The 144,179-nt window shown below is 33.9% G+C and overlaps 3 protein-coding genes across 5 annotated transcripts; 2 read left to right on the top strand and 1 right to left on the bottom strand.

The window, feature by feature from the left end:
- Positions 1-1,107: 1,107 nt before the first annotated feature.
- Positions 1,108-52,814, top strand: LOC120325814 (E3 ubiquitin-protein ligase rnf213-alpha-like). Of its 2 annotated transcripts, none has more exons than XM_078111444.1 (64): positions 1,108-1,265; positions 1,686-1,811; positions 1,990-2,140; positions 2,268-2,379; positions 2,769-2,877; positions 5,766-5,846; positions 7,104-7,154; positions 7,442-7,513; positions 8,082-8,147; positions 11,267-11,326; positions 12,716-12,781; positions 14,580-14,681; positions 14,771-14,894; positions 15,187-15,335; positions 15,414-15,637; positions 16,104-16,345; positions 16,809-17,033; positions 19,728-19,929; positions 20,333-20,409; positions 20,985-21,147; positions 21,794-21,901; positions 22,618-22,716; positions 23,193-23,333; positions 24,014-24,191; positions 26,340-26,533; positions 26,965-27,094; positions 27,502-27,674; positions 28,149-28,299; positions 28,423-28,563; positions 28,813-29,051; positions 29,655-29,811; positions 30,233-30,534; positions 31,205-31,397; positions 31,524-31,725; positions 31,843-31,983; positions 32,430-32,556; positions 33,026-33,140; positions 33,541-33,687; positions 33,792-33,989; positions 34,070-34,245; positions 34,317-34,608; positions 35,024-35,199; positions 35,427-35,583; positions 36,049-36,245; positions 36,472-36,609; positions 37,323-37,539; positions 38,085-39,399; positions 39,478-39,985; positions 40,406-40,576; positions 40,668-44,780; positions 45,263-46,083; positions 46,224-46,374; positions 46,720-46,892; positions 47,105-47,244; positions 47,615-47,708; positions 47,784-47,901; positions 48,396-48,595; positions 48,874-49,039; positions 49,203-49,247; positions 49,417-49,494; positions 49,996-50,112; positions 50,612-50,807; positions 51,244-51,376; positions 51,718-52,814. In XM_078111444.1, exons 1-64 carry the CDS (start codon positions 1,133-1,135, stop codon positions 51,860-51,862), a joined length of 15,708 nt encoding a protein of 5,235 aa, XP_077967570.1. In that variant the 5' UTR covers positions 1,108-1,132; the 3' UTR covers positions 51,863-52,814. The 2 variants fall into 2 exon arrangements, with proteins under 2 accessions (XP_077967570.1, XP_077967569.1); XM_078111443.1 differs by having other exon boundaries at positions 33,789-33,989.
- A 21,618-nt stretch (positions 52,815-74,432) lies between these two features.
- LOC120333869 (E3 ubiquitin-protein ligase rnf213-alpha-like) lies at positions 74,433-125,193 on the top strand. Of its 2 annotated transcripts, none has more exons than XM_078111628.1 (64): positions 74,433-74,710; positions 75,132-75,257; positions 75,363-75,507; positions 75,629-75,740; positions 76,469-76,577; positions 77,470-77,526; positions 82,527-82,607; positions 86,488-86,547; positions 87,428-87,502; positions 88,398-88,466; positions 89,032-89,130; positions 89,530-89,634; positions 90,221-90,341; positions 90,624-90,769; positions 91,890-92,107; positions 92,318-92,559; positions 93,060-93,284; positions 93,369-93,567; positions 93,757-93,833; positions 94,317-94,500; positions 95,329-95,433; positions 96,793-96,891; positions 97,417-97,560; positions 97,876-98,065; positions 98,335-98,528; positions 98,634-98,766; positions 99,093-99,271; positions 100,854-100,992; positions 101,100-101,243; positions 101,991-102,220; positions 102,529-102,685; positions 102,810-103,111; positions 103,353-103,545; positions 103,672-103,873; positions 104,002-104,142; positions 104,590-104,716; positions 105,182-105,296; positions 105,691-105,837; positions 105,942-106,139; positions 106,220-106,395; positions 106,467-106,758; positions 107,176-107,351; positions 107,614-107,770; positions 108,215-108,411; positions 108,637-108,774; positions 109,485-109,701; positions 110,250-111,564; positions 111,643-112,150; positions 112,571-112,741; positions 112,833-116,945; positions 117,722-118,542; positions 118,683-118,833; positions 119,179-119,351; positions 119,572-119,711; positions 120,083-120,176; positions 120,253-120,370; positions 120,854-121,053; positions 121,332-121,497; positions 121,656-121,700; positions 121,876-121,953; positions 122,412-122,528; positions 123,034-123,229; positions 123,662-123,794; positions 124,092-125,193. In XM_078111628.1, exons 1-64 carry the CDS (start codon positions 74,578-74,580, stop codon positions 124,234-124,236), a joined length of 15,759 nt encoding a protein of 5,252 aa, XP_077967754.1. In that variant the 5' UTR covers positions 74,433-74,577; the 3' UTR covers positions 124,237-125,193. The 2 variants fall into 2 exon arrangements, with proteins under 2 accessions (XP_077967754.1, XP_077967753.1); XM_078111627.1 differs by having other exon boundaries at positions 105,939-106,139.
- A 6,551-nt stretch (positions 125,194-131,744) lies between these two features.
- On the bottom strand, positions 131,745-142,323 carry LOC120325750 (uncharacterized). Its single transcript, XM_078111570.1, has 6 exons — positions 141,422-142,323; positions 140,874-141,086; positions 140,111-140,320; positions 137,295-137,333; positions 137,140-137,205; positions 131,745-131,980 (listed from the first exon to the last, which is right to left on the bottom strand). Exons 1-6 carry the CDS (start codon positions 141,471-141,473, stop codon positions 131,745-131,747), a joined length of 816 nt encoding a protein of 271 aa, XP_077967696.1. The 5' UTR covers positions 141,474-142,323.
- Positions 142,324-144,179: the final 1,856 nt, after the last annotated feature.

Genomic DNA, 144,179 nt, shown 5'->3' with positions numbered 1-144,179 from the left:
TTTGAGTTCTGGAGACATAAATTTTATTGACTGCAGTAAATTTCATTTCAATGACAGGTATGAACGTGAAGGTATGAACAACAGCATTTAATTTACACTCCCGTGTATTGCAAACTGAAATGACGATATTCTCGTAAAGTTTACCATCAAATTTAATTTTCATTGCGACCTGATTTTGTGAAAGATCTTAAAAACGCGTATATTTAACCAAATACAAAATTACCCGAGCACACTGGCAGTTAAGAATATTTCGTTTGCATATGGGTATACATACTACTTTTGAAATTTTAAAGTTTTTCACAAATAATGAGAATTCGCATTGCTTATGCTTTATGGCGATGGTCGGCAACCTTTTGTCGCTCGCGGGCCAAAATTAACGTTGCAAGTCATTGGCGGGCCGCACATATTTTTAGAAAGTTGAAAAACCGAACGGATGATACTTTTTATAATAAAAATCAAGCAGTGATACATCTCACGAATAAATTGTAGATTTATTTCCTCATTGCATCTCATAAAATTTCATTTGAATATTTTCAGCGCCGTTGAACCCTTTGCACTTAGCATCAACTTTTCTGCGTTTTGTTGCCATTTGTTTAAATATAATTAAATTATATGCTTATTAAACTAGTAATTGTGAATTTTATAATTGTTAGGTTTTAATATAATTTAGTCTAAAGAATATATTCGACAAAACGGATGTTTTGTTACTATAATTTAGTGAAGCGTCGCGGGCCGGATTATAGTGCTCCGCATGCCGTAGGTTGCCGATCCCTGCTTTATGGTATTGGGCATTGTTTCATCTGTTGTCATGACTTGACGTTTTAAAAATTCATCTTCCGTTTTTCTCTCCGTTTAAGTTTATAACATGTCTAATTTATTTGGTATTTAGGCTATAATAAATAAGACTCAATTAATATTTGAATGGTATTATTACAATTGGCTAGCAGATAATTTTTTTAAATTAATTTTTCATCCATGAAATACAAGAAGTTTTGTCCACATGTGCTCGGACCTATGCAATGCTATGAGGATTAGTTATATTATTTGAAACACCAAAGAAATTTGCACTAATTAAATTTTATTTTGGTCTTTCCTATTTACAGTTCAGATGAAAATGGGTTAGAATAAAATTATGGAGGAAATTAGTGAGGAAAAAACCAAGCTTATACTTCATTGTCTTTATATAATACTGAATGAATTCTTTGATACAAAGCAACAGTTGCTGTGGGTGCATTTTCTGAAGAAAAAAGCAGTAGTTTCGAAAGGTTAGAAATAGATAAATATTCCCACCTCACCTGCCATTGAGAATTGCAATGTTAAAAAACAATGGCCCCATTGCAGTTTATGATGCAAACTCGTGACTTCGTTGCACTTTGTGATTGAATTTGTGCGTTTATATTCCTATTTCATTCTGAAAGCAAGACTAGGTATTTTGTTTAATTTTTGAATAAATATATCAAATTAAGTCAAACAACCTTAAGCAATTTGTCCAACTACTTCCACAAGATGTATAATTTCAATGCAAAAATTTTAGAATGCTCTAATATGAGTTTGCGTTTGTGAGGTTGATTATCAAAAGCATAAAGACTTTTCCTTTATTTTAACGAGTTGAGCTCATTTCTTTCAACTTAGTGCTGCTTTTTGCGAACAAACAATCAATTGGGATAATTTTGAGTTGCTTTCAGGTCAAGCCAAGAAAGTAGAGAAGGAATTCAAGAAAGATGAATATGAAAAGGGAATATCTAAGCTTATCGACTATATGGAAAAGAGAGAATGTCTCATTAAGTTGGAAAGATCATTGGAGTGTGAAGGTTTAAAATCTTAATTTGTCATGATAGTCAATCATTTAATTATAATTCCCAATGTATCATAATCGTTATGAGGAATAACAATGAAACTTAATTAACAACTGTTCATTTAAATTTTTGAAATATTTTTCCACATCATATTTATTCAAATTTATAATAATATTTCTCATTTGAATATTAGATTTTCCTGCAGAAAACAACACAAAAGTATTGTTAACCCACATCATAACTCATAAAAATGAAGATTTGTTGCTTTGTTTTCATCATTGGCATCAATTGCATCATTTACGAGACACTTTAAAGGATTCATCTCTCGATTCATCCGAGAATGAGTAAGTAAAAAAGAGAAAAGTATTTAGTTTTTCAAATGATAACTTAAGGTTACTATTATCATGTAATGAATTGCATTTTTCTTGATTACGGTAATATCACATTCTATTTTATAACTTTTTAACACAGCGATGAGAAGTTCAGAAAACAACTAGTGTTTGCAGCTTTGCATGAAATCACTGAGAATAAAGAAGAAAAAACTGTCTTACATGCAGTACGTGATATGATGCCAAGATTTCAGGTAAGTTTTGAATCTTTTGTGGTTCATCAAAATGAAATAATATCAATCAGAATATTTTATGACGATTCCACATCATATTTTTTGAGGTATGACATTTTGATTCATTTATATTTTTAACTATTTACTCTAATGTTATTTATTGTAGATCGCAATGCTGAAACTTTAAAATATTTTACATTGCTTCCATCCCTGAAGTTTGATATAAGCTTGCAAGTTAACTAGAAATCAGATTAAAATATTTCCATTTGGATTGTAGACTTAATTATTGAAGCAAACAAAGTAGTTTTTTGACTATTGTGATTGCTTGTTTTTTGGCTGTTGAAGTGTTCTATTCTTCAATTGCAAGTATTTACATCTCAACTAATATACATTAAATTTGTTTTCATCAGATCGATTCAGATACAACAAAAATACATGCTAGTCTGAAGAGACATGCAGAATCTTCAGGACTTCAAACAAAACCTATTGCAAGCCAGAATAGTCCTCAAACCAATATTGGTGAGTACAGAAGTTATTTGAAGTTATGTTGAAAAAAAATGAGAATTTATCCATTTATAACATTTTATACTGTCAATTTATCCACTGTAAGGAAATTTAAGACAAGGTCTATAGTCTCTTAGTAAGACAAGTCTAATAACTTGAAATTTGCTCCAAGTTTTTTGTTTTTATTAAGCTAGGGTTGAGTATTTTGATTTGAGTATTCAGTTCATGATGCATTGGTGTTTCATTTGTTTGATACTTTAGTCGACTTTATTTTATTCTGATTCTTTGCATTGTACAAGTAATGCGATTAGGCAAGAGTGCCACAAGGTGTGTCAACAAAAGAACTGAGTCTTAGTCCAATATTTCCATCCAAATCCTAAATAAATAGACTTTAAGTAGCAGTTTAAACACATTACCACGATAACTCTAATATTATATATATTTACTTTATATCTGCATTTGGTCATGAACAGTAACTGAAGTCAAAAGAATATTTGTATTTTAGCATTGTTTAATTTAGTTATTCAGGTTCTTTGGTTCCAAATGTGTTTTAGTTTATTACTTTTCAGGTTTATTTTTTATTTTGAAAGTTAATTTTGTTCTTTCTTTTGTACGTATTATATCATATTTTAATTCTGATACAAAAAAGTATTGAGAGAAGAGCATTTTTTAAAGCACAGTATTTTACAATTTCATAGCCAAAGCAAAGAATTTTCGAGAACATGCTAGAAGTTTTAGTTACTGTCATAAGTTTTTTTATTTTTAGCCATAAGTTCTCATTACTTTTTGCAAAAATTCTTTTTTGAATTGTTGCTATTTGATGTTTCTCAGGTAATAAGTTTGGACCAACTAATGAAAAGAAACCTAGAGTAACCTTTAAGTTTTGCAAAATTGTGATTACTGTAAATTTGATGTTTAGAAATAGTAACTATTTATTAATTTCTGAATAACTCCTGGATTTGTAGTATATTAGAGATAAACACAATGATTTTTACAATAGTAGGTTCTTAATATGCCAACAATACACAATGAAAGTAAAGACAAAAATCACATTTCAGTGTCAAGAAAAAACATATAACCCAATACTGATTATCGAACAGTTATGAAGCGCAAACAAAAATTCATACATTTGTAGAGGAAAAACAATTGAACTATGTATATATCTCATATATCCCATCCCAGAGTAAACTGCATTACTATCTTTTACATATTAGAGAAAGTTCGATGCACCAGCTAAAACCTTCCTGAGACTGGTATTGTCAAAAAGTAACACAATCTGGCAACATTTATTGGCCAGTGAAGGCTTCAAAAGTTGTATGGTTTTGGGCCTATTTCAGAGTGCGTCAGGGGGGGTCATCAGTATAGCCATATAACCATCTATCAGCAGTTTCTGATGTTTTGGGCACCCTCTTTGATGTTCTGTTTAAAAATTACTTACCTAACCACTTTTGTGTATGACTATATTAATGATCAGTTGATCGCAAGGTATTATGAAGAGATAGGTATTCTCAGCAAAACAAGTTGGAGGTCACTGTTATATTGTAACAATCATGTCTATGTCACGCTGCATGTAATTATGGTTGGTTAAGTTGTATTGCGGTTTGAATAATTAACATCTCATGTTGCCATTCTGAAATTTTGGAACATCACAACGAGCAAGCAAATTGAAAAAAAGGTGTCACCAAAAGCGGTGGTTAGTAGATGTTCACAAACACATGTTAAAATCATCAATTTATTATACAATGAGAATGAATGAGTGAATATTGCCAAGTTGGGTGCTTTTATCGAACAGTGTCAGTTAATTAAGTTTTGTCTCTCGAAACTATTCTATATCACTTATACTACATACATCCCTTGCAACACTCGCAGTACTTGCAAAATAATTACATGAATAAAACTGATAGAGGTTGACTTAAAATTTGAAACAATTTAGTCAACACTTTTGAAGATGAAAAGGATTGTGCAAATCAGAAGTTATCAAGCATCATGATTCATTTGTAAATATAATCTGATTATGTATTCTAGAATATTTCTGCAGTAGCAGATTTTAGGTTCATGTTTCAAAGGCATTTATTCTGGGACAAAATGAAATCTGATGTATTTATTTTTCCAACTAAATTTCTATCCATAAACTCACTAATGAAACTGAAATTTATGAAAATGGGCTTTGGTTTATCGGGGCATCTGAATAGGTGTTCGGTATTGGGTCACCTGTAACTTGATAATCTATCAGACTATACTCCACTTTTTCTGCCTTGGCTGATGTCCATTGTAAAACTTACTTTTTGTTAATGTATTTATAAGAATGTTGACAAATATATTACCTAGTAGTTTTTGTTTAGTGACCTGTTGAGTGATCATTCATGATTTATGCTTATTAGATATAGTAATTTACAAATGGGAGGTTATTTGTTAGTTGACACCTTCCTAATTACAATAGAATTTAAATTTTTCTGGCCCAAGGTGAAGCTGAGTCTTAATAATATGACAAGTCATGATTTTTCTTCCGGTCAATATTTCATGAAGGGTATTGGAATAATTAACTACCTAGTTGTTTGTTTAATGGATTTGGAATGAAGAAAACAATAACCAAACAGGGTTTAAGTCAAGCAATCTCTTTATTCATATTTTCCTAAATGGAATTAAAATCCTTGCAGGGTATCAGTGTGTAATATCAAGATGTTTCCAATGCTTAGCAAGATACATTAAGACATTCATTCAGTCCTGTGTTCCAGGTGCAACTTGTTACAGAAAATAAACAAAAAATCTGATTGAATAAATTTAACAGTAGTACATGTTCTTTTTAGTGCATAACATATAATGCAAAATTATAATGGGTTTAGACTAGTGCTGATACAATCCTAGTTTGATGATATTGATGATCCAGTTTTGTTTGTATACAGATGATATTGAAAGAAAAAACTTGAAAAGATCAAAGGAAAAAGATGAAGCTAATACAGATTCTAAAAGATCTAGGTCTAAGGGTAAATAATAATATGTAACTCTCAAATCTAACTATCATCACTGCAAGTCTTGCATTTGTATATACCTTAATAATTTTGATTTGAAATGTTACAGTTTTAATTTTTGTTGAATGTCATAAAATTACTTAGTTTTATTCCCTCAGACTTTGCCATTTTTGGATACTTGGATACAAAAATTGAAATTGTAAAGGGACTCAATGGACACCCTGTAGATCAAATATATATTTTACGATAAAAATCATGAGTATTTATACAGTAATAGTTCTATTCAAATATATGTGAAATATTTCACTCTGAACGAAGTTTGAATCATATTTCAATAAAAATTAAATATTTCGGTAGCTGATACTTTATCCAATCATGCCAGGGGGTATTAATCGCAGCGCAGATGTGCTGTTGCAAATTTTTATCAAAATTGTCACAAATTTTTGGGTATACGATCAATTTAAATTCGCATATAATAGAGACCTAAAATAGATAATAGAGAATAGGCCATTCAGTGAAATACTGAACCAACAGTTTGAAGAAAATTACGCCTAAACAGCATGTCGAGTGATGCGTAAAATAGTGTGTTGCGCTGAACTTGAAATAAATGACGTCAGATCAGTAAAAGTCAATCACGAAAAATTCATTTTCATATTCATCCCGTAATTTGGTGTTATGTGAAGTGCTGCATGAACGCATTCGGCAGATTTAACGTCGCCGAAACGTTCAATGTTTGTCTTCTCCTGTAAATCGCTCTCTTTTTTCGAATCGCGTAAATCTGATTTCCAAAAGTGGCATCCCTACCTCAGGCTCAAGATAAAATTAATATCATGGAAAGCTAATGGATTTGTGCTATGAGAAATTTTGTTTTAGAAATGGCCATTAAGGTGCTCTTCTCCATTGAAAAATCTTTCCATCATTTGAAATAGAATGAAACAGAAAAATGTGTCTTGTTCAGAAGATGTCAATTTTTTTGTATTCATATATCATTGCAGATGAGAGACATATGATTTGGCATAGTACAATATATGCCAACTGTCAAATTTTCAAGAAGGTCATTTATTCATCAATTCAAGTTCATAAATTGGTGTCCTGTCCACAGCAAACTACTCACCAATAATCCTTTATCAATGATTAATATGTTATGTTTAGATATTCTTATGTGTACATCTAACTTTAGTTCCAAGCAAAGTTACCTGCCAAGTTACCAAAGTTACCTAAAAGAGACTCATCCCTATCTTTATTATAAATTAAAATATTTTTGTTTTCTAGGAAACGAGACAAGTGATGAAAGAGACCAAGAAAATCAGATAACAAAGCAGAGTATGTTTTTTTCAAGAAGCATAATAATTACTAATATATTAAAGATCTTGATTGTGAGATATTCAGCTTCGGCACTCAAGAAATTAGAAAAAACATCAAAACATTGTTTGGATTGTAATTGGAACATACCACTCTTTTGAAATATAAAGGTTCTATGAGCGATTGATCCTCCAAAATATGCTGTTGTGTATAACAATAAAATATTAATAACAAATACATTAATTAACATAGTAAATGTGCAGAATGGTTATTAGAAAATAACTGTTTTTTATTTTGTGTTTTTACAGAAGTGCAAGATATTATGGAAACAAGAAATAAGAAAAAGAAATTAAAGAAGGATAGACTGAAACCTCCTGGTGGTAAGCGTGATATTGGACATCCAACATTCAACAAAAATTACAAATGAAAATTTGTATTCATTCGGGACATTCTAGATTACATTCTAGCACCCTAATATATATATTTTTTCATAATGTATGCCAGATATATGAATATTGAAATTTTAGATTATGATCAGATCATCATTAATGTTATTACACTCACAATCCATTTGATCTTGCAAATTAATTCTGGCATTTGTATCACAATTGACATTTGTACTTTATAGTCTGAGTTGGAATTTATGGTAAAATTATATTTACAAAAGGCTCAAATAAAATTTACTTTTGTATTGTTTTTACATATATTTTTGCTCACCGAAATGTAACTACCGGTACTTATTTTAACTGAAACATTGCTTTCTAATGTTTTTGTTGAAGCCCAAACACTGTTTTGGATTTTTTGGTTCAACTGCAATGCTATTAAATCACTAATACTGGTTATTCCTAACTCTGTTCAAATGAAGCTGACACAAAGCTTTTTTGATCGAAATAAAATTATTAAAAATGATGGCCATCAGGAGAATGAAGTAGTCATTTATTTCTTTAGAAACTGAACCTAATTTGGAAGGAAGAAAAGAAAATAAAGCGCAAAAGAATCAGAACACAGAAAAAAGTTAGTATAGTGTTTAAGTAAAATATATATGAGAAATTTGAATTCTGTTAAAATGCTTCTGCATTACTTCAAAATTTAAGGTATTAGAATATGATTTGGTTTCGCACGAAGCTGGGGAAGAATAAAAACTAATAAAGTAAATGTTTTAATTAATACATATATACTCTTGTATATAAAAATATGGGCGCTCCCGAAGTATCTGCATCAAGATGGCGCACAACCTGAACCCTAACCTGTTACACATACTATGTTAGGTTGTGCGGCATCTTGGTCCACATACTTCTGGAGGTCCAAAATAAGATAATAACAAATGATTTTAGATTAAAAAGCAGAATGTATATGACATCATATGGCTTGGCGCGGCAGTGTGGCTCATCGTGCTAAGCGTTAGGATACGATCGCCACCGCACCTCTGATTACTCTGCGTGGGTTCGCAGGTTCGAATTCCATGCGGGTATGGTTATGTGCGAAAGAATTGCTTGACTCCTCACCTCTGTAGGGGGGTTCACGTAACCGCTGGTTGGTTATGGCTTCCTCCACCATCAAGCCCATGCCTCCGAAAACAAATAACTAACTAATCCCATACTCGACATGGAATGGTAACCGGACGAGAGGCCGTGGTTCGCCATATGGTTAAGCCGTCTTATCGGCTTTCCTCTCCCCGGGGATAAATATGTGGTTTCCTCATATATAATAGTGAACAGCCAGCTGTGATAGTTCAGTTCAATAACTCTTGTCTGACTTGTATCTCAATTGTCATTCACAACTCCATGAAATAGACAAGTTGTACATATCACTACTTTGTTCACTACAGCCGACGTAAAATTGAAAGTGGTCTTTTCATTCTGAGACTGACTATAATATAAAGAAATCCATATACCGGTATATCTTTCTGGTAACAACTCCTACAAAGAGGCTGTAAAAACCTTCCAAAGATATCGAAGTGCTGTTTCTAGCACGATTTGAAGAAGAGTAATAGTTGTTTTTATGGGAGTTGTCAAAAGTTGCTCAGATTTGTGGGAGAGATTGGGAGGGAAGCCTGGCAAAGAATATTATCTCTGTAGTGATTCAGGCATTTCAGATGATGTTCATTCCTATTATCTGTGATTTGCCAGGAATGTACAACTTGACATAACATACTTGAAATATGAGTCAGTAAGGGTTATTGACAGGGATGCTGACTTACAAGCCTTATGATACACGGTAACACAGTCACATTTCATTGTTTGATAATAATTTGGCATTGCACCATTACATAGAAGGCATGAAATTCGCACTAAATTATCGGTAATTCTAGCATGGTGCATTATACATGTAAACTGATTCTTTCAAGTATCATGAAACAGTCTTTTGACAATTTCGGGATCTCTTATTCCAACAGATCATTGAAACCTTTTAGAGTCCTTTGCAGTATTGTGCCATTGTTATTTGACATTCTTGCTTTGATCTACTGCTAAATCCTTGTAAGGTCGAAGATGAACTGCTTGATTCAGACTCCATTCTGGAGGTGTGGGTGCTGTATCATTAGGAACAGATAATCCTAATTCTTTGTCAGAACAGATGATCATACTAGTACAAACTTAAGAAATAGATAATTCAAACCCAATGATCGTAACACTGTTAACAAGGTTCTTAAACAAATCTAAACACAGGCTGGAGCACAAGAAAGTTAACTAGATCAAGAAGCTATCAAGTAATCAACCAGCATAAACAAACTAACAAATAGTATAGTAAACAAATTAAATGTTCAAACCACACATCATTTGATAATTTAACAATTTTTCGATGAATAGTATCATTAAACAATGGAATTGGTATTAGTTTTTTGTGGTTTCCTCGTATCCAGACTGTCACAGAGTTGTTGTTAAAATAAACTCTGCCAGCAATTTTTTTACAGCTAAGTATCTTGACTTTAAAAGCAGACATCTATAACTCTGTCTTAAATAAATATTTACTAGTAAATTCAATCTTCAGATAGGCCTTGCAAAACTCAACTCCTTATCACATTCTAACTTGAACCTCGCCATCACGCTAACAACAATATTAATCATTCCTATCATAAAAATAATTGTAAATTTCACTGCCTTGTTTATACTATTCTAAAAAAGCTAAGAATATTTGACAAATTTACTCACGATTCAAGACTTTTTTTCTCAGGCGCAAGCAATTGTTATTTCTCAAACCTCCGAAAATACGAAAATTAAAAAATCAATGTTCAAATATGAATTAAGAATAAACAAAGTACTGAGAACTTTACTCGTGTAAGCTACCTATTCATAAAGGCTCGGCAGCCCACATTTGGGGTGCTACTTGTGGTTTGCAAACACTGGTCTTTTGATCAGTAGTTTATTTTATCCACCATACATGAAGTACCATACACTAATTAATACAGTATGTAAAAAGAGGCGAAACTGGTAAGCCGAGGTGAAAAGGAGTCGCGAGAAACCAAGACTGGTTAACGAGCAGCGACACCCGTGAAAAAATTGAATGGTTGAATGGCTGTAATACAGCGTATTACAAATAGATAGATGCAAAGTAAAAAATACTAAAAACATGATTAATAAAAATTGAGCCCATTGAATAACATTTTGTTTCTCAATTCATGCTATTGTTCACATTGAGAAGTGTATAGTTAGTTCATCAATATTTATTAAAAATGAACATAGAATAGATAATAATAGAAAAATAGTCTGGATTTGGTAATACATCAAATAAGGACATTTTCAAGCTAATAAAAGTTACCTTGGAGCAGCATCATGGGGACTTTGCTACGGAAAAAGAAGAAAACTTATATGTACAGAAATCAAAATACGGTATATTTTGGTATACGGTATGTTCACGGTCTATACAAAAACAGCGTATTACAAATAGATACATGCAAAGTAAAAAATACTAAAAACATGATTAATAAAAATTGAGCCCAACACAACAAGCGAGAGAGTAATTGAAATTCAGGAATGTATTGAGTGAACCTTTTGAAATCTAAAATTTTATTCCTATTTTCTGATATCTTTACCAAGAAATATGACATGATGGGGATTAATATATAAATGTGTTGTGTGTGATGCTGTGAAAGTATAAAAACTATGCGGTAAAATATTTTTCATTTAACTTTTTAGAAGCGGCACCAAATGTAGCAGAAGAGAAGGAGGAACAAAATGAGAAAGAACATAAGCAAAGTTGGTATATGTTTCTTCATCAAACCAGCTGAGCTATGTACTGCACCATTTTTCAAATATCCATTAGCAATTGCAAATATCGTATTTCTCCGTAGATAATACGCACCCAAGATTTAGTACATTTTTAATGAGAATTTTTCAAACTCCATGCATAATACGCATATCAAAATTCCGACCTCTCTTGCCTTGTAGGTGTTTTTTCCAGACGTTTCAGGCATTCTGTCTGCTTGCCTTTTGTTAACTATATATATCTGGTAATATGTCTTATGTATTTGCCTGTGAAACATCTGCCAATCATGATGTGATTTGACATTAAAGTATCTTGTGAAGATATTTGTCCCTCCCCCTTTAAAGGCTGACAAGGCCCGGTATCGGAACGTGTTTTCAGACGCCGCACTTCGAAGAGAAGCCGTAGGTCACTCATATGGTAATTTATTAATGGTAAAGTTTTGCCGATTAGTCGAAACAAGAGAAACAGACCAGACAATGACAGCAGTTAACAGATGTACAGCGTGTTTTTATCACTATTGTTTCACCATTTTTTCTGCGCCTTTATCAACATTAAATTGTTGTTGAACTGGGTATGCTTCTAACGAATCAAGCATGATCTGATTCTAACAGACTTTGCCACATTAAATTAAGAACTTAAGATTAATAAATGTGACAATTATTAGCTAGTTGAAGCATAAAATGGGAAATAATATTTTTTGATATTTTTTAGACCAATGCATAATACGCACCCCCATATTTGTGAAACTAAATTTAACCATGAAAGTGCATATTATACGCGGAGAAATACGGTAGTTTAAATACATATATATTGAAATACATAATTAAAAAATTCTGTTTTCATTTGAACATCTTTAAATACACAGACAGTTTAAAAGCCTGCTGTTTACCATTTGTCAATTTGAGTAATTCAAAAAAAGTTATTGTCTCAAAAAAATATATATATACCAGACACAGTATTCTGCTTCATATGTTTTTAAGTTTAGGTTGACTACTGTTGCCTTTGCCCATTTTTTTTATTTTATCTCAAACAGTCGTGACGCATTTATTGTTATGCTTATCGTACCTATTAATATCTCATACATATTAACTAAGTTCACATTGGTAGCTAGCTATTCATTGAATGTATATTATTTTAATAAAATATAACTTTCACGCCAATTGTTCCACAATTTTAGTTTATGTAGGTCAATATTGAATATGTTATAAGATGTAGATGAGCAATTCTGATGGCCCGGGTTTCATATGTGTTCCGCTACTTTTAAAGCCTTCAATTTGTTTCAAGTGGTACTATTGCAGACTATTAGCTAACATAGCATACAATTTACTTAAATATATGGTGTTATCATACAACTAAGAATTTTTGATTTTCTGTTCAAGTAACTGGACAAAGTACAGAGAAGGGAGAAGGAAAGAAGTCGCAAAAAAATGAAGACACGAAAAAAGGTTTGTAATTCTCTTGGGATTCAGTCCGAAGCAAAGTTGTGGGGCATGTTTTACAAAGCATGTATTATATATTTGATAGTTCCATTCAATTTTCCATTCCAAAGGTTTCTTTTTGCTAATTTAATTTTATATTGTATGTTTATTTTCTATATACTCCATTATATATATAGAAGTCCACCTAATGCCGTGGTTCTCAACCGGGGGCCGGTGGCCCCGCAAGGGGGCCACAAAGCAGTCCAAGGGGGGCCACGACACAAGGCTAATAATAGATCATAAAGCGACTTTGTTTGCATAAATTCCCTTTAATAAAAAAATATTCCCCACTCACCTCAGTTTCATTACCAGAATAGGTTATTTCCGGTCACAAGGTGTATTCACTTCCTTGTGCGCGGATTGTTTGATCATAGCGGAATTTGGAATCTACTAATCAGAATAGTTCGCTGGCAGGCCGTATAACCGTCGGTATCGTATTATAAATGCAGAATCCTATATATATGTGAATTCCCAATGCCCAAAATACGAAAATGGAACGACAGTTACGTTGGTTTTGGCTTTACCAAAGTAAATAGACAGAGAATGTGCTCAATGCATGTATTGCTCGTATGTAATGAGCAATGAATCATTACGTCCATCTAAACTCCAAAACCACTGTGACAAAAATCATCCCCATGTAAAAGACGTTGATATTGGTGCATTGACTGCCAAGCGAGTTAGATTTGACAAGGAAGCAACATTGACAAAGTTCGGGTTTCTGCCGGATAATGAGTCTGCTCTTGAATGCAGCTATGAAGTGGCATGTCGTATCGCAAAGTGCAAAAAGCGCACACTATTGCCGAGGTTCTTATCAAGCCATGTGCGGAGAAAATGGTGAAACTGCTGATAGGTCCCAAAGAAAAAAGAAAGATTCAGCAAGTTTCTCTTTCCAATAGTACAATCCGTCGACGTATTGATGACATGGCAGCCGATGTATGTCAACAAGTTTGCTCCGGAATCAAGCAAAGTAAGCTTCAAGCTAGCCTTCAACTCGATGAATCCACTGATACCACGCTGGAAAGTCACTTGATCGCTTTTGCTCGTTACGAAAAAATGAGGAAAGAGTTTCTCTTCTGTAAAAGCATGCCTAGCACCACTACTGCATTAGATGTGAAAACGATGGTCGAAAAGAATGGCCTTACGTAATGTCTTCTCACTGCTTGTTACATCGGTACGCTCTTGCAACAAAAACTCTACCTTCCCGTTTGCTAGAAGTCATGGACATCGGTCAGCTGATTTGACGGCTTAACCATATGGCGAACCACGGACTCTAGTCCAGTTACCGTTCCATGTCGGGTATGGGATTAGTTAGGTATTTGTTTTTCCGAAGCATGGACTGGATGGTGGAGGAAGCCGTAACCGACAGCGGTTACGTGAACCACCCAACGGCGGCGGGGAGTCCAGCAATCCTCTCGCACATAACCACCCCGCATGGGATTTGAACCTGCGAACCCACGTAGAGTAATTAGAGGTGCGATGGCGAGCGTATTCCTAACGCTTAGCACGATGAGCCACACCGCCGCAAATACACAGTACAATCCCAATGCGCCTAGTTTTTTGGAATAATGAACAGGGGGGCCACGAGTGCAAAAAGCCTCCTGAAGTGGGGCCACGAGCCATAAAAGGTTGAGAACTACTGACCTAATGTATATTTGGAGGAAAAATAACAGAAAGACAACTTCTAATAATTAATACCACATTTTGATGTTAAACAAACTGGTCAATATTTTTTAATTCTTATGATATTTTGTTTTAAATTTTAAAGATGATACAAACCATGCCGTGCGAGAAAACTTACAGAATCAACATTCAGCAAAGAAAGGATATTTGCCAATTAAAGACATTCCAGAACAAAACTTAGATGATGGTATTTGCAGTACATATGATTCTAATGTGGATAAAATTGTAATGTCACAGTTTACTATTACCTTAACACTAATTTGTATGTTTTTTAAGATTGCATCAAGTTTTTTGTGTCCTTTTTACCGGAGTTCTACCACGATCCGAAAAACAGCAGCATACTAATCTATCTAGATTGCTTTGAAGAAAAGTGTCTATACAAAATGGGTTATCATGAAGGGTTAGTAATTTATATAACTTACCCTACTTAATATAATACTTAGAATAAAGGAACGTAAACATATCTTAATATATATTTAATGTGTGGCTAAAACATTGTATAAAAATAAAGGCCAATTTTGATAATACTTGCCAGATGTATTTGTCATTTTTTATTATTTTTTAAAATATTACCATATGTATCGAATAATACTATTGTTGTGATATGCTATATGTTTGTTTGTTCAATTGATCAAAGCCTGTAATTGTCTGTCAATCGTGTTGTCCTATATTAATATTTAATATTTATTTAGAAATGATTACTATTTTTGCACTATACAACGTATGAAAAATTGGACAGGATTATCATATAAATTTTGCTATGTTGATACCAGTAACCAACAAAAGTGGGAATCATTGCCTCCACGTGCATGGAATGCAAATAGATATATTGATGTATCAGGTTCGAACAGTAGTGAATGCTTCAATTAATATCTCAAGTTTTGTAAGATGATTAGTAAAAAATATTTTATTATCCTAGAGAAAGCCGATACCATATCATCATACAATGTTTTTATATTTTCTAATCAACAATATCTGTGGGGAGATTTGTGGTGTAGTGGAATGGGAAAATTTTTGCCACATGGATTTTCGAATGAACATTTCATGGAACTGCTGGCATGGATTCAATGTGTCCAAAGTGGTTGGAGCTGTCATTCCGATTGGTATTATGATTACTCGCCTAATGTGAAACCATCGCAACAAGTGGGTAAAATTTTCCAGCCACAAGCATATTATATTAGGTAAATTGTATCTAACAACTATTTGTGAAAAACCCTATATTTTGGATTACATTATTTGCTATGGTTAGCATCGTTTACTAAATATTTTTTCATTAACTTTCACTATTAATTTTTTTGTTCAAATGAACATTAGATAAGTTTTACATTCTAAACAAGATTCTTCGATTTGTTTCAAAATACTGTTAAAATTTTCCTGGAAAGAATGTTTCTTATTGGGGATAATAACCATCCAAACTATCTTCTTGATGTACATATTCATTAGTCTATAGATTTTTCAAAAGAATGTACTCACATCAATTTCTTTGCAATAATGATGTGAAAAGTTTTTTTCAATGTTTATTTGACCTGAAAAGGTAGTTTTAAATTTGTAGATTGTCTGTGCATAAAAGTTCATCTGTACTATCTTATACCCTTAACCTATTTTATAGGTGGTTGAAACATTGTTGCATTCCTGGATCAAATCATTCGATAATAGAAATGACAAACAGGAAATTATTAATCACATTACTGCCGCATTGGAATTGATTGTTGGACTGCGAAAGGAAAAATATGATATTGCTACTTCTGATTTTTTGTCGAAGATATTTGCTACCTTGGATACAAGCGATTTGGATGACAATGATATATCAAAAATATATGATAGTCTTACAGAGATTCTTTCTAGTTGCAGGTTGATAGGAATATGTTTAGCCCTTTAAATTTAATACTGCTGATATTTGAAATATGTTATTACATAGATTCAACTAACATTGATAAGTAACAACTTCCCTCAAACAAACAAGTCAATTTTCTACAGACATGTAATTTTGGAATGTAGTTGCCACAGTAAGCGCTATAATATTATTCAGTCCTTACTCCTTAGTACAAACCATTGTGCAAGTTTAAGTAATTATAAATCGCAAACATAAAATTCATTGTTATTGGCCTATTTATATTGGATTGATTTTTAATATTTGCATTAAAAAAGTACTATTGCATTGTTAAATGATAATATCACAGATTACATATTAGAATTATAATATAATTCAATTTTATTTCTTGTTTTTATTGGCCAAGTTTGTCATGTGTTGATTGATAAAAAAATCTAATATTCAAACTGTTAAATCCTAATATATTATTTTTATATGATATAGCATTCGCCTACCGACAATTTCTGATGCATTACATGCGTTGTTCAAGAAACTTGAGAAATCACCCAGTCCCAATTGGTTATTGGCACTTCCCCTGTATTGGAAATTTGCAAATGGAGATGCTAAAGATGACAAATATCAATACTGCAATCAGTGTTCATTGCCAGTGATTCAAAAGTTTGATTGGGCAAAAGTTTGGCGAGCTTTATGTCGTGGAGATTTACAAAAGTACATATTTGGATTACTTTGGTTTGGAAATACTATTATTTGGAAGCTGATTCCAGTTTTATAGATATGGATGTACTATAAGGATAGCATTTTCTTATTTGTCCCAAGAAAGGCAATAAGACAACTTAATCATGAGGCGACCCATGGCCTATCATCCGGTCACCAGTCTTCCAACATCACGACGGGTATGGGAATAATTAGCCAGATATTTGTTTCAGATTCATGAAATTGAAATGTTGAAGAAGTCGTAATCGTAACCGACCAGTGGTCGGGTGCAACCTACGAGGGTGGGGAGTCCAGCAATCCTTATGCCAGAAACGCCTCATGATGTGAATTCATCAGGATCCATTAGGGATAGTTATCCTGTTCTGCGTGAGGTATAATCAGTGATGCAGTGGCAAGGCTTGTCAGCAGGTTTGTCCAAAACGAATCGAATGTATTCGAATATCTTTTCGGCCGTTTTTCGAATAATAGCCACTTTCAGACGTCAGCGTGGTGTTTCGTTTTAAAGAGAAATCTTCAAACGATTTTCCGCGCTTTGTCGCTTAATGCAATGACGGTGAAATAGTATCGGCTCTTTGATTGTTCGTTATCTTCTGTGAGAGCGCGCACCTCGTATTGATGCGACACATTTGTACGGTCGCGAGATTTGCACTATCGCCATTCCCTTGCAAGAGACAAATAAATAGGTCGCGCGCTTTGTTACAAATTACGACACCCAATAAATTGTTTCAAGTCCGAAAAAACGAAATCATTTTAACTTTTTCCCGCTTTTGGCAAATCATTTTGATAATTATAGTCAAAAGTATCGACTTTTTATCATGATGATTTTCCGTTGCAACAAAATATTCAAATTCATGAACAATAACAGCATTTAAAATGCCTTGTGGTATTAATTTAATTTTGTTTAATTAACGTAACTCGTAGTTGCGTCAACTAACGAAAAAAATAAAAGTATTACCGCGGTAATCTGCGGACATAAATGATGTGGTAAACTGGTTAATTATAAATAATTTTTTATACCTATTTCCGTACTTACGAAAAACAAATAATATCACAACTCTTAAATACCACCGCAATCTGTGGACATAAAATGTGTGTTAAATTGCCCGATTACAATTAATTTTTGATATACATTTTTTTATCACGGAAAAAAAATTTATATTATTTCCCGCCTTAAGGAAAATAATTATGATAATGATAGTTAGTTTAAAGTAAGGTATGGACTTTTAACTAAGATGATTTTTATGTTGCGACAAAATATTTATATCCATGACCGATAACAGCATTCAAAATGACTTATTGTATTAATTTATTTGTGTTTAACGTAACTCATAGTTTCGCCGACTCACGGATAAATTAATGCATCACTACTTTAAGATAAGGCGACAATCGGTGGACATAAAATGTGTGGTAACTGCCTGATTATAATTACGAAAAACAAAAGCATTACAACTTTAAAATAACGCGGTAATCTGTGAAAATATAATTTAAGGAAAATAATTGAGATAATGATAGTTAGTTAAAAGTAAGGTATGGACTTTTAACTAAGATGATTTTATGTTGCGACAAAATATTTATATCCATGACTGATAACAGCATTTAAAATGACTTATTGTATTAATTTATTTGTGTTTAACGTAACTCATAGTTTTGCCGACTCACGGATAAATTAATGCATTACTGCTTTAAGATAAGGCGACAATCGGGGGACATAAAATGTGTGGTAACTGCCTGATTACAATTAATTTTTGATATATATTTTTTTATCACGGAAAAATAATTTATATTATTTCCCGCCTTAAGGAAAATAATTATGATAATGATAGTTAGTTTAAAGTAAGGTATGGACTTTTAACTAAGATGATTTTTATGTTGCGACAAAATATATATATCCATGACCGATAACAGCATTTAAAATGACTTATTGTATTAATTTATTTGTGTTTAACGTAACTCATAGTTTCGCCGACTCACGGATAAATTAATGCATTACTACTTTAAGATAAGGCGACAATCGGTGGACATAAAATGTGTGGTAACTGCCTGATTATAATTACGAAAAACAAAAGCATTACAACTTTAAAATAACGCGGTAATCTGTGAAAATATAATTTAAGGAAAATAATTATGATAATGATAGTTAGTTAAAAGTAAGGTATGGACTTTTAACTAAGATGATTTTATGTTGCGACAAAATATTTTTATCCATGACCGATAACAGCATTTAAAATGACTTATTGTATTAATTTATTTGTGTTTAACGTAACTCATAGTTTTGCCGACTCACGGATAAATTAATGCATTACTACTTTAAGATAAGGCGACAATCGGGGGACATAAAATGTGTGGTAACTGCCTGATTATAATTACGAAAAACAAAAGCATTACAACTTTAAAATAACGCGGTAATCTGTGAAAACATAATGTATGGTAAAATGCTGGATTATAATTAATTTTTGATTCATAATTTCGTACTCACAAAAAAAATAATTCATACTCTTACCACTTTCGGCAAATAGTTTTGATAATGCTTGTCGAGAAAATTAATTTCGAATATATTCGAAATAGTGAATTATTCGGTATTGGCCATCCCTGCTTGCCAGTTTAAAAAAATTACGCAATTTAATGCATGTGAAATTTACTTGTTTTAACCAACAACAAGATACTTTTCTGACATATATTTATTTCCAGATCATTGCTGGAAATGGTTCCAACCATCAAGAGTATTTCAAAAAGATATCCACGGATTGCCGGTAATTTTGCATTCACACTGCGCACTCCAGAAATGTTGGAATTAATCAAAAATACAGATCACAAAGATTTGACAACTCTTTTTCCTATTGATATTGTTCTATACAGATGCTTGGATTTTTATCTAAAAGGAAATTATTCAGTAAGCCAACTGTCATTATATCGCAGGTGTATGCAAGCTTGAAAATGTACAGAGATCATTGATGGTTACGATTTTTTTCTTTTCTTTTCATATAGTAATAAAATGCGCATATGTTTCTACTGAGATTGTAAATAGTAATGCATGAGAAACAACATAAATGACTGTATCCAATTTTATTACTCAATCGTCATAACTAGTACTCAATTTAATCATGTAAAAGTACCATCATGTCTATGCGTGATATATATGTTAAAAAACCGTTATCTAATTTATTAGGCATGGGTAAAGACCGAATATTAGCTGTTTTTGTGTTCAAAGTATAATTTATCTCGCATTTTATCTTACTTCTACTGAATGCCATGTATCACATATAATGTCATATCTTTTTACCTGTTTTATTTAGAAACTTGAAGATGAGTCATTTACGTCATATGTTCATTACCAAATTGATAAAATGTGTGAAAAAAAATTCCATGAGAGGTATGTTGTGATATTTCAAATATATAAACTGAGAAAATTCATTTAAAATATTTTTTGTGCCAGAATATTTCCAGAAATAAAAGAATTGCTAATTGTCAGAATATTTACTCATATCTAAGCGGTGCGCTATCAAATGAAATTCAGGTATTTCATATGTTTTGTACTTTCACAATCTAGTACACACATTCCTCTATAAAAGTTCTCAGATGCCATTCTTGTTTTATTTGTTCACTGTCAGTGTACATATTGAACAAAAAAGCTTCTATCAGAGATTTTTGCTTCTGGGTGTATGTAGCAATCCTAATTGGAGGTGATTAACACATGGGCCTCAAATGAATTTCATGCATGCAAATATGTATTGTAAAAATAACTATGTTAAATGAGTAGCATCCTTTTTGGGTTCATTTCACGGTGTTGGCAGTATACCTTTGAGAATATTATTCATTCATATAAAGTTTTAAATCAATATCATAGTTAATACTCCAATTCATTCAAGTAAACTTTTTGATTTCAACCACTTTTTTCATTGTGAAATTGAGTGGACGTGCAGCTGCTAATTTTCAACGTTTTTTTAGCTGTCCTATGAGTGTGGAAGTTGTAAAACAGGAATTCATAAGAGCCCTGAAATATATTATAGAGTTTTTGAAAAAGAAAAATGGTTTCAAAAGTACAGATACGCTTTGGTGCCTACAGGTTGTAACGAAACTCGAAAAATACTTTTTTGAAACACTAGAATTGGTAAGTCTATTGGGATGTGAGTTATAGAAATATGTAAATTATCAAACTAAGAATGCAATCTATGAAGATATTAGGTTTTGAATTAAAGTTCTTAAACAACCTGATGTTGTTAAATATCATGGCCTTGTAACTCTTGTTTTTAGGGAGGCACTTAAGATTTTTGGTTGTGTTTCAAGTTTATGTTCAAATAATAAAATAATATATTTCCAATGAAATAATCGAAAAAGTGTCGATAAACCATTGTTCATTATTCTATCCATGTGTATTCAAAATCTGAAACCTTAGTATCATCACATATGACCAGATTAGCATATTCTTTGCATCCCCGAGTTGATTTGCATAGATTTTGAATGGTAACTAATCATTCCACAGACCATCCAAGTCCAATCACCTGGAACAGTGGATTGATTGAATATTGTCATTCATGATTTAGACTAACGGTAGTAATCATAGAAAATTCATCATATACTGAGATGGCTTATATGCTCTATTATCTATTATCCCTGGAGTAAATATGAAATTTTGTATTGAAATTTTAGTTTTGTTTGATTAAACTAACACTATATAAATATCTTGTAAATGATACTATTGATTTGACATTTACACCAATTATAATTGAATCGTATTTTATAATAATGTTTTCTAGTCAGAAGAATCAGATTGTCATATTATTCAAAAACTGTTTTTGGAACTTCGCAAACAGATACTTTTTGAAATCACGAACCAGAGAGAATTATATACTACACAAATTCAGGTACTACATTGAAGTAGTGAATTTCAGTTCAGACTTATTTTTTTGCGTAGAAAGTTTTCTACATATCGTATATCTACCGGTAATTATTTTTGAGTTTTTAGTAGTTGGTAGAAAAAGAACATATTTCCCAGGAAGGCCGTATTTTTTGTTTTTAACCAAACATTTCATTGCTCGGACGAGATTGTTGCTCTATCCAGGGCTGGGGAGCTAGTTCGAAATCACAGTGGCTCTGGCTTTAGCTCCGGTTCAGGAGCTTTATTTTTTACGTCGGAGCTAGGTTCCGGCTCTATACCCATTGGATTTATTAAGTGTGACCACCACCATGAAGTATCTGCCCCAATGCAGTTTTGTGAAAGCAGCACTAAAAACTACAGTAGGGCACAGTTCTCCCATTCCAAGATGTCTCGACTTTTGATTCAAAACACTTGTTTGTCTCAGAAATCCAGGCTGTGACTCCAACTCCGGCTCCCCAGCCCTGCTTCTATCCTAGATTTTTGTAGTTTTGAAAAGAAAGTGTGACTGTCTATTGATTGTGGTATTGCTATTTGCTACCACTCATATTTTTCACCACCAGTAATCAGTCTAAATATCATTTTTGCAGTGCTCTCTTGTATCAATTTATGAACAGCCAACTATGTTTGGATAATTTCATTTGCTACATTGTTAAATACAAAGTAATTTGTTATCAATTTCGTAATCTACTTGTATATTTTTAGTTTTTAGGAAATGTCATCTCCACAAAATGGATTAATCCAGAATTTCAAACAGAATGGAAAAAACAAATTAAAGACAAAATAGATGCTTTAATTCAGCAAGTATGATTAGACATAATATTTGGGTTACGTATACTATCCCATTTCTGTGAAAAAAAGTTTAGTAATGAAAGATTATTTATATTGATTTTTCTATTTTGATTTGAATCAAGCATTCCTTTGTAAAATATTATCTTTTTACTTTGAAAGCATTATTTCATTTTACTTTTTTCAAAAACCTGTAGTATATATCATTTTATACCATTCACACTTTTTATGATCATAATGACTTGAACTGCTCAAGGTTTCACATGATTTGGTTTTTACTGGTGCTTAATTGCAGGGCTATATTTCTCTATCTTTTCAATAGATCTTGGCATTTCAGAACACGCCCTGACTGACCAAGCACCTTGTTGAAGTTTTTGCCATTACTTGAATTTCGAGTTTGTAATTGTCTAACAACAATGGGTTTTAGGAGTTTGCGCATGATTATATAAATTTTTGCTGATGTATGACTGTATTTCTTCATATACTTATAGAAATGGAAAGAGGAGATAAAATTCATGGAATATTATTCTGAAGATCTTGGCAAACAAACTTTGCAAAAAGATATTGAGGATTGTTTCAATGAAAAAGCTTTTCAATGTGCTCAAACAATGTTGTCACGAAGTCGAAAAAATGTATGATGAGTTATTAAAGAGTATTGCGGTATTTTATTGTCTGATGTGTGCTTTCATTGTTAGCAATATTCATGAACAAATATGCAGCCCACAGAACATATGCCGATTTATGTGGCCTGCGAATTGACCTCTAAATTTATGCAGGAACCCTTGCACTTCAGCGATTCCTCGGAGTAAATTGGGGATTGGAGACCAGTGTTGTTAATTGATATGTTCATTTGTCAAGTTCCAAAATCTTGAATAATTCCGAAAGTCTTTGACATGCAATTTTTAAGTTAGCCTATTTTCCATTTTAGCTGGATGGTTTGCAAATTCTCTGCATTTCTCAAAACTTCAAAAAACTTTTTGTTACCAATAGTTTGTCAACTTAGTTCTTTTTTAACTAGCTTTTAATTCATCAGCTCTCAAAGTTGTGTACTGAACTTGTACTTTTTTTAGAATTGTGTTGTTTATCTATTGACTTTTACTTTTAATCAATACATTAGTTACTTTTTAAATCTGAGAAAAGATTCTAAATCATGAAAAAAAACTCGTGTGGCCGCTTACTCAGTCAGAACTAATAAAACGATGAATAAGTTTGTCACACCTGATCTATTTGAATGTTCCACAATGCCATGTGACAGTTGATTATTCATGGTGGTGTTTAATTGATATATATATCTTCTTTATTTTTCCTACAGGATGGCTTTTTTACTAGATTCTTTGCATCAGATAATTCAATTAAAAACAAAAGATTGTATAGCATATTTGAACAAGTTTTCTTGAAGGAATATGACAAAAATAAGTCTTTTGACTTGAGTTCTGCTCTCCAGTTTCTTTTCCAATGGTCTTTCTCAGTTCAGTTTTATCAACTATTCTGTGAGTTTCATTTTTGTATTAAGTGTTATACTATCTAGAACAGTGGTTCCCAAACTTTTTGTACCATCGCCCCCCTATAGTAGTTTATACAACTTCATCGCCCCCCGGCACTGCAAAAAAATTAAAAGTCTGAAACGAATATATTACAGACCAAATACGGAGACAAATCATAGTTTATAGTGTTTTTGATTGAGATGGATGAGCTTGGTGTTCTTCAGCGAGTTTTTTATTATATCTAAAATTACCCCGTTTACTAATGCAAAGGCGATTTAGTTGTTTTGATACCAATAGTGTCACGGCTAAAAAAAAACTTTTCACCATATCAGAAGTAGTACAGCCTGATGACCTGCACCAAAATATTTCGGAAAAATTCATCCCTGATTCCTCATCCTATCACGGCCTCCAGTCCGATCACCATTCCACAATTAACCAGCCATTTGTTTTTGATTCATTGACTCGGATGTGGAAGAAGCCGTGACTGACTATCGGCTACGGCCCAGGGGTCGGCAAATTTTATGTCACTCGCAGGACAAAATTCAGGGTCGCATATGTTTTTTGGAAGTTAAAAACGGAACAGCACGCAAAAACTGCGACAATTCGTGAACTCAACTCAGTCGTCTTATTAAAAAAATATTACAATGATATTTAATGTAACCCTGTCTTGTTGCTGCATCACACTGGATAGCTTTACGACGCCAAGATTGAAACATTTTCTAAATGGGCACCACCAAACCCACTTCTTTGCTTGTTCTTTGTAATGTTCATTTTCGAAAATAATGATTTGCACAAATATGTACTTCCAAACATCGAAGTGAATATTTTCGCATGATTTGTGAAATTTTGATAAATATTTTCTCTCTAAGAAGATACATTCTTACAAAAATTAAGCAGTGATGAATCTCTCGATTACAATATGAATTTTATTTTCTTATTGCTTCGCAATGTATTCGAATATTTACTGCGCTATTGAACCCCTGCACTCAGCATCAACTTTTCTGCGTGTTTTCATTTGTCTAATGATAATTACATTGTAGGCTCGTTAAACGAGTGGCTGTTCACTAGATTGTTAGGATATAGTATAATTTAGTCTAAACGTGTCTCACGATAAATTCTGTTACGTAAAAAAAAGTAATTTACTCCTCGAGCGTAGATTATAAATAAAAAATTTTCATCTTTCATCGTCACAACCGCCGTTTGGATATTTCCCCGGGCATAGACTTCCTTGTTTACTTCGTGACATTGGCCAATCAGCAAGATGCAAAAAAAGGGAACAATGCCCCCTTTCGCATCCGCTCAGGCGCTCAGACACTCTCACTCAGACAGATTTTCAGGCGTGGTGGTGAACACTACCTCATTTTTGAATTATATTCGTTAGTTTTTAGTTGTTTTTCGGAAATTTAAATATAAATCAAATGAGTCAATGATTACTTTGCCTTTCCATGAGTTTCAGTTTAAATACAGCAATCAAAAATTAGTGTAGAAATAGCTGTGATAGACTAGGCTAAAATTCTTTATCGGTACTTTTGAAAAACAGATTGTTGAATGGTGTGTATTAGAATGATGGTTTGAAACAAATACCCCATTTTAAAGGCAACAACTCGCGAAACCACTCTTAAAATAAGCCCCGAAACTTTTAAAATGGTAAAGTATGAGAAGAATTTTCCGCAGTCAAAGGTCGGGGAAAGGTCCATTCAGTGAATCGTCCAGGGCCAGATTATTTTACTCCGGCCGTATTTTGCCGACCACTGGGATACGCAAACTACCTTACCTTACTGCGAAGACGAGACCAGAAATCCATTCGCGTGTGAATATCGCCCACATGATTCAAGCCTGCCAATGCACACAGAGTACAGAATTAAGTGCGCCGAACATAAAACAGGTTTCGCGAAATCGCCCCCCTATCGCCCCCTTAGACTTTTTCGCCCCCCTCTGTATCGTTTTCGCCCACTGGGGGGCGATTTCGCCCACTTTGGGAATCACTGATCTAGAATGTATTTTTATGCACAACAATATGGTATTTTTATGCACAACAAAAGCTAATAAAGATATATAATTATGTTTCATATTACCAGACTTTTTAATCACTAAAAATTAAAAATCTAGACAACACAAGTAGTAAGTGTCATCACATTAAAAATGTTTTGTCAGACAAAGAATCTGCAATAAAGCATTTCAGAGAAGGTACTAAGGTATTAATAGAACAAATTGCTGATTATTTCCAAGAATCTGCAATACAGCTAGAAACTGCTGAAATCTCTGTTAAAGACCTTGAATTGATTTTAAAACACAAAACTGAATATTCTCTTCTGCATTCGACCATAAAAGCAGCTTTTCGAAAGGAAGTAAGTTTCATTTATATTTACATACAATATTAGCAAAAAAAATTGGCGCAGTGACCTTCTGGCATGTTGGCCTATGTTTATCATTATGCGGGTATCCGAGTATGAAATTGGGTAGACAATGGAGAAATGAGAAGATTCTGATTTATCCTCAATAGTATTTTCTTACATACTAGTGACTGCTTATATGACATGGAGCGTTTTTCAGAGTTACATGCCTTATAAAAAAGACCTAGAGCTTTCTGGAATTACTTTGCTGTTTAGTGTTTACTCAGCTGTTTGCTGGCATTGTTTACTTGAAGTGATTCAAGTTGATACTCTGATAACCAACAACAACATATTCTTCTATTTCTATTCTTTTTACTTTTATGTATATTTTGTTTTATTATTGTTAAAATTTTATGGCAAATAAAATAATACCTGTTTTATTGCAGAGTTCTTCTGTTGATGATGCACGTCAGGAAATGGAAATATTTAATCAATGTGGAACTTATTTAAAAACATTTAAAAAAACAAAATCTGTTGTTGAAGATTTTTGTGAACTTTGCTTTCAGCTAAACAATGGTGAATATTTATTCAAAAAATCAATACTCAAATAAATAGACTAGAAAGTCAAATCACTAATATGGCCATTTCAATGTCTGCAAAATTCTATCCGTATGTAAAAGTATCGTAATGAGCCTGTAAATATAGAAACTCAGAAAAATTTGAAGTGAAATATAGGGCTCTGTAGAAACGAAAAGAGTAACATTTTTCCCTCTAGAAACTTCTGCCATTTCTAAAGTGAAAAGTAAACGGAAAAGTTATTTTCCACCACAACAGAAACAAGCACAACAGTATTCAGTTTGCAAAATAATCCATAAGTTTATTTCATGTCTAAATATCATATCAATGTAATTTTTGATAGTTGAAAACGTCTTTCCACATATTTTATCATGCTAAGAAACTAATCTTTTAAATCTATTATAAAGCTGGTGTTGTGGTCAATTATGAAGAGCTTCGAAGTCAAGTGAAAAAATATGTACAAGATTGTAAAGTCATTTCTCTCATAGTTAATGATAATCCAAATAATATTCATGCCACCAATTTTTTTGGTATATCACTCGAAGACCTCAAAAGTTTTGAAATCTTATCATATATCAAGGTATAGAATAAAAATTTTTGGTTTCAATATATTTGTGATTTAGATGTTTTTACATTGTATGTAATTTGTCAAAATTTTGTTGATGTTGAAACTCACCTTATTCTAATTTCTACATCCTGTGTTCATATTCTTGCATTTATTTTGCTTGAAGTTTAAATTCCTTGCTGTGCCTTGTACTGTTTCAAAATCTTATGGTATGGTTCTCGATTATCTTTGAATACTGCCCTCAATGTTAAAAGAGGAATGCCGGTATTTATTTCATAATTGTAGTTGTTTTAATAATATATTTCAGATTTGGGTTTGTGAACCGACAGAATTTGGTTTTGATATTATAATTTTAGTGAATTTGTATTTGCAACACAATAGCAACAAATATTAAAGATTGTATAAATTAGTAAACAAACGCGTAAGGTCATTAAATTAAGGGTGATTTTTTGTTTGTGATAAAAATGGTATTTTTGATTTTGGTAACAGGAGAGTAAGATATTTCTTCATATGATGGGTACAAAATTAACAGGGCTGAGGGAAAATCCTTTTGATTCTAACTTACAATGGAAGCAATTTCTTGAATTTTGGACTGAATTGAAACCAGATGTTTTCAACTTCATAAAAACAGTTGACGAAGGTTATTTAAATGTTATTTAGTTGTTAAAATAATTTACTATAGGGATGGATATTTACTATACTATGTCTATGATTGTTTTAAAAATGTTGTTACTGCTAATAACAGCTCTTGCATTTTTTGTAGGAACTTTATCGTTGACAGAAGTCGCTGGACATTTTTCATGTTCACGTGATAATGAAAGGGAAACAAATTTTGAAGTTCAACTTCTTTATGATTTTTATCGAACATATTTTGTTGATGCTTCAGAATTGGATGTAGACTCAGGTTAGTTCTAAAGTAGAAATAGTGTAAGTAACACAATGAATCATCCAACTTTTATTCTTTAACTTATCACTATACAGCTCAATTCTCTAATGGAAACAGATAATAACATGAATTGATACATATTTCAACAATTTTAACTTTCCATTTTTTAAATCATATTCTATTTATTTACATACTCTACTGTAAATTTTCTCGTCATTAATTATCGACTATTGAAGGGCCCATGTCTAGTAACATATCAACTTCTAGATAATTCAATGGATATCACTGATGATGTTGACAAAGATGACACTTCTTTGAAGTCGAAAAATGCTGAATCATCAGCCGAGACAGTTGAGGATAAAAAACTCAAAAATTTGAATGACCGGGTACGACAAATTGTCAACACATTCAAGCAGGATGAAGCTGGCAGTGCAGTTGATGTTCTGCTTCGACTTCGAGACAGGTTTCGACTCCAAGGAAATTTTGAATTTATTGAAGACAGGAAGGTACTATAATATATTTTGCTGTTTCTTAGTGTTAACTTTCTGTTTTGAACAAAATAATTTATGTCTGATGTTAAATTAAGTTAAATATTATTCATGACATTTGCTGCTTTGGCTAAGTGAAATGTTCAAATTGATGCAGTAGCCCAGTGTTTTTCAACCTTTTTCAAGCCAAAGCACACTTTTTCTTTGAGAAAATCCCGCGGCACACCACCAGCTGAAAATGTTGGGAAAAGACATAATATTCACAATTATATTGTTAATATAAGTTTTTTTAACATTGAAGAAAGATGTTTAATTGGACATCTTGAATAGCAATCAAATGAAAAACAAAGACAAAAAGGCAAATCGCCACTTGCGCTACACCGCATAGACACACAAATTGGAGAATTTCCCACGGCACCCCTGACAATATTTTACGGCACCCCGGTTGAAAAACACTATAGCCTATACAGTAGCCTATGGAAATCAAAAATAGTTTTAGTATAATTTATTCAGTTTATAAATAAATATTTCAAATGAAATATTAATTCAATTTTAAAAGTACAGTTATACAGGTTTGGTTATTAAATAATATCATAAGGTGACTAGTTGTATTTTTTTTAGAAAATGTTGACAGAGCAGGAAAATGTCTTGCTTCGAGAAGTACCAATAAGTTTAGAGATTCCAGAAGTTTGTAATATTCCTACAGAAAATTTAAAATTATTGGAAGCGTTTTTGGAAGAAGATGATCTCATTGAGTGGCTTCAACAAAAAATGAATGGTGAATATTGGTATTTTTCTATTGGTATAAATACCATCTGTCTAATTGACCAAAATCAAAGTTTTAACATACTCAAGTTTTAGTTGGCTTGGTTTATTCAAACTTTTTGCCACTTCACTAGTATTACATATGGTGTTCATGAATTTTAAATACTGAGGTTTTTCTTCAATAACTTCCGTTTCATAGGACCCTTTTCCTAATTGTTTCTGAGGCATCGGGTTGTTTTACTTATGTCAGCAACCTGATTTTACTGTTATTCTTGCAGCAGGGTTAAACCTATTAATAGCTCTTATTGCTTTTTATCAATAGTAATTTTCTATAAGTTATTGTAAATTATTATTTTCTATAAGATATTATGGTTTTGTTATTTTACAAACTTACATGGAAAATGTATATGTGCATTTCTTATATTCTTGTTTAGACATCAATGAGGTTAAAGTGATGTGTGACCTTGCAATGATATTAGCTGGTGAAAACCCAATGGAAGTTGATCGTGTTTCCAACTTACTTGGAGCAGTGATGGGTTTTGCTCCTCTTATTTTTTGGCCAAAAAATGTTTCAACAAATTTGGATAATGCAACTGTTGATGAAGAGTCAGAGCAAACAATTCAAGATGTGGAAATTAAAGAAGTCGAAACAAATACAGGTCTAAAAGATCTATTGGAAAAATGCAATCAAGTGTGGGGCAACTATAAAGGCGATAAGGATATCTTAACAAAATGGGTAAACACCTTTGTTAAATTTTTTAGAAGTAAAAGGGATTTTAATGATGAAGTTATGAATATGAAGGATTTTTGATGTTCAGTTTACTGGACTTGTATTTTGTGATTATTTGAATTGATGAAAACTGATGATTTTTCAAACTTGTTGTAGTTTTAATCTAATATCAAAAAATTAGAAATGTACTAAAAATACATCAAATTAAAAAAAGATTTGTGATATAAATCTTGTCTAACCCAGGGGTTCCCAAACCAGGGATCGCGACCCCAAATTGGGTCGGAGTGATAAGTAGGTGGGGTAGCAAACGGGTCATGGGGTCGGGGAGGTCGCTGAGGTATGGTGGGGGATGAATGTACAAAACATCTAAGATTTGATAAATCATGTTAAATTTAGCAGCTTGTACCCTGGCTTACTGTAAAACAGGCCCATAGGCATCGCTATATGCTTATGCTATAGTAAATGTAGATGCTTATTGCGACATCACTGTTTGGTTTTAGCTTATTTTACTTGTTATCACCACATGACCAAACTCAAAAGTCCAGTAAAAGAAGCTCCAAAGTTTCATGAAAAATATATATATTGACCTGGGGTCGCACTGGACACTTGAAAGTTGTTATTGGGGTCGTTCTAAAAAAAGCTTAGGAACCCCTGGTCTAACTTTTATTTATCACAGAAAGTCACAAGTGAACAACTTCCCTGGTTTAAAGAACTGGAACAGTTTCACGGATCAGTTGAAAAGTTGTCACTTATCAGAACTCAAGAAATCAATGAACGAGGAGTTTATACAATTACGAAAAAAGACGTCAGTGCTCTTCCGAATGTAGAAAATTGTTTGATTTTGGTTGTTCCGGGAAAAGATGCAACAGGTATATGGACTGTCTTATCATATCTAGAAAGTGGTATTTTACTTGTGCAAATAACAGCATTTACTTTTTTAACTTCTGCTTTGCATTGGAGATATTATTGTTTAGTATATTTTGTATTTAAAATAGACTCAGATCAAATTCTCAGCCTTGGAGAACTCTGTGAGTTACAGTCAAAATTAATGTTGATTGCCGGAGAGGCAGAAAAAGGTCAGCGTGATGTCAACATATTTGTAGAAAACTTGACTTCCATCCAGAAATTAACAGAAGTATATGTGAAATTACTTGAATCTGGATGCATGCTATTCAATGAGTGGTGTCTCACAGTCAGGTTGGTTATGTTATTTGTTTATTTGTATATTAATAATCAACTTCATATTGGCTGTACACTTGTTCAAAGCAAGTGCAAAATACATCCGTCTTATTACCATAATTACCAAACTTTTAGATGTCTGAGTGAATCGAGCAATATCACGAACACAATTAAAATTGACATCAAATTCACTTCTGATACTCCATTGATCTCTTCTGTTGGAACTCACACAGATTTGGACAAACTTACTGGAATATTATCAAAATCTTTGCAAGGGTAAGTAAAATTCAGATCAAAGAATCTTTTCCTAATAATGAATTTATATACTTTGAAGTTACCAAAGATTGCATTATTTCTTGATAAAATTATTCAATTATCTGGTCAAATGTCATGATGGCACCAAGCGGAGTGATAAATGATAAGATGTGTTGAAACTTTGTCTTTATAAATATTTCAAAATTTGATTTAAAACTTAACAATTTTGTAATAGCAATAATAACTTTGTTGTTATTTTCATTACAAACTACCAATACAAAAACCATGTCAAAAATTAGAGCAGAAGCCCTAAACATAGAACAAAATTGCGAACCATTCTAGAATTCTATATCCATTATTTTTGGAGTTTGGGGTGGTGGATCCCTATCAAATAAATCAAAATAAAGTTGTGTGTGTCCCTGAAAGTTGGGTAACCTTGTCGTTTTACAAATTTACAACTTTTTCAGATGGATCGATTATGTTTCAACAAAACGAATGGACTTCTACTACCTGAATGAATACAGTATTCAGCAAATACTTCATCTATGTAGACAACTTCGTATATTCAAGCAAACAAAACATTTGCCTGCACAGGTATAGATTCCTTATGTTACATCAAAATGATCTTTATATAATGTTGACTTTATAAAGCTTGGGGGTAGTTAAACTTGTTCTTCTGCATGTATTGTAAGTACTATGAACACGCAACTCTTCTGAGAGAATCCAGGATGGTTCCTCGGGCTTGGTACAACTGCTCTGTGTGAAACTCTGTTCAAGCCATTACTCAGGATAATCAATTTATCATAGTGCTTCTTATGCATATTCTCTCTGAAGAAAGAGTCTGCGATTGCGAGAATAACTCATGTGAAATCGTACTCCGTCAAAATTGTCGAGTAAAATATTGAACATGCAGAAGATCGATAAGTCGGCGGTCTCTGATCGCTATCTACCGGTAATTAGTTTCTTGTACAGAAGTTAGCTTATGTTGTAATTCATCAGTATAATCGTGAAATTCGAACAACCTCAGATTCTAGTCAACTTTTTTGTGTTTAATTTTCAACAGGTTTTTGCTCTTCTGTCGTTTGTGCGAAATGATTTCACTCCCGAAGATTTAGTAGAATGTTTAGAAAATTTAACTGAGACTATAGATGATTCACAAATGAAAGTTGACATTGAAGGTAGTGCATTCATTAATAGCAAACTGGTTGCTTATTATAATGAAATATATCTTTCGTGCAATATAAAAATAAATAACTTAGTAAGGGGGGAATCATAATTGCACTACAAGGCCTAATGACATTGCGCTTCAAGGCCAGAAAACATTCAACATATTTCTTGCCGGTGCGGCCATACGGGCATTCGTAACCCTTGGCTGTCAAATTCCGGTACAGAATTTGTTAATAGCGACTATTATTAAAGGAATTTATTACTTACCGGTATGTTACATTTTGATGTTTTTGTGCAGTAATAATTAGAGTGGGATGACATCAACATGGTCCCATAAAGTATTGAATTTGCAAATTCCGTGAATACAGTTATGAATTATGTGGTTTCGGTAGTCATTGTTCTTATTCCTAGCTGGTGCAATGGAACTGGAATCAGAAGATGACAATCTGTCTGATGATGAATCAGAGGATGAGAATTTATCTGATAATGAATCAGAAAATGGGAATCTATCCGAGGATGAATCAGTTGATGAAAACGAACTGATAGAACATCAGCAAGGTTAGTATTCATGCTTTGTTGTTATCGAAAGTTTAACAATGAGGTGCTTTTATATGTCTGCATTACTTATTCATACTGAGTGTGTTTATCTTTTCTTGAAGCAGTATCCCAAACTGAATTAAAGAAACGTCTTGAAACTGTTAGGAGTTTAGTACGTGATGGGATTGATGAAAATCTAGCTAAAGCTGCTGTTCAATCAGAAGGATGCGATGATTTGTCAAAATTACAATATTGGGCTCTTTTGCATGATGGAGAAGATGATTTAATTCAAGGGCTTTGTTCAACTTTTAACGATGCCATTGGTAAGCAATATTTTAGTGACAAAAAATTTGAAAATACTTTATAAAATCAAATATTTTCAATAAAATGTTGTTACTACTAGAATTAAATCAAGAAGAAAGTTTAGAACTTCAAATGCTGGCATCAGCTTTAAGTACAAGCGGAAATACTTTGTTGGAAGTGATCGGCAGATTACGAGAAAATATTATATCAACTGTTGGAAGTAATTTTTTGGATTCTGTCAACACTATATGCAATGGCTATTTGGACGAAGCTATTGTAAGTTTGTATTTTGATTTTTTTGAATAAATTTATATATAAGTTGTATTTTTGCATTTCTTAATTTTAAGGGAATCGATTTAGAGGACTACCTAAGTATTGAACAACTTGGCAAATGCTTACACAATTTGAGCCAGGAAGGTCAATCTCATCGTCAACTAATTCCTGGATTAAGACATGGCCAGCCCAATCTTCTAGTTTGCAATGAAGAAGATATTCTCCCTACAGTGCTATCGTTGTACATGAATAACATTGATCAACCTTTACCTGGGAGATCAGAAGTTGTTATATGCAATGAGGAAACAACTGCAGATGAAGTTGAAAGATTTTTTCGAAGAGCAATGTGTTCTTGTCAGGATAATAGTAAGCCAGCTTTTTGGCACATATTGTAATTTTGTATATCCACTTTAAAACAGAGATATTTTAATCAATCTCGAATACAAAGACTGAAATTTTTTCTCATTTTTAATACTCTTGCTTAATTGATGAGTAGGCTTCAACAAGATAATCACACTTACAAAAACGTTAGACTGGATGTTCAAGTTATTTAATTTTAATGTCGCCCCTGTCATTCATCTTTCTGGATCAATTGCTGTACTTAGTGCTTAGAAAATTAAGATTTTACATGAAAAGATGGTCAAACACTTTCTATATTTCCTAATGGTATACAATTTTGCAATGCACAGCTGCAATGTAATAAATTCAATACATGTCGATTTGAATATTTGTCTGTCATGTTAATCTGAATGATAAAATAAGTTATATAATATAAATACAGATCAGCATTTGTTCACTTTGGCTTTTGCTGATAAATTGAAATTGGAAGTTTCAACAGCGGTAGAAGAAATATTTCGGAAATTGTCATCTTGTAACGAAGAAAAACTTAATAAAAAGTATCAACTTGTAATTGTAACAAGCAGTCAAAAGCATTATCTCTCAACTTGTTTTGACAAGGTCAGTTTCTTTACTTGCGTAGTTATGTCGCCTTCCAATATCTAATCAGTAAAATTAATCATAAAGCTTTTACATGTTACTCTATTAGTATAAAATAAATCTCTAATTTTCTAAATACTCAGATCAACATCTGATACCCTACATATTCCAAATTTTAAACATGAACTGGCTACAAATTGTTATCAACAATACTATTTTGTTAATCGTCGTGTTCATAATTTCTGTAGTATCTTGCTGATGGTAAGTGGAGTGCTTCAATGAGTGAAATACAAGATTATTTGAAAATGCATCTTGAAAATAAGAAAACACAAATGAAAAAACATGACAAAACTGGACTGGACAATTTTCTTGTAAAAGTTGTACTGTCGGATAGATCTGGAGTTGGTTAGTTGCTTAGATAACTTTTCAAACATACCTTTCCTCACAAATATTAGAGCTTGACATTTTATCCAAATTTTTGCACGCATTGTGCCACTGTGTTCAGTTAAAGCCTAACCAGTACCAAAGTGAATTGCTGTGATAGTGAGTTTGATTCGTAATTTTTGTTTTGAGCATTTAATTATTTGAACTTTATGTTCATGTAATTGAGCATTGTGACTTGTGAGAATAGTAAATACAATGGGGTTTATATTTTTCTGAGTAAAACACTCTTGGCTTGTATGTTTTACTATTTTTTATTTGAAAGATCATGCGACAAGCAATTGCATGGGACATATTTATTTATTTTGCTATTTTTCTCTTTGTCAACGATTAAAGCTAATATAGAAATAAAAAATTGCTATTCGGATGTTACAAAATATATAAGGTTAGGTATTCACAGTTTATATGACTTTTATCTAACATTTTCAGGAAAATCATTATATGTAAAACGAGTTAAAGAAAAGCTCGAAGATTCTGTGAAAAATAAACTTCATTCTACTACAATACGTTTACTTGAGAACAAACTGGACTCTGACTACATTATTGAAAAATTGAATGACATAAACAGGCATAATGAAACTCAGAAAGACAGTGTTTCATTGATTCACATTGACTTGACACCTGCTGTAAGTTTAATGCTTTTATAAAAAATGTTGCTCAATTTAACAAGTATTTTATTAAAAAAACATTAATCTAGGGTATTTATAGTGAAATATAATTACACTGAACTTCACTTAGCACTCACTACAAAGAGTGTTACAGAATTTTGATATTTTTTTTTTTCAAATTAACAATGGTAAATATTGGGAACATGTTCAAATATGAATTTTTCAAAAGTTTTTTTGTTTCTAGGTTCAACATGGGATAAAATCTTTCGCATTCAATCTTTTTGTTCTTGGAAGTATCCAAGGTAGTCGAGGACAAGTGTGGAAAACACATCCGAATCATTTATACTTTATTGAAATGACAGATTTTGGCTCAACTGGAAAAGTATGTATTTGCTGTCTTGTAGGATATATTTTCTGGTAGGAGAAAGGGCATTACTACACCTTATTATTATGTAATAAATCTTGATTCTTATCAGGTCATATTATAAACATGGATATGACATCCCATGTATTATGTTCAATATTTTTTCTACATTGTTTTATGTTAATAAAACATTTATTATTAGTTGATTATGATCAAACACCATTTTCTTTTGTTTCTTAGATTTGGATAAGACTCTCATAGTTACTATAACAGTAGGTTTCAACTGGAATCCTGTGCACCCCAAGGTTTCACCATTATAGTCCAGGGGTACCGCAAGTTGACATTTAAATCAAAGAGTATATTATTGTACATATATTTGCCACTATTATTAAACTTACTGTACTACATTTTTTCCCCCCATTATTAGGTTTCCTTTCTTTGTTATTCATATTTCGTACAACTTGAACAAGACAAATAAGACAAAATTTAGACAAAAACAAATAAACTATTGCACAGGAGTTTGTAATAGGGCGTTTTATTAGGGTTCTACTCTCCCAAAAATGCTGAAAACCACTCATCTTTTTAATGTATTAGTGCTCAACCTTTCAAAGAACATTCACGAATCTTTGAGTTGATCGAATCCATAACCACTTTCTCAGCATATATTCTGGTTTTTAAATTTTACAAGTTGCTGTTGTAAGTTTTATTTAACATATCTTTTGTTTTTGTAGAAAAGATTTTCGAATCAACATATATTGAATATGTTGCCCTATGTGAAATGTTTTTCTCCGCAAGAGATATTGAATGGATGCAATAAAAATTTTGATGAACAAATTGGTATGGATGTCGAAGAATTTTCATCTGAAACATTTCAAAGGCCATATCAATATCTACTGAGACATGATAACAAACAGGATCTGGATCTTTTTGCCTATTCTACACCAGAAGGTATTGAATGTAGTTCATTGTGCACTGACCAGTGGGACAATAGGGGTATGTTGCAAACTGTAGCGTATGTACCATATTTATTGTATTCAGTATCAAAAATAACGAAAGTACCGTATGTAAAATGTACCTGCTAATGTAAGTACCATATTCATGCTATGTGGATGTAACAACTACTTTAGACATTTGTCATGGATATTGTTATGTTCTCTTCAATCAAAATACTCAATACCTTAAAAAATCATTTTAACAAAATTTCATGGTGAATGTGGTAAATGGGTCATTTTTATGAGTGCGATATCTGCATACTTACAGTGCATGTCATACATACTTGTGGTGCATTCTGCACACAAGTGTTTATGACTCTGTATAAGCAGTTTCGTAAAAAATTTCTTCTATCATTTAAACTCTATTCCAGCAATTAAATTACCGTTAATATTATTAGTATCCAGAAGGTGTGCATGTTCTTAATAATTAGAACAATGTGTCATCTGGCACATTTTATTTCATAAAATTTTATAATTCAATTTATTTTTATTAAATTACAGGGAACCAAGATAACTGCATTGAAGTCTTACTACGTCACTGCTGCATGCAAAATCCATCTTGGGCTCAACTTCGGCACTTCTGTAGCTTTCTCAACGTTCAGCTACAAAATTGTGAAAAATCTGTGTTTTGCACCAGTCCAGCTATAAAACAAGATTTGAACGGATTGAAAGAATTTGCTGTAAAGTTTATGATAAGAATGGCCCAGGATTTTGCAACCCCGTCTTTAAAAATTTCAGACAGCAGCATCTCTGATAATCATCGTCAAGGATTTCAGGCACATCAAATTCGAAGAAAGTGGGAGGAATCAACTCACCCTTATGTGTTCTTTAATGATGATCGTAAAACCTTGACTTTCATCAATGTAAAAATTAACAAAGAAGGTCATCTACTTGATGACAAAGGCCAAATAACAAAGCACAACATTGCAACTCCAGGATTGGTCCAAGCCCTTAAACTCCAAGGAATGGATTTGGAAAAAGATTTTGATAGTTATTCTAGGCAAGAAAAGTTGATTCGTTTGCGACGTGTGTTGGGCGTAGAAGATGACTATGACCAGTATGACCCTGATCCAAGCTATGAACTCACAACTGATAACGTCCTAAAAATTCTTGCAATTTATATGAGATTTCGCTGCCAAATCCCTGTGATCATCATGGGTGAAACTGGATGTGGCAAGACAAGATTAGTTGAGTTTATGAGTAAATTAAAAGCTGGTAGACCAAAGGCCAATACTATTGAGAATGTTCAAAATATGATTACTCTGAAAATTCATGGTGGAATAACTGTTGATGATATTCATAAAAGTGTCAAAAATGCTGAAGAGGCTGAAGTTATGAATAGGGAAAAGCACAATCTGACAACAACATTATTTTATGATGAAGCAAATACAACAGAAGCAATTTATGCAATCAAGGAAGTTATGTGTGATCTTAGTATTGGCGGAAAGTCTTTTGAAGACTCGAGATTGCAACTTGTTGCTGCATGCAATCCTTATAAAAAACTTTCACAAGAAGCCATTAAGAAATTGGAGGATTCTGGACTTGGATATCGAATTCATACAAGTGAAACTGCTCATTTATTTGGCAATATCCCAGTTCGTACACTGGTATACAGAGTTGTTGCATTGCCTCCAAGCATGCAACCATTTGTATGGGACTTCGGGCAGTTAAATGATCATGCAGAAAAAATTTATATAGAGCAGATGACGAAAAAACTTGCAACTGATCTTAAGTTGAATGAGAAAACAATTTCGATCATTAACCTTGTGCTTTCACAATCACAAAGATTCATGAGGACAAGAAAAGATGAGTGCAGGTAATGTATTTTATCGCATTTTTTCTAAACTTGGAAATTATTTGACAAAAATATTATTAATTTTTATGATTTACCCAGATATGTCAGTCTACGGGATGTGGAGAGGTGCATGATAACATTCAAATGGTTCTTTGAACATCAGGATGTTATTTTTGACCATATTGAAAAAGAAGTTGAAGAATCTTGTAAAAAGGCACAAAAACCAATTCCTGAAATCAACAGAGAAATTCGAATAATAATACAAACTGTTGGAGTTTGTTACCATGCATCACTTGATGATAGACAAGCTTTTCGAAAAGTTTTGGTAAAGAATCTTGCAATAGCAAATGTTGATGAAAGTTACATAAACATGGAGCTCACAGCATGTCAGTCTGTGTTTTTACGCAACATAAGAATAGGAGATAACATCGCTTGCAATCAAGCTCTGAAAGAAAATGTTTATATGATGGCCATCTGTGCTGATATGAAAATTCCATTGTTCTTGATTGGCAAACCAGGAAGCTCAAAGTCATTGGCAAAAACAATTATAACCAACAATATGCAAGGGCAGACTTCACATGCACCTTTGTACAGAAACTTGAAACAGGTGATTTTAATAGGTTTGTCTTGTGATGGTTATTTGCCAATGCCCGGGATATGCAACCTGTAGCCCATGGGCCAAATGCGGCCCACAAAGCAAATTGTGCGGCTCATGGAGAAGTGCCAATTCTGAATGATTTGCAACCCGTGAAACGATTTTAGATTAATCTGGTACATGCAAGTAATTCCAATCCCTTTGAGGTACAAACCCTATACCTGAGTTCAATTTATTATTTATGCCTATGATATCACAATTGCGTTTTTGTGCCTGCAAGTACTAGGACACTTATGTTGAATAAAGTCGTGGCCCACGATTTCTTTCAGTTACTTGTATATGGCTCTGCTGTATTGAAGGTTATACACCCTTGGTCTATACAATGCACCTACTGACTGGCACATCATTTACCATATGTTTTACATTTTTCAGATTCATATACTTTCATACCAATGTAGTGCACTCACTGATGCAGCAGGAATCAAAAGCGTTTTTAAGCAATGTGCTCAACTGCAAAAGAAACAGGATTTGAAAACGTTTACTGCTGTTGTAGTTTTGGATGAAATCGGTCTTGCTGAAGATTCTGCTAACATGCCACTGAAAGTAAATCTATTTTCGCCTGATTATTTCGATTACTGTAAATGATGATAGAATATAAGTCTGTTATTGTAAGATCTTATCTCTTTATTTTCAGGTTCTTCATCCGCTTCTGGAGCGTCGAAGTACAGATCTAACTACTGTCTTACAACCTGATGATGAAAGAGTTGGGTTTGTTGGAATCTCCAATTGGGCTCTGGATCCTGCAAAAATGAATAGAGGAATATTCCTGACAAGAAGTAAACCTACCGAACTTGACTTAAAAAAGACAGGAAAAGATATCGTTCAAAATACAAACTTATGGAGAATCAATGAAGACATTTTTGAATCTTTGACAGAAGCTTATCTGGAAGTTTACAATGTAGTTCAGGAAAAAGAATATTTTGGGCTGAGAGATTATTATAGCCTCATGAAAATGCTTTGCCACAAGCTTGCAACTGTTAAAAAAAATGAAATTAGCTTTGAAGATGTTGTTTATGCCGTTCTTCGAAATTTTAGTGGAGGGCCCACAGGAGTTCATGATACAATTATAGAAAAAGTCTTCAATGTATTTAAAGAACAAAGTGGCGATAGCACTCTTGCAATTCCTAATATTCCCTTGCAAAATATGATTTGCGATAATCTTAGTGAAACAGAAAGCAGATTTTTACTTCTTCTGGCTAACCAGTTTTCAGTTGTCCACTTGTTAGAATATTGCATTAAAAATAACAATAGAGGATTTCATGTTGTGTTTGGTTCGAGTTTTCCAGGAGATCACAGTTACACTGAAATATGTAGAAATATAAATAGAATTAAAGTATGCATGGAAACTGGAAAAACTGTAATTCTTCTCAACATGACCGAAATACACGAATCACTCTATGATGCTCTTAACCAACATTTTGTGACATTAGGGGGACAAAATTATGTTGACCTTGGTCTTGGAGGCCACAGGGTCAAATCCAGAATTTCCAAAGATTTTAGACTAATTGTTATTGAGAAAAAAGACTGCGTTTTTCATAAATATCCAATACCATTGATAAATAGGCTTGAAAAACACCATTTCAACTCAGAAAGTCTTTTGGATGAAGCTTCAAGAATTGAATCCGAAGAGTTATCCTCGTGGGCTTCAAATTTTACCAAGTTGAAAAAATCGACATTTGTCGAAAGCGATGCATTTGTTGGATTTCATGATGATACAATTAGTTCTGTTGTTCTGACCACAGATTTTACTAATGAACTTGAATGTGAGCAGTCTTATTGTCCGTACAAATTTACTCTTCTGCAGTCTTGTTCAATGGATGCATTGTTGAGGTTGAACAATTCAAGTCTATGTACTGCTGAAGTGGATATGGCTTTGGAAGTTTACTTTAGGCAACAATGTCATGACAGACTTGTTGATGTATTGAATAGATGCATTGAAGAAAACCAGAAACTTTCATGTATGGAGATTATTTCGTACTCAAGCATATTGTCTGAAAATGATAAATATGTTCTTGAACAACAACTTGGAAATATAGATGTTAAACCAATAATAACACGTTGGTCACTTCAACTTTTCCATACACAGCAAGAATACTCTGATAAACTCGATGTTTTTTTTAATCAGTGCAGTAAACCCATTGAAAGTTGCACCAAAAGCGTCCATATTCTGCTTGTTCAATGTGCGCAGGCACAAATAAATAGTTCTCTTATAGCTTGTGCACAACATTGTTTGACGAATAAATTACTGGAGTTCAAAAATAAATCAAATAATAATTCTAATGCCACTGTTGTCATTGCAATGTTGTTATCAATTGAAAGAGAATGCAAATTGGGATCAAAATCTGAAGCACTTGTACTGCAACATACACAAGAATTCAATATCATTTATGTGGATGAGCTCCGTCCTACTGACCACCACCTTGCTCCAGCTAGCAAGTTTTTAGGCAAATCTTTGTCAGAAGTATTTGAGATTGGCAAGCAAGAGCTAGAATTGAAGAATGAAGAAGTTCTTGTGAATATGAAGTCTCTCCTAAGTGATAGTGTATGTGAAGCGGTGGCAAAAGTAGAAAGCGAAAAAAAACAGAGCAATAGATACTTCAAGCGTATTGAAATACTGAAAAAATTGTTTTTGGAAAATAAAGATGCCAATAAATATTTCTGCAAACTTCTGCTTGATAAAATGGTAACTGTTTTGTTGGAAAAACATGAACAAAATGATAATAAAGATTGGATTGAATCAGAAGCTTTGAACAGAGAAAACTTGCAAGAGGGAGGGACATTCAGAAAAACTATCTGGCTTTGTTTGAAGAAGCATGCCGCTCGCATTCTTGCATGTGTTGTTAGTGTCATTGATCGAGACAATAACATGGATCTTATTGAAAACGAATCTGTCGCTCCCTGGTTAACCAACATGTGGTTGAGCATGTTCGAGCTACTAGACATAACCTGGACAGATGTGACTAAATCAGCAAAATTCACCATACCCGGATCAATGTATGCTAACAAATGTTGTCAATTGCCATTCAGCTTTATAATCATTGATTTTCTCAATACAGAATATGCTTTAGAATCTAAGCACTGCAGAAATCTTAATGAAGTATTTCCTGGATTGTTTCAAAATCAAAAAATGTATGAAGTCGTTGTTAATGCTTTGAAGAGTGCACAAATTTCTGTTATGAAGGCATTTGTAAGTGATCTTGTAACAACTCTGTACATTCCTGGTTCGGATGATGCGAATGAAGCCAAACTTATCGAAGATTCTATTTTTAAAATGTCTCTGACAGCTTTCAAAACTGCTCGACACAGACCAGAGTTTCATTCTGGGGGAGAAATTGCAATAATATTCCTGACATACAAAGAACTTGAGAGGAAGTTACAGATATTTTCAACAGTTGTTCATGCTTGTCCAAAAATATTGGAAAATGCAAAGACCTGGGAAAAGAATCAATCTGAAGCATTCATTCTTCATCTTGAAGCAGCAAAAGACACATTAAAAATTTTGAAAAATATGGCAGAAAAGATTGACAAACCAAAAGAGTGTGTCGAATGGTTGAAGTTGATGAGATGTTTCAAAAATATATATGGATCTATAGTTCATGATATAAAAGATGACAGCAAGTCATGGATATCATTGTCCCTACTCGATTCACTTCTTCAATGTGTTCTTCCTATTTCGCATGAAAATGTATTTTTCGAGAAAATTTTAAAAGTGATTGCACCGCAAGCAAAACTATTCTGGCGAGGTTCAGTAATGTCTGATCCAAAATCATATCAGTTTTTACGCATTGTTGGCAATGTTTTGAAAAGATGTTACCAGGACATTCAACTGAAACTTTTGATTGGCTGGGGCGACTTCAAGTGTCATCTTTGCAGATCTAGGATCAAGAGCCCTACTAACTTGCCATGTGGCCATTATGCATGTGAAGGATGTGTTGCCACCATTCTGAATTTGCAAGATGAAAGGCAAAAATGTCCAATTTGCATTCAGGATATTCCTGAAGATTTTGTCCCTACTGCTACACCCCTGAATAAACATCAATCTGGTATTTTGCAGGAACTTAAACTGAATTGTACAAATTTTTTCTTGAAATACTTGAAAGAGATTTGCTTCAAGAAACAGAGGGACTTTTCAGATGAAATGAGTCGGATGAAACAGCATATTGAATTGATTTTAGAAAAGTTCGTTCTCCATAGTAGAAGAGAAGAAAATGAAGAAATTGATTCCACTGCATTGGATATCAATATTAATACCAGAAGTTCAATTTTGCAAATTTTACTCAGTTTCAATCCTACTTTAGTTACTGATAAAATAAATCAGGATATGGCAAAACTGAATACAGCAGATTTTCAGTCATTCGTTATAGTTGGGCTTAAACATTTTGAAGAGAATGCAAAAGGAAATTATACGAGAAAGTATGACAAGACTGTCAAATACTGGGAGGAAATATTAGCTAAAGCAAAGCAATATTTTCAAACAGATAACTTCGCAGATATTCAAACTTTGGCCTTGATAAAAAGAATTGCTAATATAAGATCTGCTGTCTGTTATTTCGTTCTCTATGTCAATGATATTTTGCGAGAGACTGAGAGCAGAATGGATTCCAATGATGCATTGATTGAAACTGGTCTGAGTCTTATGACAAGTTCCTATACTCCACAGTCAGTAAAAGATTTTTTCATAAAAATGGGATGCCACAAGTTTGGAACGCAGTGGCTTGCTAAATTAGGAAATCATGCAAAATTGAAGGTAAGTCCTTATAAAATGGGCTAAATTGTGTCTTTTAACACTTGAATGAATATTAATTCTGTGATAACATACGAAAGTTAAAAAAAACTCTCACATTAAACTCCCCAAGTTGACATACCTAGTAGATAGACTTTATACTATAGTACTTATAGCTTTTCCAAATCACATGTTACTTGAAAGTTTTTATTGATGGTATAGCTTCTCTTATTTACTGATTTTCATAGAACTCGAATTACTTACAGGTTGAATATTTATAGTTTATATAGTTTACAATCCAGATCTTCTAGATTTTATGTTGTGTAATTAATAAGAGAAAGTTTATTCCATGACTCAAATTTAATATAAGAAGTGGATTTACATATTTAATGTTAATCTTATCGTCCCAATGTTTCATTAATGTTCTTAATCTATATGTAAACTATGATTCACGGCATGCGTTAATTGTATTTTGACACTACAGATTTATCAATTATATTCAACAGGTTCTAATTCCGCCTTCACTCCAACAAGTTGCTGAAACTTCGGTTGTTGATTACTGGTATTTGTTAGGAGATGATTTCAAGGATATCAAGTCTCAATTATTCCAGACACCTATTGAAGATTTTGAACGCTTTGTTGAAGACTTGTTGAGTGACCATACCAACAGTCTGCAAAAGCTTTTTGCTTTGTTTTCATGGCTTAAGGAGAAAGAGAATGCAACAATTGGGAAAATAGTAAATATTATCAAGGATAAAACTCAGAATACTCCTTTGGTGCCTATCAATGAAGTTATTTTACAGTACTCGGTGAATCATTTTTCAACTTTTCAAGAGGCACATACCTTATATCAAATCATCATGATATCTGTGGTAGCAGCAACTAGTCAAAATGGAATTATGAAAGGATTCAGTTCGATTATAAAAAATCTGAATGCTATAGAAAATGTTTATCTTCCAAGTATGCCAGAACATTTTCTATTTGCACTCCCTGGTGATTATAGATTAGATGCTAATAGACGAAATACAATGTATGTTTGTGCCTGTGGATATCTTTATAGCATTGGTGACTGCACACAACCCAATCAACGCAGAGAATGTCCTGAGTGTAAAAGGAGTATTGGAGGTTTGAATTATAAGCTTGAGCCTGGGAATCAAAAAATGAATTTGACTGAAGAAAGTCAAGCTGGTTACAAGATTGATTCTGGTACACATGCAATGTCACTTGCAGCGGACAGGTTATCACATCAAGGTGCAGCAGTTGTTCAATTCATTCTCCACGCATGCATGTTGGCTGGATTAACTGAAAATTGTCAACCCATTTTCAGGTCAGTGCTTTCCAAATGAAATTATTTGGAAATTAATAATTTTATGATAGTATTTTAGTTTAAAAATTTCAAAATGCCAGGCATTGAATATTTTGGTATATACTTTTATATGTTATTTACATATTTTTCTTTTTGTTTAGAATGATCAGTGTCAAGAATAAGACAGAAGCTAAAAAATTCATCATTGAAAAGCTTCATAAAAACTTACAAGATTTATCCAAAGCTTTGTCAAGAAATGTTGATGATTGTGTGCTAATTCTAATGAGGATTTTACTAAGAATCATCAATAAGGTATAGTTTGTAGCTTTTATACAAAGTTGAAATGCATTACTACATAACTTTTATATATATAAGCAATATACAAGCAATATCAAGTCAATAGTAGATAAAAATCTTCACCGTGGGCATATTCTACTATCTGTAGACCGTTATTGTATTATAGCTTCTGGTGAGAAAAATTTATTAATCTCCAACCTACTATTATGCACGCTCATCTGATCAAGTTTCCCCATTTTCCAAAGCGACTATTTCTCAAAGCCTGAAATGATTGTTATAGGATGGGGCATAGTTGATGTTTTAATATTTTTATTTTATGTGACAAAACTTGGCAATGCAAAATATTAACTCGTTAATTAGGGTGCAGTTGCGTACCCTCAAAACTGGTCAACAATTGAAAGTCGTCGTGAATGGGAAAAAGTATTTCAAAATGAATATCTGTTGCCTGTGTTTCAAGATATTGATACACAAATACAAGATGCAAAACAATTAATGAAACAAGCTGAAGATGATGAAAGAGAACCACTGAACAGGTTGATTTTTGTAGTATCATAGCATTGTTTTCAGTTACATATCATATGCTATTATATAACCAGGTAATACCTTCTTTTGATTTGAGAGAATTTCCTCTCTGATGCAGCAGAAAAACATTCAAATTATTTGTCCATTATTCATAAATCTTCTTGTTTTATGTTATTTATACATATTGAAATAATAAAACTAGATATATAAATATTATTTTTAGACTCTTGAATGATGTTAACTCTGATGATGAAATTGAGAAACGCTTTGATTGGAAACATTGTTTCTTCTGGAATTATTTCAGTCAACCAACCCCTGAACACCTATTACAAGTTTTGTCTGACAAGACTGAAAAGGGTCATGGTATGTAAATGTAGTGACATTATAAAACTTGTTTTAGGGTTTATTTTTTGCTTCAAGTTTAACTAAAATGTTTTAAGTATACCACTAAGGGGTAAGGGTATATTCTTTACTTATTTCCAAGTGTGTGCCTATTATAATATCTCTTTTCACTTGCGGAATGAGTCTAATATAAACTAGTAATCATTTTCATGGTCATAATTCAATTTATGTGGACTGGATCTCAAATTTCCAAATGACCTGTAGTCGGATGAAAATAATTCATGATTTTGCATCCCTAAAAACACCTTAGGAGAAACCTTATTTATTAGTTATTAAAAAAAAAAATCAAAAATTAAATACACTAATGTTATAGTTAACTTGTGTTTTTCAGGTGAAGTTTTGAAATTGATTCTTCAAACACCAGATATTTATCTACTTATGCATTTGGAAGATATTCTGAAATTACAACATGTTATGATTGAGAGGTTTGTTAAATAGGCTATAATATGTGTGAGAATTAGGTAAAATATATGTCTCTATTGTGTTCTTATATGAATTAGGTATAAATACAATATCGATATGCAAGAAGCAGACCAAAGAACCTTTGAAGATCATGTACATCAAGATGGATTTGATGATGAAGCCTTAATTGAAAAATATATTATTGCATGGAATTCTGTGAGTTGATTGACTTCTAACCAATAATGCTCTGGCTATAACCATATTTCTGCATCGGTGCAGAATCCATCAGAATAATTTGACATTTGCATCTTCATGGCTCCGTACACGGATTCTCTGCGTTGACTGAAATTAAAAGCAGAAAAACAAGGCAACGAAGGAACCTCCTTTTATTGGTTTCTTATTTGTCCCTTTAAAACAGGCACACTCATCACCTTAACATTTGCAGAATAAATTTGTTGTGAGCTAACTTTATTTTTTTACAAGTGAGCCACAAATTTTTTTTTTATTCACATAGTGCTCTGCAAGCAAAAAAAAGATTGAGAACCGCTGTACTGAAGGATTGGAAAATAATACTTTTGTAGTTGTAAAACGCATGTCAATATGGAAAAATCTAATCTATAACTTGCTAATTTACTAAAGAAACTTGCAAACTCGTAGAGAGGGTGTTTACAATATAATTTTGAATTACCAATTTTTTTGTTCCATTCCAGATCTGCCCTCAATTACAGGATTTTGCTCCAAGCTTGTTGAAAAACTACTTTATACCAATTACAAAACAGAGCTCTTTATCTGTCGCTCTTCCTAGTATGCGTGGTCGTGGACAATGTGCAAAATTACTTGCTGAATATTTAATTGAGATTCAGAATTCATTTCTTTCAAACTGTCACAGAGCTATGCGATTAGCTGAGAGGTAGAATGCATTACACACTAAATGGCATGCTGATTGATTTCTGATGGTCGTAATTTTGATTTCACTTTTGTGTATTGCTACATCAGTTTGATTAAAGTTTCAAAAAATAGTATGATGTATTTTAGCACAATCTCTGAACTAAGCTTTGCACAAGCAATCGCTTAAGAGTTTTAAATCTTCTGTTTTATTGGGCTTTGATATTTTCTTCAGACGAACTCTTTCATTACAATTGTCTCAGTCAACCCAGCCTCTTACTTTATTTTAATAAATTGTTTCAGAAATGAATATGCTGATGTTCTGCAACTTGTTTCAAATGATTTTATTTGCACCAAGAAACAAGATCTCTTACTTTTAATTAATGAGCATACCAAATATGATATTTTGACGAATGAACAAGAAAAACAACATTTGATGTCTTACAATATTGATGCTTTAGAAAAACAGGTTTGATTTGCAGCATATTTTATACAGTCAATTAACCCAATGAGGCCTAATAAGGTTGATCACGGTGAATACTATATATTAAATATATAATTTTAATTGAAAATGCAATATTTTTAGAAACAAGTATATTGCATGTAATAAGTTTATTTATACTCTTGTTTAGGTTCAAGAAGAATTCGTTCGCAGCAAGAAGCTAATTGATAAGAAGGTAGATGATTCGTGTAATTTTTATTAAAATGAATTATTCCCATATCAAAAACTAGAATTGCTGATGTAGAAACTCCATAAATGATCAAAAATAAAAAGAATCATATTCCCAGTTATAGTATGTATTGGATTTTTCGAATAATTAATTGCAGCGTTTAAATTAATTGCAGACATTACCTTGTATGAGCTATCCTCAGGATGTTGGAATTGGTGTTGATTGGGGTAGAGTTGTAGCAACTACAGATCAGGTGAGTCTCAATTCATACACACAAATTGATTCACTTAGTAGAGTAAAAACCTAAAACAAAGCTGATATAGCGGATCACTACTCTCTTCCTATATTGGCATTAGTTGATTTTTTTATTGGCTATTGAAGGTTTGTATTAATCTATGCGAAAATAAAAAAAGAGATTGCACATATAGAAGAAAATTTATTTAACTGTATGGTTACCATAGCAAAAGAATGATTTTAACACAAACATTGGGGAATGCATGTGGTTATGAATAAAAATATATATTTGTAAGTATACTGCTACTATTCAAGGTTTTCTCTCGATAATTAGGCCTTAGCTGTACATCATATTTTTGCTTTTTATTCGATGACATTTAAACCTGGTAAATATAAAAAAAAAATTATATTGCCATAGTGTAAAAAAAATACATGTAGCAAGTTCTTGAAGAAGCAGGTACAAATATGACCTAACATATTATATATTAAGCATTAAAATAATTGTCATAACAATTTTCAGATACCATTGACAGCTAAGCTATCTCAAGATATTGACAGATTAGTTTCAAAATGCCATTCTTCTGAGATATGTGAAGTGGTTAGAACTTTAACAAACGCTATCACCTTTTTGTCTAAGGTAAGTTCTTATTGGATAAAATGATCAACATGCTCTCTGCTAGGCTTTTTCTTCAGCCTGCAACTTGGTGAATCATGAATCATCCAGTTTTAGTGTTGATGGTAATGCAATATATATTATGTCATGTGGTGTTGTTGTGACAACAATATTTTTGCAATTAATAATTTTAAATTATGAACCTTGATAATTTAGAAATCAATTCATGCTCACTGTAGGATAGCCCGAATTTAAAAGATCTTCCTCTATATCTAAAAATATATTTATAACCTGATAGGTACTTTTGTATGTATTACTGGCTGCTCTACGTAGAACATTACAAATTGGAAAGCTTTGTAAAACCACTATCCCCGCTTAATGGCAATGTCCAAAGCTCCGTTTTTGTTGCTTCCAGTCGCAACCTTCTATGATTTTACTAATTGCTTCATTTGTCAACCATTTTATTGAAAATGCTTGTATGATAGGTTTCTATTTTAAACGATATTTTTTTCTCAAATTAAAGGTGAAAATAAGATCTGAAAGACCGCTCTGTGATTTTCTTGAGAAAGATCTGAAAATGATGTCAGCTCAGACTTCTATGATACCAAGATCCACCAATACCTGCCATGTTCTTTCTTTGTATCAAAGGTTAACATGGCACAAATCGGTAATGTTCTCTCATCGAGGACTTGATCCATACAAAGAAACTTTGTTTACTGGTAAGAAGAATGATTATTTTCATTCCCCCTAATGCTCTGTATTTGTATTTCCAAAGTTCTCAGCAAGAAGTTTGGATAGATGATATCTTTATGTTTAACTCATATTTAAAGTAGACGTGTTTCAGTTTACCCATGTATGTATTCATATGAATTCAATGATTCAGTGATAGATCTTACTATTAGGTATTGCCAACCTATCAGATATGCTAAATGAGGAAGAATGTAAAAAAAACGGTATATCATGTAAATTAATAATATTCTGATTTGGTTTTGTGTATGCGTGATTTGCTCTATAAAAACATTAGTTTGGAAAATCCAAAATTATAATGTGCCATAAATTTTTGATGAACCCTTTATGACTGAATATTTTTTGCAGCACTCAATTTCGATTTTTAGAACATTCTTGGTCAATAGGTAATATATCTTCTATATCTAGTCAATCAAGAAGAGATTCCCGAATATATCGGAGAAAAAGTTGAAGATACTTTTAAACAAATGGATGTTGTCATGCTACAACAAAGAATCAACGAAATGTTGATCAACTTTCCAGAAAGTAATGCTGACTGGAGGTGAATAAATATGTTTTCAACATTACTTTGCAAATCAATACAAAATGTTGAAATCTATAGTTAATTGCAACTGTCTTAATTTTACGTTGATCATGGTGTTTACCTCTATAGTAGTTAGGGGCGAGACTTTTCTGTAAAAGTTTTTCACATCTTAATTAAAAATCTTAATTAAAAATATATGGATAGCAAACATAGCTTTTTTCTTTGCAGTCTATCAGTTTCTTTTCCAGTCATGGACTAGGAATAGTACCATATCGACTTCATTTTGAAGCTTTCTCCAATGACATTTTAGTAATTCTTTAAAAAACATACATCCATCTAATGGTATTATATTATTTCAGCTTGGTTGAAGATTTGTTTCCAAATATCCAGTTTATTGATGGAAATGAAGACGATAGTTGGTATTCGAAATTGCCAGAGGAATTATGCTGTAAACACATTTCTGATTTATTTTCATTGAGTGTGAAATTTTTGTTGAGAAATTGAACGAACATTGATGTTGGTATGTAGTGAAATTGATCTTTCAATATACAGTCTGATTATACAGTAATATATAATTTGGCATGTACTAGCCATGGAAGTGTGGTCTATTGTGATTTATTTTGTGTTTCCTGATTGTAGAACCTGCAGTAGAAATCGTGTTAATGTTTATTTAGTTGTGCCTTAGATTCTGCCTTATATATTATCAGATGATAACATAACAGTATAATATTCATTTAATATTGTTTAGGTAACCATTTAGGTAATTGTCAGGCTGCTCATACAGAGCCTTGTTCGGTATGAAAACGCCTCATTAAAATTTCTAAAGATGAATATGTTGTGTTTTGCCTTGTGAATAACAAATAGAGCACTGAAAGAAAATCACTTTTCGATTATATTATACGGATGAAAAGATAATTTGGAACTGATGCCAATAAATAGACTATCACCATTTACATCTTCTATGAATTGACAATAAAGTAATCTGCATTCCTATTATACAAAATGATTGTGACCGAAGTTTATTTCTTCAAATTTGTATTTCTATTTTTTATAATATTACCGGAACTTCAAATGCAACCATGCTGAATTTCCAATAACATTAACTATGTATTCTTGATTTTAATATGGATTATTCAAATGTTGGTGATTTTTTTGTACATTTATGCAAGTTAAATCATTACCACTGTTTTTTCTGATGTTATTCATCATCTAATAGCCGATTTACTGTCAATTCGTATATTTAACCATCTATAAGTATAAGCAAAGAGAATCAGGCAGTTTGAATACCAATTTATTTTACCTTCAACCGCTTCCACTGAAAAAATCGTATTTGTTGAATTGATTTCAAGTTTTATCATTGATTTTTCAAAAATAATTTCTGTAAAGATTTCAGTCTGTTGTTCATTTTAGTTTTCTTTTGTGTAAACAATAAACAAAATACTAGTAGTCATTGTAAGTTGCAGTGCGTTATATTTCTTCACGGAAAACACGCTGGAGGTGGAGCTAATAGGCGAAAAGGGTATAAAATAGGTAGAACTTACTACAGATAGTAATGTTGAAAATGACGAACAAACTCACAATATATATTTGATTTGCTCACCTCAGAGGGTTCTCAACCCATTTTTCTCTCTGGCAAAATTAGTAAATTTTAGGCCATCGCTTGAGCGTCTGATCAACGGTAAGGTTTCCCTCGGAATTGTTCGACTACAGATTTTTAGACTTAAAAACCGAAGCAAAATACTAAGTTTAGCTCTGGAAAATCAAATTCAGTGGCTTTGAATCTTTCAGAACCGCTCGAGGTCGCACAAAATTCAATCGTAGTGCATATGTGGTCAAATCAGATAAAATTTCTTCTCTTCGGTCGCGAAATCGATGAAATTGTCGACTACCAGTGCTGCCACTGGTGCCAAGTTTTTCTATAAATTGCGGAGAAACCGATTGGTTAGTTATTGATCCTGAATTTTCCATGATATTTATTAATTTGGTCATTGATGGCACAAATCCAATACTTTGGTATAAAATCAAACGTTTGCACCTTGCTGAATTTTCGGAAAACAAGTTATTTGAGATCTCTAAAATGGCAGGCCCCTCTGAACCCAGCCGTCTTCCCCGTGTATAATCCCATTTGATATACATTAATTGTTATCGACTTATTAACACATTTTGCTGATTAGTTCTGTATTCCATAAAATATCCCGTATCCTTTAACACAGCGGTTCCCAGACTTTTTGTTCGCGCGGCGCCAAATTATCAGAAAAAAAAAACCGACGGCGCACTTACACAAAAAAGATGCTACTTTTGAAAAAATCGCAATTTCGTGATTGACACTGCTTTTTTTCAAACTTGACTCGCTTTTTCCACACGTGTCCTGATTGAATCAAACTTGTCCTGACTGTCTCACACCTCTACTCTTCTTGATTAATTCACACTTGTCTTGCTATTTTCAAACTTGTCATGCTTTTGTCATAATTGTCCTGCTTTTCTCACACTTGTCATACTTTACCATATTTGTACGGCTTGTCCCACACTCTACCTGTTTGTCCCACACTTTTTCTGCTTTTTCCACACTTGTCCTGCTTACTTAACACCATTTCCGCCTTACTCACACTTATTTTAATTGTTATTGTAATTGTTAATTAACTCGCTTTTCCACACTTGTATTGCTTTTCGCACACTCTCTTTTGTCCCATACTTTTTTCAGCATACTTTTTTCTTGCTTTTACTACACTCGTATTGCGTGTCCGAATTTATCCTGCTTATCTAATACATGTCGTTGTCATGCTTTCCCCCCACGTTGCATGCTTGTCCCGCACTTTTCCAGCTTGCTTCACACTTGTTCTGCTTTATTCACACTGGTTCTAATTGAATCAAATTTGTCTTACTTGTCTCACACTTGCTCTACTTGCTTCGGATTTGACTTGCTTTTACCACACCTGTACCACTTGTCTCACACTCATCATAGTAGTTCTAAATTTTTTTACTTGTTTCACACATGTTTTGAACCGACACTTGTCCGGCCTGTTTCAAACTTTTCCCAATTGTTCTTCGCTTGATCTGTTTGTCTCACAAATGTCCTGCTTGTTCAACATTTTCCATGCTTTTTCCACACTTATGAAATTAAACTTGTCTCACATTTTCTTTGCTTGCACCACATTTTTCTTTCATTAAACGGACTTTCATTGCTTGTATTGTATATTTCAAACATTTCCTGCTTGTATCACTACCACACTTCACACTTGTCCTGTTTATCCGTCACTTCGCCTGCTTTTCTCACGCTTGCCTTGTTTTGCTTGTCTCACACTTTCTCTGCTTGCCCTCACATCACTTGATTTCATCACACTTACATTGCTTGTCCCAAACACCTTTTTGTCCCATACTTTTCTTGCTTGTCCCACACTTGCTCTTCTTTCCTAACACTTGTTCTGCTCGTTTCAAATTTGTCCTATTGGTCTTTTAGTCTTCCTGATTGAATCAAACTTCACTCGCTTGTCTTGCGCATTATCTGCTTGTCCCTTATCATTTTTGCTTTTAGCACATTTGCGTTATTGGTACCAGCATTTAATTTAAGCCCCAGGCAGCGTTTATTTTAACATATACTGCTCTTATCACACTTGTTCTGCTTGTAGCACACTTGTGCCGCTTTCCTAACACGCGTCAAGATTAAATCAAACTTGTATTACTTGTCTGACAGTTTGCCTCTAATTGAATTGCTTCAACCACACTTGTATTGCTCCTCCCACACCTATCCTGATTATTTCACACTTGTCTTGCCTTTTCTCACAATTGTTTTGCTTGTTCCACAATTGTGCTGCTTTTCTCACAATTTTACTGTTTTGCTTTTGAATCTTGTATTATTGGACACGTAGTGGACATAACGATCGTTTCAATATTATGTTGTTGTTGTTGTTGTTGTTCTTGTTCTTGTTCTTGTTCTTTGACACGTTTTTAAAAAGTCGCTTTTCTCTTTGATTACTGGACTAATTGCTTTGAAATTTTCAGTGGTTGAAGATGAAATTTTTCTCCAGAAGGCTATTACTTTTATTTATTTCAAATATTTCTGTTAGCTCTGTAAGATTTGTTTTTGTTTGCTATGACGTCACTAAAAGTTCTGCGGATATCGGACGCCATTTTGTGTCCAACGGACCATCTTGCAATTTCAATTCACGCTGTCACAAGACAGGACCTTCTAAAGATAGAGAAGTTCTGGTACCGTAAAACAGCGCGGTGACACTGAACTAACTCGTAGCTGTCAAAAGCTTGAAAATCCATACAAATATGAGAAATAAAAAGATGAAACTTGGCAGGTGGGTAGAGTTGTGTTTCTTTTAACCATATTTGAAAGTTTCGCGTTTCTACATTTGAAGGAGGGGGAATAGGGGGTGTGCATTTCTGATACGTCGATAATATCTTTGTCAACCAATTTGCAACCACCATGTTTTCGTCTGTTTGATTGCTGTGATGTGGTGCTTTGTTTATAATTTAACGAGTTTTGTTCGAAATAACCGTGTTCTTGAAATATATGACGGTCAGAAATGCAATTAGAATCCCAATGTTTTCACGCTGTCACAAGACCAACAATTGTCAACCAATTTGCGACCACCGTGTTTTGTCTGTTTGATTGCTGTATGGCTGCGTATGCGATAGTCTCGACGCAGCATAGACGATGATCAAGGCTTGAAATCCGTGGTCGCACACTGGTCGTTCGGTCGCAAATACGTCTTTCGAGTGCCGTACTTTGGGGATTTGTATAGCTTTAACCCTTTGTCGTAGAAAGTTAATACGAGGTTTAGCGTGCAGAATAAATGCCGCCAATGCACCCACGGTGAAAAAATTAACGGGTTAGATATATTGGTTTTTGTTTTATAGCGGTTTGAATGAAATTGTCCGCAGACTGGCTACACCACCCTAGGCCTGGTGAGTTGTCCGTGTAGTCGAATTGTCCATCAGCCCTAAACGGCTATGACAGTCACTGTACCAAAAATTGTACCCCGATTCGGCTGGTGTTAAGTTGACGCATGTTATTTAGTAACGTTTTTATGTGAAATGTTTGACTGTGGTTCGGTACCTGACCCGATAATACGGTACATAATTGACTCATATCACGAGATATTTCAACTGATGTTTCAATTGTCACAGGACCTAAAATATCTATGACAGTCCCTGTACCGTCACGGTACCCCGATACAGGTACTGGTAAGTCACCGCCGGTATGTTAGTCGTTGGTCACCGCATATGATTGTTGGGGAATTGTTCTGCGTGTCCATATATTTGAGCATTGCTCTCTTGTTTATTTCATGCTTTTCTTATACCTGCGTTGATTAAATCAAACTGGTCTTGCTTGTGTGGCGGGACTCGAGTTGTACTATTTGTTATTGTTTATTATTTTATTTATATTTCTCATTATTCTCGTTATTGCATATGCATTGGTGTGTGGAGTCTGAGCTCTAATTCGCCCGACAGTTGGTTTCAGTTACTCGACTCCAACCACCACTGCATATGTGAACTGGCTGCAGTTCGCAGCTTCGTCCTTCTTTGCTTTTGCTGTCGCTGAGTAAGGACCGTATTTTGTCGCTCCTATATTATCTGCTTTAAGCGTGGATTTTACACTATTTTAATAAATTCTCCTCGTTTGCATCGTGAACTTCGAACCTATTTGTGTGTCTTTGCAGCACATTGGATCTTCTGAACTAATTATTACAGTATTACTAGACTGTATCAGTGGCGAGCACCTACCGTATTCCGGTTAAGTCGTACCGTTGCACTTGTCCCACAGTTGTCATGCTTTTCTCACTCTTTCTATGCTTGCCCCACATGTGAATTGCTTCTACCGCACTTGTATTCGTTGTCACGCTCTCCCCCTGTTTGTCCCGCACTTGTTCCACAATTGGCTTGCTTGTGTCACACTTGTCCTTATTTTCTCACACTTGATTGAATCAATTCTATCATGTTTGTCCCACATTTGTCTTGCTTTTATGACATTTTCCTTGCCTGGCAATATCTAACTTGCTACTACCACACTTGTATTGATTGTTTCAAACTCCTGTTTGTACTCCACATTTCCTGCTTGTTACTTATCGATCTTGATCGGTAAGTATGTTGGTAGGTATTTGTCTGTCTCTTGAACACTTTCGTATGTTACGCGATATCTCACAAAAGCGAGGTTGAATTTTGCATGTGCATTCATCATATCTCGGACTAGAAGCCTATTGATTTTGGATGAATTATAAATAATTAGCGAGTAATTAATTAATTAGTGATGAGACACGCGGTGTCGCTATTGCGTCAGAGCGAAGAATACACGCCTATGGATCGATAAGTCGGCGGTCTCTGATCGCTATCTCGTTTCTCCCTTGTCTTGTTTGTCTCACATTTGTACAGCTTATCTCAAACTTGTCCAGCTGATCTCAGACTTGTTCTTTCTGTATTACAATTGTCCCTGTTTGTCCAATACTGGTCTTGTGGTACTGACGAAGTATGTGAACCAAGATGGCGGACACCGTAACATAGTATGTGTACCAGGTTAGGGTTAGGCCATAATTTTATTCCAATTTTTCCCATTTTAGTACTATTACGAGTTCAGGGACTAGCAAAGTGACTTCCGTAGTATTTGTACCTGGAATCATGGCCTAACCCTAATCTGGTACACATACTACGTTCCGGTATCCGCGATCTTAGTTCACATACTTCGGGAGTACCGGTCTTGCTTGTCTGAAACATGTCCCGCTTCTTCCACGCTTGTTCCACACTTGTCTTGCTTGTGTCACACTTGTTGTGCTTGTCACATACTCGTCTTTATTGAATCAAACTTGACGTTCTTGTCTCACACTCGCTCTTCTTGTCCCCTGATAGTTCTGCTTGTCTTAGATTTGTCCCGCTTGTTCCACACCTGTTCTATCTCACACTGGTCATGCTTGCATTGCACTTGTCCTGTTTGTCTCGAAGTCGCCCTTTTAGTCTCACACTTGTCCTGTTTATCAATCTCTGGTTCTGATTGAATCAACTTGTTCTGTTTATCTCACACTTGCTCTGGTTGTCCCATATTTGTTTTGCTTTTACCTCACATGTATTGATTGTCCAACACTTGTCTCGCTTATTTCAAACCTGTCCTGCATGTATCAAAGTTGTCGCGCTTATTTCAAACTTGTTGCTGCTGATAACACACTTTTTCTGCTTGTCTCAAGCATTCACGGTCTTTTCTCGCACTTGTCTTGATTGATTAAAAATTCCCTTGTTTTCTTGCATATGCTCTGTTTGTCGAACATTTGACTGGCTTTTATTAACACATTTTTATCGCTTGTCCCACACTCATCTACTGTACTACATTGTAGTGCTTATGTTAAGCCTTTCCTGATTGCATCAAACGTGAATTGTTTGTCTCATATTTGTCTTGTTTTTTCCACACTTGTTTTGATACTCTCAAACATGTTTTTCTTGTCCCACGTTTGTTTCGCACTTGTCCTATTTGTCTAGCAATTGTCCTGCTTGTCCCATCTTTGTCAAATTGATTGAATCAAACTTGTACTGTTTTTGGCACACATATCCTGATTGAATTCAACTTGTTTCGCTCAAATTGCCACTTTTCATTCTTGTTTCAGACTTGTCTTAATTTTTTCACAGTTGCAATACATTACTCAAACTTGTCCAGATTGAATCGAACTTGTTTTGATCGTCTCTTACTCCTCCCATACTTTTCTTGCTTGTTTCACACTTGTCTTGCTTTTCTCAAATTTGTTGGGCTTCTTCTACAATTGTGCTGCTTTTCTCACACTTGTCCTGCTTGACCCACACTCGTTCTGATATACTCACACTTTTCCTGATTAATTCAAACTTGTCTCACACTTGCTCCGCTACTCTCACATTTGACTTGCCCTCAAAACGCTGGCATTGCTTATTTCAAACTTGCCATGCTTACATCACACTTGTTTATCACAACTATTTAGCATACGATTGTCTTGCTTTCAACACATTTGTTCCGATATTCCAAAACCTGTTATGCTTGTGTCAAATTCGTCCTTTTTGTCTCACACTTGACCAAATCTTGCCTCTCTCTCCCTAATTGAATCGAACTTGACTTGTTCGGGTCACACACTCTTGCTCTGCTTTTTACACACTTTTCCTGCTTGACTCACATTGTCCTACTTTACTCGAACTTGTCCTGATTGAATCAAACTTGCCTTGCTTGTCTCACACTTTCTCAGCTAGTATCCCATTTGATTTGCTTCCAACACAATAGAATTGCTGGTCCAACTTTTGTCCAGCTTATCTAAAACTTGTCATGTTCATCTCACAATTGTCCGACTTGCTCCCACCTGACTTGTTTGTCCTATTCTTGTCTTGATTTTCCCACACCTTTCGTGATAGTCCCAAACTTGCCCTGCTAGTTTCAAACACGTCCTCCTTGCGCCACGCTTGTCTCACACTTATCCTGTTTATCTCACAATTGTTCTGTTTGTCCCATATTTGTCGTGCTTCTGCGAAACTTGTTCTGTTGGACCAACACTTTTTCGGCCTGTTCCAAACTTTTTCCGATTGTCGATTACTTGTCCTGATTGTTCAACACTTGACCTGCGTTTCTCAAACTTGTCCTGCTTTAGTCTCTCACGTTTTCTGATTGATTAAAACTTTTCTCACACTTTCTCCGATTGCCAACCATTTCAGCCGTTTTTACCACACATGCGTTGCTTATTCCAATATCCTCCTGGCTGTTCCATACTATTCTGGCTTGTTTTACACTTGTCTTTCTTTTCTCACACATGTTGTGCTTATAACACAATTGTGCTACTTGTCTCCTACTTGTTCTGCTTGTTTCACACTTGTCTTGATAGAATCAAACTTATCGCGCTTGTTTCACATTTTCTCTGCTTGTCCTCATTTGATCCCTCTTGCCAAACTTGTGTTGTATTGCTCATCCTACAACTGTGGTACGCGTACCACTAGTGGTACGCGGGAGCTTTTCAAGTGGTACGCGAGCAGATTTGAATTATTGCAACAATTAACCCTTCCGTTGGCTGAAATATGTCGGCTACGCTTTATCTTCCTTACTGTATGTATTCGCTGAACAGCGTTTAAGGATAATTCTCCAAGCATCAGTTTCCTTGTTCATTTCCGTAACTATGACCAATCAGCAATAAGTCAATAATGACGCAACATGTAACAATTGCAATTTCTGCACTCAGTAGTCACTTTTCAGTTGTGTTTCAAGAAAATAATTGTGAATTAATTAACTTAATTGTCATTATGTCTTCCGCGGAGCTTTACTTTAGTTGCAGTGATCGAAATTGATTCTCGCAAATGCAGCGATGGACAAGGCTAAACTGAGCTATATCAGTACCTGCAAACGGCACATGGTTGATTAATTTTAATAAAATTTATGGTTTCAAACACGTAAACCAGTTTATTTGAGCCAACACCACCTAAACACTCTCAAAATAAGCATGAAGATTGCAATAGTAAAGTATTAGAGTAATTTTTCTGGGGTGGTCAGGGGAAACGTCCATAGCACAGGTGCGCTATCGGTCCTTGTCTTTAGAGATCGCCCTCACCCGCTATTGCCTACCTTAAATGAAGCGATATGGGCATGTTTTTGTTCGTTTTGTGTGTTACGCTACGAAGGATGTAGTGCCACATTATAAAATACACGCATAGCATGTTTCTTGTGTCTTTTTCCCCACACCAAAAAAGGAGTTTTGTCGGTGGTACGCGGCCATAGTAAAAAACAGTAAAGTGGTACGCGGTCAGTAAAAGGTTGAGAACCACTGTCCTACACTATTCCTGTTTGTTCAACACTATTCCCGCTTCTCTCACACTGGTGATGATGTCCACATTTGTTCTGTCTATCTAACACTTGTCCAGCTTATCTCACATTTGTCCTGTTTGTCCAATATTTTTCTTACTTTTCCAACATGTACTGATAAGACCCCCATTTGTTCGGCCTGTCACAGACATTTTCCAAGTGTCCTTCGTTTTTTCTGCTTGTCTCACACTTGTCCTGCTTGTTTAAAAATTGCCCTGCTTCCTGCTTGTTTAAAAATTGCCTTGCTTATCTCAAACTTGTCCTGATTGAGTAAACATGTCTTTCTTGTCTCACATTTTCTCTGCTTGACCCCATTCCACGATTTTATCACACATGTCTTTGTTATCCCAGACTTGTTATGATTTCCGCACATTTGTTCGTTTACTCACACTTGTACTGATTGAATCAACAAACTTGATCTGTTGTTCTCACAATTGACTTGCATTACAACACTTGAGTCGGTGGTCCAACATTTGTGCGCTTATCTACCACTCTTCCTGTTTATCTCATACCTGTCCTTCTTGCATCACACTTGAGCTGCTGGTCTGAATCTTGTCCAGCTTATTTTGCTGGTCTACATTTAGGATAGGATTTACATATTTATCCCGGGGCAGAGGAAAGCCAAAAGACAGCTAAACCATATGGCAAATCACGGCCTCTCGTCCGGTAACCATTCCATGTCGGGTATGGGATTAGTTAGTTACTTGTTTTCGGAAGCATGGACTTTATGGTGAAAGAACCCATAACCGACCAGCGGTTACGTGTACCACCCAACTGTGGTGAGAAGTCCAGCAATCCTCTTGCACATAACTATCCCCGCATGGGATTCGAACCTGCGAACTCCCGCAGAGTAATCAGAGGTGCAGTGGCGAGCATATTCCTAACGCTTAGCACGATTAGCCACACCGCCGCTTGTCTTTGTCCTGCTTGTCTTTCAGTCGTCCACATTTGATCTGCTTATTTAACACGCTAGTCGCACACTTGTCCTGCTTGTAGCACAATTGGCTTTCTTGTCCAGCCCTCTTCCTAATTGAATTAATTTTGTTTTGTCTCACACGTGCTCTACATGTCCCACACTCGTCCCGCTTTTCTCACACTTATCCTGGTTAAATTAAACTTGTCCTGCTTGTTCAACACTTGTTCTGCTTATCTGAAACTTGTCCTGATTGAATCAAAATTTTTTTGTTCTTGTCCCACACTCGCTCTGCTTGTCCCACATTTGGCTTGATAATCCCAAACTTATCCTGTTTTCTCTAACTCGTCCTGCTTGTCAAACTGTCGTCCTGAATAAAGAAAACTTGTTTTCTCACGTTCGCTCAGCTTTTCCCACATTTGCATTGGATTTACCACACTTCTATTGCTTAATTCACACTTGTTCAGCTTTTCTCACAATTGTGCTGATGGAATCGAACTTTTTGTGCTTGTCTCCACTTGCCCCATTTGACTTGATTTTACCACACTTGTATTGCTTGTCCGAAACTACCACCTATTCTGCTTGTAACACATTTTCTTGCATTTCTCCCACTTGTCCTGCTTGTTTCACAATTATGATGCTTGTCTCACGGTTGTCCTGATTTTATCACGTTGTTTCTGTTTTGTCCGACACTTGTTCTGTTAGATCCACACTTTTTCGAACTGTTCCAAACTCCTGTTTCCGCAACACTTTTTCTGTTTGTTCCACAATTCCGCTGCTTTTCTGCCACTTGTCCTTCTTTTGTCATACTTGTCTGGTTTACAATAAACTTGTCTTGCTTGTCTCACACTTGTCCTGCTTGTTCAACACTAGTCTTGCTTATTTCAAACTTGTCCTACTTTTAAAAATCCACATTTCCTGATTGAATGCAACTAGTCCTGCTAGTCTCACGCTTGCTCTGCTTGTCCCACATTTGACTTCATATTACCGCACTTGTATTGCTTGTCCAACGTTTTCTCCGCATAAATATTACTTGTTTTGCATTACACTTGATCTGTTTGTCCTATACTTGTCTTGCATTCACAACATTTGTCCTAATAGTCCCAAACTTCTTCTGTTACTTCAACTTGTCCATTGTGTCCCACGCTTGTCTCATACTTGTCCTGTTGGCAACACTGTTGTCCTGAATACACCAAACTTATCTTGTTTGTCTCACACTCGCTTCGCTTGTCCCGCACTTTTCCTGCTTTTCTCACACTTAATAGGATTAAATTAAACTTGTCTTGCTTGTTTCACCCTTTTCGATTGTTCAACACTTGTCCTGCTAGTCCCACACTTGCTCTGCTTGTCCCATATTTGACTTGCTTTTTCCCACACGTGCATCGTTTATCCTAAACTCCTCCCGGTTGTCCGATACTTTCATGCTTGTTTCACACTTGTCTCGCTTTTCTTAACTTGTTGTGCTGCTTGTCTCCCACTTGTATCAAACTTGTTTCGTTTGTCTAACACTTGATCGGCTGCTCCCAAATTTGACTTGCTTTACGACACTCGCGTTGCGGATTCAACATTTGTTCTGCTCATCTAACACATGTTCTGTTTATCTCATACTTGTCTTGCTTTTCCTTACTTGTCCCGCTTTTGCTGGTCTTACACCGGTCCTGCTTGTCTCTCGGTCGTTTTATTGAATCAAACTTCTCTTGCTTGTCTCACGTTGGTTCTGCTTGTCCCACATCAGTCTTGCTTTTAACACAGTTATATTGTATATGTCAAACATCTCCTGCTTGCATCCCACTTGTCATGATTGTAGCACACTTGTCCTGCTTGTCTCACACTTGTTCCGTAATTGTGCTGCTTGTTTCATCTTTTATCATACTTGTCCGGATTATAATAACTTTGTCTTGTTTGTCCAATACTTTGCCTCTGTCTGTTTCTCTTAATCTCCCACTTGTCTTGCTTGTATCACACTTTCTCTCTTGACCCTCATTTGATTTACTCTTGCCTTACTTGTATAGCTTACCCCACACTCTTGCTATTCGTTCCCCACTATCCCTGTTTCTCTAACCCTTGTGCTGATGTCCACTACTGTCCTGTTTTTCTCACATTTGTTCTGATTGTCCCATATTTGTCGTGCTTCTCCGTAACTGCCCCGACCTGCTTTTCTCAAACTTGTCCTGCTTTATTTACTGACGTTTTCTGATTGAATGGAAATTGTCTTGGTTGTCTCAGAATTTCACTGCTTGCCCCTCATTTCCCTTACTTTTACGACACTTGCATTGCTTAGCGCTTACCCCAAACTCCTCCTGGTTGGCCGATACTTTTCCTGGTTTTACACTTATCTTACTTTAGGCACACTTTCTTTGTATATTTTGCCCATATCCCGATTGTATCACAATGGTCCTTATTGAAGCCCACTTGTTGTGATTGAATTGAAATTTACTTGCTTTTCTCAAACTTATGCTCGTTCCAGAATTGTTCTGCTTGTCTGCCACTTGTCATGCTTATTATCATATCACACTTGTCTTGCTTATTCCCCACATACCCTGATTTCCGCACACTTGTTCGACTGTACTCACACTTAACATGATTGAATGAAACGTTTCTTGCTTGTCTCCCAATTGCTCTACTGGTCTCACATTTTACTTGCTCTACCACACATGTGTTGCTGGTCCAACATTTCTCCTCTTATCTAACACTCTTCTTGTTTCTCTCATACCACACTTGTCCTGCTTGTTTCACACGTGTTCTGCTTTACTCACATTTGTCCTGATTGAATCAAACTTGTCTTGCTTGTCTCACACTTTGCTTGCTGCCATCACATTTGACTTTCTTTCAAAACACCAGTATTGCGGGTCCAACATCTGACCGGCTTATCTAACATGCTAGTCTCACATTTTTCCTGCTTGTAGCACAATTGATTTTCTTGTCTAGCTCTCGTCCTGATTGAATTAAATTAGTTTTTCTTGTCTCCCACTTGTTCTACTTGTCCCACACTTGTCTTGCTTTTCTCAGACTTAGATTGAACTTGTCCTGCTTGTTCAGCACATGTCCTCCTTATCTCAAACATGTGCTGCTTTACAAAAACTCATTTTTTGATTGAATGAGACACTTGCTCTGCTTATCCCACATTTGAATTGCTATTACCACACTTGTATTGCTTGTCCAATAATCTTGTCTTGCTTATACTACACTTTCGTGCTTGTCTCCCACTCGCCCTGCCTTCTGCACACTTGTTTTGATTTACTCACACTTGTCCTGAACTTGCTTCACCACACTCGTGTTGTTGATTCAACATTTGTCCCTCCCATCTAACACTTGTCTTGTTTATCTCAGCCAAATTCGGCTAAATTTAACGACAAAATTATCCCGCGTGCCGACCAAAATTAAAAACAATGCTTTGCTCTTTTTAAAGATACACAATAATAAACCTTTCAAACATGTACAGACAGATTCACTATTCGGAAAAAAATATCAGTCGGACAAATAGATTACTTTTCCTATTCTATATCAGTGAAACTTCTGCTGCTACATTACCGCTGATGGAGATTTTACATTGGGTTTATATTTTGAAACTTCCAGGGAAATACACGAATTACTGGTTTCATCTTCATTACGAGACCTAATAAAGTCCATAACCGAGAACAGCGATTTACAAGCATATGTAGGCAAAGACATGGAGAGCAATGCAGTTTTTAATACACGAAAATTTTTAGAGAATGGCATCCCAATCGCGCAATAGTTTGTTTTCTGCACTACTCTTTTGTGTTCCCCTCCCTCATTGCTTATATCTTTTTCGAAATCAATTTATAACAGCAAGTTGGCAAGTAATTCTGACCAATATGAGCTGTACAACTTCATAAATCAAGCAGAAATGAAGAAAAAGGGTGGCACAGACTAACTATATTATATAAGAATGTAGCCAAATAAATGCTGCGCTCTTCTCGTGATCTCACTCGTTAGTTACGTCATAATATATTTCTTTGTAGCCATATGACTTATGTCATGAAAGGACAAAAAGAGTTTAAATAAATAACGGATTGTTAACAAACGATATGGAATAAACAAAAGCCGAGTTTTATCAGATAATTCAGAGTCTTGAAACTTTTAATCTGAATGAGAATGATCTCGTTTCCGAGGCCTCGCTCGCGTGCTGAATAAATGGTCTCGCGTGCCAAGTTTGTTGCCCACCCCTGCCCTAACTTGTCCCGTTTGCTTTGCTTGTCTCACACCTGTCCTGCTTGTCTCTCTGCCGTCCTTATTTAATCAAACCTTCCTTGCTTGTATCACGCTTGATTTGCTTGTCTCACATCAGCTTTACTTTTACCACAGTTGTATTGTGTGCTTTTATCATACTTGTCCGGATTACAATAGACTTGTCTTGCTTGTTCAACACTTTCATGCTTGTATCCCCCTTGTGCTTCCTGTTTCACACTTATACTAATAGCATCAAAGTCTCTTGCATGAATAACACTATGTCTACCTGCCCCTCGTGTGATTAACTCATGACGCACTTGCACTGCTTATCCCACACTCTTTCTGTTTGTTCAACACTATTCCAGTTTTTGTCATACTTGTGCGGATGTTCTCTTTTGTCCTGCCTATCTAACACTTGCTCACCTCATATCACATTTGTCCTGTTTGTCCCATAATTTTCGTGCTTTTCCGACACTCGTTCTGTTGGACTAACATATTTTCGGCTTGTTCTGCTTGTCTCACACTTGTCCTGCTTATTCAACACTTCACTTGTTTTTTACCACACTTATCATTGCTTGTCCCAAACTCCTATTGGTTGTACAATACTTTTACTGACTGTTCCACAATTGTGCTGCTTGTCTCACACTTGTCGTGTTGCTTGTCCCAAACTTTTCCTGCTTTTCGCACACTTGTCCTGATTGAATAAAACGTTTCATGCTTGTCTCACACTTTCTCCGCTGGTCTCATATTTGACTTGCCTTTACCACACTTGTATTGTTGGTCCAACATTTGTTGAGCTTATCTAACACTTGTTATGCTTGCATCACACTTGACCTGCCTAAATTAACCAAACTTGTTCTAATAGTCCCAATATCGCCGTCTTGACTCAAAGTCTTCCTGCTTGTATCACACTTGTCCTGATTAAATAAACATTCCCATGCCTTCTCATGCCTCACACATGCTATGCCTCTCCCCCATTTCAGTGGCTTTTACCACACTTCTATCGCTTGTCCCACATTCCTCCACACTTTTTGTGGTGATTTGTGTCTTAAAATTTAGCAACGTATAATAAACGGCCACGCATTAACCAGCCACAACGGGAATTTGACGCTGCTGACGTATATTGTTCGTCCTTGGTGATCTACAGTACAGTATTAGCTTGGTGTTTTCATTTGGAAGTCATTCTTTGGTTTGTACTGCTATAAGACACTCAGTTGTCGTTGGAGATAATAAAAGCATAGTGTAAGAGTTTGTTTATTTGTGTATTAGGTTCATCACACTTTTCATACTTGTTTTGTTTGTTTCTCAATTGTTCAGCATGACCCATTCTTTTCCTTCTTGCACCACACATTTGTCCCACACTGAGCGAGCAGGACAGGTTTGGATTAGGCAATACAAGTGTAGTAATGGCATGAAAACAGTGCGACAAGCGGAGCGAGTGTGAGACAAGCAAGACAAGTGTGAAACATGCAGGACAAGAGTAAGAAATACATTAGGTTGTTTATATTTAAGGGGCAGCAAAAGTAGAGAACGACGTAGCGTAAAATTGTAAACAAAGTTCATTCAGAAGAAATTCCTACAAAAATCATGTGAGTAGGTAGAGACAATAGCTAAGTGAACCACAGGCAAACATCTGTCTATAACTGAAACATTACTGACTGTATTTCTATTTCTCCGGCGTAGGCATATATTATCATAATGCTCACACGCTTAATACAATATTTGCTAGAGAAACTCTGGCCCGCTAAAGTCGATTTTAGTTCAAGTTTTTACCACATATAGTAGCGCGTAAATGAAACCGCTAAAATAAAATATCCACGGGAATGTCGTGATTAAAAACCAGAAATATATACACCGAAGCAAAGAAATAGATGCAAGTTGCTCGAAAAGGCAGTCAGGAACATATACGAGCGGAGCACATTTGCGTATACCTAATCCAATGTGTCTGTGCAATCATCTGGCACTATTAGGAATAATAATACATTTCAACAGAATCATGGCGCATTTTTTAAAAATACTTTAAATCTATTTGAATTGAAGTAGTTTCTGAAACTTTCATCTAGAGTTGATCAGAATAGATTGTGTGCGGCACCGTTCATGAGTATAGAAGGAAATAATAACAAAATAGCATAAACTGACTTCGATATTCATACACTTAGTCGCAACGACAACAGCCACTGGTAGTCTAGAAGCGGCCTAAACAAATTACTCGAACCAGTTGTATGTACTTTCCTTAATAATATCCTGTGAAAAATGATGCTTCTTGAAAAGTTTATTTGCCTCAAGGCAGATACACATATACAGGTCCTTTATCCAGGCCTGTTACAAAACTATAATACGCCATTACCAAAGTAGCACCCTCTCACAAACATGTAAACAAATAATAATTACTAAGTAACAACAAGTAATGGCACAATGATTACAAGTGTCTGGTAAAGTAATCGAACCAAAAAATTCACAAACTCCCCATTATTTAATAAAATGAATATTTAAACGTTTTTAAGTTCATTGCAATGTATAATGTCCAGCAAACTGAACGATGATGACCCTTTTTTAGTCAAGTTATCTGCAAGCTGTTGTTCGCTGTTACACCATCGGATTCTGGTAATCTCTTTGTTACAATTTCTTTTGTTACAGTTACAATTCCGATGGGCAGTTTTTCAAGATCGATAGCTCCATGCATGATTTCTGTATACAATGAGCTAACAAAGCTAGCCATATCTACGTCATCTGACATAGCAAGTGTTTCCGCAGTCAAAAAACTTTTAACAGCTCTTTTTATCCGTTTGCTTTGCTAGCTGATGAGATTGCATCTTTGATGTTCCCCTACAAGAAATATAAGGCTTGCAGCTTGGCTACCACCATCAGTCAAACTACCAAAGGGGGCATCCACAAAACAGACAAGTTTCAGATCCTTGTCAGAGCCCAAATTACAGAAGTTCAAATCAACTGAATTTTAGTTTCCAAATCACTTTGTTAACTCTGAGGAGATCTTTCACAGTTGCAGATTTGAAATTTGTGGTCAATACACAAGTATCGAATGAGACATCAGGCCGTGATCGAGTACTAATCCACAACAGTTGACCTATTTTAGACTGAAGGGCTTCGCTTTCCAGATGAGTTAGTCTTGCGTTAAGATTAGTCTTACGCTGGCGAGACAAATGAAAAGGATTCAAAGATGAAATGTATTCATTTTGATTCAATGAGACTCTATCTTTATGTTCGTTGATTTGAAGACCCACATACTTGAAACTCGATGTTTCTTCATTTCCCACTTTAAATGTTTCTCGTAATTTCGTGATAATCTTCTTCAAATGTTTGACTGCCAGACCACATAAAGTCATCAACGTGTACAGTGAAAATGCCAATGAAAAACTGCAGGATCTGCAATAGTAGTCTTGCATCCATTTTCCAACATAAAATTTCGAACTCTGTCGTACCGTTTCAGTTAAGCATCGGTCATTCCATATACACATTTTCTAGATAATTTCCACTTTACAATTTGCTTTTTTGGGTGGCATAAGATAAACCTTTCGCTTAAGCTCCTCCCCTTATAGAAATGCGGTTTTAATGTCAATACATTTCAACTGCTATTGTTTTTGCTGTACAATAACTATGACAGTTCGCATTGAGTCTTTACAGCATGTTGGTGATTCTTTTTCGATATTTTCTAAATTACTCTCTTCAAAACCACAAGCAACAAGTCTAACCTTTGGGAACATTTTATCACCATTTTGTTTCATTGTGCAAACCCATCTTACAAAAACACACTTCTGATTATTATTTGGACATTCTTCATATACAGCATGTTGTATCCAGCTTTGGAGTTCTCGATTTTTCGCAAGAGAAAAATCCACCGAATCTGCAACAAAAACGTCACAATCAACCGTTTGACCAGATAGAGTAGCTGTTGTTGTTTGTTCAGATTCTAGAATGGGATCGCTTTCATTAAGAATATCGACAGCATCGAGGTCGATCGATTTTTGTTGAGCTTTTTTAAGGATTGTGGTGATTCATATTGTATGTTATACCAATTTTAAAATCGGCCAGTCGCTTTTCCTGCTCTTCCTAGAATTTTAGCGCTGTAGACAGTGCCATCATTTTGTTTGAATTTGACAATTTGTGATTTCTTTGAACTTCTAGATTCACTTCTGACATGTGATTGATTATTCTCGTTTGTGCGAATTTGTTGTTCCGAATCGGGTAAATCAGGTCTATGGTCAGGAGAATCATCATTCATAGTTTCAGGATCAGTTTCAAACTCCTCAATATCAGATATATTCTCCTCAGATTTTTCATATCGCATCTTCCGGCTTCAATTGCATGAGAGAATTTCCACCATGATTTGAAGTCATCAACTGCAATCGACATGTGTAGACTCTGATCACTTGTCCACCATGCCTAACAAAAACTATCACACCGTCTTGTCCAATAACTTTTCCTGGTCCACGCCGTTTATGACTATCTGGTCTTTTGTAATAAACTCGATCTCCTGTTGTGAAATTAAAAGACGATTGTCTGGTTTGTTTTCGAAGTGTTCTCTGAAGTCTATCAGAAGACTCGCAGGCAATAAATGCTCGTCTTGCAGCACGAAGAGCTGATATATGTTGACCAACTTCCAAGCTTCCAGTCTTTCCTTACAATGCAGGTAGTTCATCCACTAAAACTGATGGAAGATTGATGTTCTGACCAAAAACAAGTTGAGCCGGATTGAATTCATTATTATTTATCGAGGAATTTTTTGCACTTACAGCCCATGCAATGGAGATTCCCCAATCAGTACGCACATCATTCCTAATCTTGTGAAGCATATTTGTCAAACTTGGTTATGTCCAAAAACTCATGATTATTGAATTCTCTTCCCTTATCAGTAAACACCTTTCGTGGAGACCCAAAAATACTTATTCAATGATGCATAAACTTGTTTGCACTTATGGATGAAGATTTAGACTTCACAATAAGAGCATTGGCACTTATGGATGAAGATTTAGACTTCACAATAAGAGCATTGCTAAATCCGGTGATTTCATCGACCATGTGCATGTACCAAAGGTTAGATTCTAATTGATGCAAATCAATTGCTACAGATTCATTAAATAGTGATGCTCTTGGTAAACCTACAGCAGGACGTGGTGGAGATTTTTTAAGCACAGAACGAGTTTCACATTTTTTCACTACTCCTTCACAATACCAGATAATTTGTCATTCATAATATTTGCGTTTCCAAGCAATTTATTCATGTTTTCTTCAGACGCATGGCCGAATTGTTTATGACGAGATGGTGCGTCGATGTGCTTGTTTTATCGATAATATAAGAAACTGTGTTTTCTGAACATTCAGAAGTTGTCCTTTCAAAATAGTTTTCAGTCGTCAAACTTGATTGACTGTGAACACTCACCCTGTTTACGGTCAATGTACCTACCCTGAGAGACGATTAACATCTATGTTCAAAAGTTTTTTTCAAAGAACTTCAGTGAAATGCAATTCGACACACCTACCCTAAGAGACGATAAACATCTATGTTCAAAAGTTTTTTTCAAAGAACTTCAGTGAAATGCAATTCGACACCTCTGCTTTCGTGATTGTATTGACACGAACCGCTTTTAAGTTTCACATAGTTATTTATTAACGCAAAATAATACACTATGACTCCGCATAGTCTTGACATTTTTGTGGTTGTATACGTAACTTCGCTGGTGTCGATCTCGCTAATGTCTGAATGCGCGTGACCTTTCTTTGAGCGAATTTCCTCCTAACAATCACAACAATAAAATACGCAGTATTGTAGAAAGTACGCACAGCATAGGTTGACGGTTGATCGTTACTGTGGAATTCAACACCTTTTAACCAATGAAATCTAACAGCATGTGCTAAATGCAATGAAGCGAAGTCGTTGCTCAATTCATTTCCTCGACCCTCGTATGATTACTTACCAAGCTCTTCAGGGAAGGTTGAATAAATCTGAATACGTATCGCGCTCGCATTACAGATTTGTGTTTGTTATGTCACTTTTAGTGTAGTTAATATTTGACACTCAATCCATATACTTCTTTTGAGATTAGGCGTATTTAATCATCTGCTACTTGAAATCATTTAGTTCGGTCGTGCTGCCCGTGCAACGTTACGATAAACGGACATTTAGTAACACAAATACTGTGCGTCATATTGACCTCAGAAAGAGGGAGATATCCCGATAAGTACGTCAAATGCAAGTTGCAATCACAGGTCAATACCGTTTTTCTATTTGAACTATCTGAAAAAATAAGCATCCGCACTTGGGGGTCTTTGAACAAATTCATTTGTGTTTTCACGAAGGTCCCAACACAATTGAGTGAATAAACATGGTGATTTGGTTCATTTTGATAAAAAGCGAGTTAGCTATCAGAATTTATTATAGCTACAATTTTTATCAAACCGTTCGAGGTTATGGCGTGCCACATTGGACGTGCGTGCCTCGTGTTGTGCACCCCTGTTCTACATTACAGTATGGAGGGCGGCCAATAACGTTGCGAAATTTGTGGCAGTTTATCACTGTTCCATAGTTGGCCACAGTTACAAAATACATTTGATTCAATATAACTGAATAAATTATTAGGACTGAAGCGTATAACGCTGACAATCATAATAACTTTGCAATTCACCGGGATGTATTTACTTTCCGATAAAATTTTAAACTAAGCAGTGTAACGAACAGGTCGTAAATGGCGTAAATAATATGACGCATTCTTCTGTCACAATATATTTAATAGAGTCACGCATAGCTGAATGTCGTACTTGCGAACGGTGGGCGTGTTTCCGCGTCCAGGTATTTTTTTATTGTTTCTTTTTTGTTTGTACTCCCTCGATATCGATACGCGAATCCCAAGCAAAGGGATTTCCCCGGGGTTGCAACAAAGGAATTCGATGTTCTCGACCGCGTTGTATAGTCCCACAATTTCATTCATTGTGTCACACACAAAACGTGAGATCACTGTATAAGAAATGTAGGTCATTTGTGGCATATAAATTAGTCAGGTATAGTTTACTCAGAAGGCTCTTACCAAGTAGTTTGTGTTTTATATCTTTATGCATTATACTGAAGTTGTAGCGTAGGTCGTTCAATTAATTTGACATTACCCTAAATATAAATAAACTTTATATAATATATATGCACTTTTGGACGAAACAGACGAGATATGATTTGAGTGAGAATTTTAAATACCAGAACCATCAGAAAAATCTCGCTGTTCGCGGACCTTTCTCGCTCGCTTCAAATAATTCGTCCACTTTATGATTTCTTTATTAGCCTCTAATGACAATGGTTAGAAGTCGCAAATCAAACCTCTTTGTGTGAGAAACGAAGTTTTATCTACAAGCCTTAACATTATAACAAATTTTTTAAATTATGATGTAAAGCACTGATTAATTTCAGAAATACTAAAATCCCGGGTAAGCTGGGATGTCGCGCTTTGTACTTCGAGCGGTACGTAGTGGCGATCATTCTGTAATTAGGCGTCCAAATTCTTATAAAATAAATAACACTTAATACTTATTAAATTTCTCGTAATGTATTATTCAAATTAATAAATCGCTAGCATATGCGTCCTACAAATATTGGGTATACTTATATACACGTCTTTGCATATATTTCGAGTTCTGGGAACATAAAAAATATTGACTGCAGTAAATTTCATTTCAATGACAGGTATGAAATTGAGAGTACAACAGCATTTAATTTACACTCCCGTGTATTGCAAACTGAAATGGCGATATTCTCGGTAGTTTACCATCAAATTTAATTTTCATTGCGACCTGATGTTGTGAAAGATCTTGAACACCTATATTTAACCAAATACAGAATTACCTTAGCACACTGGTAGTTGAGAATATTTCGTTTGCATATGTCTATACATACTACTTTCGAAGTTTAAAAGTTTTTCACAAATGATAAGAATTCGCATAGCTTATGGTATTGGGTATTGTTTCATCTGTTGTCATGACTTGACGTTTTGAAAATTCATCTGCCGTTTTTCGCTCAGTTTAAGTTTATAACATGTCTAATTTATTTGGTTTTTAGGCAATAATAATATTGTAGATTTAATTTATAAATGAATGGTATTATTACAATTTACAGAACCACTGTCACAAGGCTAGCAGATAACTTTTTATCATTCATTTTTCATCCATGAAATACAAGAAGTTTTGTCCACATGTGCTCAGACCTATGTAATGCTATGAGGATCAGTTATATTATTTAAAACACCAAGGAAATTTGTACTAATTAAATTTTATTTCGGTCTTTCCTATTTAAAGTTAAGATAAAAATGGGTTAGAATAAAAATTATGGAGGAAATTAGTGAGGATAAAACCAAGCTTATACTTCATTGCCTTCATATAATACTTAATAAATACTTTGATACAACTGAACAGTTGCTGTTGGTGAATTTTCTGAAGAGAAAAAAAGTAATTTCAAAAGGTTAGAAATAGATAAACATTCCCACTTGACATTGAGAATTGCAATGTTAAAAACAATGGCCCGCCCCATTGCAGTTTATGATGCACACCGATGACTTCGCTGCACTTTGTGATTGAATTTGTATGTTTATATTTATATTACATTCCAAAACCAAGACTAGGTATTTTGTTCAATTTCTGAGTAAATATATCAAATTAAGTCAAACAACCTTAATTAAGCAATCTGTCCAACTACTACAAACAAGATGTATAATTTTAATGCAAAAATTTTAGTGAGTGAGTGAGTTTGAATGTGTTTGGTTATCAAAGTTGTAAGAACCTTTTCTTTATTTAAACGTATTGAGCTCAATTATTTCAACTTATTGCTGGTTTTTGCTAACAAACTAATTTTTCCAACTAGGATAATTTTGAGCTGCTTTCAGGTCAAGCCAAGAAAGTAAAAGAGGAGATCAAGAAAAATGAATATGGAGAAGAAATATCAAAGCTTATCGATTTTTTGGAAAAAGGAAAATTTCTCCCTGAGTTGGAAAAATTACTGGAATGTGAAGGTTTAAAATCCTAATTTGTCTTGATATTCAATCATCAAATTCAATTCCCAATGTATCATATTTGTTTTATTTTTATTCAAATTTATAATATTATTTAAATATCAGATTTTCCTGTGGATAGCAACACAAAAATGTTGTTAACTCACATCATAACTCATAAAAATGAAGATTTGTTGCATTGCTTCAATAATTGGCATCAATTGCATCAATTACGAGACACTTTAAAGGAGCTCAATTTATCTACGGAAAAGTAAGTAAAAAAGAGAAAAGTGTTTAGTTTTTCAAATGATAACTGAAGGTTACTATTATTTTCTAATGAATTGCATTTACTTGATTATTATCACATTTTATTGAATAATTTTTTGACACAGTGATGAAGAGTTTAGAAAACAACTAGTGTTTGCAGCTTGGCATGAAATCACTGAGAATAAAGAACAGAAAACTGTCTTACAGGCTGTACATGATATGATGCCAAACTTTCAAGTAAGTTTTGAATTTTGTGTGGTTTTTAAAAATTAATTATTAATTATTATCAATCAGAATATTTTATGACGATTCCACTTGATATGTCCTGAGGTATGACATCTGGATTCATTTATATTTTTAACTATTAACTCTAATGTTATTTCTTGTAGACCTCACTGCTGATACTTCGAAATAGTTTATCTTGTTTCCTTCCGTTGAAGTTTGATATAAGCTTGTGAGTTAACTAAATATCGGATTTAAAATTTTTTAATTTAGAGTACAGACTCAATTATTTATAAAAGCAAACAAAGTACTATAGTTTTTATTTAGCGATTTTAATCGGTAAGTATGTTGATATCTGTATGTCTGTCTGTTAGATGCACGCCATATCTCACGAAAGCAAGATTGAATCTGATCCAGATTTTGCATGTGCATTCATCATACCTCGGACCAGAAGCCTATTGATTTTGGGCGAATTATGTCGTATAATTAGCGAGTTATTTTGGGAATCCTCTAACTTTTGTTATTGTTTTTCGTTATCGCCTATTGATTTTGGGCGAATTATGTCGTATAATTAGCGAGCTGTTTTGGGAATCCTCTAACTTTCGATTGATAAGTCTTCGGTCTCTGACCGATATTCTCGTTTGACTATTGTGATTGCTTGTTTTTTGACTGTTGAAGTTTTCTATTTTCTAATTGCAAGTACTTACATCTCAACTAATATACATTAAATTTGTATTCATCAGGTCGATTTAGATTCAACAAAAAAACGAGCTAGTTTGAAGAGACATGCAGAATCTTCAGGAATTCAAACAAAACCTAGTGCAAAACAGAATAGTCCTCAAACCAAGATTGGTGGGTAAAGAAATTATTTGAAGTTATGCTGAATAAAAATGAGATTTTATTCATTTATGACATTTTTTACTGTCAATTACCGGTAATCTACTGTAGTGAACTTTAAGACAAGGTCTCTAGTCTCTTAATTTGCTTAAGTTTTTTTTTCATTATTAAGCAGGGGTTGAGTCTTTTAATTTGAATATTAGTTCATGATGAAGCAGTGTTTCATTTGTTTGATACTTTAGTTCACTTCAGTTTATTCTGATTCTTTGCATTGTACAAGTCATTCCATTAGGCAAGAGGTGGATCACAAAATCATGAACTGAGTCTTTGTTCAATATTTCCATCCTAATCATAAATAAACAGACTTTGGGTAGCAGTTCAAACACACTACCACGATAACCCTAACCCTGACCTCATATCTGCATTTGGTCATGAACAGTAACTGAACGCAAAAGAATGTTTGTATTCTAGCATTCATATTGTTTAATTTAGTTTTGGAGAAAAATTAAAGAAATAATGTATTCACAGCTGTGGTCAATCGTGATAAGTCATTGGGAACACACTCGATGTATCTTTATTGCTAAATATGTTTCAATTTATCACTTTTTTAGTTCTATTTTTTATTTTAAAAGTTAATTTTGTTTTTATTTTGTATGTGTTATATCATTTGTATAATTTTAATAAAACTATTTTTGTGAAAACTATTTGTGATAGCAGAACATTTTACATTACCATAGTTTTATTAGGAGTTTTCAACGTGCTTCAACTTTTATTTGCCGACAAAAGTTTGTTTATTTCTCACAGAAAGTTTTCATTACTTTTTGTGAACATTCAAAAAATATCTCAATTGATAAAAATAGCAGTTACAGACCATCTTTTTGAATTGTTGCCATTTGATGTTTCTCAGGTAGTAACTTGGACCAATGTAATGAACCATCTACTGTGAAGAGATCTAGAATAACCTGTGAGTATTACAAACTTGTGATGTAGATGTAGATTTGATGTTTAAAAAGAGCATCTACGGTATTTATCAATGTCTGAATAACTCCTGGCTTTGTTCAAAGTGTATTAAAGATAAAAACAATAATTTTCATAGTAGTCAGTAGAGAACACACAACAAGTAAAGACAAGAATGGCATTCCGGTGTCAAGAAACCACAAAAAAGCAGTGATGAATCAGAACAAAAATTAATACAATGGTAAAAGAGAAAAATCCAACTATATATATAAACCGTATTTTCCGGCGAATAAGTATACATGGTAAATCAGACGAGGCTCGTTTTTACGCCTGAAAAAATGGGTTTTTACATATAACCTGCCAATAAGACGGGTAGTAAAATCGCACCAACATCGGAATTTCGGATTACCATGCAAAGACTTTTGAGAGGTCGCCGCGTTTGCACATTGGGTAAAATAGCCTATAATGACTTTTTCTTGTAGCAAAATATTCAATCCATAAAAACTATGGGAATTCAAACTGTCTTTCAATTTCAAACTAATCGTGTTCAACATAACTCGAGGTTGCTCCACAATATAAGAACATTACCCATCTAAAATAACACGGCTATTTGCGGACATAATAATATGAGATAAACTACCTGATTATATTTAGTTTTTATAAATAAATATACATATAAAGTGTATATATGAAACATACATATTCATTACCTGGAAATCTCCACAAAACGAAATGTGTTGCTTCCTTGATTTAATTGTGGTAAATTTAATCTGCGATTGGGACAATATATATAAATAGTATCACTGCTCCAAATTACCTACGCAATTCGTGGACATAAACATGTACGATTATATGTTGTTTTGATTTGTATTTTCGCAATTTAAAAACATATCTGAGCTGTTGCTGCAACAATTATTCTGCTTTATCGCAATGCTACCACTCATTATTTTGAGGATTAGGAAAAAACCTTGAGTCAGTGATAATATCCCACCGAGTAAAATTTATGTCAAAAAAATGAATTAAATATATTTTACATTACCTTAATTACGGTATTATACATATATCATATTCGCGTCATGGGATGCTATCGCTGAAGGTATTTTATGGTCCGAATTGAATAATAGGGGCGACACCAAAAAAAAAGAAAATTAGCATACTCGCCTAATAAGACGAACCCCCAAAATCAGGCCAAAAATTTGGGTATAGAAAAACGACTTATTCGCCGGGAACTACGGTATTCTAGAAAATAGTTCAAGTAGGTTGATGCAACCTGATAAAACTAAAAGTTGCACATTTGCCTAATTTGAATATGGGGCCTGATTAATAAATAGTGAACTACAAAAACGATTGCTGAAATGTTATTTAACGTCTCAGGTGGTTGAAATGCTTCTGATTTCAGTGAACTTATTGATATGCCCAAAACCAACCTTAAAGCAGCACTCGTTAAAACTTGAACATTAATTTTGTGGTGATTCAGGCCATGTAATCACCCATCAGCAGTTTCTGCTGTTTTGGGTACTCTCTCTGATTTTCAGTTTCAATTAATTTTAGTTTCAAAAGTTACCTGCGAAGTATTATAAAGATTTTAGTCATCAACTTTATTCCCTCATATCTCAAGAACCACAATAGATATTTAAGTAAGTCTTATACTGTATGAAAGCTGGTCATTAGAACTTTCTACACTTTATATATTGTTGCTATATTTTCCAATTATCTGAGGATAATTGGCAAAAAAAGAGTGTGTAAAATTATTTGATGAAAACAAAAATTAAATATCAAAAATTGACTATTTCCTGCCTAAATAACCTAATATACAAGCGACAATATATCTAAAGAATTTGAATAGCTTTTTAAAGACGTATCCAAAACGATTTTACGATGAACCATTCAAATTTCATGGCCAAATATGTTTGATTTTCTGTAGATTTACGGTAACAACGACGCTGCGTCAAAATGACGTTCTCATTGAAGCGAGGCTACGTCTCGTGACTTCCCGCTCAAGCCCCATTAAGTTGTGGTTACATATACGCAATATAAACAAGATTGATATTTTATTAGCAAATAACGGAACAATGAAGATCATGAAAAATGTATCTACATAAAAAACTGCTTGCTCAAATTTTTAAATTGAATATTGCACTTTGTTGTGCTCGGAACAATGAAGAACATGAAAATATTATGTAGATAAAAGATACATTCTAAATCCAATATTGCACTTTGTTGTGCCAGTCATACCAGTGGTTGTTGGTTTCGTTACCTATGCATAGGTACTCTTTACAGTATTTGCACTTGCATCGTTTCGGCAAGTCTTTGTCTTTAGCAGCTGGATTGGCTTTTTTGACAAACTTTTGCTGCATACGACGCATCTATTATTAGAACTGGCGTTTCGCGGTTTATATATGTTGTGTCGTACGTTTAGTTGCAGTCTTTTAATATCTGTTAAATCTTCTTGTGGTTGCAAAATCTTGCATTTTTTCGTCAACATCTTGCCTTCTCCAGCAAGATCTTCAAATAGTTGTTCCAGAAAATTGTGGATTGTGAATACTCTTTTTCCTCTCATTTTGTGAGGTTTGGCAAAATTCATTAGGACGTAGGAATTGTACGTCGCCTACATGAAAAACTTCATGACTAAACGTCTTGGCCATTTATAATGCCTCTTGCACTTTTGTAGGCGTGTCAACTGGTCGATTTTATCAGTCACTCCCATGAATGAATTATAGGCTTTCACTGCTGCTGGGCATGTTATTTCCACTCTTTCGCATTGCGCTGGCTCATATCTCTGAACGCGTGTTTCGTCGGTGCTTCAATCCATACAGGGTTAATTTCATATCGAAACTCGGCGACCGATGTCCCGATGAGAACGTCGTCGTGAAAGTTATCTTGCGCATTTTGTCACGCAATACGTTTCGAACGTACTTATCAACATTTTCATGACGTTAATCACGTGATCGGCTTTTGCGTAGCTGCATAATCAGTGCGTCATGGCCGCTTATCGAAGTTGTTCACCCGGCACAATGATACACAATTAGATATTTAAATATAAAATTGGTTATACGGCAGCCACAATAGTAATTTAAATATCAACAAAAAGCTTATAAAAACCAAAATAACAAAATTTGGTACCATAACTCACTTACATGCAGAAAATTCACTGTTCGATTAGAGTCAATTTTATTAATTTTGACAAAATGTATTTAGAAATGGAAAAAACATTCAGAATGCACGCTAAAATTTCCTTTCGATTGAAATGTCACTCAACGTGCTAGCTATAATTGGTAAAAAGTTATAAGCGTGCCAAATAGATAGTATTTAGGCTTATTTTATTGTTCTACCAATACGGCGCCACGAACCTTCAGGGTGAGCGAGTAACTTCGCTCAGAGCTGTCAGAGTTCAAAGAGTTAAGTAATAGATCATATTGTGGTTTTGGGAATTCACAACCAATGTTGTCACTCTGAAATTTTGATACACTGCAAAAATCAAGCAGAATCCCAACAAATGCAAAGCACACATACACATTTGATTAAAAAGGGGTGGCACATGTTTACAAACGCATGCTAAAATCATAAATTCATTATACAGTATTGCTGAGTTGGGTGCTTTTATCAGACAATGTCAGTTAATGAAGTTTCGTCCCCCAAAACTATTCAATATCATTTGTACCACCTACATCTCTTGCAACACTTGTAATTTTCGCACTGCATGTAACAACTACACCAGGGCTTCCCAACTTTTTTCGCTGTGGACCCCCAAGTTTATATTCAAAGTCATATGGACTCCCAAATGTTTATTGAAGATATACAAGTTATATCACTTGCTGTCCTAATAGAACTATTTAATTTTACTGTAGTCAGTATTATTATTATATTAAATTTTGGACTGCCAAGAAAGTATGTCTGTGGCTCTTGCTTGTCGATTTTGAGCTTTTCATTGCGATTGGTTCGGGTACTAAGTTAGCATATTCATTTCGATTCCAATTTTGAATATTCTATGATGAAAGCACGTTAATTGTGTAGCCATGATATGTAACGGTATATTCAAATATTTTATTATGTCTCTTTTTAATTCAGAACCCTAAGACACCTCTCATAGATTGTGGCGGTTTTGTCACCCTACTGCTCGTTCATTTTCTAGTTCCCCTAGTAAAAAGTTTTTAAAATAAATTTTTAATCCTCTGATAAATTTTATTGGTAAAAAGACTAACAGAAGTTTCAGCGAGAACCTTGTGGCTGCTTGTTATTCACAAGCATTGAGATCCAATTTGACACTACTACAAGCACTAATCTAACAGGTGCTCTTTCGTTTATTTCATTTTATCCAACAACATATGAAAAGTGAAAAAACTTAATGAAATGTACTCATTTATAATTAGCAATTTATCTGTGAACCCTATGTTATCACGCTGTGGACCCCCGGGGGGTACACCTGGACCTCTTTGGGAATCTCAGGCCCACACCATGTGTAGCACTTGTACAAAAATCATTACATGAATAAAGCTAATACACGTTGACCTAGACCCTGAAACAATTTAGTCAACACTTTTGAAGAAAATTGAAGGTAGAAACTAGAAAGGGATTGTGCAAATCAGAGGTTTTTGGCAAAAATGTTTAGCCTATAACTTTTAATGACACTCAGAAATTTTCGTAATAGGAATGGGGAACCAGTCCACTATGATCAACTAGTTAATTGTGAACAATATTTTGGTCAATCATGGACAAAATTCAGAAAAATAATTTTTTAGAACCGATACATGAAACATGGCAACAGCGAATATCAAAGTAAAAAAATATTCAAATCATTTCTTCAGTTATCATTTCAGACTGAGTATTGGAATAATTGACCAGTCAATTTTATAAGGCTGGATTTGGAATAAAGATGACCATAACCAAACGGTTCGGGCCGAGGAATTCCTTTGCTGTACATGTGTATTAAATTTTTTTAGTAAATTTTCAGTGTAGAAATGAGTCATATTTTGATAATATTGATGATATAGTTCTGTTTTCTTACAGTTTATATCAAAAGTAAGAATTTGAAGAGATCAAAAAAAAAAGATGAGACTATTTTGGATTCTAAAAGGCCAAGATCTAAGGGTAAGATCTGATTTGTTTTTACAAGGGCATTGATAATACTGTACAATCTCTGCCAGTGTACAATATTATAATCATTCATCATCTTGCATCTATGCTTAACCTCAAACACAAATATAACCTGCTAACTTCGATTTGAGATGTTTACAGGTAATATTTTTATGAAATTCACATAATATATTCTAAACTTGAAGTAAAATGAATATCATACATGAAAATACTTCAATTTGCTTTTTGCTATAGGCATATATTAATGAAAAATGGTCATTTTCAATGGTGTTCCCGGTCATGTCTATAAGAGTTTTTTCCAGTTAGAAATATCTTCTGATATTTCCTGATGTCAACCTTCTTATCCAAATTCACTTCAATTAATGCTATTTCAATCTTATTTATTAACTAACAGTCTCAATACAAACAGACAGACTTCATTTTCTACTTAGGAACTTAGCAACAATTTTACAGACATAAAAGCTCCTTAAACTCTAGAAATATGACTAAAACAATGACAGCTGTATTGCTGCAGCTGGTAGCCTATCCTAACTGGATACCAAAAGACAGATTGACAGTTCTTCATCGTCATCAGTGTCTTGAGCATCAATATGCAAAATCAGTAAGATCAAATAATGATGCTTTAAATTTTAAAATAGGGGTTGTCACAAGTGCGATGTGTACAATTGCCAACATAGTCCGGCAGAATCGGGCCTTAACATTGTTTTGGGACATAAAGTTTTTTTTATTGTTTAGATATAATGTATAGGACATATATAATGATACCCAGGTGGGTGTGGAGTATATAATGTTGAGCAATTTTTTTTAAGTGGATTCAAGGTATTCGGTTCAAGATGACGCACATCCTGAACCCTAACCTGGTAAACATACAATGTTCAGGTTGTGCGCCATCTTGGTACGAATACTTCAGGAGCGCCTTTTTGTTAAAAACAATTATTTCATAACTACATGGTTTATTTTTGCATACATAGTAACATTGAATCTTCTTACAATGTCAGAAATTCAATTTTAGTAGAATAAATGGTAGTTTATTTCACTAATACAAGCCAAGATCCATCGACAGCATCTAGCCACTTTCTATTGCACTCTTCAAACTACATTTGCGTTGCCGCGCGCATTTCGTTTTCCTAGTTTAAGCTTCGGGACTTGGGAAATATTTTATTAGTTGAATTGGATTGGAATATTTGACCTCGTCTTTCACTCCGAACAAGGCCATGTAAAATCATCCACTGGTAACTAAAGATGTGTAACGTGTTTTCTTTTGGAAGAACCGCAACCTTTCAGTGCTGCATTGACTTTGGCAAAATTAATATATCCTTGTGGAGATAGAAGGTATGCGTATGCGAAACCGAGATGTGCACCTGTTATGCCAACATAGTTGAGTCAAACGTTTTGAATACTAGTACATCACACACATTTTCCTGCGTGCTTCGGTTGTACGTAGTAACGCGCACATTTTTGCGCACATGCATCAAATTCCACTTGATTATTGAGCTATAGGTTTTTAACGAGCTTTTGTATATGATTTCATTCCATAGAATTTGTATGCTGTTCTAAAGAATACTAGTTTCAGCTTTTTCATTCATTCAAACCGCGTGTTGAAAGTAAGTTTTGTAATATTGCGTGTTGGTTTCCAACATCCTTAAATCGGTGATGCCAGTAAATCTTTAATACAGAAAGATCAGTAACATCTGCAATAAAAACAGCAGTACCCACTCAAATGACAGCTGGGGGATGTATACTCTTTGTATCTGCTCCATCGCGTGCCTCTTACAGTCTTACCAGTTTACATGAGTGCCAATTGGTATCTAAGCTCAGCCAGAGACAAAAAGTTTCGGACTGCAGCTGGCGTGACGAAATGTTTTTAAATATATATTATACAATAAGATTATTTGATTGCATACTACTGAAAGTTCCGCCTTATATGTCTTTTCCCATTGCACTATTCCTCTACTGATATTCGATAATATGACGCTCATCTGACATAGTTCTTAAAGTGTGTAGATGGGTATAATCTTTTCCACGCTATTCAGATGGGAATGCGCGAATATATATAAGAATTGCTAATATTGGTTTGCAATGCGATGAAATCCCATCTTGGCATTTCTGCCTCTCGCAATTGCTGCGTATACTTATCGGGGGGAAGTTCTGTGGCGGGGTTATCAAATGAAAAAAAAACATTTGGGTAATTTTCCTACTTCTCTACTACCATCAAACCTTGACATTTTGTGAAAACGTTTCTCCATGCAACCTTTTTTAAAACATCCCCAGCAACCACGATTAATTCTGTTATTAAACTTCCGAAATAAACACATAAAATCATCAACATATGCATATCACCAAGTGGATATTACTGAATTGATCTTTATTTTACCATTTTTCATGTAATTCTTCTTGGTAAACCTGTTATCTATTGTAAATACAGCACATTTGACAATGTTGTAGTGTGACTATTTTGGCCTCACATTTTTGATATGTGTAGTTAGAGCTCTTGGGGCTCTGTCAAACAAAGTTCCATACAAAATATTGGTTGTAAATTGCAAAACATGATCATGTTGTTGGAATAACTTGGCATTATACCACCCGTATATCATTCATTGTTGAGAATATTAATAAAATCATAAAATTTAAAAATCCGTTTTCGTGAAATTTTTGTTGTAGCTGAATTCCAGGGACAGCATGACAACAGGCAAGCCTCTTTTAGTTTATGACATGGTTTATTAAAAGGGGACCCCGTCCTCCTTGGAGGCCGCTGATCGGCTATCTGGGAGCACGAACAAACAGATGGAAATGCGAATATATAATAACAATGAATTTTTATAGAAGAGAAGAAGCAAAAGTGTTGAGAGTCTTTGGTAGTTTGAAAAGCATTGGCATGGAACATAAGAATGAACTACATTCTTTCTCAGGGATATACCATAAAATGTAGCATTTTTCTCATTCTTGTTCTCGTGATATCATTATCTTTCTCTGCGTCGTCGTGATCATCCCGCTGCATAACAATTCTTGCTAACAAATAATTGACTGTTCTCCACCGGGTGTATATCCACTTGAACCACTGGCGACTGCATTAGCAGACTTGTATTGTTAATTGCAACAAAAACGGGTATTTTGAAATAGTACTCTTTATTTTACGCGTATGTTTCGACAGTATTTCCATATACTGTATATGGGTCGCGACCCAAAGCTGGGCTCAACAAATACCTATGATGTTGATGATTTTATTTCCTAGTAAATTTGATGATTGCGTAGTTTGTGCACCAAGATTGCGCACAACCTGGACATAGTATTGTAACAGGTTATGGTTCAGGTTGTGCGTCATCATGATACACATGTTTGACGAAAAACTCTAATACAAATATCTCAATAAATACCTAAAAGTTATTGATTTTATTTCCTAGTAAATTTGGTGCTTGCGTAGTTTGTGCACCAAGATTGCGCACAACCTGAACATAGTATTGTAACAGGTTATGATTCAGGTTGTGCGTCATCATGATGCACAGGTTTGACGAAAAACACTTATACAAATATCGAGCCGTAAAAAAAATTGCTCAAGGCTGCAAACTCCACACCCATGTAGAAATGATGGGCAATGACCCCAAGATGAATAATCACAAATAAAAAAAACTTTATGTCTGAAATCAAACTTGGGCCAAAAAGGTCCCCTTATCTGCCGGACTAACAGTATTATTTTCAAGAACACAGCGCACTAAGATTTAACAAATAATAATACGTTGTCACATTAATGCAAACTCAAATCACCAATCAAACTTTTTCATCAATGATCATTATGTAATATCTTTATCTTGAATGAAAAAAAAATAAATACACACTACACAAACTTTTATGGAATAATTTGTCTTTTTGTTTATAGAAGTTGGGACGGAAGAAAAGAGTGTCGAAAGAGATCAAGAAAATCAGAAAACAAATCAGAGTATGTGTTTTTCACAAATATAAGCATATAAATTGACTAGTATATGTATGAGTTGGGGTTTATGCAAGACTAAATCATTGTTCTTCTTTTATGACTTCAGGCTGGTGCAGTGTTTTACAACCTATGGGTCGAGACACAAAATTGAGTCGTCGGAAAAATTTCCTGGGTTGCTTGTTTTTTCAACAAAACCCTAGTTACTTACTTTATTTGCTAGTAAATTTTATGGATTATTTTATATTTGTAGTGAAGTAATGCTCAATAGTAATTGTATATAGATGTGCGTCTAACACAGTGTATAAACTTGGCAGCTACTGTTTTTGAGAGCCACGTCATGACCTCAAAACCTATTATGGCAGATAAGCGCAGCTTTTTCACTTTGAGTTACTTTTTGGGGAAATAAATTTTAAGTAAAAAAGCTGTTTTATATTAGTAAGCTAATTTTGTGACAGAAAAAGCACTACATTGCTTCTCGTATTTGAGCATATCCTTGGGTGGCAAGATTCTACAAAATTTATTTTTCAAGGCATTTGGGGTACTCGAAAAAAAGGTTGGGAACCACAGTGATAGGAATTTTTGGTGGTGTGAAGCTATGCTCTTGAATTGCTGGGCTCTAGTGAACATTGACCAGTGTTTTTATAATTTTGATGATTGAATGGCAATTTGGGCATTGCAAAAAAATCAAAGGTGGATGTGAAGATCTAATATCATATTAAATTCCAAAGTTGCCGTGGTCCAATGATTCTCTTCAGAATGTAATTGGTAATATCATTTATATAGCTATTAATTTTGAATAGGCCATAGTGGTATGCATTGTTAAGGGTGTAGATTTTGTCCCAATTGTATTGGAATCATTAATAAATAAAATTTTGTATTTTCCTAGAATTGAATGAATATATGCAGACAAGAAAAAAGAGAAAACAATCTAAAAAGTTGGATGAATTAAAAACTCGTGAAGGTAAGTGTAATTGGAAGAAACATATGGTTAACAAGACCTATTAAATATATAGTATCTATGAAACAGAGATTCTCCTTATTTATACTTTTTGTGATTCAACTTTTTTTGTATTAGTTAATATATATTTGAAATAGTCTTCATGGAGAGTTGATAGGATTGCTAAAGATACATTTCACAAAACTCCAGAAAATAAGTTTATCATGACTTTATTGTTATATTTTTAGTGTTCATGATATCCATTGAACGTGTAAATGATTCTAATGCATATTTTGATTTCAACATATTTTTGTAGGCATCACAAAAATACTGATAAAATATTTCACTTTATGTTAGGAAGGGGGATATATGAGCTGATCAGAGAAAAGTCTGTCAGTTAGTATTAGACATGAAAAAGGTCAAATCTATTAACTTAATAATTAGCAGTCGGTATTTGGTTTGTGGATCCATTTCTATAATTATCCTCAATGTTTTTCTTTTCATATCCCCAATTCCACAAAATAAAATTGATGTCATCTGGCCAAATACGGACATGTATTGACAGATAGTCGTGAGGAATGCAAAATTTTAAAAATTCCTAGATTGCTGACAAAAAAATAATCAGCGATTATAACAAAATTATTCCTATAAAACATGCACACATTATTAGTGACCAAAGAGGAAGGAATTTTGTTGGCGCGAACCACATGTTGCAAAACATTGGTCTATTCTGATGTCTTCTTGTGACATATTGACATAAGAACTACTACTTTCAACTATGTTTGCTTTTTTTTGTTTCAAATTAGAAAGAGTTGGATTTTCCAAAAATTATTTCTTCTTTTAAGGTGATCTGTTCTAATAGTTTTAAAAAAATCTCAAACTCATAATAGTCAAGATAATGCAATATTATTTATTTTAGAAACTCAACCTAATGTGGAAGGAAGAAAAGAAAATAAATTGCAAAAGAATCAGAATACAGAAAATATTGGTGTGACAGGCTATTGCTGTATTGGATAAACGTCTTTCAATCATGAGTTATGAGTCATGCCAAATTTAAATCTTAGCAAATTTGTGTTCTATTCCCAATTCAATTCGAGTCACTGCAATCCGGGGTCTCAAATGAAGTTCACTTATTTCGTTTCGAGGCAACAAGTAGAGTCTGAGACATATTAGATCATGCAAGCAACAATGTAATGAATGAATACAAGTTAAATTGACAATAGGGCTTGAAATTTCATCTCATATTAAATCATCTTATTTCAAACGTCAAATTAAAATTTATTCAGGTATTGGCAACATGCAGCTAACTTTCATCATGGCCTATTTTGGGGTATTATTGCAACCTGCTAGTACAATTACGATTTTCCAAAACAGTATCAATAGATACGATAAATCGTATTCAATAGATTTTATTAGCTTTTTCAATTCAAATGAAACAATGAGTTTCATTTAAATTCTCTTTGGTAACAAGTAAAAATAGTGTTGAATATTTTTTAGATGACTCGACTTTTAAAAATCATCATCTACTGACACAATGATATATATTTTTTAAGGGTCTACAGAAGTTGCAAATAATCAGAACCTGAGTCCGAGTGATGGAATGGAAAAAACTTCCAGCGAAAATCAATATTCAGATGGAAAAACCATTTCAGGTATTTATGTCCAAGAGCTATAAAATAACTCAGATTCGTTTGATACCTAAAATATTAAATTCCACAAAATTATTGGTTTGAATTTTTGTAGAATATTCATTATTACATGGATTCATTACTTCCTTAACCAACACATTTTGATATGACATTAAAGTGACTTTTATTCAGATTTGGATTTATTGAAAATTGAACTCTGGCACCCATTGTTTCATGCATGAGTTCATTATCTACTAACATTGTCTATTCCCAGAGTTCATGACACAAGTTACACACCACTATTATTATCCCACTATTATGGATGTATTATCAAAATGTATAGGCATCATATCCTAGTGAACTTAGAACTTAATACTATGTGAAACACTGCAGTCAGTTGACATACAATTTACTCATTCATAGAATCCAGACAAGACACCATGTATGAAAATTTGCAAATGGAGGATTACTGGATGGCTGGTGTCAATCCAAAACAATATATATCAGATGATTTTAATTCTGTTACTGGTAAGAATAATAGTATTACTGTGTGAAATTACAGTTTTCGTGGTACGCCTTTTAATCTTCACTCAAAGTTTGGTACATCCCAGTCCCATCTTACATTTTTAATATGTATAAAATACAATGTAAGTATACACACTAAGAATATATAAAGACACATACATTGTTCTTTAGTTTTGATAAGTTGCCATTTTTTTACGGATATATCTGAAAATAGCGTATCGTGTATTAGTGTATACGCATATACCATACAATTTAGTACACCCCAGTATACCTTATTGAAGCGGTACACCCTTTTTGGTACACACTGGGGTGTTCTATACACCTAGTTGATGATAACTATTTTATCTACATGCATTTGACTACGTAACCTGAGTTTGAAAGAAATTCACTAAGCAATAAATTAGTACATGTGAAATATATTTCTACAAAATCTTGGTATATAAATAAAAAAAATCTGTCAGGAAATACTCCTATATTTGCATGTCATTTACTTTTGTATGGAATTAGATGTTTTGACAATAATTTGAGCCTTTGGAATTTGGTGTATAAATTCTTTGATAACATATTGATTTATTTACTATATACAAAGACCACATTCAGTTACGAGCCGTATTTCATTCGACTGTATCTGATCAAAAGAATAAAGCAATGTGTGTTTCAACAAACTATTTTGGAGAATGGGACCTCTATCAAATGTTCTATAATGAAAAGTTAGTAGACTAAAATCACATGGAATTGATGCACACATGAATAATTCTATTTTGGTTCTTTTTTTTTCATTTTTAATTCAATTTCAATTTTACATGTGTCACAGACTGAGTTATTTTTTCAAAATTAAAGTGAAATAATGCAAATATTAATGAATTATATATATATTTTATTACACTAGCACTCAATTGATGATTCTTAAAAGATGACAAAACTTGGCAGATGTTGTAATAAACGTGAATAAGTATAGATTGAAATATAAATTTTTCACATCTCTTGTACAGCAAGGGATACTTTTTCTTTCATGTTCCATGTTTGGAAAATCGTGATGAGATTTTGTATAAATTCTTGTATGTGGATATTGCTGAAGGTACGAAAGATTGGGAGTTACTACCAATGTACCGGAACAGATGCTCCAAATTGGAAAAAGGTTTGTGATATTTTTTTACATAGTGAAATACTACCACAGCCCAAGTTCTCAGTCTTTTATGACCTGTGTCCCTCTTCCAAGATTCTTAATATTTGCGTCCTCTTGATCTAGTTTTGGGTTATCAGGTTTCTATGAGTCACTTTTTCAATCTGATCAAGAGCAAAATGCAAACAAATGTAAGTAAATGAATGCATTGCAAACAATAGGTTAAACAAATCACAGTTTATTATTTTGGGGTATGCAGTCAGCATGAAGGGTGCCCTTGTACTTGCCTGGGGAAACCTTTGATATTTAGCATTGACTTGGAATGAAGATCTGAAAATCCTGCTTTGCAAAATAGTTACCAATTGTGAATTGAACATTATATTGGATATGAATTATGAAAAGGTAACCAAAAACTGCAGTCATCAGACTTGTTTTAAAACGCCAGGTCGCCAGTATTAGTGTATTTAAATTTTGAACTCTGTTGGCTCCACCCGTTCTTTGACAATATCGTTAATTTAGTATCAAACAGCCTTCTGTCTCATGAATGACATTACGTGTCGTAATTTAGAAATGATCAAAACTTCGCAAGTGATTTATGTTTTGAAGTTATCTGGCAAACCAATCCTAATCATTTTCAGTGTTTTTTAAACAATAGAAGTGAGCTAATGTTGCCCACTGTAACATCTTGTAAATATTGTTAAGGTGGCCAAAGATACATATTAATTTGTAATCATAAAAAGAAATTAAAATTGAAATGACCAGGAGGCTATTGTGTAACAAGAGTCAGCAAATTCAGATGTTCTTAAAGTTGTAAACAGGATAAATGCCACAATCTCCAATTTGCTATCACAGGTTTTTATCGCTATTTATAAAGTCTCGATCATTTCGGTATGTTAGGCAGGAGATTAAAACAAATGTACATTGTACCAGATAATTCAAAACATTGTTGTTGTGCTTAAGGCCTTTGCCAGTAATCACACATTACCGCTATATGGCCTTTGAGTGTCTTTTTATACCGCTACCTATATGGCATTTTTAGTTAATGGTAATATCAAAATGAAAATCTGCACACAAAATTTTTTTAAATTTGTTTCCATTGCAATGATCACATGACCCCTTTCTATTATTAATTAAGGAAAAATTGTGCTGAATGTTAGTGCATTTTCGAAACCACAATATATCGAATGGAGTGATTACTGGTGCGATGGATTGCAGCAGTTTCTTCCAGATGTAGATTCCGATAGCTTTGAAACAGAGCTATCTGTGTGGCTTGCTACTGCAAAATCTGGTTGGTTTTTGGAAAGTTGGGGTTCTTTTGACTATGACTATCCAAACTTTAAACCAAAACCACGGGTATGTGAAACATATAATTACAATATTCATTTTATTTGCAGCATGGTTAGTCAATACAGTAATGCATATGCTAGATGAATTACTTAAAGTTGTTGCAATATTATAATTTATTATTTGTTATTTGATTTTATTTTGATGGTGGGTTGATGTTTTGTTGCGGTCTTGTATGATTTCTTTGTCATATTCTGACTATTTGTCATTGTGTTATAGGTATTTGAGAAACTGTTATCTTCTTGGACCAAGTCCTTCGATAAGTTATCTTCAAAGGTAGATGGTTTGGATCGCATACTAGTGGTACTGAAGATAATTGTTGCCTTACATCAAGCAAATCATAAAATTCAAACACAGGATTTCCTGATTACTTTGTTTGCATTATTGCGATCAGATGGATTAGATGAAAGTGATCTAGAGAAACTATATAGTAACATATCAAAAGCAGATACTTCATGCAGGTAAGCAATCAAATGAGTAAGCAATCAATGGTATCAATGAATCAATACTAATGGTAATGATATATTTCAAAATTTTGTGTCATGGATTTTTTGAGTTATTTTGTTTTATAAGGCTTCAATATTTACTGATTAAATATAAGTAAATGTAGTATAGTTTCCCATTTAATAAAAAATTGTAATATGACGTATTATTGCTGCCTTCTCCCCTTATGATTACCGTAAGCAAAAGAAGAATGTTAACAAAAAACTTTGTAGGAAATAGTATTAGATATTTATCCTATTTCACTCAATTAGTCCTAATTACCGTAAACATGGTTTGTATGAGATCCATGGTATCAATGCATTTATATACTTCATTTAATTAGATTATAACATTGTTAAAAAAAATATAACTGCTTAATCCAATGTTTGTCATTGTCTTACTTCTAGTTCTACTGAATTTATGCAATCCCGCACAACTTATGTTGCTTTACAAAAAAATTAAATGTTTATTTTTTTAGTTTTCGTACATCATACATTATTGCATCTATGCATGAAATGTTCAAGCAGCTTGTAGAATTTCCATCAACGGGTTGGTTATTGACCTTACCACTATATTGGAAATTTGTGAATGGGAATTCAAATGTAAAAAACAAACAACTTTCATGTTTGTGCGCATTGCCTACAATACAAAAGTTTAATTGGATAAACGTATGGAAGAAACTTTGTCAATTTGAGATGCAAAAGTAAGATTTCTCACAAGTTTTTATGTAAATTTTCCTTTTTATAATTTTTCCTATTGTCCCATCAATATGATCAATTGTATTCAGGTCACTGCAGGGCATGATACCAGATATCATATACATATCAAAAACAGAACCATGGATTATAGGCAGCTTTGCTTTTATGCTCCAGACAAGAGTAATGCTGCAGCTAATAGCAGATGCTAATCAAAAAGCTATTTCAGATTCTTTTCCCATTGATGTTGTTTTGAATCGGTGCTTGGATATGTATTCAAAAAATTATACAGTAAATATTCAGTTACTATTATTACATTATTTACCGTATTTCATGTAAACATTATATCTTGTTTGTATTTCGAATGGCAATATAGACATATATTAATTTGTATGACTTATATTTTCAATCTGCAGAATAAATTTTTTTTACTTCTCACAAATATCACACCAAATACCATAGACATATGCATTTTTTTAGAAACTTGAAGAGTACTCTTTTACAAACTATGTGATACAGAGAATTCAAAAACTGACCGAGCTGAACGATGATCAAAAGTAAATTCATGATGCTTCAAATAAGCATATTCATATTTTTTATATTGTTTCAAAACTTTATTTTCTTCTTGGGGGTAATAATTTCTTTAAGGTCAAATTTCATTGTAAAACTTGACCTTAAAACAGGAATCTTTTCAAAATTGTCATGAAGCTCATGTTCTATAATTTAGGGTTGAATGTAATTTTTAGAGCAGATCATATTGGACAAGTGGAATTGTTAGTAAGTTCCTGTAATTAAATTTTTAATTATTCAGACACTGAATAAGTTTGAAATATGAATTGTAATAAATATTTATATTATATGGCATAGGAACAGTGGAATTTGAACAATTAGATAGAGAAATAAACAAAATGCTGAATATTCTGAAATATTTAAAAGATATCACAAAAAAAGGATGGGTTTTATATATATATTTCAAATGTTCATCAATTCAAATCAAATATAAGTGCAAAACACAATTTTGTTGCGTAACTATTTTCCAGGATTTCTGAAAATTTGCAAATTGCAAGCCCACGAGAAGAACTAGCAAGAGCTTTACAACATATTGTGCAGTTTGTAAATAAGATGCAATATAATAAAAAATATATTGCTTCAAATGATGATTTTGTTTGGTGTTTGCAGTTTATATCAATGATTGCAAAGTTTTTCCATATTCACAAAAAAAAGGTATATTTTTATTCAGTACCAAAGATTTATTTGACTTAGTTCTCAACTACATTTTTTGGGGTGTTTTATTACTTGTTTTAGTGAATTCAAATATATATTGTATATTTGGATTCGGATATACAGGGTGTCTCAAAAGTAAGTATACACTTTTGAAATGATTTGCTTTTCATCTACTCATCATGGAACATTCGTTTCTTCAGTGAAAATAGTATGTATATGTAGTGAAATTTAGGTATTGTTTGCATTTTTCATCAACCCACAGAATGACAAGGAGATGAACCCAAGAAATGAGGTGCAAAATTGTTGTTTGGCAAGAAGCATATAAATCAGTAGGGCAAACTCAGCGACTCTTTAACAGAGCATTTGGCATTACTTTGGCTCCTACACAACGAACAATTTATGCAATTCATCGAAAATTTATGGATTGTTGAAGAGGCGCTGAGTATACTTACATTTGAGACATTTTGTATATATATATAGTTTGTATTGGGCACTGAAATTAAATTTGATATATTGGAGTTGCAAATTTAAAGTCAATTGTTTGTTATACATTTATTCATTTGTTCTACAGCGAAATCAAATTATTTGAATAGGTATTTAAATGAGTTATTTGCTGGGTTCAATGCAAATCTTGAAATTGTCTGGCCAATGTAAATATAGATTTATGTAAAGTTGTATTTGAACTTGAATCTCATATTGTTTTATTACTCAATGTCAAGTTTTGATCATGTTGTAAAATATTGGGACAATCATGAAATGTATTTTTTAATCTTCCAGTTAGTCCATTTGTAAAAATTTCTAAAATATTTCTCTTTTATATATGTGTAGTCAAGATCAAATTTGGATTCCATTGAAAAAATATTAGAAAAATTCCTGGAGGTCGGTGTTGATAGAGCTGCCAATACAAATCGGTTTGCAGATTCTAAAATGCAGGTAAAATTTAGTATTCAAAAATCAAAATTTATTGATAATTATTGCATGCAATATAAGATCACAGCTATTAAGTATGTAGGCTAGTATGTGAAAATGGTGGGAACATTAACCCTGTTATATAAATGGTATTATAATGTCACATTTCAAATCGTTCTTGTCTTTAATGGTTTTCACTTGTTCACTTTTGCATTGTGATGTCACTGCAATGACCCTGGGCAAGATCCTGAACATAGTAAACCCTACATGTCATGTAAAATCTGTAAACTCAATCTGGTTAACTTTTTCATTTCTGACCAGGACTGATAATAAGCCAAATTTATTTAATGGTCAAAACAGCTCTTTTCTCTCTCTCAAAATGAATATGAAAATCCTATCTTATATACATATCTATCTATACATTCAAAATTTCAGACAATAGACTAATATTATGATCTCAATCCAAAACATGAAATATATGTGAAGAATAAATGTGAGACTGTTGTCTTCATGTAGCTTGTAACTAGACTGCTGTGGTGATTAAGCCATCTTATTCCCCATTCCTCTATTCCGAGATAAATATGAATATTCATTCCTATGCCAAATTAGGTGACGTAACTATGTTCCAAAGGCTTTTCTTATGACTGGAACAATTTTGGCTTGAAACCACCACGAGAAAAAATATTTTTTATGTTAATCAACATTTTCTGTATATAATGTTTGTTTAGATTGGATGCGCGTCAATTGGTAGATTTTTTATTAATTTTTTCCAATGCTTGCTTAATATTTTGCATTAGGTTGCTGTACTAAGCACCCTCATAAGAAATGTAAAACATGGACAATGAAACTTTGGATGCCAAGCATCACAAGTGCAAATGCACAAATCTTATATATACATAATAAAAAACTTATTACTCTTGGTGTGAACAATGAACAAGATGGCAAGATTTGGCTAAATTTCTTGCAGAAAATCAAATCTTGTTTGTCAATGGCATTTATCACATTCATATTTATCAAATTTTTGTCTCTTTTGTGGGCTCGATTCGTAAAGCACAATTAAGGAAACACTCAAAATTGGAAGCATGTGGATGCTGAAGTTGAGGGTTTTATTTGTCAAATTTTAATGAATGGTTTCAGAAACCTGATTTTACATCTTTGCCTGAGAGTCATTTGATGTCCTCTCCAGACACACAACCTCTGACAGAAATAAACAATCAGTTTCTGCATCTGTTGGTCATAGAATCGATTTGCAATTAAAATGTTGTTTTACACCATAAATGTTGAAGTATTCAAAATTAGTTAACATAGAAATTCGTTTTTGTAATTACCGGTAAATGTCACATAGGTATATGTGTAATATATGTTTTATTCACCATATTTCAGTTTTGGCAAAATCTTCTGTCAGTGGAGTGGTTTGATGAACAGTTCGGAGTGTCCTGGAAAAGCAGAATCAAAGAAATCATTGCTACATCTATCACTAAAGTATGTCTACATGATATATTCTCTATACCAAATATAACAAGCATTATTGAGGCCATGATCCAGCACATGAGAAACAAAACATTTCTTATGTATTGAATTTTACTCACTTCTAGCCCAGTAGTTTAGTTGATAGACACAAGTGAAGAAAGCTAAATAAAATTTTTGTTATCTTGTGCTAATTTGGAACTATTCGTTGTTATTTGAAATTTTTATTTGTGGAATAGGAGAAAGTATTCTGTACGTGCCAGATGTAACCATAAAACATGGAGTGTGAAACTATTTTGTCTGCAGGAGTTATATGTAAACATTCATTACCCAAGGATAGCAACTTCTTCTACCCAACACTGATATTTGTGTCACAAGGATTAACCTATATGCAACCTCCTTTTGTATAAATGCTTGCTTACAGCTTGTATTATTATTATCATTTCTACTTTTTGTTCAAACAAGATGTAACGTCATTGTTGAATTACGTTTGGAACAATCAGAAACCTAGTAATAAATGTGGCTTCTTTACGATTGCAGGAATGGAAAACTAAATCTTTGGAATTTATGGAATATTATGCCGATGAACTTGGGAAACAAAACCTGCAAACAGATGTGGAAGAATGTTTTAATAACATGGCTTTCATCTGTGCCCAAAGCATACTGGCTGACAGTCAAAAAAAAGTATTTAATATATATCATTAATTTAAAACTATTATATAATATAAAAAAATTGGCATACATCTGGAGAAAAATTTATATATACAAGTATAAGTACCTGTTATATACCTGTATCTAAATTCAAGATGTAAATTGCATTACATATATATACGGTATGTCCAAAATAGTTTTTCTGCATTGCGTATGCTGTAAAGAAATGACCATCTTTGAACTACGGTATCTAATTTTTTATGTTTAATTTCAAAAATATACTTATCCTATTCAAGATTTTTTCATGAATTTTGTCTTTAATCATTTAGCATTATATTATATTTACAGAATACCAACATCATTACTCGAACGTATGCGAAAATTGTTCGGAGTTCATCAAAAAATAATGACAGAATATTCAAAATATTTGAGAAAGTGTTTTCAAAGGAGTTTCAGAACCAAAGTGGAAATAGCTTGAACTCGACTCTCACCTCCATTTTTGACTGGGCGTTTTCACTCCAGTTTTACCAGCTTTTCTGTTAGTTGACTTTAATCTTAATGTGTAATAAATAATATACCCAATTGGTAAATTTTTCTAAGCATACTTTATTATCCCATCTTTGCGATAGTGCACTCATCTTTGAATGCCTTGCCCATTTCAATAAAATCATTTTTTAAATGTCTTTTTTTTAAATATTCCCAAATTATAATTTGATAATTCTACTTTTTTCAATGAATTTATTTAAACTTTATTAAATTATTATGAGATGTGAATCTGCAAATAAAATTCATCCATCTATTTGCCAGATAAGAATGATGCTATGAAATATTTTCAACAAGACACACAAGAAAAGATAAAAAAAATCGCTGATTGTTTTGAAGAATCAATGAATTTGTTGAAGTCGGCTAACATTCATGTCAAAGACCTCGAGTTGATTGTCAAACATAAAGACAAATATATCCTATTATATTCTGCTATAAAATTATCAACTGATAATGAAGTATGTGCATAATTTTGATATTGATATTATCATGACCAAATTTTGAACTCATTATTCGAATTTATTAATTTTTTTATTATAAAATGAAATGTGGTTTTATTTTAGAGTACCCCAGTTGATGGTGTGTCACAAGGTGTTAGGTCTTCTATTGATAAATGTGAAATGTACTTGGAAGCTTTCAAAAAATGCAAATGTGTTGTAAAGGATTTCGTGGACATATGTGATTCTCTTAGCAATGGTAAATTATTTAACATATTCAATGGCTCACTTACTTTTCTACTCTTGAGAATATTATAGGTGTTTGGGTAAAATTGAGGTTACCCTAAAGTTCTGAAGAAAAATAGTATTTATAATATATGATTCATGTAATTTAAAATTGCAATATTTGTGAAGATAAGGATTCATCAATATTAGTACTTTTGTTTCTTTTTTTGTTAACAAATTTTTTTTTATATTTTCACAATAAATAATCCCATAATTATCCTTGTTGTGTGTTACATTATCAAGATATTAAAATACATATCAATAGTTATGCAAGATGCATATTTTTTGTTTTTAATCTAGAATCTAATTGGATCGATTGTGATGAACTAAGAACACGAGTGAAAAAGGATGTGCAAAATTATCCAGTTCAGGCTTTGATAGCACATGTAACTGATGAATCACAACATATGAATCCTAATGAATTTTTTGGAATATCTTCTGAAGAATACAAAAAGTTTTGCACATTATCATTTCTAAAAGTAAGTTTTTCTGAAATATTTCTGAAATTTTTCTGTTCTTTGCTTCCAATCAACTCAAAGTCTATCGTTTTGTGGGCAGCTTAATTAATAAAAAAAGAGTTTTCAAAAAAATGTTTATGGTGATCTAGATCTCAAATGAAAGTGAAATACTTGGTGATTACTGTTATAAATTTTCATTGATATTTTATACCTAATGTCAATTTAGTTGCATTTCATATGTGAAACATTGTTTCAGTGAATAAATATATTTTGCCTGTATCTGTGCAAGGGATTTACCATTACTCTAGCGTAAGTGATCAAAGTTCACTCTGCTGTGTCAACTTAAACTTAAATCTATTTAATTTCTTGTATCTGATTTTCTCTATATTCTATTCTCTATAGGTGTACAATGTTAATTGTATCCATGTTAATGAACAAGTCACCTTCAAAATTCCTATTCACTCCAGCAGGGGGACTTTTTCTTTGAGAAACCCAGATAATAGTGAGAGTAAGAACCCCTGGGGTTCAATAGAGCTGTTCCAGGGATTCGGTGAAGGTCCTCTGAATCAGTTGTATACTATGAAACCTTTCCACTACCCAGATGACTAATTATGCAAAGATAACTATATCTCATTGAAGATCCAATCTTACACACGAAACAACTCATGAAATAGCTTAGTGTATGATTTCAACTAATTGTAACTATAAACTTGATTTACAATTTAGAAATCCTCTTTAGAGGACTTTACAACAGTGATCGACAAACCTTATGAAATACTAGGCAGATATACACATTTTCGAAAGTGTGGCCACCTAATTTCCACCTATAAACAATCCTCACATTAAACTTTAAATTATGGCGCTCTCACATGAATGGTTTGGCTGATCAAGCGAACAGTTTTTGAATAATGCTCAACGAGCAATATTTTTCTTTGGAATGTTCCACCTCTGACGCCAACTTTTCTACCTTTCCCAGCTATTTTAATGCCAAATTTCAAAATCAAACTGAACTTGCTACTTTACTCATTCTACTGGCTACAAAACAAACTCTATACAACGGCCATTGTTATGACATAAATTTGTATGCTGATAATAACAAATTTATGAGAAATCTTTTTTTTATGTAATGAAAATGAGATAGTTCGAGGGTCAGAAAAACTTTTCCGGCGGCAGTTTGTCGATCATCGCTTCACAACTTGAAGACAAACTAGTATTTTGAAGCCTATGGTTTATTTTAATGAGAAGTTTGGTCATTACTGGCAGAACACCAGAAGGAGAAAAAAGATTAATATTGGGGTCTCTGAAACAAAAATGATCTTTTCATAAAACAATATCTACCCATGCTTTATTTCTTCCCGCTTAATGTTCATTTATTATATTTCGAGTGTTTGTTACTTTTCTTCGTGAATTTTGTTATTATTATTTGTTTATTTGTTAGTATTTTTTCATTAAACAATACTTCTTTGTTGTTACAGGTAGTTTATTAAAAGCCTGACTTGTTAGATTCATTTTAGGCTTTAACACTTTTAATTGGCATTGTTTATGGTCCTTTATTTTGATTGATCCAAGATAGCTATTAAATAATGTCAAATTTATATTACAGAAGAGCAGCATATCGCTTCAAATGATGAGAGACAAATTGCGAAAAGAAGGAATTTCTGATGGGCATTGGCAAGACTTTCTTGAACTGTGGACAAGAATTAAATTAGAAATTTTAGAATTTGCCCAGGCTATTGATTCAGGTATATCTTACATAAATACATAGTCTGCGATAATATACAAGTGGAAAGGCTGTATGGCAGTGATATTGATATACTTTGTTGAACTTTTTTGTTTTTGCTTTACTTAGGAACTTGTAATTTGGAAGATGTCATAGATCATTTTAGTCTGTCTCATGGGAATGAAGGAAAAATACACTTTGAAGCAAAGCTTTTGTATGAGTTTTTCCAGGATCAAATAATTGCGACTTCCAAAACGCCAGACGTAGTACCAGGTTGATTGCTCAATAATGCATTTTGTTGGCTTTGTAGCGCAATGGCCAATGTTGTTTTGGTAAAACTGTCTGATTCCAGTCTTGATCAGAGTATATTTGAATGGTTGACTACATGTAAAAAGATTCTATGATAACTCATGATTCACATGCTCCACCAATTTGATGAATAGTGTGTATGTTCATTTTTGAATAATTTTGTAGAGTCTAACTTTATGAATCTCTAATAGAAAAGAATTTCTCATCTATTTAGTAATTCTTAACAATTATTTATTAGCCCCAAAGTGTGTTAGTGAATGCTATTTTGATTTTGGAAGATGGTGATTATTAAAATTTTCTGCATATCTTGGTTGTGAAACATTGACAGGATTGGGCTGCTTATTGTCCATTAACAATATTACTTGTATTAGTATGTTTCTTGATGTATAACAGAATTTATTATTTAATAGCCCCAAAGTGTGTTAGTGAATGCTATTTTGATTTTGGAAGATGGTGATTATCAAAATTTTCTGCATATCTTGGTTGTGAAACGTTGACAGGATTGGGCTGCTTATTGTTTATTGACAATATTACTTGTATTAGTATGTGTCTTGATGTATAACAGAACTAATTTTTTATATAACACCTTTCGAAATTTATCAATTTCAAAAATAACTAGTTTTACTATTATCCATGCACTTGAAAATGCAGCAAATTTATCATGTAGTTTTCTAGTGTCAAGGTTCTAATCTGAACATATTCATTTCGCAGGTGAAGAAATGCAAACTATAGATGATCAAGAAAACAATAACTCAGAAAGTTTTGAAAATGGGTTATCGATGGCAGTTCATACAATTAAACTGAAAAATCTTGAAGAAAGAGTGGAACAAATTATCAACACGTTTAAGCAGAGTAAGGCAGAAAGTGCAATTGATGTGCTTCTTCACCTCAAAGACAGATTTGACCTTCAAGGAAATTTCCAAAGTATTGAAGACAGGCAGGTACTAAGCAGTCACATTAATTATTCAGTTTGTTAATCTGATGAATAAATGAAGATCGAACGATTTTTTATATTCTTGTGTCTGTGTTTGTGCTATTGAGTTACTTCAATGCAAACCGTGATTAAATTTATATAAAAGCCTCAATTCAGATTTTGAAACAAACAGTAAAAATTTCCATTATTCGAAAATACCTGTATTTTTCATAACATTTCTTACTATTTATTGTGTATGCTTTAGCTTGAATTATGAGCAGTTTTCATGTGTATTTCATTCCTATCCATTTTGTATATTTTATGTTTTGTTTGCAGAAAATGTTGGCTGAGCAAGAATCAGTTTTGCTAAAGGATGTTCCAGTCAGTTTAGAGATTCCACAAGTTTGTAAAATTTCTTCGGAAAATTTGGAAGTGTTGACTGCATTTTTGGAAGAAGATGATCTCATTAATTGGCTTCAGCAAAAAATGAATGGTAAATTTCTTATTTTTCATTTCAAAATACTCTTACTGAAATTTTACATTTGCAAGGTTTATCAAAATTCAAAAATATTTGTTAAGAAATTCCTCTGTTTAATATGTGTGAAAATTTACTTCAGACATCAATGAGGTTAAAGTGATGTGTGACCTTGCAATGATATTAGCTGGTGAAAACCCAATGGAAGTTGATCGTGTTTCAAACTTACTTGGAGCAGTGATGGGTTTTGCACCTCTTATTTTTTGGCCAAAAAATGTTTCAACAAATTTGGATAATGCAAACGTTGATGAGGAGTTGGAGCAAACTATTCAAGATGTGGAAATTAAAGAAGTTGATACAAAAACAGGCCTAAACGATCTATTGGAAAAATGCAATCAAGTGTGGAGCAACTATAAAGGCGATAAGGATATCCTAACAAAATGGGTAAAATGTATTTTAATGATGAAATTATGTTTTCAGTCAAATACAAAAAGATGAGGGATTTTTGATGTTCTGTCTAACAGTTCTTATATTTTGTAAATATTTTTTTTACAGAAGCTGATGATTTTTGAACTTGTAGTTTTAATCTAATATCAAAAAATTAGTAATGTACTACTAAAGGTAAAAATACATCAAATTAAAAAAATAGTGATATAAATCTTTGTTTAATTTTTATTTATTACAGAAAGTCACAAGTGAACAACTTTCCTGGTTTAAAGAACTGGAGCAGTTTCACGGTTCAGTTGAAAAGTTGTCACTTATCAGAACTCAAGAAATCAATGAACGAGGAGTTTATACAATTGAGAAAAAAGATGTCACTGCTCTTCCGAATGTAGAAAATTGTTTGAATTTGGTTGTTCCGGGGAAAGATGCAACAGGTATATGAACTGTCTTATCATATCTAGAAAGTGCTATTTTACATGTGCAAAAAACAGCATTGACTTTTTTAACTTCTGCTTTGCATTAGAGATATTATTGTTTGGTATATTTTGTATTTGAAATAGACTCAGATCAAATCCTCAGCCTTGGAGAACTCTGTGAGTTACAGTCAAAATTAATGTTGATTGCCGGAGAGGCAGAAAAAGGTCAGCGTAATGTCAACATATTTGTAGAAAACTTGACTTCCATCCAGAAATTAACAGAAGTATATGTGAAATTACTTGAATCTGGATGCATGCTATTCAATGAGTGGTGTCTCACAGTCAGGTCAGTTATTTTTTTTGTTTATTTGTATATTACTAATTAACTCCATATTGGCTGTACACTTGTTCAAAGCAAGTGCAAAATACATTTATATGGAATTCGACTTATTACCATAATTACCAAACTTTTAGATGTCTGAGTGAATCGAGCAATATCACAAACTCGATTAAAATTGACATCAAATTTACTTCTGATACTCCATTGATCTCTTCTGTTGGAACTCACACAGATTTGGACAAACTTACTGGAATATTATCAGAATCTTTGCAAGGGTAAGTAAAATTGAGTTCAAAGAATCTTTTCTTGGATAATGAATTTATTTACTTTGAAGTTACTAAATGTTGCATTGTTTCTTGATAAAATTTAATTATCTGGTCAAATGTCATGATGGCACCAAGCGAAGTGATTAATGATTGAATATGTGTTGAAACTTTGACTTTATGAATATTTAAAAAAATTGATTTAAAACCTAACAATTTTGTAATATTAATAATAACTTTGTTGTTATTTTCATTACAAACTACCAATACAAAAACCATGTCAAAAATTAGAGCAGAAGCCTTAAACATAGAACAAAATAACGAGCCATTCTAGAATTCTATATCCATTATTTTTGGGGTTTGGGGTGGTGGATCCCTATCAAATAAATCAAAATAAAGTTGTGTGTGTCCCTGAAAGTTGGGTAACCTTGTCGTTTTACAAATTTACAACTTTTTCAGATGGATCGATTATGTTTCAACAAAACGAATGGACTTCTACTACCTGAATGAATACAGTATTCAGCAAATACTTCATCTATGTAGACAACTTCGTATATTCAAGCAAACAAAACATTTGCCTGCACAGGTATAGATTCCTTATGTTACATCAAAATGATCTTCATATAATGTTGACTTTATAAAGCTTGGGGGTAGTTAAACTTGTTCTTCTGCATGTATTGTAAGTACTATGAACACGCAACTCTTCTGGGAGAATCCAGGATGGTTCCTCGGGCTTGGTACAACTGCTCTGTGTGAAACTCTGTGCCATTACTCAGGATAATCAATTTATCATAGTGCTTCTTATGCATATTCTCTCTGAAGAAAGAGTCTGCAATTGCGAGAATAACTCATGTGAAATCGTACTCTGTCAAAATTGTCGAGTAAAATATTGAACATGCAGAAGATCGATAAGTCGGCAACCTCTGATCGCTATCTACCGGTAGTTAGTTTCTTCTACAGAAGTTAGCTTATGTTGTAATTCATCAGTATAATCGTGAAATTCGAACAACCTCAAATTCTAGTCAACTTTTTTGTGTTTAATTTTCAACAGGTTTTTGCTCTTCTGTCGTTTGTGCGAAATGATTTCACTCCCGAAGATTTAGTAGAATGTTTAGAAAATTTAACTGAGACTATAGATGATTCACAAATGAAAGTTGACATTGAAGGTAGTTCATTCATTTATAGCAAACTGGTTGCTTATTATAATAAAATATATCTTTCGTGCAATGTAAAAATAAATAACTTAGTAAGGGGTGAATCATAATTGCACTACAAGGCCTAATGACATTGCGCTTCAAGGCCAGAAAACATTCAACATATTTCCTGTCGGTTCGGCCATAAAGGCATCCGTAACCCTTGGCTGTCGAATTCCGGTACAGAATTTGTTAATAGCGACTATTATTAAAGGAATTTATTACTTATGTTACATTTTGATGTTTTTGTGCAGTAATAATTAGAGTGGGATGTCATCAACATGGTCCCATAAAGTATTGAATTTGCGAATTCCGTGAATACAGTTATGAATTATGTGGTTTCGGTAGTCATTGTTCTTATTCCTAGCTGGTGCAATGGAACTGGAATCAGAAGATGACAATCTGTCTGATGATGAATCAGAGGATGAGAATTTGTCTGATGATGAATCAGAGGATGGGAATCTATCCGAGGATGAATCAGTTGATGAAAATGAACTGATAGAACATCAGCAAGGTTAGTATTCATGCTTTGTTGTTATTGAAAGTTTAACGATGAGGTGCTTTTATATATCTGCATTACTTATCCATACTGAGTGTGTTTATCTTTTCTTGAAGCAGTAACTCAAACTGAATTGAAGAAACGTCTTGAAACTGTTAGAAGTTTAGTACGTGATGGGATTGATGAAAATCTAGCCAAAGCTGCTGTTCAATCAGAAGGATGCGATGATTTGTCAAAATTACAATATTGGGCTCTTTTGCATGATGGAGAAGATGATTTAATTCAAGGGCTTTGTTCAACTTTTAACGATGCCATTGGTAAGCAATATTTTAGTGACAAAAAATTTGAAAATACTTTATAAAATCAAATATTTTCAATAAAATGTTGTTACTACTAGAATTAAAGCAAGAAGAAAGTTTAGAACTTCAAATGCTGGCATCAGCTTTAAGTACAAGTGGAAATACTTTGTTGGGAGTGATCGGCAGATTACGAAAAAATATTATATCAACTATTGGAAGTAATTTTTTGGATTCTGTCAACACTATATGCAATGGCTATTTGGACGAAGCTATTGTAAGTTTCTATTTTGATTTTTTTGAATAAATTTATATAAAAGTTGTATTTTTTCATTTCTTAATTTTAAGGGAATCGATTTAGAGGACTACCTAAGTATTGAACAACTGGGCAAATGCTTAGACAGTTTGAGCCAGGAAGGTCAATCTCATCGTCAACTAATTCCTGGATTAAGACATGGCCAGCCCAATCTTCTAGTTTGCAATGAAGAAGATATTCTCCCTACAGTGCTATCGTTGTACATGAATAACATTGATCAACCTTTACCTGGGAGATCAGAAGTTGTCATATGCAATGAGGAAACAACTGCAGATGAAGTTGAAAGATTTTTTCGAAGAGCAATGTGTTCTTGTCAGCATAATAGTAAGCCAACTTTTTGCCACATATTGTAATTTTGTATATCCACTTTAAAACAGAGATATTTTAATCAACCTCGAATACAAAGACTGGAATTTTTTCTCACTTTCATTACTCTTGCTCAATTGATGAGTAGGCTTCAACAAGATAATCACACTTACAAAAACGTTAGACTGGATGTTCAAGTTATTTAATTCTAATGTCGCCCCTGTCATTCATCTTTCTGGATCAATTGCTGTGCTTAGAAAATTAAGATTTTACATGAAAAGATGGTCAAACACTTTCTATATTTCCTAATGGTATACAATTTTGCAATGCACAGCTGCAATGTAATAAATTCAATACATGTCGATTTGAATATTTGTCTGTCATGTTAATCTGAATGATAAAATAAGTTATATAATATAAATAATGTAAATACAGATCAGCATTTGTTCACTTTGGCTTTTGCTGATAAATTGAAATTGGAAGTTTCAACAGCGGTAGAAGAAATATTTCGGAAATTGTCATCTTGTAACGAAGAAAAACTTAATAAAAAGTATCAACTTGTAATTGTAACAAGCAGTCAAAAGCATTATCTCTCAACTTGTTTTGACAAGGTCAGTTTCTTCACTTGCGTAGTTATGTCACCTTCCAATATCTATGCAGTAAAATTAATCATAAATCATAAAATATTTCATTTACAGATACCTATACAATTTCTTTTACATGTTACTCTATAGTATAAAATAAATCTCTAATTTTCTGAATATTCAGATCAACATCTGATACCCTACGTATTTCAAATTTTAAACATGAACTGGCTACAAATTGTTATCAACAATACTATTTTGTTAATCGTCGTGTTCATAATTTCTGTAGTATCTTGCTGATGGTAAGTGGAGTGCTTCAATGAGTGAAATACAAGAATATTTGAAAATGCATCTTGAAAATAGGAAAACACAAATGAAAAAACATGACAAAACTGGACTGGACAATTTTCTTGTAAAAGTTGTAATGTCGGATAGATCTGGAGTTGGTTAGTTGCTTAGATAAGTTTTCAAACATACCTTTCCTCACAAATATTAGAGCTTGACATTTTATCCAAATTTTTGCATGCATTGTACCACTGTGTTCAGTAAAAGCCTAACCAGTACCAAAGTGAATTGCTGTGATAGTGAGTTTGATTTGTAATTTTTGTTTTGAGCATTTAATTATTTGAACTTTATGTTCATGTAAATGAGCATTGTGACTTGTGAGAATAGTAAATACCATGGGGTTTATATTTTTCTGAGTAAAACACTCTTGGCTTGTATGTTTTACTATTTTCAGCAATTGCATGGGACATATTTATTTATTTTGCTATTTTTCTCTTTGTCAACGATTAAAGCTAATATAGAAATAAAAAATTGCTATTCGGATGTTACAAAATATATAAGGTTAGGTATTCACAGTTTATATGACTTTTATCTAACATTTTCAGGAAAATCATTATATGTAAAACGAGTTAAAGAAAAGCTCGAAGATTCTGTGAAAAATAAACTTCATTCTACTACAATACGTTTACTTGAGAACAAACTGGACTCTGACTACATTATTGAAAAATTGAATGACATAAACAGGCATAATGAAACTCGGAAAGACAGTGTTTCATTGATTCACATTGACTTGACACCTGCTGTAGGTTTAATGCTTTTATTTAAAATGATGCACAATTTAACAAGTATTTTATTAAAAAACATTAATCTAGGGTATTTATAGTGAAATATAATTACACTGAACTTCACTTAGGACTCACTACAAAGAGTGTTACAGAATTTAAATTTTTTTTTCTTTCAAATTAACAATAGTAAATATTGGGAGCATGTTCAAATATGAATTTTTCAAAAGTTTTCTTGTTTCTAGGTTCAACATGGGATAAAATCTTTCGCATTCAATCTTTTTGTTCTTGGAAGTATCCAAGGTAGTCGAGGACAAGTGTGGAAAACACATCCGAATCATTTATACTTTATTGAAATGACAGATTTTGGCTCAACTGGAAAAGTATGTATTTGCTGTCTTGTAGGATATATTTTCTGGTACTCCTTAATATCATGTAATAAATCATGGATTCTTATCAGGTCATATTATAAACATGGATATGAAATCCCTATGTATTATGTTCAATTTTTTTTTTCTACATTGTTTTATGTTATTAAAACATCTATTATTACCGGTAGTTGATTTCGATCAAACACCATTTTCTTTTGTTTCTTAGATTTGGATAAGACTTAATCTCATAATTACTATACCAGTAGTTTTCAACTGGAATCCTGTGCACCCAAGGTTCCACCATTATAGTCCAGGGGTACGACAAGTTAATATTTAAGTCAAAGAGTATATTATTGTACATATATTTGCCACTATTATTAAACTTACTGTACTACATTTTTCCCCCAGTATTAGGTTTCCTTTCTTTGTTATTCATATTTCATACAACTTAAACAAGACAAATAAGACATAATTTAGACAAAAACAAATAAACTATTGCACAGGAGTTTGTAATTGGGCGTTTTATTAGGGTTCTACTCTCCCAAAAATGCCGAAAACCACTCATCTTTTTAATGTATTAGTGTTTAACCTTTCAAAGAACATTCACGAATCTTTGAGTTGATCGAATCCAAAACCACTTTCTCAGCATATATATATTCTGTTTTTTAAATTTTACAAGTCGCTGTTGTAAGTTTTATTTGAAATATCTTTTGTTTTTGTAGAAAAGATTTTCGAATCAACATATATTGAATATGTTGCCCTATGTGAAATGTTTTTCTCCGCAAGAGATATTGAATGGATGCAATAAAAATTTTGATGAACAAATTGGTATGGATGTCGAAGAATTTTCATCTGAAACATTTCAAAGGCCATATCAATATCTACTGAGACATGATAACAAACAGGATCTGGATCTTTTTGCCTATTCTACACCAGAAGGTATTAAATGTAGTTCATTGTGCACTGACCAGTGGGACAATAGGGGTATGTTGCAAACTGCAGCGTATGTACCATATTTATTGTATTTAGTATCAAAATTAACGAAAGTACCGTATGTAAAATGTACCTGCTAATGTAAGTACCATATTCATGCTATGTGGATGTAACAACTACTGATGGCTTTTTAGACATTTGTCATGGATATTGTTATGTTCTCTTCAATCAAAATACTCAATACCTTAAAAAATCATTTTAACAAAATTTCATAGTGAATGTGGTAAATGGGTAATTTTTATGAGTGCGATATCTGCATACTTACAGTGCATGTCATACATACTTGTGGTGCATTCTGCACACAAAGTGTTTATGACGTTACATAAAAAATTTCTGGTTTTCATCTATCATTTAAACTCTATTCCAACAATTAAATTACCGTTAATATTAGTATCCAGAAGGTGTGCATGTTCTTAATAATTAGAACAATGTGTCATCTGGCACATTTTATTTCATAAAATTTTATAATTCAATTAATTTTTATTTAATTACAGGGAACCAAGATAACTGCATTGAAGTCTTACTACGTCACTGCTGCATGCAAAATCCATCTTGGGCTCAACTTCGGCACTTCTGTAGCTTTCTCAACGTACAGCTACAAAATTGTGAAAAATCTGTGTTTTGCACCAGTCCAGCTATAAAACAAGATTTGAATGGATTGAAAGAATTTGCTGTAAAGTTTATGATAAGAATGGCCCAGGATTTTGCAACCCCGTCTTTAAAAATTTCAGACAGCAGCATCTCTGATAATCATCGTCAAGGATTTCAGGCACATCAAATTCGAAGAAAGTGGGAGGAATCAACTCACCCTTATGTGTTCTTTAATGATGATCGTAAAACCTTGACTTTCATCAATGTAAAAATTAACAAAGAGGGTCATTTACTTGATGACAAAGGCCAAATAACAAAGCACAACATTGCAACTCCAGGATTGGTCCAAGCCCTTAAACTCCAAGGAATGGATTTGGAAAAAGATTTTGATAGTTATTCTAGGCAAGAAAAGTTGATTCGTTTGCGACGTGTGTTGGGCGTAGAAGATTACTATGACCAGTATGACCCTGATCCAAGCTATGAACTCACAACTGATAACGTCCTAAAAATTCTTGCAATTTATATGAGATTTCGCTGCCAAATCCCTGTGATCATCATGGGTGAAACTGGATGTGGCAAGACAAGATTAGTTGAGTTTATGAGTAAATTAAAAGCTGGTAGACCAAAGGCCAATACTATTGAGAAAGTTCAAAATATGATTACTCTGAAAATTCATGGTGGAATAATTGTTGATGATATTCATAAAAGTGTCAAAAATGCTGAAGAGGCTGAAGTTATGAATAGGGAAAAGCACAATCTGACAACAACATTATTTTATGATGAAGCAAATACAACAGAAGCAATTTATGCAATCAAGGAAGTTATGTGTGATCTTAGTATTGGCGGAAAGTCTTTTGAAGACTCAAGATTGCAACTTGTTGCTGCATGCAATCCTTATAAAAAACTTTCACAAGAAGCCATTAAGAAATTGGAGGATTCTGGACTTGGATATCGAATTCATACAAGTGAAACTGCTCATTTATTTGGCAATATCCCAGTTCGTACACTGGTATACAGAGTTGTTGCATTGCCTCCAAGCATGCAACCATTTGTATGGGACTTCGGGCAGTTGAATGATCATGCAGAAAAAATTTATATAGAGCAGATGACGAAAAAACTTGCAACTGATCTTAAGTTGAATGAGAAAACAATTTCGATCATTAACCTTGTGCTTTCACAATCACAAAGATTCATGAGGACAAGAAAAGATGAGTGCAGGTAATGTATTTTATCGCATTTTTTCTAAACTTGGAAATTATTTGACAAAAATATTATTAATTTTTATGATTTACCTAGATATGTCAGTCTACGGGATGTGGAGAGGTGCATGATAACATTCAAATGGTTCTTTGAACATCAGGATGTTATTTTTGACCATATTGAAAAAGAAGTTGAAGAATCTTGTAAAAAGGCACAAAAACCAATTCCTGAAATCAACAGAGAAATCCGAATAATAATACAAACTGTTGGAGTTTGTTACCATGCATCACTTGATGATAGACAAGCTTTTCGAAAAGTTTTGGTGAAGAATCTTGCAATAGCAAATGTTGATGAAAGTTACATAAACATGGAGCTCACAGCATGTCAGTCTGTGTTTTTACGCAACATAAGAATAGGAGATAACATCGCTTGCAATCAAGCTCTGAAAGAAAATGTTTATATGATGGCCATCTGTGCTGATATGAAAATTCCATTGTTCTTGATTGGCAAACCAGGAAGCTCAAAGTCATTGGCAAAAACAATTATAACCAACAATATGCAAGGGCAGACTTCACATGCACCTTTGTACAGAAACTTGAAACAGGTGATTTTAATAGGTTTGTCTTGTGATGGTTATTTGCCAATGCCCGGGATATGCAACCTGTAGCTCATGGGCCAAATGCGGCCCACAAAGCAAATTGTGCAGCTCATGGAGAAGTGCCAATTCTGAATGATTTGCAACCCGTGAAACGATTTTAGATTAATCTGGCACATGCAAGTAATTCCAATCCCTTTGAGGTACAAACCCTATACCTGAGTTCAATTTATTATTTATGCCTATGATATCACAATTGCGTTTTTGTGCCTGCAAGTACTAGGACACTTATGTTAAATAAAGTTGTGGCCCACGATTTCTTTCAGTTACTTGTATATGGCTCTGCTGTATTGAAGGTTATACACCCTTGGTCTATACAATGCACCTACTGACTGGCACATCATTTACCATATGTTTTACATTTTTCAGATTCATATACTTTCATACCAATGTAGTGCACTCACTGATGCAGCAGGAATCAAAAGCGTTTTTAAGCAATGTGCTCAGCTGCAAAAGAAACAGGATTTGAAAACGTTTACTGCTGTTGTAGTTTTGGATGAAATTGGTCTTGCTGAAGATTCTGCTAACATGCCACTGAAAGTAAATCTATTTTCGCCTGATTATTTCGATTACTGTAAATGATGATAGAATATAAGTCTGTTATTGTAAGATCTTATCTCTCTATTTTCAGGTTCTTCATCCCCTTCTGGAGCGTCGAAGTACAGATCTAACTACTGTCTTACAACCTGATGATGAAAGAGTTGGGTTTGTTGGAATCTCCAATTGGGCTCTGGATCCTGCAAAAATGAATAGAGGAATATTCCTGACAAGAAGTAAACCTACCGAACTTGACTTAAAAAAGACAGGAAAAGATATTGTTCAAAATACCAACTTATGGAGAATCAATGAAGACATTTTTGAATCTTTGACAGAAGCTTATCTGGAAGTTTACAATGTAGTTCAGGAAAAAGAATATTTTGGGCTGAGAGATTATTATAGCCTCATGAAAATGCTTTGCCACAAGCTTGCAACTGTTAAAAAAAATGAAATTAGCTTTGAAGATGTTGTTTATGCCGTTCTTCGAAATTTTAGTGGAGGGCCCACAGGAGTTCATGATACAATTATAGAAAAAGTCTTCAATGTATTTAAAGAACAAAGTGGCGATAGCACTCTTGCAATTCCTAATATTCCCTTGCAAAATATGATTTGCGATAATCTTTGTGAAACAGAAAGCAGATTTTTACTTCTTCTGGCTAACCAGTTTTCAGTTGTCCACTTGTTAGAATATTGCATTAAAAATAACAATAGAGGATTTCATGTTGTGTTTGGTTCGAGTTTTCCAGGAGATCACAGTTACACTGAAATATGTAGAAATATAAATAGAATTAAAGTATGCATGGAAACTGGAAAAACTGTAATTCTTCTCAACATGACCGAAATACACGAATCACTCTATGATGCTCTTAACCAACATTTTGTGACATTAGGGGGACAAAATTATGTTGACCTTGGTCTTGGAGGCCACAGGGTCAAATCCAGAATTTCCAAAGATTTTAGACTAATTGTTATTGAGAAAAAAGACTGCGTCTTTCATAAATATCCAATACCATTGATAAATAGGCTTGAAAAACACCATTTCAACTCAGAAAGTCTTTTGGATGAAGCTTCAAGAATTGAATCCGAAGAGTTATCCTCGTGGGCTTCAAATTTTACCAAGTTGAAAAAATCGACATTTGTCGAAAGCGATGCATTTGTTGGATTTCATGATGATACAATTAGTTCTGTTGTTCTGACCACAGATTTTACTAATGAACTTGAATGTGAGCAGTCTTATTGTCCGTACAAATTTACTCTTCTGCAGTCTTGTTCAATGGATGCATTGTTGAGGTTGAACAATTCAAGTCTATGTACTGCTGAAGTGGATATGGCTTTGGAAGTTTACTTTAAGCAACAATGCCATGACAGACTTGTTGATGTATTGAATAGATGCATTGAAGAAAACCAGAAACTTTCATGTATGGAGATTATTTCGTACTCAAGCATATTGTCTGAAAATGATAAATATGTTCTTGAACAACAACTTAGAAATAAAGATGTTAAACCAATAATAACACGTTGGTCACTTCAACTTTTCCATACACAACAAGAATATTCTGATAAACTCGATGTTTTTTTTAATCAGTGCAGTAAACCCATTGAAAGTTGCACCAAAAGCTTCCATATTCTGCTTGTTCAATGTGCGCAGGCACAAATAAATAGTTCTCTTATAGCTTGTGCACAACATTGTTTGACGAATAAATTACTGGAGTTCAAAAATAAATCAAATAATAATTCCAATGCCACTGTTGTCATTGCAATGTTGTTATCAATTGAGAGAGAATGCAAATTGGGATCAAAATCTGAAGCACTTGTACTGCAACATACACAAGAATTCAATATCATTTATGTGGATGAGCTCCGTCCTACTGACCACCACCTTGCTCCAGCTAGCAAGTTTTTAGGCAAATCTTTGTCAGAAGTATTTGAGATTGGCAAGCAAGAGCTAGAATTGAAGAATGAAGAAGTTCTTGTGAATATGAAGTCTCTCCTAAGTGATAGTGTATGTGAAGCGGTGGCAAAAGTAGAAAGCGAAAAAAAACAGAGCAATAGATACTTCAAACGTATTGAAATACTGAAAAAATTGTTTTTGGAAAATAAAGATGCCAATAAATATTTCTGCAAACTTCTGCTTGATAAAATGGTAACTGTTTTGTTGGAAAAACATGAACAAAATGATAATAAAGATTGGATTGAATCAGAAGCTTTGAACAGAGAAAACTTGCAAGAGGGAGGGACATTCAGAAAAACTATCTGGCTTTGTTTGAAGAAGCATGCCGCTCGCATTCTTGCATGTGTTGTTAGTGTCATTGATCGAGACAATAACATGGATCTTATTGAAAACGAATCTGTCGCTCCCTGGTTAACCAACATGTGGTTGAGCATGTTCGAGCTACTAGACATAACCTGGACAGATGTGACTAAATCAGCAAAATTCACCATACCCGGATCAATGTATGCTAACAAATGTTGTCAATTGCCATTCAGCTTTATAATCATTGATTTTCTCAATACAGAATATGCTTTAGAATCTAAGCACTGCAGAAATCTTAATGAAGTATTTCCTGGATTGTTTCAAAATCAAAAAATGTATGAAGTCGTTGTTAATGCTTTGAAGAGTGCACAAATTTCTGTTATGAAGGCATTTGTAAGTGATCTTGTAACAACTCTGTACATTCCTGGTTCGGATGATGCGAATGAAGCCAAACTTATCGAAGATACTATTTTTAAAATGTCTCTGACAGCTTTCAAAACTGCTCGACACAGACCAGAGTTTCATTCTGGGGGAGAAATTGCAATAATATTCCTGACATACAAAGAACTTGAGAGGAAGTTACAGATATTTTCAACAGTTGTTCATGCTTGTCCAAAAATATTGGAAAATGCAAAGACCTGGGAAAAGAATCAATCTGAAGCATTCATTCTTCATCTTGAAGCAGCAAAAGACACATTAAAAATTTTGAAAAATATGGCAGAAAAGATTGACAAACCAAAAGAGTGTGTCGAATGGTTGAAGTTGATGAGATGTTTCAAAAATATATATGGATCTATAGTTCATGATATAAAAGATGACAGCAAGTCATGGATATCATTGTCCCTACTCGATTCACTTCTTCAATGTGTTCTTCCTATTTCGCATGAAAATGTATTTTTTGAGAAAATTTTAAAAGTGATTGCACCGCAAGCAAAACTATTCTGGCGAGGTTCAGTAATGTCTGATCCAAAATCATATCAGTTTTTACGCATTGTTGGCAATGTTTTGAAAAGATGTTACCAGGACATTCAACTGAAACTTTTGATTGGCTGGGGCGACTTCAAGTGTCATCTTTGCAGATCTAGGATCAAGAGCCCTACTAACTTGCCATGTGGCCATTATGCATGTGAAGGATGTGTTGCCACCATTCTGAATTTGCAAGATGAAAGGCAAAAATGTCCAATTTGCATTCAGGATATTCCTGAAGATTTTGTCCCTACTGCTACACCCCTGAATAAACATCAATCTGGTATTTTGCAGGAACTTAAACTGAATTGTACAAATTTTTTCTTGAAATACTTGAAAGAGTTTTGCTTCAAGAAACAGAGGGACTTTTCAGATGAAATGAGTCGGATGAAACAGCATATTGAATTGATTTTAGAAAAGTTCGTTCTCCATAGTAGAAGAGAAGAAAATGAAGAAATTGATTCCACTGCATTGGATATCAATATTAATACCAGAAGTTCAATTTTGCAAATTTTACTCAGTTTTAATCCTACTTTAGTTACTGATAAAATAAATCAGGATATGGCAAAACTGAATACAGCAGATTTTCAGTCATTCGTTATAGTTGGGCTTAAACATTTTGAAGAGAATGCAAAAGGAAATTATACGAGAAAGTATGACAAGACTGTCAAATACTGGGAGGAAATATTAGCTAAAGCAAAGCAATATTTTCAAACAGATAACTTCGCAGATATTCAAACTTTGGCCTTGATAAAAAGAATTGCTAATATAAGATCTGCTGTCTGTTATTTCGTTCTCTATGTCAATGATATTTTGCGAAAGACTGAGAGCAGAATGGATTCCAATGATGCATTGATTGAAACTGGTCTGAGTCTTATGACAAGTTCCTATACTCCACAGTCAGTAAAAGATTTTTTCATAAAAATGGGATGCCACAAGTTCGGAACACAGTGGCTTGCTAAATTAGGAAATCATGCAAAATATAAGGTAAGTCCTAATGGGCTAAATTGTGTCTTTTAACACATGAATAAATATTAATTCTGTGATAACATACGAAGGTTAAAAAAACTCTCACATTAAACTCCCACAGTTGACATACATACCTAGTATATAGGTTTTATACTATAGTACTTACAGTTTTCCCAAATCACATGTTACTTGAAAACTTCCATTGATGGTATAGCTTCTCTTATTTACTGATTTTCATAGAACTCGAATTACTTACAGGTTGAATATTTATAGTTTATATAATTTGCAGTCCAGATCTTCTAGATTTTATGTTATGTGAATATAATTAATAGAATTATATTATATTTATTATTAATAAATATTAATTCTGTGATAACATACGAAGGTTAAAAAAACTCTCACATTAAACTCCCACAGTTGACATACATACCTAGTATATAGGTTTTATACTATAGTACTTATAGCTTTTCCAAATCACATGTTACTTGAAAACTTCCATTGATGGTATAGCTTCTCTTATTTACTGATTTCCATAGAACTCGAATTACTTACAGGTTGAATATTTATAGTTTATATAATTTGCAATCCAGATCTACTAGATTTTATGTTATGTGAATATAAAGAGAATGTTTATTCCATAACTCAAATTTAATATAAGAAGTGGATTTACATATTTAATGTTAATCTTATCATCCCAATGTTTCATTAATGTTCTTAATCTATATGTAAACTTTGATTCATGGCATGCGTTAATTGTATTTTGACACTACAGATTTATCAATTATATTCAACAGGTTCTAATTCCGCCCTCACTCCAACAAGTTGCTGAAACTTCGGTTGTTGATTACTGGTATTTGTTAGGAGATGATTTCAAGGATATCAAGTCTCAAATATTCCAGACACCTATTGAAGATTTTGAACGCTTTGTTGAAGACTTGCTGAGTGACCATACCAACAGTCTGCAAAAGCTTTTTGCTTTGTTTTCATGGCTTAAGGAGAAAGAGAATGCAACAATTGGGAAAATAGTAAATATTATCAAGGATAAAACTCAAAATACTCCTTTGGTGCCTATCAATGAAGTTATTTTACAGTACTCGGTGGATCATTTTTCACCTTTTCAAGAGGCACATACCTTATATCAAATCATCATGATATCTGTGGTAGCAGCAACTAGTCAAAATGGAATTATGAAAGGATTCAGTTCGATTATAAAAAATCTGAATGCTATAGAAAATGTTTATCTTCCAAGTATGCCAGAACATTTTCTATTTGCACTCCCTGGTGATTATAGATTAGATGCTAATAGACGAAATACAATGTATGTTTGTGCCTGTGGATATCTTTATAGCATTGGTGACTGCACACAACCCAATCAACGCAGAGAATGTCCTGAGTGTAAAAGGAGTATTGGAGGTGTGAATAGCATACTGGAGCCTGGGAATCAAAAAATGAATTTAACTGAAGAAAGTCAAGCTGGTTACAAGATTGATTCTGGTACACATGCAATGTCACTTGCAGCGGACAGGTTATCACATCAAGGTGCAGCAGTTGTTCAATTCATTCTCCACTCATGCATGTTGGCTGGATTAACTGAAAATTGTCAACCCATTTTCAGGTCAGTGCTTTCCAAATGAAATTATTTGAAAATTAATAATTTTATGATAGTATTTCAGTTTAAAAATTTCAAAATGCCAAGCATTGAATATTTTGGTATATACTTTTATATGTTATTTACATATTTTTCTTTTTGTTTAGAATGATCAGTGTCAAGAATAAGACAGAAGCTAAAAAATTCATCATTGAAAAGCTTCATAAAAACTTACAAGATTTATCCAAAGCTTTGTCAAGAAATGTTGATGATTGTGTGCTAATTCTAATGAGGATTTTACTAAGAATCATCAATAAGGTATAGTTTGTAGCTTTTATACAAAGTTGAAATGCATTACTACATAGCTTTTATATATATAAGCAATATACAAGCAATATCAAGTCAATAGTAGATAAAAATCTTCACTGTGGGCATATTCCACTATCTGTAGACTGTTATTGTATTATAGCTTCTGGTGAGATAAGTTTATTAATCTCCAACCTACTATTATGCACGCTAATCTGATCAAGTTTCCCCATTTTCCTAAGCGACTATTTCTCAAAGCCTGAAATGATTGTTATAGGATCGGGCATAGTTGACGTTTTCATATTTTTATTTTATGTGACAAAACTTGGCAATGCAAAATATTAACTCGTTAATTAGGGTGCAGTTGCGTACCCTCAAAACTGGTCAACAATTGAAAGTCGTCGTGAATGGGAAAAAGTGTTTCAAAATGAATATCTGTTGCCTGTGTTTCAAGATATTGATACACAAATACAAGATGCAAAACAATTAATGAAACAAGCTGAAGATGATGAAAGAGAACCACTGAACAGGTTGATTTTTGTAGTATCATAGCATTGTTTTCAGTTACATATCATATGCTATTATGCTATTATATAACCAGGTAATACCTTCTTTTGATTTGAGAGAATTTCCTCTCTGATGCAGCAGAAAGACATTCAAATTATTTGTCCATTATTCATAAATCTTCTTGTTTTATGTTATTTATACATATTGAAATAATAAAACTAGATATATATATATTATTTTTAGACTCTTGAATGATGTTAACTCTGATGATGAAATTGAAAAACGCTTTGATTGGAAACATTGTTTCTTCTGGAATTATTTTAGTCAACCAACCCCTGAACACCTATTACAAGTTTTGTCTGACAAGACTGAAAAGGGTCATGGTATGTAAATGTAGTGACGTTATAAAACTTGTTTTAGGGTTTATTTTTTGCTTCAAGTTTAACTAAAATATTTTGAGTATACCACTAAGGCGTAAGGGTATATTCTTTACTTATTTCCAAGTGTGTGCCTATTATAATATCTCTTTTCACTTGCTGAATGAGTCTAATATAAACTAGTAATCTTTTTCATGGTCATAATTCAATTTATGTGGACTGGATCTCAAATTTCCAAATGACCTAGTCGGATGAAAATAATTCATGATTTTGCATCCCTAAAAACACCTTAGGAGAAACCTTATTTATTAGTTATTTAAAAAAAATTCAAAAATTTCCTAGATACACTAATGTTATAGTTAACTTGTGTTTTTCAGGTGAAGTTTTGAAATTGATTCTTCAAACACCAGATATTTATCTACTTATGCATTTGGAAGATATTCTGAAATTACAACATGTTATGATTGAGAGGTTTGTTAAATAGGCTATAATATGTGTGAGAAATAGGTAAAAATATATGTCTCAATTATGTTCTTATATGAATTAGGTATAAATACAATATCGATATGCAAGAAGCAGACCAAAGAACCTTTGAAGATCATGTACATCAAGATGGATGTGATGATGAAGCCTCAATTGAAAAATATATTATTGCATGGAATTCTGTGAGTTGATTGACTTCTAACCAATAATGCTCTGGCTATAACCATATTTCTGCATCGGTGCAGAATCCATCAGAATAATTTGACATTTGTATCTTCATGGCTCCGTACACAGATTCTCTGCGTTGACTGAAATTAAAAGCAGAAAAACAAGGCAACGAAGGAACCTCCTTTTATTGGTTTTTTATTTGTCCCTTCTAAACAGGCACACCCATCACCTTAACATTTGCAGAATAAATTTGTTGTGAGCTAACTTTATTTTTTTACAAGTGAGCCACAAATTTTTTTTTATTCACATAGTGATCCGCAAGCAAAAAAAAGATTGAGAACCGCTGTACTGAAGGATTGGAAAATAATACTTTTGTAGTTGTAAAACGTGGAAAAATTTAATCTATAACTTGCTAATTTACTAAAGAAACTTGCAAACTCGTAGAGAGGGTGTTTACAATATAATTTTGAATTACCAATTTTTTTGTTCCATTCCAGATCTGCCCTCAATTACAGGATTTTGCTCCAAGCTTGTTGAAAAACTACTTTGTACCAATTACAAAACAGAGCTCTTTATCTGTCGCTCTTCCTAGTATGCGTGGTCGTGGACAATGTGCAAAATTACTTGCTGAATATTTAATTGAGATTCAGAATTCATTTCTTTCAAGCTGTCACAGAGCTATGCGATTAGCTGAGAGGTAGAATGCATTACACCTTAAATGGCATGCTGATTGATTTCTGATGGTCGTAATTTTGATTTCACTTTTGTGTATTGCTACATCAGTTTGATTAAAGTTTCAACAAACAGTATGATGTATTTTAGCACAATCTCTGAACTAAGCTTTGCACAAGCAATCGCTTAAGAGTTTTAAATCTTCTGTTTTATTGGGCTTTGATATTTTCTTCAGACGAACTCTTTCATTACAATTGTCTCAGTCAACCCAGCCTCTTACTTTATTTTAATAAATTGTTTCAGAAATGAATATGCTGATGTTCTGCAACTTGTTTCAAATGATTTTATTTGCACCAAGAAACAAGATCTCTTACTTTTAATTAATGAGCATACCAAATATGATATTTTGACGAATGAACAAGAAAAACAACATTCGATGTCTTACAATATTGATGCTTTAGAAAAACAGGTTTGCAGCATATTTTATACAGTCAATTAACCCAATGAGGCCTAATAAGGTTGATCATGATGAATACTATATATTAAATATATAATTTTAATTGAAAATGCAATATTTTTAGAAACAAGTATATTGCATGTATTAAATTTATTTATACTCTTGTTTAGGTTCAAGAAGAATTCGTTCGCGGCAAGAAGCTAATTGATAAGAAGGTAGATGATTCGTGTAATTTTTATTAAAATGAATTAAAGTTATTCCCATATCAAAAACTAGAATTGCTGATGTAGAAACTCCATAAATGATCAAAAATAAAAAGAATCATATTCCCAATTATATTATGTATTGGATTTTTCAAATAATTAATTGCAGCGTTTAAATTAATTGCAGACATTACCTTGTATGAGTTATCCTCAGGATGTTGGAATTGGTGTTGATTGGGGTAGAGTTGTAGCAACTACAAATCAGGTGAGTCTCGATTCATACACACAAATTGATTCACTTAGTAGAGTAAATCATTCACTCTCTTTCTATATGGACATTAATTGATTTTTTTATTGGGTATTGAAGGTTTGTATTAATCTATGCAGAAATAAAAATATAAAAGAAAATTTGTTTAATTGTATGGTTACCAATACAAACCAATGATTTCAACACAAACATCGGGGAATGCATGTGGTTATCAATAAAAATATATATTTGTGAGCATACTGCTAGTATTCGAAGTTTTCTCCTGAAAATTAGGCCTTAGCTGTACATCATATTTATGCTTTTTATTCAATGACATACATTTCAACCTGGTAAATTTAAAAGAAACTTTTATATTGTCATAGTGTCAATGTAGCAAGTTCTTGAAGAAGCAGGTACAAATATGACCTAACTTATGATATATTAAGCATTAAAATAATTGTCATAACAATTTTCAGATACCATTGACAGCTAAGCTATCTCAAGATATTGACAGATTAGTTTCAAAATGTCATTCTTCTGAGATATGTGAAGTGGTTAGAACTTTAACAAACGCTATCACCTTTTTGTCTAAGGTAAGTTCTTATTTGATAAAATGATCAATATGCTCTCTGCTAGGCTTTTTCTTCAGCCTGCAACTTGGTGAATCATGAATCATCCAATTTTAGCGTTGATGGTAATGCAATATACATTTTGCATATTATGTCATGTGGTGATGTAGTGACAACAATAGTATTGCAAATTGAAGATTATGGACCTGGATAATTTAGAAATCAATCCATGATCACTGTAGAATAGCCCGAATTTAAAAGATCATCCTCTATATCTAAAAATATATTTATAACCTGATAGCTACTTTTGTATGTAATACTGGCTGCTCTATCTAGAACATTATACAAATTGGAAAGCTTTGTAAAACCACTATCCCCGCTTAATGGCAATGTCCAAAGCTCAGTTTTTGTTGCTTCCAATCACAGACCTTTCATGATTTTACTAATTGCTTCATTTGTCAACCATTTTATTGAAAATGCTTCTATGATAGGTTTCTATTTTAAACGATATTTTTTTCTCAAATTAAAGGTGAAAATAAGATCTGAAAGACCGCTCTGTGATTTTCTTGAGAAAGATCTGAAAATGATGTCAGCTCAGACTTCTATGATACCGAGATCCACCAATACCTGCCATGTTCTTTCTTTGTATCAAAGGTTAACATGGCACAAATCGGTAATGTTCTCTCATCGAGGACTTGATCCATACAAAGAAACTTTGTTTACTGGTAAGAAGAATGACTATTTTCATTCCCCTAATGCTCTGTACATGTGTTTCCAAAGTTCTCAGAAGAAGTATGGATAGATGATATCTTTATGTTTAACTCATATTTAAAGTAGACGTGTTTCAGTTTACCCATGTATGTATTCATATGAATTCAATGATTCAGTGATAGATCTTACTATTAGGTATTGCCAACCTATCAGATATGCTAAATGAGAAAGAATGTGAAAAACGGTATTTCATGTAAATTTATAATATTCTAATTTGGTTTTGTCTATGGATGATTTGCTCTTTAAAAACATTAGTTTGGAAAATCCAAAATTATAATGTGTCATAAATTTTTGATGAACCCTTTATGACTGAATATTTTTTGCACCACTCAATTTCGATTTTTAGAACATTCTTGGTCAATAGGTAATATATCTTCTATATCTAGTCAATCAAGAAGAGATTCCCGATTATATCAGAGAAAAAGTTGAAGATACTTTTAAACAAATGGATGTTGTCATGCTACAACAAAGAATCAACGAAATGTTGATCAACTTTCCAGAAAGTAATGCTGACTGGAGGTGAATAAATATGTTTTCAACATTACTTTGCAACTGTCTTAATTTTACGTTGATCATGGTGTTTACCTCTATAGTAGTTAGGGTCGAGCCTTTTCTGTAAAAGTCTTTCACATATGAATGTTAATTAAAAATATATGGATAGCAAACAGAGCTTTTTTCTTTGCAGTCTATCAGTTTCTTTTCCTGTCATGGACTAGGAATATTACCATATCGACTTCATTTTGAAGCTTTCCCCCATGACAATTTAGTAATTCTTTAAAAAACATACATCCATCTAATGGTATTATATTATTTCAGCTTGGTTGAAGATTTGTTTCCAAATATCCAGTTTATTGATGGAAATGAAGACGATAGTTGGTATTCGAAATTGCCAAAGGAATTATGCTGTAAACACATTTCTGATTTATTTTCTTTGAGTGTGAAATTTTTGTTGAGTAATTGAACGAACATTGATGTTGGTATGTAGTGAAATTAATCTTTCAATATACAGTCTGATTATACAGTAATATATAATTTGGCATGTACTAGCCATGGAAGTGTGGTCCTATTGTGATTTATTTTGTGTTTCCTGATTGTAGAACCTGCAGTAGAAATCGTGTTAATGCTTATTTAGTTGTGCCCTAGATTCTGCCTTATATATTATTAGATGATAACATAACAGTATAATATTCATTTAATACTATTTAGGTAACCATTTGGGTAATTGTCAGGCTGCTTATACAGAGCCTTGTTCGGTATGAAAACGCCTCATTAAAATTTAACTTTCTTGTTATCTAAAGATGAATATGTTGTGTTTTGTCTTGTGAATACCAAATAGAGCCCTGAAAGAAAATCACTTTTTGATTATATTGTACGGATGAAAAAATAATTTGGAACTGATGTCAATAAATAGACTATCACCATTTACATCTTTTATGAATTGACAATAAAGTAATCTGCATTCCTATTATACAAAATGATTGTGACCGAAGTTTATTTCTTCAAATTTGTATTTCTATTTTTTATAATATCACCGGAACTTCAAATGCAACCATGCTGAATTTCCAATAACATTAACTATGTATTCTTGATTTTAATATGGATTATTCATATGTTGGTGATTTTTTTGTACATTTATGCAAGTTAAATCATTACCACTGTTTTTTCTGATGTTATTCATTATCTAATAGCCGATTTGCTGTCAATTCCTATATTTAACCATCTATAAGTATAAGCAAAGAGAATCAGGTAGTTTGAATATCAATTTATTTCACCTTCTACCACATCCACTGAAAAAACTTTATTTGTTGGATTGATTTCGAGTTTTATCATTGATTTTTCAAAATTTATTTCTGTAAAGATTTCAATCTGTTGTTCATTTCAATTTTCTTTTGTGTAAACAATAAATAAAATACTAGTAGTCATTGTAAGTTAAAGTGCGTATTTCTTCACGGAATACACGCGGGAGGTAAAGCTGATAGGCGAAAAAGGTAAATGTTACAAAAGATAGTAATGTTGAAAATGACGAACAAACTCACAATATCCGATTCGCTCACATCGGAAGGTTCTCAACCCATTCTTATCTCTGGCAAAATTAGGAAATTTTGGGCCCTTGCTTGAGCGTCTGATCAACAATACGGTTTTTATAGGGATTGTTCGACTTCAGATTTGTTGAGTTTAAAAACCGAAACAAAATACCACGTCCTGTGGGCTGTATCGCTCCGAAAAAACTAATTCAGTGGCTTCGAATCTGTTAGGACAGCTCGTAGAGTTTGTGCGACTTTTACACAAAATTCAATCGTAGAGCATATGTGCTCAAATTAGATAAAATTTCTCCTTTTCGGTCGCAAAATCGATGCCGTTGTCGACTATCAGTGCTGCAAAACTTTTTCTATAAATTTTCGAGTAACCGATGGATCAGTTATTGAGCCTAAATTTTTCATGATATTTATTAAGTTAGTCATAAATGATGGCACAAATTCCATGTGTTGGTATAAAATCGAACGTTTGCCCCTTGCTGAATCTTCGGAAAACAACTTGCTTGGGATCTCTCAACTACGGAACATGTGACAGGCCCCTTCGAACCCAGCTGTCTTTCGCTTGTGTGGTCCTATTTCTTATATATTAATTGTGATCGAATTATTCACACAGCGCGGCGGTGTGGCTCAACGGGCTAAGCGTTATGGCTCAACGGGCTCGCTACCGCACCTCTAATTACTCTGCGTGGGTTCGCAGGTTTGAATCCCATGCAGGCATGGTTATGTGCGAGAGGATTGCTGGACTCCTCGCCGTCGTTCACGTAACCGCTGATCGGTTACGGCTTCCTCCACCATCAAGTTCATGCTTCCGAAAACAAACAATATAACTAATCCCATACCCGACTTGGAATGGTAACCGGACGAGAGGCCGTGGTTCGCCATATGGATAAGCCGGCTTTCCTCTCCCCCGGGATAAATATGTAGGCTAAATCCTATCCTATTTTGCTGATTAGTGATTCAATATTGCATAAGATGCCACGCATCATTTAACACTGCGGTTCCCAAGCTTTATGTTCGGTCGTGCGACGCCAAATTGTCAGGGGAAAAAAATGACAGCGCACTTACATGAAAAAAAATTCTGCTTTTTAATAAAACTCAATTTCGTGATCGTTAATGTGTAGTTTATGCCTTTTAAAAGTTTGTAAATATGTAGGTCTGAGGAATAAGGGCAAAAGCTCAATTCTTCTTCCTCATTTCTGCCCGGTTTTCCCTTGAAATGCTAAAATAGCACCTGTAGCTAATGTGGATTTAACTATGAATTGTAATGCTATTTAATGTATTACTAGTGTGTTAATTCAATGTAATCGCAGATAGTGTCAATCTCCCTATACACCCATTTTCGCTGAACCCAGCAGGTAATTAAAAGAATAATTTGCGCTGGACAACAGTATGCCACGTAGAAAATAAACAAATTCAGCCATCGCATTGAATAAATTGATTGTTCTGTTGTTATTTCATTCTGTTCTTCTTCTTCATCAACCTTGGCTGATGCGGCCTAGTTTAATAGAATTTGTTGTTAAATTTTTCATGGATAAAATACTCTATTATGACGTCACAACGGTGGGAATATTGCCGCTTTTAGCGCGCGTTACTAATGGAGGCGGTACGCGGCACTCCACAAAATCTCGAAATGGTACGGGGCGACTAAAGTTTGGGAATCGCTGAATTACAGAAATCAAATATGAACTCATTCACTACATTAAAGTAAATACAGTAATGAACGTTTGTCATATAAAGATACAAGAGTTATAAATTGAGAAAGATAGTTGCAGTAAAGTAATGAAGACATAATATATTAACTATTGCAAGTATACAGTATTTACTACTAGGTTATTGCAGTGATTCAATAACCTTTCACATTATATTTTTTCAGGTGGTGTCATAAAAGCAGCCACAATAAAGATCTTGGTCGGGTTGTTACAAACATTCGAAGTAAGTCGACACGAAATTCCCTTTTCATATTTGATTTGAAAAGTTGGTAGGTATGACATGCTTCGTAAATCAGCACGGAGAGCATTCCACATAATAACACCCTTATATTTGAGTGAATTTTGAGTTTTAGTGTAGGTCTGGCGAGGTACATGGAGTGATGATGTGGATGCTGATCTAGTGTTATAATTGTGAACATTGCTTTGCTTGACAAAATAGTTGTTAAATGCCTGTGACAGGCAACGATTGTGGAATTGGTGCATCAACTTACAAATTTCTAGCTGATAAATATCGGTATGCTTCAGGACACCAGTTTCGTGATACATAATATTCATGTTAATATGAGCAGTAGGCCTATAGAGAATTTTAATGGCCCTGTTCTGTGAAACTTTAATAGGATTTAGTTTTGACTTGGAGGCTGATCCCCATGCAACAACTGCATATTGGATATATGTTTGAAAGAGAGAATAATAAACTATCTTCAGTGTATTTCTGTCCGTGTAATGTTGGAGTTTGCTCAAGATGCCCACCGAACGTGAAAGTTTTTTTTCGCACTTCATTGATGTGCACATCCCACTGTAGACGATTGTCTATGTTTAACCCCAGATATTTATACGAAGGCACAGACTCGAGCTCGATTTCATTGATTTTGATTTCTGGAGGAGTTTTGTCGCGGTTGCGATTTGGCTTAATGTGGACTACTTTAGACTTTTTTAAATTGATGGTGAGCTTGTTACTTAGCATCCAATTATAAATTTTTACCATTTCTAGGTTGACATGATTTTGGAGATTCAGTGAAGATTTGGAACTACAGAGAAGACCGGGTGTCATCTGCAAATAATTTGGTCATCAAATCAGAGCAATGAGAGATGTCGTTTATAAAAAGAACGAATAATAATGGGCCAAGGCAAGACCCTTGGATTACGCCATCTTCGATTGGAAGAACCTGGGAACGGTGAGAGCCAACTTCGACAAATTGGAGTCTGCCCTACAGATAATCTTTGATAAGGGCAGGCGCGCAACCTCGAATTCCATAGTGATTAAGTTTGCGAAGGAGTATGCTATGACTAACGGTATAAAAGGCCTTTTTCAGGTCTAAAAAGGCACAGCAGCCATGCTCTCCCTTCTCGAATTTCACATGGATATATTCTATGAAGTCAGTTATGGCATGGCTTGTTGGATGATTTTTTTGGAAACCAAATTGGCATTTATTTATTAGTTTGTTCTCATCACAAAAATCACTTAATCTGCAATACAGAAGTTTCTCAAAGACAATTGCCAGACATGATAAAATGGAGATTGGTCGATAATTAGATGGGTTAGTTTTATCACCTAATTTGTATAATGGTATGACTCTGGCAAGTTTCAGCGCAGATGGAAATATGCCTATTCTTATAGACGTGTTGAAGAAATTTACTATGATGGGTGAGATTATGTTAGCAATCTTCCTTAGGAGAAATGTAGAGATGTTATATGGGCCTGTGGCCTTTCCTGTTTTCAAAGCAAGAATGGTATTGAAGACTTCGGCCACATTTGTTGGTCGCATATAAATTGACTCCTTAAGGAAGCTTTTAGAAAGCTCGAGAAATGTTTATTTGTTGTGGGAACAGCTGGTATTAAATTTTTCCCAATATTTGAGAAGAAATTATTAAGTTCGGAGGCAATGGTTAGGCTATCATTAGTTTTGAGTCCATTTTGAAGTTTTACTTCTGATATTGAGGAGTTGTTTCTCGATTTAATGTTCACATTCTTCTTTATTGTCTGCCATGTTTGTTTTACATCTTCTCTATTGCTTTTCATTTTTGACAAATAATAGGCTTGTTTTGATTTTCTTAGTAGGTGAACTAAGATGTTGTGGTATTTTTTGTAATGTGCGCGTTGGCTTTGACTGCCATGCAAATAATATTTTTTATGCATTTTACTTTTGAATCTAATGGATGTTTGGATACCATTCGTAATCCAGGGTTTGGATAGAATTTTTGTTTTTTTGCGAGAACCCGGTACCATAGATGCATGTTCATCGAGTAAATGTTCCAATGAGGTCATAAAGATGCTGAACACCTCATTGAAGCTATCAGTGGACAATTCTGTCAATAAAAATCCATAGAATGCGTTTTGAGCATCATTTCTGAATGTTTCCTCATTGAAATTAGACATTTTTTTTTTCATGCGCGGTTTGGCCTTACGGAAAGTTGTGTTCGTAAAAGAAAAGGATGACATAATAGGAAAGTGATCGCATATATCATGTTGTATGATAATAGATGAGGAGCAGCGATCGATTGCATTCGTGTATATATGATCAATTAATGTATGTGATGTCGAGGTTACTCTTGTTGGGCGCGTTATGATAGGAACGGCTAGGTGCGATAGAAGCATGTCAGTGTAATGTGTAGACAAATTATCTTTGGATAGTAAATTAATATTGAAATCACCTAAAATTATAAAGAGGCTTATCGAATTTTCTAGTTTGGAAAGTAGGGAATTCATTGTTCCCATGAAGTCGGAAAGATCGTTGCGAGGATGTTTGTAAACAACTCCAACAATGAACTTTTTGGGGTTATCAGAAGAGGATGCATTGACCTGAATCCATATATCTTCACAATGGGGAAAGTTAAGTCTAAACTCAATTGTTTCAACAAATCAAACATCATGGCGTATAAAAATCCCTACGCCCCCAGCCTTGGTAGGAGATGGAAAATGAATGAAGTTGTAATTATTTATAAATATAGTACTAATGGGAGATTCATTAAGTCTAGTTTCGCTTAAGGCAATGATATGCGTTAGTTGGTCGAAACTTGTTAACATTTGCATTAAGTCATCAATGTGCTTTGAAAGGGATCTTATATTCACATGCAAAAAAATGAAGTCCGTCGATTTGAGCTGTGATAAAGTTCCACTAATATTAGGGAGTTCTATGTATTCACTTGTAATAGGGCAAATAGTAGAGGGCAGGTTCAATGATTCCCATAAAAAGGTACATGGAAAAGAGGCATGAGAATTTGGAGCAAAGCACACTTCACAAATATAGTTTAAATTTGGGTGGAGCAATGGGGCAACACATGTAGGGTGAAATTTAAGGTCACACAAATTGCATCATATAAAAAAATCAGGTTGACACGAAAAATGACATATTGAACATATTTGTTCAGAAGACATGGAAAATACTGATTATATAAGAAAAATAAAGGTTATTAAAAAAGTCTGACCCATTTTATTTTTTGGAGATCATCTTCATCCAAGATTTCAAGAGTATTTGTCATTCTGTTTTTTTTTATCCGGACTTTTCCATTGGAGGTCCATAGGTACGCGTAGCCGCATCTATTTTTTAGCGCCTTTGCTTGAAAAAATAAGTCTTTGTTCCTATTGGTGAGGTTTTCGGAAATGAAAACTTTAGACATGTCTTTAATATTAGATATATTTGAAGCATCCTTCAAACGTTTGCGGTTTTCTGATGATCTGATTCTGAAAATCTGATGTCGAATTCTTCGGTTAGTAAATCGAGCAATAATAGGAGGGTGGTTTTTCGGATTTCTTGTAGGGAAGCGATGAGTAAAAGAAATATTCCTTGGCTGGATATTCACCTTGGTGAGTTTTGAAATCTCTAAAACCAGTTCGTCGGTATTTTCATTTGCTAAGGGTGGGACTCCGTGAAACTCCAGGTTTTCGGGTCTGGAGCGCCGTTCCTGGTCTTCAGTGTGCTCGGATAAATACCAAAGATCTTCTTCGAGATCCAGAATGCGTTCTTCTAAGCATTGAATTTTTTTATTTTGATATTTTAGTTGATCATCCATATTTTTTTGATGTTTTAATATGTCATCAAACTTTTCAGATTGAAAGTCCTGGGACTCTCTGATGACAGATAGTTCATTTTTAATTTCCTTCAAGGACTGATTTTGTTTGTCCATAAAGTCTTTTAATCCTGGACTCAAGGGTAAATACTCTGATGAGTTGTTAAAATTCTCAGAGATGCAGCGAGCAATGATACTTGGAAGTTGAATTTCAATGTTCTTTTGAATATTTTCCTGAATCTTAGTCAAGCTCAGAGAGGAAACAGGTGGTGTTAGTTGTTCCTCTTCTCTATGACCTGAGTAGGATGAGGAAGATGAACCAGGTAAAGATGGTACTATTGGTGACAGCCCAGGATCCGGTGGACTGGATTTGCTTGTTGGTTCTGATGCAGGTTTGCGATCTTGAGATTTTTTGCTTTTTATTCCGAGTGGCATAATCAGGTGTTGAGTTGATGTTATAATTAGTTAAACTAAATTAGATATTTAGTATCTTAATCAAATAGCGAATAATGACACTTGTATTGCTGACACTTGTATTGCTTATCTCACACTTGTCCTGCTTATACCAATCTTCTCCCACGTCCCGCGTTTTTTATGCTCGTCTCACACTTCTTCTGGCTTTTACCACACCTGTATTGCTCACTTCAAAGCTGTCCTGCTTGTATCACACTTGTGCTGCTTGTCAAACACTTTTCCTGCCTGATACATACATTTCATCAATCAATTAAACTTGTCCTGCATGTCTCATACTTTTTTGCTTGTCCCACATTCGTCCTCATTAAATCAAACTTGTTGTCTCGCACTTGCTCTGTTTGTCTAAAATTTGTCTTGCTCTTTTTTACCACACTTGTATTGGTTATTCCAAACCTTTGCTGATTGTAAAACACTTGTCCTGCTTGTCCAACTCTTGCCTCGCTTCCCTCAAACTTGTAGTGCTTTAAACACAAATGTGCTAAACAAATAAAACTTGTATAAGTTATTTCATCCTATTTGGCATGCTTTTACCACAATTGTATTGCTTGTCCCACCCCCGTCCTGTTTGTCTAAAGTTTTTCTGCTTGCTTCACACTTTGCTTGTTTTTTTATAAACTCGTTCTGCTTTTATCGTGCCTGTTCCACATTTGTCTTGCTTATCTCACACTAGTCGTACAGTTTTCTTGTTTGCCCCGTACATTTTTTGCTTGTCTTGAACTTTTCCCGCTCGACACACACTTGCCTTGCTTTTCTCACAGTTGTCGTGCATGTTCTCCACACTTGTCTTTATTGAATTAAACTTGTAGTGCTTGTCTCACAGTTGCTCACAAATTTTCTAATCGAATAAAACTTGTATTAGTTATTTCACCATATTTGGCATGTCTTTACCACAATTGTATTGCTTGTCCAACCCCATCCTGTTAGTCTACGGTTTTCTGCTTGCTTCACACTTGTCTTGTTTTTTCAAACTTTCGTGCTTGTCCCATATTTGTCTTGCTTATCTCACACTTGTTGTACTTGTATTACAATTTTCTTGTTTGCCCCATACATTTCTTGCTTGTCTCAAACTTTTCCCGCTTGACACACACTTACCTTGCTTCTCTCACACTTGTCCTGAATGTCCCACACTTGTCTTTATTGAATCAAACTTGTAGTGCTTGTCTCACACCAGCTCCCGTTCCCCTCAACGCATTTGTCTGCTTCTACCGCACTTGTATTGCTTGTCCCACCATTGTCCTGCTTATTTCAAACTTGTCCTGCTTATCTCAAACTTGCCTTGCTTGCAACACACTTGACGTGTTTTTCTATGTAAATATGCCACTTTTCCCACAATTGTTCAGATAGTCCAAAACTTGTGCTGCTTGTCTCAAACTTGTCCTACGCTAGACCAACAGTAGTTCAGCCTGTCTCACACTTGTCCTGAGTGTACCACTCTGACTGGCGTTTACCACACTTGTACTGCTTGTCCAGAACTCCTCCTCTTTGTGCCACACTTTCTCTGCTTTTTTCAACCATGTTTTGCTAGACTGACACTTGTCGTGTTTGTTCCACAATTGTCCTGGTTGTCCTCACTTGCCCTGTCGGCTTGTCCTACACTTGTATTGCTTGCACCTGTTCTGCTTGACCCATATTTGTCAGTCTTGACCCGCTTGTCTCTTGTTCGTCGTTATCATATCCCACTGCTCTGCTTGTCCGACATGTTAATTGTTTATTCCACACATGTATTGTTTGTCCAACATTTGTCCCGCTTATCTAATTTTTGTCAATCTTCTCTCACGCTTGTCCTCCTCGCATCACACTTAACATACATTTCCCATACTTATCCTACTTTTCCGACACATGTTTTAATAATCACAAAATTATCTTGCTTGTCTCAAACCTGCCTTTCTTGTCTCACGTACCCTCACACTTGTACTGCTTGTCTCACAATTGTTCTCCGTGTCCCAGTTTCGTCCTGATTGAAGCAAACTTGTTCTGCTTGTCTAACGCTGATTGTCTTACACTAGTCCTTCTTGTCTCTTAGTCGTCTTTATTGTATCAAACGTGACTTCTTCTCTTCAACTTGCTCAGCATGTCCCACATTTAAATTGCTTATCCCACACCTATATTGCTTGTTCCACACATTACCTATTTATCTAATTTTTAGCCTGCTTATCTCACACTTGACCTATATTTCCCATGCCTATCTTGCTATTCTTAAACATGTTTTGATACTAATCTCAAACTTGTCATTCCTGTCGTTCGCTTCTCTCGCACTTGCTATGCTTGTCCCACAAAACATTTGTCTTTCTTCTAACGCACTTGTCTTGCTCTCCCCACACTTGCCCTAATATTCCCACGCTTGTTCTGCTTTGAACACTATGATAGTATATGCCGACGCAGCAGCAGTGAAAATGCAATCTGCAAATTTAAAGATACATACAGGTGTTTGCCCGTCCAACTCTTGTCCTGCTTGTTCCACAATTGTGCTTCTTGTCTCATACTAGTCCTGCCTTTCTCGGGTTGTCCTGGTTATCTAACACTTTGTTTGATTCAAAATTTCTTTTTATGATTTTCCTATGCTCTCCTCACATTTGTCTTGTTTCCAACACACTTGTATTGCTTGTCCCACACTCCTTCAGTTTGTCCAACATATTCCCAAACTTGTCCTGCTTCTTTCAAACTTGCTCATCTTGTCTGTTTCACACTTGTCCCACACATGTCTTGCTTATTTCACAGTTGTCTTGCATGTCTCCTAATGGTATTGACTGAATCAAACTTGTGATGCTTTCCTCACACCTGTTTTGCGTGCTCTATATTTGTCGTGCATATACCACACTCAAATTTCCTATTCAAACCTGTCCTGCTTGCATCATCTTTGTTCTTCTTTTTTTGCCGTTATACTAATTGAAGCAAACTTGTTTTGCTTTTCTCACACTTGCTCTACTTGTCCCACATTTAATTAGCTTTTAGCAAACTTGTATTGCTGCCCGACATTTTTCTTGCTTGCATCACACTTGACCTGTTTGTCCTCTGCTCAACTTGCTTCTCCCACGGTTGTTCAGATAGTCCTAAACTTGTGCTACTTGTCTCAAACTTACTCATCTTGTCTGTTTCACACTTGTCCCACACATGTCTTGCTTATTTTACAGTTGTCTTGCATGTCTCCTACTTGTATCGACTGAATTAAACTTGTGATGCTTTTCTCACACTTGCTCTGCGTGCTCTATATTTGTCGTGCATATACCACACTCGAATCCCCTATTCAAACCTGTCCTGCTTGCATCATCTTTGTTCTGCTTTTCTCGCACTTATACTGAATGAAGCAAACTTGTTTTGTCTTTCTCACACTTGCTCTACTTGTCCCACATTTAATTAGCTTTTAACAAATTTGTATTGCTTGCCCGACATTTTTCTTGCTTTCATCACACTTGATCTGTTTGTCCTCTACATATCTTGCTCTTCCCACGGTTGTTCAGATAGTCCCAAACGGGTGCTACCTGTCTCAAACTCTTCCGTATTGCCCCACGCGTGGCCCACATTGTTCCTTCTTATCTCACACTTGTCCTGTGTGTCCCACTTTTATTGTGGTTGAATCAAATTATCCAAGGTTTTGTTTACTCTCGTAATTTTATAATCAGTTTTTATTAATATGTTTTAATCAACCATTTTATCGCCTTTTTGCTGATTATGGAGTCGAAATAAACTTATCTTATCTATCTTATCAAATTTTCCTACTTGTCTCGCACTTGCTTTGATTGTCCCACATTTGTTTTGCTTGTTCAACACTTGTCTTGCTTATTTGAAACCCGTTCTGATTGAATTAGACTTGGCTTAATGTTCCCACACATGCTCTACTTTTCCGATAATTGACCGACTTTTACCACAATTGTACTGCAGTTACCACACTCCTCGTTGTCCCACACGTTTCCTGCTTGCTTCTCACATGTATTGCTTGAATTACATATTTCGTGGTGGTTACACGGTTGTCCTGATTGTCCAACACTTATCCTGCTTGTTTGATCCACATTTGTGCCTCTTGCACTTGTTCTGCCTGTCCTATATTTGTCTCAAACTTCATCCGCGTGTCTCTTAGTCCTCTTTGGTATATCACACTTTTCTTGCTTGTCTCCAACCTGCTCCCCTTGTCCGACATTTGAATTGCTTATCCCACACTTTTATTACGGACTGCTATGGATATGAACCCCAAAATAAGGACATCAGGGTAATATAATGATAGAATAACTCAGAATGAAATGTACTCATGCCAGTGCGACCCGTGTTAATCATACATGCACTAGAAAGGATTTTCTCCAGCAGTTCCTTATTCTTAGAAACAATCTGTTCCATCTCACGTTTAGGTTGTATTTTTATTCTAGTTACACGAACTGATTTTGGCCGGCAGGCTATTGTTTTGTCCTTGTGTCAATTAATTTTTTTGTTATTACGTGATGAATGCGCGTAGTAATCAATGAGGTTGTGAAATATCATTTCTAGCAAATCAATCATTTGAATTGACCAATCTAAGTGCCTGGTATTAGAACCTCTACCCATAAAACAAGAATAAAAATAGGAACATATGTTAAAATAAGGACAAACCTTTGAATAAGTACGTTATGACAGCCTTGTTTGTATTGCTTGGCCAACATTTGTCCTGCCTTTCTCACGCTTTTCCTCTTGGCATCACACTTGAACTATATTTCCCATGCTTATCTTGCTTTTTCCACACATGTTCTGATAGTCACAAACTTGTCCTGATTGTCTTTCTCGTCTCACGCTATTCTCACATTTGTACTGCTTCTCTCACAATTGTCCTGCGTGTCCCAGTCTAGTCATGCTGGGAGCAAGCTTGCCCAGCTTGTCTCACACTTTCATCTACCTGTCCCAAATTTTACTTGCTTTTAACACGCTTGTATTGCTTGTGCCACAATTGGGCTTCTAGCCTTACACTTGTCCTGCTTTTTTCAATCTTGTGGTGGTCAGCTCACACTTTTCTTAATCCAGAAGTTCTTACTCATTACATTTTTCTTGCTTTTACCACACTCATTCTATTTGTCCAACACATTACCAAACGTGTAATGCTTGTCTAAAACTTGCCCATCTTGTCCTGTTTCTCACTTGTCCAGGTTTGCCCACACTCGTACTTACATGCCCAATCCTGCTTAGTAGAAACCTCTCTTGATCGAATAAAACTCGTCTTGATTTTCTCACACATGTTCAGCTTGTCCCATATTTGACTGATTTGTTTGTCTAACAGCTGTCCTGCTCTTATCATACTTGCCACACATTTGTCCTGTTTATCTAACAATTGTCCAGCTTATCTCTCACTTGTCCTACTTGTATCTCTTGTCAGGCCCGGTTTGTACTTGCATGGGTAACCCGGGTGGGAATACCGGGTGTCGTAGGCTTTTCTTATTTGCAAACCATGAAAATGATTTCAGCACTTGATTATTTCAATCCACGTCAGTATTTTTAGTCAGAAATTACAAGACCTTTAAAATGTAACATGAATACGGTGAGACTGTGGTGACTTCCTGATCAAAATTTGAATAAATACTTGTTAAGACACCTCTATCGATATTTATTGTAGATTTCGAACGATATGAAAAATTTCAATCATTTCTTACAATCTCTTTTTAAAGGTGGCAGTATATATACAGATATACAGATTCATTTTATTTTCACCTTCAATAGAAGAGGTCATTTGTACTTCTGATATTGTATCTAAAAATAATGATAAAATATCGATGTGTTTTCATTTTCAGATGTCGATTACAATAACGCCTATCATGAACTTTTATTTCGATTCATACCTGTCATTTTAGGAGTTGTTTGTGCTGGCGTTGTTGTTTCTGAAACAATAAAGCGGAAGAGTATAAGGATCTATTGAATAGAAAATGCCATTCAGCGATTAATGTATAGAAACTGTAACTACGTATTTGTTCGACGCAGTATGCAACATTCATTGATAGGGTCAAAAGTGTTTCCGAAACAAGCGCGAAAACAAGTATAAATAAACAAATAAAAAAAACAGGATAATTGGTTAATCTATCTTCATTAAAAAAGAATATTGTAGCCATCTCATGTTTCTCTAGATACGAATGTGATTATATTAGCCAATTATAAGTTGAAAAAACGTCGAATCAGAATTAATTATATATTAGCCTACGCGATGATTTATAGAAAAATGAATTTCGCCACTTTTCTGTTTGAACAAATTTGCCCTGCCCGGTGCATTTCGTTTGGAAATATATATTTGGGACCGCCTTGAAAAGTCTTACTCTTACTGAACTCTTTGGCTTCAGTGCCATCTTTGAGAACATTTTTTTTCGTTTCACCATTACTCCGATATATTCTACCATACTTTACTTTGGCATGAACAACAATGATAAAACACGATTGTTTTCGTAGAAATTTGATTTGTCCAACACATTACCAAACGTGTAATGCTTGTCTAAAACTTGCCCATCTTGTCCTGTTTCTCACTTGTCCAGGTTTGCCCACACTCGTACTTACATGCCCAATCCTGCTTAGTAGAAACCTCTCTTGATCGAATGAAACTCGTCTTGATTTTCTCACACATGTTCAGCTTGTCCCATATTTGACTGATTTGTTTGTCTAACAGCTGTCCTGCTCTTATCATACTTGCCACACATTTGTCCTGTTTATCTAACAATTGTCCAGCTTATCTCTCACTTGTCCTACTTGTATCTCTTGTCAGGCCCGGTTAGTACTTGTATGGGTAACCCGGGTGGGAATACCGGGTGTCGTAGGCTTTTCTTATTTGCAAACCATGAAAATGATTTCAGCACTTGATTATTTCAATCCACGTCAGTATTTTTAGTCAAAAATTACAAGACCTTTAAAATGTAACATGAATACGGTGAGACTGTGGTGACTTCCTGATCAAAATTTGAATAAATACTTGTTAAGACACCTCTATCGATATTTATTGTAGATTTCGAACGATATGAAAAATTTCAATCATTTCTTACAATCTCTTTTTAAAGGTGGCAGTATATATACTTTTAAATCAGCGCTCCCCCAAGTATATGTACTAAGATGGCGCACAACCTGAACCCTAACCTGGTACACATATTATGTTCAGGTTGTGTGTCATCTTGGTACATACACTTCGGGAGCTCCTTTAAATCAACGATAGAAATATTAAAATAAAAACATAATATCGTTAGCCTGCGTCCAATTCCCCTATCTAAATAAGTCAGTCAGTATCATAAAGTATCAGAAATTTTTTGAAACTTTTTATTGGAATAAATAAGGTTTTATCCAGGTCATAACAACACCAATTGTATATCAATGGTGATATAATTTAATTTCGTTAATTTCAAAGTCTGCTTGTTTTAGATTGGGTTGAAATGGTCAACATTTAATTGGTTGCTACGAAATTCATGGTTAGTAATTACGGATTAATATTTAGTCATTCGCGATTTTAATTCGAATTTTGATTAATTTTCGGCTCCACTTCAACACAACCCATAACAGATGTCGATTACAATAACGCCTATCATGAACTTTTATTTCGATTCATACCTGTCATTTTAGGAGTTGTTTGTGCTGGCGTTGTTGTTTCTGAAACCATAAAGCGGAAGAGTATAAGGATCTATTGAATAGAAAATGCCATTCAGCGATTAATGTATAGAAACTGTAACTACGTATTTGTTCGACGCAGTATGCAACATTCATTGATAGGGTCAAAAGTGTTTCCGAAACAAGCGCGAAAACAAGTATAAATAAACAAATAAAAAAAACAGGATAATTGGTTAATCTATCTTCATTAAAAAATAATATTGTAGCCATCTCATGTTTCTCTAGATACGAATGTGATTATATTAGCCAATTATAAGTTGAAAAAACGTCGAATCAGAATTAATTATATATTAGCCTACGCGATGATTTATAGAAAAATGAATTTCGCCACTTTTCTGTTTGAACAAATTTGCCCTGCCCGGTGCATTTCGTTTGGAAATATATATTTGGGACCGCCTTGAAAAGTCTTACTCTTACTGAACTCTTTGGCTTCAGTGCCATCTTTGAGAACATTTTTTTTCGTTTCACCATTACTCCGATATATTCTACCATACTTTACATTGGCATGAACAACAATGATAAAACACGATTGTTTTCGTAGAAATTTGATTACAGACTTCCCAGAAAATTGATATCTGTATTCTAATACAATATAGTTCAGAATATGAGGACGTGTTTTGCAATATCAGTAAAAAAGATATGGGAAATATTTATTCAAAATTTATATCAAGCATTTATGTGTAAATTCAAATAAACACAATGTGGAAAATATGGAATAGTCAACTATTTATGCATTGGGCATCCTTTGAGAAAGTGCGTTGATAGTATATTCGACGCGAAATTGCTTTATTTGAAGTTGTGAAACAATTACTAGAACGCACAATACTGCACCATCAATATCGATGTAATATAGCGACGACAGCGGAACTAGCAGAAAGGACAATTGTTGTTCAATAAAAATATTGTGGCTATACTCATAGTCATATTTATATCATATTACTTTCATTCGTACTTAACTCCAATCCTTACATGTATTAGAGTGCCTACATAAGAGACATTGAAAAAATAGCTTACTACCTACCTTCAGTACAATTCCAAAACTCATATAGGATTTGAAATTGTAAAGCTGAAGGATCGCATTTGTACACCACATAAGGAGATTTTTCGACGCCTGTGTAAGTCTCGCATCTGTTGCGTTTTATTTCTTGCGAACAATGTTCGGATTTCGAAGTTGCAAAACAAACAGTATTACCATGTGCTTGGAACTTGATTAGTTTGATGGTTTGACCATCTGAATAACAAAATAAAAATATACAAGTGTGTACCATATTATTGATAGCACCAATATATCGCAGAAAACGAGTTAGGCATACTGATATTTTGAGAAAATATATATTTTTGACTTTTAAACATCTATATCTTTTTATTTAAATATTTTGGTGAAGATGGCTTCGACTTTTGATTACAAAACCAGCATTGTAATATTTTTAATTATAATTATTATCGATTTGCAATCAAAGCTACTGTTACATCTCATATTGTTGTGCTAATATATTACAAACGCCATGACATAATTAGATCTTTCCAATTCCAATTTTATTTTAAATTACCACAGCTGGTCTTTTGTCTTGAACCCTCGATTTGCAATGAAAGCTACTGTTACATCTCATATTGTTTTTATATATATTGTGCTAATATATTACAGAAGCCATGACATAATTGACATTAGAACAACCACAAAAATGGTTTAAAGTTTTTTAGTGATAAGTAAAACCACCGGTTACAATGATATATATATATATATATATATATATATATATATATACGTAATCTCGCATGCTTACTTGCTTTTGCAACTTCAAGACGCGCTTGTGGCGTGGGATCATTGAGGCTTGTGAAACTCAATGTCAGTGCACCAGCCCCGGATGGATAATCGAATGTCCACTTGCACCTTGAAAATCCTCGGCACTCTTTTTTATTTGTGGGTCCTTTGATGACGCCTGTTCTATCTGCTCTAAAACGTGATTCGCACTGGTCACATGAGCAAAGATGAAAAACTGTAAAATGCAAGACATTGTGAATTTGTGAGTAGGAATGAGAATTGAGAAGACGATATTTTTGTCTCTGCAGCTTGCAATTCCACCTAAATAAGCACGGTCCGAATTTGTTAATTTTTATTCACCTTCGATAATGCTGAATAATAAAGATAAATTAATTGCAAAATAGTTTTCTGTATATTATATATCATTTTTTTAGAAAGCACAAACGTGTACAATTTTTAATTTGCAAATACGCAATTTCAATGTTTTAGCTGTTTGCCACCACAACTTGTAATAAAAACTAAAACGTGAAACAACTCGAAAGTACAGATTTTCTTAGATCGTACACCCACCTCCAAAAATAAATAGTCCATAGAAGATGCATCTTGGCATCAGCCTCATCATTCAATATTCCTTTTCGCGTTATAGTTCATAACTTCTATATATATTGCGTACTATCCAGCAAGACGTCGCATTTATATACATCCAAACATTTTTCTGATTCATTCAATTTTCCAATTTCTATTCCAGGAAGTATCTCTAAAAGCTAGAGGTGACTGAGATTCTGACCCCAGTTTCACAATCAGAACAAAGAATTTGAAACCAACTTATTCGCAAAAGTGATACTATATATGCACGTAGCGCAATGACTGGTTCGATCACAATAGAAATATGATTTTTAGACACTTATGACCCACGCCGTGCCCACGTAGTGAACGCAGTTTCTCACTCAGTTACCTAGCTCCTCATCTTGTGACTTTTCTAATTTATCAAGACTTTGTTTGAAATGTGATTAATAAGAATTTCGATGTCAAGAATTAATCAAGGTTTTATTTTTTTGTCCTTTCATGATGTCGATATATGTATCGATTGATGTCAGTGAATTGTTAACAAAAACGTTATTCGAATACTCAAATTGATCTCTGTATAATAGTTGGTTGTTTCAACTAACTTTTACACAAATAAAATGTCTTTCGTCTTCGAAATTTGGTTCATTTAATAATACTGACAAAAACGCGTATATCGTCAAATATTTACCAAAACATTCATCGAAATTAGATTATATACAAAATAAAACTTTTTGTTTAACTTTCGCAAAACTCATGCTTTGCACAAAATCATTCCAATGACCTCGAAAAAGACTTCATTGCAGTAGCCCTGAGCATAATAATTTCGGCAATAATATGGTTTTTCATAACAGCTCGGTACGAACGTTACGTGCCCACTTTTCGTCCCTTTGTAACCGAACGACCCCAGGGACTTTTGACACCCCTTTATAACATTTGTAATTTCTCCCAGTTCAACCATGCGATGAAAATCACTTAGCTATCGTTCAAAGGGCCGTTTTAGCTGCCTTCTGAGAGCAGTCGCTAGACTTGCGTAGCGTGTCTGGTGAGAAGAGAGAAATCGAAAAATGTTTTGAGAAGAAGTCTGAGCGCTGTGGTGAACACAGACTAGATACAAGGGCGAGACGATAGTAAAGTAAAGATCATTACTGCCTACTTTTGCACACATCTCATCTGGACTTGTTTCTTTTTGCTCTGCGTGATAAAGAATGATTTGTTGCTAGTTCAAAATACTTTTCTTATGTAGTAAACATAAATTCGTTGTTTCATTGAAAACTTTTATAAATACAAACCTGTTTTACCACCTGGACTCACGGCGTAAACAGCAACGTCGGAAAAGCAAACTTGTCACACAACTTGTCGTTGCGGAAACGCTTGATTCAATTATGGATCATGGTTTGATCCAAACATTTGGTTTGTTAAAATTGATTTCGTTTTGGTGCAGACAACTATAAAACACTTCCGACACAAAAAAAACGGTGTCTCAAAAATGTCGTGTCTCACTTGTCCATGTGTTCCACTTGTACCACGTGTTCCAATTGTCCTACTCGTTCCATGTGTCCCACTTGTCCAAGGTGTCTCACTTGTCCCTTCTTAGTGTTCCACTTGTCCTACTCGTTCTACGTGTCCGAGGTGTCTCACTTGTCCCTTCTTAATTCAAAAGATTTGAATGGCAATACATGCATTAGAGATATACCGATACCGCGTTTATCGGCGATACAGGTACCGGTCCGATAACGACACGCCGATATTTCAAAAAAACGATATTGCCGGTATTCCGATACGGATACTACGATAATATTAAATTACCCACTGAATCGTAAGGGACAGACAAGATAAAATAGCTGTATCCGAACTATATATATTTATAATCATCATTATTTCAGCTTGACGAAAAGGTATTCCAGAAAATCAGGCTTTAATATTTGTGATCCAAATGCATACATGACGTGTCATTAGAATCAATGCTAAAAGATTAAAGTACTGGAATCAGTTTTATCATAAATTGCTTTGCAACATAGGTATGCAAAGTTCCGCCTCATCGCATTTATTAAACAAATTATAATAGTTTCTGCAGATGTTTTGTTGCGCACAGGCGCAAAGAATCGCGGTGTTTGATCTGCGTAATCTGAGAAATCGTTGTTATAGGTAAGTATATATATTTGGTAATTTTATTACTTGTTCTACCACATACATTTTATCATCACATATGCGTATAAATTATTTAAATTCATACAGTAACCTTTGGAATCTCTTCAGCTTTTGAAATCCCGCTCCACATAAATAAATAAAAATGATTTACTCTAGCATTCTCCTCCCCAATTTTATTCTTCCATTTTGAGAATATAATTTTGAATTCTAGAATGTTCCTCCCCAATATTTTAGTCATCTGAAACTGTGGATCTTAAACATAATAGCTTGAAGGGGGGGAGTTGACTTTGATGACCGCCTGGTCGTATCATTTCCTCCTGTCTATACCAAACTAATTTATTTCTTATTGTTATTATTTTTATTATTATTACGATGACCGTTATTTATGGTTAACGAAAAAATAAATCTCTCTCTCTCTCAAATACCTTGAAAAGGATTATTCAATGGCAAGTACTATAATATTGTACTAATTGAGAAAGTTAAAAAGATTTGTAAACGTTTTTCCGTACAATTCCAGCCGAAATTGATGTTATGCGAAATGAATGCCAAGAAGAATTTAGAAAGAAAGTCTATCATATGATGCAGATATGGATAGCACTACTCGTTGAAATTC

Source organism: Styela clava, chromosome 4 (assembly GCF_964204865.1).
Source record: "Styela clava chromosome 4, kaStyClav1.hap1.2, whole genome shotgun sequence".
NCBI lineage: Eukaryota > Metazoa > Chordata > Ascidiacea > Stolidobranchia > Styelidae > Styela > Styela clava.
This window is presented reverse-complemented; position numbering and strand designations above follow the sequence as displayed.

Bases quoted from the DNA above. Each gene is read 5' to 3' on its own strand.
- LOC120325814 (XM_078111443.1), top strand. From the start codon at position 1,133: ATGGAGGAAATTAGTGAGGAAAAAACCAAGCTTATACTTCATTGTCTT. The intron at 46,084-46,223 runs GTCAGTGCTTTC...CTTTTTGTTTAG, and splicing joins AATTGTCAACCCATTTTCAG to AATGATCAGTGTCAAGAATA. The intron at 48,596-48,873 runs GTAGAATGCATT...AAATTGTTTCAG, and splicing joins GCTATGCGATTAGCTGAGAG to AAATGAATATGCTGATGTTC.
- LOC120333869 (XM_078111627.1), top strand. From the start codon at position 74,578: ATGGAGGAAATTAGTGAGGATAAAACCAAGCTTATACTTCATTGCCTT. The intron at 75,741-76,468 runs GTAAGTTTTGAA...TGTATTCATCAG, and splicing joins ATATGATGCCAAACTTTCAA to GTCGATTTAGATTCAACAAA. The intron at 118,543-118,682 runs GTCAGTGCTTTC...CTTTTTGTTTAG, and splicing joins AATTGTCAACCCATTTTCAG to AATGATCAGTGTCAAGAATA.
- LOC120325750 (XM_078111570.1), bottom strand. From the start codon at position 141,473: ATGATGAGGCTGATGCCAAGATGCATCTTCTATGGACTATTTATTTTT. The intron at 141,087-141,421 runs GTGGGTGTACGA...TGCATTTTACAG, and splicing joins TGGACTATTTATTTTTGGAG to TTTTTCATCTTTGCTCATGT. The intron at 140,321-140,873 runs GTAAGCATGCGA...TTTGTTATTCAG, and splicing joins TCTTGAAGTTGCAAAAGCAA to ATGGTCAAACCATCAAACTA.